We start from the raw sequence: 131,669 nt of genomic DNA on the forward strand, positions 1-131,669 counted from the left end.
AACTCCTTCTTTCCCAATGGTTTCTGGCCATAAATTGAAATCACGCCCAACTCTTGCATTGAAATCACCCAGGAGAATAATGTTATCCTCCTTAGGTATCTCTGATAAGATACCTAAGACCAAGCAATCACATCTATTCTAGTGAGAACTCTTTCAAATAGAGTTTTATGCCAAATGCCTTTTGTTAGACCAGGGTCAGATAAACACATGCAAACCCTAGTTCTTGATCACTTCCATTTCAACATGAAATTGAGAACACCAGAACTCTGTACTTTCTGATGTCCAGCTCTCAAGAGGATTTTGGGGTCTGCTGTGAGTTGAAAGTCAGTAAGTAAACCAGCAGGCCACTGCACTATTTCTTTAGTCTGCAGTGTCTGCAAATAAGTTGTCAAGCCTAGCAGTCCTTTTCAGCATGTGTAGTCTGAGCACAACATCCACAAATAGAAGGTCCGCTCATATAACACCTGTTCTGGCCCGTCTGCACTGGCTTCCTGTTTGTTTCCGGGCTAGATTCAAAGTGCTGGTTTTGACCTATAAAGCCCTACATGGCATGGGACCACAATACCTGGTGGACCGCCTCTCCCAATATGAACCTACCCGGACACTGCGCTCAACATCTAAGGCCCTCCTCCGAGTGCCATCCCATCGAGAAGCTCGGAGGGTGGTGACTAGAACCAGGGCCTTTTCCGTGGTGGCCCCCGAACTGTGGAACAGCCTTTCCGATGAGGTGCGCCTGGCGCCGACGCTACTATCTTTTCGGCGCCAGGTGAAAACCTTTTTATACTCCCAGGCATTTTAAAGTGTGTTTTAATAGCATTTTCATCATTATTTGTATTTTGGATGTTGTTTGGTTCTTTTATTGTTTGTTTGTTTTGTTTTCTTGATTTATTGTATTTATTGTATTTATACATTGCTTGTTTTTTATCTTTTTGTACACCGCCCAGAGAGCCTTCGGGCTTAGGGCGGTATATAAATTAAAATAAATAAATAAATAAAATATGGGCCTGTCTATCCTGGGGCTTGCCCTGTTACAAACTGAGATGATGTAATTCACAGCTCATGTGAAATTCCTAGGAATCCTTTTTTTTTTTTTTTGCTGCTTCCATCACACAAGCCATCTCAACTACCTTTGTGAATGTCAGTATGAGGGGGGGTTTGGATCTGATCATTTTTGGATTTGAACCAGCAATAAGTTGGTCTCTCAAAGCATCATTTAATATTTGCCCAAATTAACAATACTCTGGCATCTTCCTGAGCATAGCAACAAACTGTGCAACTGATTTTTCCATTTCCCTGATGGAATCTACAACACAGGGGTTCCTAAAGTGTTGTCCATGGACCACTGATGGTTTACAAACTACATTCAGATGGTCCGCAGTGTATCTGTAAAAATACAATTAAAAATCATACACCATCTAGCACAGTGCATTGCAATTGCCACAAAAAGGAGAAAAATAATTCCCGTGAACCCCCAAGACCCTAAGCAGTTTCCAAGAAGTCTGTGGGGGGGGGGAAGTTTGGGAACCACTGATGTAAACAATATATGCGTCTGTATAGGAATTGTTTTAAATATGTTTTTAAAATGTTTGGTTTTTAAGATTTATTTTATTTTTAAAAAATGTTTTGTTTTTAAGGTTTTTAAAATATGTTTTTTAGTGTTTTATCTCTTGTTGTTTGCTGCCCGGGGTTCCTTCTGGAAGGAAGGGTGAGATATAAATGTAATTAAATAAATAAACTGGTTAATAAATAGCTATTACAAAATTAGGGCTTATACTTGAATGAAAGTTCTGTACAAGAGGAAGTTTGCAAAACACTGGAAAGTGTGGGTGACTGTGTGTGTGGGGGGAACTGTTCAGCCCATTCCAATCACTTTATTTTTTGCAGTGTATATTATGATAAGGGTCTCCCTTAGGAATTCATAAATACACTCAGCAGACACAGTATGAGACTAACCTAGATTCCTTCAGAGATGCCCCTTCAATCTTTTCAGGAGACTACACAGGTGCTGGCTATTTAATTTTATTACATCTGCATGCCTGCACATCTCTGCCCACTCAACTCAGAGCCACATCATCATCATCATCGTCGTTGTCATTGTCGTTATTGTTATTATTACCCACCGTTTACCCAAAGGTCCCAGAGCAGGTCACAAGAAATTTAAACACATAATTAAAAACAGTTAAAAACAACCAAAATAGCATCACAGAAAATAGGGTGTGTCCTAAAAATATACATCTCATGTGTGGAAGGCCAGGTAAAGAGGTGAGTCTTCAACATTTGCTGAAAGTTGTACAATGAAGTTGCCAGATGCACTTTGGTGGGGAGGGATTTCAACAGTTTAGGGGCTGCCACAGAGAATGTCCTCTCCTAGGCTGTGGCGACCTTCCCTGGTTCTGCCTGTCAGGTTCCCACCTGCTTGTGGCTACTGCCTTTCACTAGGCACCACCAGGGATACCACCAGTCCGGACTGTCCTTTATATGGTTTCTCACTCCGCTCTAGCACAGATCTCACTAGATCCCCCTGCTAGGCAGCACCACCAGTCACGTCCTGTAACCAATACTCCCAGAGACTTTGCCTGAGTCTCTCTCTAGCTGGGTACTTTTGTGACTACGTGCTTATGCTGTTCCCAACCGCCTTGTATCTTTATAGATAAAGCATACAACTCTGGGTTGCTCTGGATACCTGACTTGTTATAATTTCTCCCTTCACCGCTGCCACCATTAGATACTGTTTCTGTTCAGCCTTGGTAATTACCTTGCCCTCCCTTCTGGTATGTATATCCCCCAGCCAAGGATCAGGCCTTTGGTAAACCAAAGAAGTATTTATTTACTAATAACAGGAAATAACAAGATTACTTTAGGAATGTTTCACAAGCGTATGGTTTCATATATGGTTACTCTTTATGTTTCTGTTCATATATATCCTCTTTAAATATCAGCCAAATCCAATCCAAACTTCCCTCAGAACTCTGCCAACCAACTCAACAATCTCTCTCTAACTGACTCTCTCTCCCACCTTCCAACCGACCCCCCTCTCATCACTCACAAACCTCCATTTATACCTTCAGCCAGCCAGCCACTCAGCCAATCATCATCCAGCACACTTCAGCTTCTCACCCATGTACTCCCCCTTTCTCTCTCAGTCAATTACCATACATCACCCAATAGACCCGCACTTACCATATTTACAGATGCTAACTTACAGGAACATCACACAGGCCACCACCACCTGAACTTCAGAGGGTGGCGTAACTACAAGAGGAAGATTGCAAAACACTGGAGACAGCGGGTGAGTGGAGGGGGGAGAAACCGTTCAGCCCTTTCCAATCGAATGCCGTCTCTCGGGCCACCACCACCTGAACTTCCATGTGTGGTGGCACTACCAAAAGGGCCCCCTCTGCTGATCTCAACAGCTGAGAGGGTCTGTAGGGAAGGAGGCGGTCTTTCAATTATTTGAGACCTAAGTTGTTCAGGGATTTAAACAATAATGTGAACACCTTGAACTGGGCCTGGAAACAAACTAGAAACAAATGCAGCTGTTTTAAAACAAGGGTTATATGAGTTCTAAAGGGACCCCAGCTAGTAATCTGGCTGCTACGTTTTGGACCAGTTGAAGTTTCCAAGTTTTCTTCAAGGCAGCCCCACATAGAGAGCATTGCAACAATGTTGCATAGATGCTCCCTTGGGTGCCCTGTGCCCAGCAGAAGCTCTGGGCCAGCTGGAACACAACGGCATCTCGTAGAGCAAACCTTCCCCTTTCCTGGGGTATATGATTTGTCCTGGCCCAGTGCAGATTTTGGGATGGGCACCCCCAGTTAGTTATTTTTTATGATGTTATGACATCATGATGTATTTATGATATCAGAAGCCTGATTATTTTGATTGCATAAATGTATTGTTATTCTTGACAGGGAGAGTCCTCACAGTGATATATCATACAGGGAACCCCAACATATATTTTGGGGTCCAGACACATGTTCAGTTTTGCTTGAAGTTGCTGTAGCTGTCAACTTTTTTTTTTTTTTAGTGTTTTGAACTTTACAGCAAATAAGGAACTGGGAACTAGGAACCAACTGCAGCATTGTAACTGAAAGGTGGCATAAACCAAAGTAGGCTTTTTTCTCCACCCCCCATCCCATCCCATCCTGGGTAAGCGAGGGGGCTGTGGATGGCATGTCGCTTCCATTGCAACTCCCACCCTGCCTGGCTGGGGATGATTTCTTTTGGCTCGCGCCTGCTTGCTCACTTACCCTCCTCTAGTTCCCTCGCTCGTCCTCCATTACAGGAACTGAAACTTGAACCAAATTCAAATTTCCCACTCTTGCGTACAAGCGCCTGCGTTAGTGTGCGTCAGTGCAGGGGGGGAGAACACACGTCATAATCTGTGGACCAATTGGCTCTTAGGGGTGGAGTTAGAGGTTGGACTTTGGGAAAACCGGAAATAATGTGTTGGATGTGTGGTTGCAAAAACAGCGGGTTTTTTAACATTTGAAAACAGCGAATAAACAGGCAAAGTGTGGACTACCCAATCACATGGTGATTAGGGAAAATGAGGATTATCCAGGTGAGTTTGGACAGGCCCTCATTTAGTAAGATACAGAGAACGGAGAGTATGTGATAAGTAATGGCCAAGACAAAATACTGTGCTGTAGTTAACTGATGCATTGTGACAATTTGGAGTACTGGTGGCCTCCTTGGGCCTGCAGCACAGTTAGTCCATGCCTTAATCCAGTGTTGGGTACCGTAAGAGCAAGGAGCGGGGTAGTAGGAGAGAAAGACACCTGCACTAATAGGAGAGAGCTGATGATGGTGCTGGAAATAGCTTGAAATAGTTTTTGTACTGCAAATAGTTCAAAACCTAACTGCTCTTGACATAAAGCCACATTGATGAGCCATCCTTTTTGGCTCTGCTCGGTGCATCAGTTTCTGGGTGCAGAGGTCTCAGACCAACAGTTGAAGTTATAGTTTGTCAACTCTAACGTCATATACAACCAAAGTTAGCACAAATCATGGTTTAAAAACTCAATTCAAACCACAGTTTCTGATTTTGATGGTCACAAGCCACATCTCCCTTTCCTTTCACATATCTCACCAATCCATAGTTAAACTACCCTAACCAAGTTTTGGTGTGGTATCTCAATTGTGGCCTCTCTATCAGGAAGAAGTATAGCTTTCCCTACCACTTTCATAAAGCTGTTTTAGTAATCTGCACTTCAAATTACCCTATTCTTTTTTGTGACGCTTCCTTTTTAGGGCCTGTAGTTAGGTGCATCAATTAACTGTTGCATTGCATCACTGCTTCTGTGATCTTTCACCTGATGCTTCCTTTGCAGGGTAAACATGGAGCATTCTAGGCCATGAACTTTCTGGGCCATGAACTGTAAAAAGATCATGTTGGACTAATGATTAACACAGTGGAGCAAAAGGCTAATAGTACAGAGCAAGATTTATTGCATATTCCTGAATAAAGAAATACAGAGTACACAGGAGGTTCCTCTCATTGACAATATTTTTCTGAATAGAGATATGATTTGTATTTTTCACCAACCTAACCTCTTGGCTGTATGGCTCCTCTTTTTGCTTCCCATCTTTAATTTAATTGAAAGTAAGAAGCTACTAGTGATACCTCAGGATGGAAGTCACTGGCTCAGCATGCGTGCTGTTGTGGAAAAGCTCAGTGAAAGAGGTCATGAGATAACGGTGGTGACCCCAGAAATTAATTTGCTTTTAAAAGAATCAAAGCATTACAAGCTGAAAACATATGCAGTGCCATACAAAAATGAAGATCTCAGTGCTGGATTTCAAAAGTTTGCTTCAAACCTCTTCCATAAGGTTCCTTTTCCTTTCACAATTCTTCAAGAATATCGGAACAACATGTATGTAATAAATATGTTTTTCTACAACTGTGACAGCCTTCTGAAGAACAGACTAATCATAAAGTACCTGGAAGAGACTCAGTTTGATGCACTTTTCACAGATCCAGCTTTGCCATGTGGAGTCATCCTAGCTGAACATCTCTCCATCCCTTCTGTGTATTTCTTTCGTGGATTCCCATGCAGTTTAGAACATGCAATTTGTAAATCTCCAAACCCTACTTCCTATATCCCAAGATGCTATACCAGGTACACAGACCAAATGACTTTCATCCAACGTGTGGTTAATCTGTTTGTTAATTCTGTAGAAACATCACTTTTTAAGACTCTTTATAATAAGTATGAAGATATTGCTTCAGAGTTTCTACAGAGAGATGTTCACTTACCAACGCTTTACAGGAATGGCTCTGTGTGGCTCTTACGATATGACTTTGTATTTGAGTATCCCAGACCTGTGATGCCAAATATGGTCTTCATTGGAGGAATAAACTGCAAGGAAGGAAATGTCCTGCCACAGGTGGGTCCATTACTTTTTATATAAAATTCTTTAAAGAATAAATTTACATTTAAGTGGAAAGGATTTGTGGGTTAATGGTATAGGTAAAAGATATGAATAAAAAATGACACAGTGTGAACATCAGTCATGAGCAGGGATGGGATCTGTTGGCTGGTGCTGGTTTAAAAGCATTTTGCCAACCTAACAGGCTGGTATTCAGTCAAGTTCTTTCTTTGTCTGCAGGTAGCTGCTTTTACCGATCAATTCCCTCCGAAAAAATACTGGTATTATGATTGATATTTTTAAAGAAAATGTTGATATTTTTAAAGGAAATGTCAATAAATTTAATGAAATATTGATAAATTAGAGGAAATATTTATAAAAATACCAATGTTAATATTGATATTTTAGACACAGACTTTTTAAAAAAAATCTGTTTCTGAAAATAGTCATTGAAAATCACTACATAAAAATCTGATCCATAATGATAGCAAAGAAGTTAATTAACGGAAAATTAATCCAAATTGGATGGAATTCTAGCACATCCCTAATCATGAGTGTTACAGCTGTATTATCATCATAATGGTCACCTGCTTTTTGAACCAGTGGGCATACATAGCTGCCATGGCATGTGTGGTATAATATAAGAGAGTACTGTTACGGTGAGGCTTTCCCATAACTGTATTTCCATACTAGAAGAGGCTTAATTTCTGCTTGCCATACAGCTGTTAAAGGCACAGGTACTCCCCCACACACCAACCCTAAATCAAAGTCTACTCTGAGTAGGCTTTAGTTGAATACAACTGAAAGAATTTTAGAATACACCAAGTGACAGAATTTAAAATATCACAGCAAATAGTAATGGTGCAAATCTGTGTATGCTTACCTGTGAGCAGGACCGGTTGAATTCAGTGGAACTTACTTCAAAGTAAACACACACAGCATAAGGCTGCACAACACTTAATATAAATCACGCTTGGTGTATATTATAAAAGAAAATTCTGAAGACACCTAATGGGGCTCTCTTTGTAAATCAGGTCAAAGTCTGGTTGATGCTTGCATAGGAGGCTACATGGAAACCATAACATAGCTGTAAGTTAGTCCTCTGCGTAATTTCTGGGAGAGTTCAGTGGGGCTTACTTCTGCATAGACATATGTAGGACTGTGCTGTTAGTGAAAGAGTGAGTTTTGTTGGATGAGCTGCAACTAGTTGGGACCAAGCAAGTGGACAAGATGCTTGGACAGGTATGGGTGACCACTTGTGCACTTGATCCTTGTCCCTCATGGCTTATTAAATCTGACAGAAAGGGCACTGTAGATCCGGTCAGAGTCAGACAGGTGAATAATGCCCTGTTGCAATAAAGGTTGGTCCCAGCCTACTTTAAGTGGTGGCAGGAAGGCCACTTTTTAAAAAGTCACCCCTGGCCCTGGAAGACCTAAATAGCTGTAGGCCAATTGCAGATGCCCCCTTCTTAAAAAAAGATTATTGAATGGGTGATTGTCACTGACCAGGTGCAGGTGCTGTTGGATGAGATTGATTTTCTGGATCCATTTCAGTCATTTGTTTGAAGAGAGACAATGGGAATGTGACCTTGTTGACTGTCCATGACCTCTCACACGCTTCCCATACTATTGACCATGGTATCCTTCTGAAGAGACTGGGAATGGGTAGCACCTACCTCGGTGGTCAGCTTCAGAATTATTTATTTACCAACACTTATATACCACTTAATTGTAGAAATCCTCTAAGTAGTTTACCTCTAAGTTGTTGCTGGGGTTCCACAGGGTTTAATCTTATCTCCCGTGCTATTTAATATCTACATGAAACCGCTGTGTGGCGTCAGGGTTTTGGAGTACAATGTCATCAGTATGCTGATGAAACATCATCCCTCTTTCTCCTCTTCATCTCAAGTTGTATGCTAAAAAGGTATCTGGCCATGGACTAAATGAAGGCCAAGATATTGAGCTCAGTTCAGACAAAACAGAGACACTGCTAGTGGGTTCATTAGCTGAGGTATTAGCCAGCTACTATAATACATTTAAAGATTGGTAAAAATATAAACTAGGGTTGTGAAAAAATACCAAATAATGGCAGCGAAATTACCTCAGAGTTATAACAACAGGTTAGGGAAGCGAACCCATAGCTATGATCTTAAGAAAGGATACAAAGAGGCATGGGGGGTGAGGCTTGCTTGTAAACCTGGTTGGCTACAACAATGGCTGAGAAAATCAAGAAGCATTGCTATATAAAAGTGTATGTGGGGGGAAATAAGTAACACACCCATCATCTACTACAGACAAAGTGGTGGTGGTTGGGGAGAGGTATGACAGTCCCCCCCCCAGCAGCAGTCCAGAGGGTGGTGATAAAAGAACAGTTCTTTTCAGCAGTAGCAGCTGTTATGGAATGCACTCCCCAGGGAGGCTCACCTAGCACTGATACTGACATCTTCTCAGCACCAGGCAAAGATAATTCCTTTTACCCAGGCATCTGAGTGTTTTCTTGCAGTAGTTAGTGGTGTTTGGGGGTGGAGGGTTATTCTTTATTAGTTAGGGCTAATTAATTAATTAATTAATATAATCCAGTATGTCTCATAGTCAGAGCTTGGAAAAGTTACTTTTTTGAACTACAACTCCCTTCAGCCCCAGCCACAAACTCAAACAGTAACTGAAACAAATACACTGATTTATTGATGTACAAAGCTTAATGGTATTGTATAGAACTGATAAAATAGAATAGAAAACAAAAATAGAATTATATATATATATATAGGAAGTAGAGTTGCCAGGTCAGAAGCATCCCAAACTCTGAGATTTCAGGGGTAGGCCCTAGTGATGTCATAGAGGTGGGCTCTAGAGATGTCATTAAGTATGACACATTAAGCATCAACCACAGTTGCTTGGAGCATACCACTCAAACCAAAAAAGTCTGATTAGAAATTAAGATAGAAATCTTAGCTAAATGAGGGTGTTTCCAGGTCCAGCTGAAGTGATGGGATCATTCTTTCTCACCTTCTTAGAGAGCCTGGGTAAGGAACATTTAATCTAGCCTATTTGCTTCTGGAAAGAAGAGGTTAAGTGCCCTCAGGCCAGGCCAGTCACCAGAAGGCCATCGTAAGAAGAAAGCCTAGTGTTGTGGAGATGTTAGATGAGAGCACTCAGGAGTAAAGATAAATGCCCCTCAAGGCTGCAATTCTAAACACACTTACTAAGGGCCAAAGCCCCATAGAACTCAACAGGACTTACTTCTGAGCACATATTGTTAGGATTGTGCTGCTGGTAAGTCTTGATTATAGATCCTCTGTAATGATATCCACACCAAAGCAGGGTTGGCAACCCCCTGCCTGCCTTTTAATGTGGCTGCTCCAAACTTCTTTACAGACTTGACCCTTCACTGCAGAGAAGTTTGAGGAATGAGTAACAGTTCAGAAGATTCTCTACTCTTTCCTGCCTACTCTGTGGGCTGCTATAAACACACTTTGACAGCCAACCCAATTCCAGTGAGCAATAACTGACAGAGAGAAAACACACATGGTTTGATCTACCTTCACCGGCAGTAGATTGGAAACAACAGCAATTGAAGCCACACTTCCCAGTATGTGAATTCTCTTTTACCACTATTGGCAAGAAACAAACCGTCATGCAAATAACAAGGTGCATCATCAGTGGGTTTAAGATGGTTGAGCTGATCACATGGAACCACTGTTGTTGCTCTTATGGATGTAAAGGAGTCAGGTCAGAGGTAAATGAAATGCAAATAGAAAAAGAAAAAGACAGCGATGATTGCATAAATGCAGTACCATACCATCCACAAGAAGATTCCTATGAGTAAGACAGAAAACTCAGCATCCCATCAGTCAGGGTTCCTAACCAAAACTAAAAAAATCCTGGCAGCCAGTCAGCCAAGGTCACAGAAATCCCCATGCAGCACAACCTGACCCAGGGGCAGCAGTTAGGGCAGAATGCTGCAGCATGATTGCTGACATGAGTGAGACCCTATCAGCATGTAATACCTCTGCTCGGAAATCTGCACTGACTGTCGATTTGCTACCAGACCAAGTTCAAGGTGTTGCCAGGCCTGGCCTCCAAGAGGTCTTCTGTATCTTTAAAAGTTGTGCAGGGGGAAGGGAGAATTCCACATTGTGGTTTTTCTCATTACAGGGTTGCAAGAACACCTGCACTGGGCTGACTTTCTCTTCTCCTAAAGAAACAGGATCAGTCTCAGGCCATGAACCTGGTAACCCTAACTGGAGATGTAAAAATACATACATCCCATTACGGTTGCCAGGTTCAGAGCCTGAGACTCATCCTGTATCTTTAGGAAAAGAGAAAGTCAGACAAGTGCAGGTGTTCTTGCAATACTGTAATGGGAAAAACCACAAGATGGAATTGTCCCTTCCCCTTGCACAACTTTCAAAGATACAGAAGACCTCTTGGTTGCCAGGCCTCTTTTACAGCCATAGAAGCAACCAGAGCTTGGAAAAGTTACTTTTTTGAACCACAACTCCCATCAGCCCCAGAATGGCCACTGGATTGGGCTGATGGGAGTTGTGGTTCAAAAAAGTAACTTTTCCAAGCTCTGGAAGCAACAGCAGTGGTTCCATGCACTCAGCTCAACTACCTTAAACGCATTGATGATGCACTTTGTTGCCACTTTGAGGCAGCAGTGAGACCACTCCTGAAAAAGCCTTCCCTGGACCCAGAGGATTTCAGCAGCTACAGACCCAGTGGCAAATGTTCCATATCTCGGCAAGATCTTGGAACGAGTGGTTGCTGACCAGCTCCAGGCGCTATTGGATGAAACCGATGATCTAGATCCATTTCAATCGGGTTTCAGGCCCGGTTTCGGCACTGAGACGGCCTTGGTCGCCCTGTTTGATGACCTATGTCGGGAGAGAGACAGAGGGAGTGTAACTCTGTTGATTCTCCTTGATCTCTCAGCGGCTTTTGATACCATCGACCATGGTATCCTTCTGGAGAGGCTTGCGGAGTTGGGAGTTGGAGGCACTGCGTGGCAGTGGTTCCGCTCCTACTTGGCAGGCCGTCTCCAGAAGATAGTGCTTGGGGAACATTGCTCGACACCGTGGGTACTCCAATGTGGGGTCCCGCAGGGTTCGGTTTTGTCTCCCATGCTTTTTAACATCTATATGAAGCTGTTGGGTGCGGTCATCAGGAGTTTTGGAGTGCGTTGTCACCAGTACGCTGATGACATGCAGCTCTACTTCTCCTTTTCATCTTCCTCAGGTGAGGCGGTCAATGTGCTGAACCGTTGCCTGGACGCGACAATGGACTGGATGAGAACTAACAAACTGAGACTCAATCCTGATAAGACTGAGATGCTGTTGGTGGATGGTTTTTCCAATCAGATGGTGGATACATATCCTGTCCTGGATGTGGTTACACTCCCCCTAAAGGAACAGGTTCGTAGTCTGGGAGTCGTTCTAGACTCTTCCCTGTCACTTGAGGCTCATGTAGCCTCTGTGGCACGGAATGCGTTCTACCAACTTCGACTGGTAGCCCAGCTACGTCCCTACCTGAGTAAGGAGGATCTTACATCAGTAGTACATGGTCTGGTAACCTCACGTTTGGATTACTGTAATGCGCTCTACGTAGGGCTACCTCTGAAGACGGTTCGGAAGCTACAGCTGGTGCAAAATGCGGCGGCCAGACTGCTAACAAGAACGAAGCGGTCTGACCGTATAACACCTGTTTTGGCCCACTTGCACTGGCTTCCAATACGCTTCCGGGCCAAATTCAAAGTGTTGGTATTAACCTATAAAGCCTTATACGGCGTGGGACCTCAATATCTGTCGGAACGCCTCTCCCGATATCTGCTGCCTATGAAAGTAGAGTAGACCAAACCATGTGTGTTTTCACTTTGTCCATTATTGCTCACTGGAATTGGGTTGGGTGTCAAAGTGAGTTTATAGCAGCCCACAGGGTAGACAGAAAGGGTAGAGAATCTTCTTACTCTTACTCATTTCTCAGGCCTCTTTCTGAACTGAAGGGTCAAATCTGTTAAGAATTTTGGAACAGCCATGTTAAAAGATAGGGGCAGGGCACTGCAGGCAGGGGATTGCCAACCCTGCTTGTATATGGATGTCTTTGTAGAGGATCCCTAGTCAAGCTTTACTAACAGCACAATTAAAACCATATCTACTCAGATGTAAGTCCTATTGAATTCTATGGGGCTTAGTAAGTGTGTTTAGAATTGCAGCCTTCTTTACTCCTCAGTGCTCCTATCTAACATCTCCACAACACTAGGCTCCTTTCTTCCTATGATGGCCTTCTGGTGACTGGCCTGGCCTGAGGGCACTTAAACCCTTCTTGCTGAAAGCAAATGGGCTAGATTAAATGTTTCCTACCCAGGGTTCCATCTTTTAGCTAAAATTTCTATCTTAATTTCCAATCAGAGAAATGTTTTTTTTCATTGTATGCTCTAAACAACTGTGATTGATGCTTAATGTATCATGCCTAATGACAGCACTAGGGCCCATCCCTGTGACATCATTAGGGCCCACCCCTGAAATCTCAGGGTTTGGGATGCTTCTGACCTGGCAACCCTAATTTCCGCCTTCCATTGTTCTTAGCCAATGAGGGACACCACAGTTGTCCTGGAAAAATCAAGAATTTTAGTCTGCTTGCCTGCTGCATATGCAGAATCTAGCTGTTCAGAAAACTGCACGTGCTCACTTGATCAACACATGCAGCTCCACCTCTTACCCATACACTTTCTGGTTGCGTCAACAAGGAGAAGCAGCTTTCATCTCAGTTGCCTGTTTCTCAGGATATGTGTCTTAAGTGGTGAATGCAATGGGAGGGTCTGCCTGTCATCATGGAGGATGGAATAAAATGGTTTGATTCCACCAAACACTCCCTCCCCTGAATAGATAAAATATATAAAAGCAAACCTCTCTGTATAAAAGGCAGTGATATTACCATTTGCATTTCTCAGCCCTGTACCCATCTTGTTAAATGGTGCTTACTCCTAAGTAAAGTTGCATTGGAATGCAGCCTCACTCACCCAGTTGCCTGACACAGCCTCTGTTCAGCAATTCAGAAAAGGCTAAAAAGTATTTTTTGATACATACTGTACCCTTCTTCAAAATGACTGGTAGGCATCTCCCCATCAAATATTACCCTGCTTCCATCTCGCCAGGGAAGGATATGTGTGTGTGTGTATGTGCGCACACGTATACATACACACATGTATATATATACATACACACAGAGGCACTCCCTCTCTCTCTGTATGCATATATTCAATGCAGTGGGGGGTGTAACCTTCCCACCCCTTAAGATTAATAGGAATGGAACAGCTACCCTGTCTAATGCTACCACAGCTTGTCAGGTCTTCAGAATTCACTGCATTTTTATTTTATTTTTTAAAAAGGAGGTGCCAGCACCCAGGTCTCCATCATGTTCCAGCCTTTATCATAGAAGGCTGCATTTCCCCTCTCTCTGATCGGATATGTGAGAATCAGTGTACTAAAGACACTTCTTACATGCTCAGACATTAGATAAGATGATTGACAGAACCGATAATACAGTATTGAAATCTTGATTTCTATCTGCGTTAAATGTTGTATGATTTTTATACTGCTGCATTGACTTGTTTTATATTTGTTGTGTTTTTATTGTTTTTACATTGATTGTGCATTTTTATTGTTTTTACTGTGTAAGCTGCCCTGAACTCCATTTTTAACAGTGGAAAGGTAGGATATAAATCCTCTTAATAAATAAATATTCCATAATGGACATTTAAGGTTGAAAATGAAGGATTTTTTAAAAATCTTCATATTCTCCCCCAGTTTTTGGTGGTAATTGCTAGGCACAAAACAAAACTGGACAATGCAACCTTTAATATGATTAATTTGCCTAATTAGGACATGATTTGCATAATATGCAAATTATGCAACTAATTTATAACTTGCATAATATGCAAACCAGCCTGCCCGGATTTGTGAAATTGGAATATGGCAACCCTAGGGTAGACCCCCATAATACTTTATTATGAATTGCCATAATCTGTCTGAGAGGTGGACACTTGCTTCTCTGTATAGTGCCCTTTGCATTAGGACACCAATATGCCAAAACATAGCATTCCGTCATTGCTTTAACTTCATAGGTGTATGCCACCTACTCTCATCAGAACACCAAGGCTGTTTCTTCTGCTAGCATCCAGAATTATAAGAGGTACAGAGATGCAAGCAGCCTTTGCCCAGAAACAGAGCTTGGAAGATTACTTTTAAAAAGTAATAAATTACAGTTACAATTACATGACCCAAAAAGTAGTAATTACCATTACAATTACAATTGCTCCGAAAGTAACTGATTACTTTACTTTTACTCAAAAGTAATCACTACAATTACATTTTAGTTACTCTTTTTTTAATTGCCTGCAACGTGCTTGCCTTGGCTGCTGCACATCTAAGAAGCCTAAAACAACATTAAAAATATACACATACACACAGAGGGCAGGAGAATATTTTTTTTTATCTGTAAGTTACAGAATGGCATAACAGAATCTCACATCCTCCCACCACACCGATGATGATATCCCAACACACATATAATTCACTGGAAATCAAATTTTACACTTGAAATGCTGCTTTTACAATACATTCATTATGTCTCAAAAGAACAGGATGCTCAAAGAACACGTCAGACAGGGAATGTCTTTTTACAGATTACATTGCCACCAGTACTGAACAGCCGTTTTACTGTGGCGCTTGAAGGCATGTCTGGTGGGCACACCCAGTTACTTACTTTTTATGATTTTATGATATCATTATGCATTTATGAGCATTTATGAACATTTCAGAAGCCTGATAATTTTGACTGAATAAATTTGTTGTTATTCTTGATGGGGAGAGTTCCCAGATCACAGCAATATATGATATGGGGTACCCCAACATATATTTTGGGGTTCAGAGACATGTTAACTTTGACATGGAATTACTGTAGCTGTGAACTTTTATTTTGTTAGTGTTTTTAATTTTCAAGCAAATAAGGAACTGGGAACTAGGAACCAACTTCAGCGTCATAATGTTATCTGAGACTGATGGGAGTTGTAGTAACTCAATGAGACTTAATTTGGAGTAGATATATATAGGACTGGACTCCACCAGAATACATTTCAGCAATTCAGGGGCTATATTTTATTAATGCTGTACCAACTACAACTACCAACTGCCGCTTATGTACATATATTGTCTCAGCCTGAGCTACCTCCCAGGATTGTTGCAAAGATAAACAGGGGGAGGGAATGACAATAGTCATGGCATTCACAAACCAAAAATAAATCTGGGGAGGGGGCACACACAAGTAATAAGATGTCTGACAGATAGAATGTTAACAGGTGAAGCTGTCCCCATAATTGTTTTTTTCATAAAAAAAGGCTTACTCCATTTAATTTCTACCTGCCCCACAGCTGTCCATAAGAGGCTGATCTCCTGCAGTGCCACCCCTACTACACCATGCAAAGAACTCAAGTAAAAAAAAAAACCCCACAGAATTTGGACAATTAAAAAAAAACTCATCTGTAACAGCATGAAATATGACATTCTCAGGCAAAAAGGAGTTATGAGACAGTAGACATAAAAACCCACAAGCAAAGCCTTGACAAAGAGCGACAAAAATACTCTGAGCATAGGGTTGCCAGTTTTCTGGCCTGAGACTGATCCTGTATCTTTAGGAGAAGAGAAAGTCAGCCCAGTGTAGGTGTTCTTGCAACCCTGTAATGAGAAAAACCACAATGTGGAATTCTCCCTTCCCCCTGCACAACTTTTAAAGATACAGAAGACCTCTTGGAGACTGGGCCTGGCAACTATAAGTCAGCTATACAATCATTTTTAACAAGTGCCTGTTTGAAACTCTTTGCATTTACCATGGGGCAGAGGATTTGCACAAAAGAGCTTCCAGGGAATATCTTCCTCACAAGATGAAGATGCATCCTGTTTGTTAGGAAGAAAGGAAGGGCAAGAAAGAAAACTGGAAGCGGCAGCTCTTTAGGACCCTGGCTGCTTGCTGCTGCAACTTCTTCCTGCCCCTTGCTCACCCTGAAGCCTTGGCTTTTGGCAGGGCCGGCTCCAGGCATGCGGGGGCCCTTGGGCATCAGCTTGCCCTGGCCTCCTGGTGTGTGTGTGCGTGTGTGCGTGCGTGCGTGCGCGCACGCATATGTGCACTTGCGCCCCCCCACGGCCCCCCTACCTGTCTAGTCTTTACCATTGCCCTTAATGAAGATGTCAGCCGCGGTTTCCCTAAGGGGAGTGAAGCCTCCGCCACCATCTCTGTTGATAACACACGTGCGTGCTACGCACGCACATCTCTGCCATCAACTAAGATGGCAGCAGCGGCTTCAGTACCTTAGGGAAGCTGCGGCTGCCATCTTCATTAAGGGCAATGCTAAAAAGCCGGCTGACAGGTAAGTGGGGTGTGTGGGTGGGGCGTGGATCGTGGAAGGGGAGCGGATCGTGGAAGGGGAGTGGAGGGCCCCTCAGGGGCTCCCTTAGCTGTGCATTGCAGATCTCACCCAGAGCGGCTGCCCAGTTTGCAGGCTGGCAAAAAATAAAATGCATCTGCGCAGTAGTTGCAGGACCCCCCCAACAACCCACCATTGCGATGATTGGTTCAATTTTCCCGGGCTTATTCTCGCACATGCGCAAAAGTGCAGATACGTGATTGGCTGGAATGAGGAGAAGGGGCAAGGGGAAACGCCCAAGAACCACCCATCAGCTGTAAAGTCTGCGGTATTGCATCCTACCTCCTGAAGGCACAGCGGATGATTCCCTATTTTAAACAGCAAATTGCATTTTTGCTGGTATTGCAAGGAGCAGATTTAACCCACAAAAATGCTTCACAGTGCGAGACGTCATTTGGACGACCGAAAAATAATGAACACAGATAGCGGGCGTGTCACACATTTTGCAGTCGTCTGGATGAGCCCTTAAGCTCAAAGGGCCAGTTCTTCTGATAGCTGCTCCTTTACAAAGACTCCAAGGGCCTAGTGGCAAATAGTGTCTCTCTTGCTCCTCTGTACAGCAAAAGTACAGACCTAGGGTTAGATTACCCAGCACCTAAAATTCTACCTGATGGGTTTTTTGTGTTTATCTAAAGCAAGCATGCAAATACAGCAATCTGGAGTGAAAAATCAGCCCCACGTGCCATTTTCCCAATAAAAATCACTCAAAGGCTTTTTATTCCATGGAGAAAAACAATCTCCTGCTTCCTCCTTGCTGCGTGAAAAGAGCAGCTTTCTGCCTCAGACTTCAATTTCGAAGACCTGTTTTGGGGAAACAAAACAAAACGGAGTGAAAAAGCTGGGGAAAACTTTTGCATGAGTGAACACTGCCTGCAGTTTGACCCTGATGGAGCAGCAGCTCATGCCATTAACATCATAAAAAGTGCATGTTATCTATCTCTTTTGCCTTTTTGGGTCCCTGCTGAAGGCTTTCCTCTTGCAACAAGTGTTTAAGAAAATACATTTATCCCAATCTGCATCTGTACTGGAATTGTTTTTTTTAAGACATCTTCTTTTTAAGGTGTTTTGTTGTTAAGATGATTTTAGTGCTTTATCATTTGTTTGCCACCCTGGGCTCTCTTTGGGAGGAAGCCAGACAAGGTAGCTTCCAAACAACATGTCAGTTATATAATATTTTGCATTGTTTTAGTTTTATCCTGGACACTCATATCAGAAGAATTTGAGTGACCTATAAAATTAGGCCAAATTTCTGACCGATTCAGTTCAAGCACTTCACCTAGGTGACTGGGGTAAAGTCAATCTTGTTAATCGGCAACCTTGTATTTCATACTAATCATTAACAAATGCTGGGGTTCAGGAACCCAGGATAGCTAAGAAGCATACGTCATCCACCTTTTAAAAAGAAGCTTTACACTGATGTGTAACAAAGAGGTATAGTCTGTGTCGTTGGAGATGAATTCTTGCTTTGCTTGGTTTCATGGCGTTGCGGTATGTTTTTTCTTTGTATTTGCTCTCAACTGCTTTGGAGAGGGGAAGAGGCTGCTAGTGATACCTCAGGATGGAAGTCATTGGCTCAGCATGCATGCTGTAGTGGAGAAGCTCAGTGAAAGAGGCCATGAGATTGTGGTAGTGGCTCCAGAAGTTAATTTGTTCTTGAAAGAATCAAAGTACTATACTAGGAAAACATTTGCAGTGCCATATACACCAGATGATCTTGCCCACCGCTTCCTCTTGTTTGGCAGCCAGCCTTTTGATAAAGTCTCTTTTCCTGCCATGATTTTGGGTACATACAGGAGCATGATGCACCTACTTGAGATGTTTTTCACTAATTGCAAAAGCCTTCTAAGGAACAGAGAAATCATAAAGTACCTGGAAGAGACTCAGTTTGATGCACTTTTCACAGATCCAGCTTTGCCATGTGGAGTCATCCTAGCTGAACATCTCTCCATCCCTTCTGTGTACTTCTTTCGTGGATTCCCATGCGGTTTAGAGAATGCAATCAGCAAATGCCCAAACCCAGTGTCTTATGTCCCAAGATGCTATAGCAGCCACACAGATCACATGACATTTACCCAACGATTGTTGAACCTGCTCATTAGCTTCTTAGAGACGCCGCTTTTTAAGACGCTGTACATTCCATACCAAGACCTGGCTTCAGAACTTCTACAGAGAGATGTTCATTTACCAACACTTTACAGGAATGGCTCTGTTTGGCTTTTACGATATGACTTTGTATTTGAGTATCCCAGACCTGTGATGCCAAATATGGTCTTCATTGGAGGAATAAACTGTGAAGAAGGCAAAACCCTGCCACAGGTAGGTGCTATGTATCAATGGTTTTGATCTTAGATCTGCATTGCTAACATGCCCCTTGCTACTAACAAAACCTTAGCTGACCTAACAGTGGGATGATTGACAACAGGGTATAAGACAATAAGAGTTAACGTCCTTGCTTAAGTGACTTTGATAAATGATTATTTAATCTAATTTATTAGCTTCATTTTTTATTCCTTTTTTTTGTACTTCAGAGGACAGCAGCTAAGCTATTATATATTGCTTAAACATTGTTGTTGCAGTGTAGATTCTGCCTGCCTTGCCCTTTTGGCAAGTTTAAGAGGTACCATGGTTCTCACCAGAGGAATAAACAGTTGGGCCTGGCCCCAGTGACAAATGACGTTGACTCTTTTCTCAGGGCATTTAACTCCAAGGCCACTAATCAACAAAAAATTACTGATTTCTTCAGTTGCAATTGCAGGAATCGGGTAAATCAGGTAAAATCAGCTACTGAAATGAAACTAGATGGGGATGAGACTTTAGACTGGTCCATCGGTCCCCATTGCATAATGAAAATAATAGACTGGAATGATCAGGGGAATGGCAGGTGCTGTCTAGCTACCGAAGTGGCCGTGGAGGATGTTTCTGCCGAACAAAGAAGTCAAAGGGCCCGTCCAAACTCACCCAGATAATCCACATTTTCCATATTCGCTTTGTCATCGAAGAGTCCCCACTTTGGCTGTTTGTTCACTGTTTTCAATGTAAACAAATCCACTGTTTTTGTGCCGACACATGAAATACATTCTTTTTGGATTGTCCCAAAGCTCCGCCTATCACTCCACCCCTATGAGGCAATTAGTCAGCAAAATATGACGTGTGCTCCCCCCCCCTTGCACCCAAGCACAATAACGCACAGGTGCTTGAACGGAAGAGTGCAAAAGTTTGAATTTGCTATTGGTTTTGCAGTTACGGCAAACTGGTTTTAAGTGGCTGTAATGGAGTTCACAGACTTTCATTGGCTGTTGCGGGGCCTGGGGAGTGCACCCTGGTTTGCGAAGAACACACATGTTTGTATTTCGAGGCATAATCAGCAAATTGGGTGGGGGTTGCTGTCGTCACTGGGAACAAAAGGCATTTTGTGTGAAACATCCTTGCAATGCTGAGAGTGTGAGATAAAGCCTCGCGCTCCATCCAAGCCCCGAGCAAGCACAGGCAAGGTCGTTGTGCATCACATCAAGGATGGAGAGAGAAAGAGAAAGTTCGTGCTCTGCCTTCCCACCTGCAGAGTGATGGAGACGTTGGACTTCCCTTCCCCTCCCACAGTTCGGGGGGAAAACTATTAATTGAAAAGAAAAGACAAATATGCCTTTTGTCTCTTTCAGTCTGCCTGGCTTCTCCGTGAACCAGACATCCTACTAGGAGATGCTTGGAAGAAAAGAGTCCCTCCTCCCTCAGGGATCCTGAATTGTTGCCTGCTCTGTGGAAAGAAATCAGCTTCCCAGTATCATAAACTTGCGGCATTAGTAGGAGGAAGCTCTCTAAAGGCATGTCTGAAGCGACTCATTTCAAAAGCGGTCTATGGGCCCATCCAAACTCACCCGGATACATCCTTGCAATGCTGAGAGTGTCAGATAAAGCCGTTCTACCCCCCCCACACCTCCTCCAAATAGAGCAATTTTATCTCACAAGGATTTTTCTGTGTGAGTTTGCAGGTCCCATGGCTGAAATAGCAGTGTCCCTTTCCTGGGAGGAGGGAGATGAGAACTGGGAGAGTCTGGGTGTGTGTGTGCATTACAGATATATTTATAATGAACTGATGAATGAGGTGGGTGTAATCCTCTGGCCTGTCAAAGATTGCTTCAGATCCTTGGCTTTCAGCCCTCCCCTTACTTCGGGGGAGTGGCTCCTACTTCATGCTGCTAAGGAGTGGCTTAGGCTGCAATCCTGAAGGCATTTACTAAGGAATAAGCCCCACTGTGCGTAGTGGGACTTACTTCTGAGTCAATTCCCACAGGATCGCTTTGTGAAGCATTTCTTACATCAGCGCCCCTGCATCATACCAACAGCATCAGACCTGGCTTCAGGGTTCTCCTTCCTGTTGCCTGACCCCAGTGCTGGTGCACAGATGCGACCATTCATTCCCAAGTGCTCCCACCACCACACACAACTCAGGACACGCCCAAACTTCTCCCAGCCGACCAGTTTCCCTAATCCCCATCATAATTCTGCCCAGGGAGCGACTGCTTCAAGCACAAGAGTCTTGGAACCTGGAGCAACAGCCTTTCCAGACAGATGTGTTCATCCCCCCCGCCGCCGAGAACAGGGCTGCCTAATGGTGCGCTCTTAGCATTAAAAATGAATGGGTATAGTTGCTTCTGCACAAATGCACATTTTTGCATCTGTGCAGTAGTACTTGTAGAGCCTCCTAACACCACCCCATTTCATTGATTGGTCAAGAATTGCGCTCTGGTTCTCATGGGCGTTCTCGGACATTCACGCACATGCGCAAAAGTGGAAATACACGATTGGCTGGGAATGAAGGAGGGGATATGGGGAAACACCCAAGGACGCCCCTGGAATGCCTACAGTAGTAAACTCCGCAACATTGCATCTGAGTGCCATAAAGGTAAGGCCATTGCTTCCCACTTTAGGAAAGCATATCGCATTTTCCAAGGAAACGCAAATGTGGATTTGCGCACCAAAATCAGCAAAAACGACCAACATCATATGGACCACGGAAAATTAATCAATACACAAAGTGATCATATTGCACATTATACAGTCATTTGGACAAGCCCAAAGTAACCTCAGTAACTCTAATACATTGACACCCCCAAGTGGTTGCAAGGGGAAGAGTTGTGCTTCACCTCCTAAGAAATCACCTGATAATCTAACACTTGCTGACAAGGTCTCTGATTTTTAGTCATTGATGAATTTACTCAGCAAGCAACATGAGCTGATTAAGATTCATAGAATAGTAGAGTTGGAAGGGGCCTATAAGGCCATCGCGTCCAGCCCCCTGCGCAATGCAGGAATCCAAATCAAAGCATTCCCAACAGATGGCTGTCTAGCTGCCTCTTGAATGCCTCCAGTGTCGGAGAGCCCACTACCTCTCCAGGTAATTGGTTCCATTGTCATATGGCTCTAACAGTTAGGACGTTTTTCCTGATATCCAGTCAAAATCTGGCTTCGTGCAACTTGAGCCCATTATTCCGTGTCCTGTACTCTGGGACGATCGAGAAGAGATCCCGGCCCTCCTCTATGTGACAACCTTTCATGTACTTGAAGAGTGCTATCATATCTCCCCTCAGTCTTCTCTTCTCCAGGCTAAACATGGCCAGTTCTTTCAGTCTCTCCTCATAGGGCTTTGTTTCCAGTCCCCTAATCATCTTTGTTGCCCTCCTCTGAACCCACTCCAGTTTGTCTGCATCCTTCTTGAAGTGCGGACACCAGAACTTGTAAGAGCCTGTTTACTAGTTGGGCAGACAATATTTCCCATATTAAGAAGTTCCTGCCTGAGTGCAAGGAGCTACTAAAAACTTTAATAGAACTTGTGTTAGCTAAATTGACTGAGGGTAGTAAAACCAACCCTAGAGTATTTGATTTAAAGGAGGATTCTGAACAAAAGCCTACTTTACATCCTGGATTTTTAAGAGCAGATGAGCCCTCAGTTCAAGCAAATCAAATAGGGCATGATGGTATAAACTCTAGCAAAAGAACCACAGATAAAAATGCAACAGGCTTGGTTAATGGGAAATTGAAGCACAAAAAAACTAAGGTTCAAACCTGTTCTATAAAAAAATCTAAAAATATATAAGTGACAGTCAGCATGAAGAGCTTGTCCAGTGTGAACTTGAATAGGCTGTTTAAGCTATGGGACAAAAATGACAAGAGAAAGGAGAAACATCCTCCAAGACTCAATAACAAAGTGAATAAGGATATTCCCAAAAGTGTATGTTTGACAATGGAACCAAGCTTATTTTGCCAACTACCCAATAATGAAGTTTCAGGTGTATTACAGGACTCGTGGTCTATCTCACAAGTGCCCTATAAGGATACCGCCTCTCATCTGGATTTAGCTGATGAGTATTCTCTACTGATTCATACCTTAGCAGATAGATTTTGGTATTTACAGCTCCAGAAACACAACTTGGTATTAATTAATTATCCAAAGCCTAACGGTGCGCTTTCGCAACCTGAACGCATAGCACACTGTATACAGCTTATATCTGATTTCTCCAATATAATGTTAGACCCAGGTTCTATTTGGAAGATAGAATATCTTTCTTTTTAAAACTATAATACAGCTTGGACTATTATAACTTTTACATCACCTGTTATAGTGGCCAAAGTTTACAGGGCTAAAGAGTTACTCCAGAGTAAGGAGTTAGTGTAAGAATTAATTAATTAATTAATTACCAGACCTGACCTTGCTGAACTTCAGCAGGGAGCTGGCCTTATGTGCCTTCAGACCATAGCCTGGGACCTATGCATTGGGCTTCACAAGCATTGATAATCAGCTGATTGTTGGCCCCACACACATTGCTTCCCAAGCGCTAGTGCTCATAGAATCATAGAATAGTAGAGTTGGAAGGGGCCTATAAGGCCATCCAATTCCCTGCTCAATACAGGAATCCAACTGATTGACCAACTGATGAGTTGATTGTCAGCACTTGAGAAGTTCCAGTACAGCAGGATCCTGTTTTCCCAGCATGTTTCTAGCCTCAGGAGGCCACGTTGTCATCCTCAGATTCCACCCTAGAAGCCCAGCAGTGCTATGGCTTCCCCTTCCCATTAGAGTCAACAGCTACTGAAGTAGGTTAGACCCCTTTTACTGGACAGGCTTCACTCACCAGAGGCATAACTAGTAATCACCCAGATGGATTGCATCTCCAACATTCAGTCTGGATTACCTTGTTGCTGAAGCAGTTTGAATCTGCTTATATAACTCTCCAGCCTGAGATTTGCACAGAGCTATCCAAGGTGCTATCTGTTTTCCTTGAATCTGTCTTGCTTTCCTTGCCAGAACACAAAGTCATGCCTAGCATACCCCACCCTCCCATGTTTGGGTTAGAGCTCCATTTGGCTAAGACCTGGAGCAGAACTATGCTTGGAAATGAACTTTAGGAACAGCCGCTTCAAGTCTGTACCAGCAACTCAGCCAAGTGGGACACAGTGAATATGTGATGTATTGCCAGCAAATGTCTAGGGTGGGATGAGGATCTGAATTTGGCTCCTGGACCATATCATTATCTTCCCCCAATCCCCTTAGGCCAAGTATGAGAGGTGGACAGAATCACCCACCCGCCAAACACTTGACATCACAATGTCAGGTGAGCCATTTTTGTCTGCACAGTTTGAAATTAAATTGTACAGGGGATGGTAAAGTTGATAAAGTGCTACTGATTAGGTCTTGTCAAGCACCATGCATAATGCTTTGAAAGACACAATGGTCAACTGATTGTTAAGTCTCGTGCTATGCATTGGGCTTTGCAAGCACAAATAATCAGCTGGTTTTGGGCCCTTAAGAAGCCTTGTGCACAGTGGTTCCCAAGCACTGGTGATCAACTGATTGTCAACCTTTGAGAAGCCTTGTGCAAGGGGTTTTTGTAAGGCTTTGCAGACACTGCCTATCAGCTGATAGCAGCAAGCGAGGAGAAGGGAGAAGTGGCAATGTTTGCCAGCCAGTGAGCATGATTGATTGGTGAATTTTGTGGTGAGGTTTCACAATCTACCTCCCCTCTCCATCTGCTACCTGAGCCATGTGGCCCTGGCACCAACAGTGTTATACCTAACCATTCTGCATATCAAGCATGCTTGCTCCACCCAGTTACTGGCACTTCACAAATTAAAAAATGTATTGAAGGTTATAAGGTAGGAAGAGAAGAAGTTAAAATATAAAGAAGACTGAGCCCCATGGTGAATTGTTGATAAATCTGGGGTGAGCCAGACCTTTGAGGCTATTGATCATAAAATTCCACCTTCTCCCCACTCAGATGAGTCACTTCAGAAGTTGTCACAATATTGCAGAGCACATAGATGGGAGTATAATATTAGGTGGTGATTTAAATTGTGTCATAGGGTTATTTAATATTAGCATTTAGATTAAATAAAGGATTGCACAAACATATTCATACAGACCAAGCACGTTTTCAGGAAAATAACAAATATTATTTGTTTTGTAAGAACATGAAATATCAACTCTGCATTTATGTTCTTAGATGCTGTAAAAGCGTTGAATGGCAGTTTCTTCTGAAGTATTAGAGACATTCATGTTTGGCGATAAATTGACATAGTATACTTGGACTTTCAGAAAGCTTTCGACAAGATACCTCGCCATAGACTGCTTAGCAGTTATGGAATAAGAGGAGAGGCGCTCTTGTGGAATAGGAACTGGCTAGGAAACAGAAAGCAGACTAGGAATCCTTTTGGTGTACCGCCCACCTTGCTGCCCAGTGGCTTCCTTAACTGAGTTGACGGAAGTGGTCTCGGAGGTATTGTTGAGATCCCCTAGACTATTAGTACTGGGGGATGTCAACATTCATGCCGAGGCTACTTTGTCTGGGGCGGCTCAGGACTTCATGGACTCCATGACAACCATGGGGCTGTCCCAATATGTTAGTGGCCCAACACATATATCGGGGCATACACTCGACCTTATTTTTGTTACTGGACATGGGGATAGTGATCTGGATGTGGGGAGTTTTACATCTCTCCCTTTGTCATGGACAGATCACTGCTTGCTGAAGTTTAGACTTTCAGCGACCTTTTCCCTCCGCAAGGGTGGGGGACCTATTAAATTGGTCCGCCCCCGGAGACTAATGAATCCTGAAGGTTTTCAAAGGGCTGTGGGGGATTTTCTGGCTGATAGGACCGGCGCTCCTGTTGAAGCCCTGGTTAATCTGTGGAATGCGGAGATGGCCCGGGCTGTCGACACGATCGCTCCTGCGCGCCCTCTCCTTTGCAGAGCTCATTCAGCTCCTTCGTATACTCCAGAGTTGAGGGCGATGAAGCAAGATAGGAGGCGGCTTGAGCGGAGATGGAGACGAACTCCTGATGAATGCAACTATACGCTGGTTTGTGCTTTCACCAAGCGGTATATAGGAGCGGTGAGGGCGGTGAAAAAACAATATTTCGCCGCCACTATTAAGGCATCTCTCTCCCGCCCAGCGGAGCTTTTTAGAGTTGTCCGAGGGCTACTCCATCTAGGCCTTCAGGACACTGTAGATACTTCGGTGGCCCGCTGTAATGAGTTTGCTGAGCACTTCCAGCATAAGATCTTACGCATTCGTCGGGACCTAGACTCTCATTTTATAGCAGTTAACCCTAGTGAGGTGTCTGGTGCACAGTCTTATCATGTTTTGTTGGATGAGTTTCAGTCGGTTCAGTTCGAGGACGTGGACAAGGTGCTTGGACAGGTACGTGCAACCACTTCGGTACTAGATCCTTGCCCCTCTTGGCTAATAAAAACTGGCAAGGAGGGAACAGGTGGCTGGGCCAGGGAAGTGATAAATGCCTCCTTGCGAGAGGGAGTGGTCCCTGGCTGTCTGAAGGAGGCAGCAGTGAGACCACTCCTGAAAAAGCCTTCCCTGGACCCAGAGGATTTCAGCAGCTACAGACCAGTGGCAAATGTTCCATATCTCGGCAAGATCTTGGAACGAGTGGTTGCTGACCAGCTCCAGGCGCTATTGGATGAAACCGATGATCTAGATCCATTTCAATCGGGTTTCAGGCCCGGTTTCGGCACTGAGACGGCCTTGGTCGCCCTGTTTGATGACCTATGTCAGGAGAGAGACAGAGGGAGTGTAACTCTGTTGATTCTCCTTGATCTCTCAGCGGCTTTTGATACCATCGACCATGGTATCCTTCTGGAGAGGCTTGCGGAGTTGGGAGTTGGAGGCACTGCATGGCAGTGGTTCCGCTCCTACTTGGCAGGCCGTCTCCAGAAGATAGTGCTTGGGGAACATTGCTCGACACCGTGGGTACTCCAATGTGGGGTCCCGCAGGGTTCGGTTCTGTCTCCCATGCTTTTTAACATCTATATGAAGCCGTTGGGTGCGGTCATCAGGAGTTTTGGAGTGCGTTGTCACCAGTACACTGATGACACGCAGCTCTACTTCTCCTTTTCATCTTCCTCAGGTGAGGCGGTCAATGTGCTGAACCGTTGCCTGGACGCGACAATGGACTGGATGAGAACTAACAAACTGAGACTCAATCCTGATAAGACTGAGATGCTGTTGGTGGATGGTTTTTCCAATCAGATGGTGGATACATATCCTGTCCTGGATGGGGTTACACTCCCCCTAAAGGAACAGGTTCGTAGTCTGGGAGTCGTTCTAGACTCTTCCCTGTCACTTGAGGCTCATGTAGCCTCTGTGGCACGGAATGCGTTCTACCAACTTCGACTGGTAGCCCAGCTACGTCCCTACCTGAGTAAGGAGGATCTTACATCAGTAGTACATGGTCTGGTAACCTCACGTTTGGATTACTGTAATGCGCTCTACGTAGGGCTACCTCTGAAGACGGTTCGGAAGCTACAGCTGGTACAAAATGCGGCGGCCAGACTGCTAACAAGAACGAAGCGGTCTGACCATATAACACCTGTTTTGGCCCACTTGCACTGGCTTCCAATACGCTTCCGGGCCAAATTCAAAGTGTTGGTATTAACCTATAAAGCCTTATACGGCGTGGGACCTCAATATCTGTCGGAACGCCTCTCCCGATATGAACCGGCCCGTACACTACGGTCTGCTACGAAGGCCCTCCTCCGGGTCCCGACTCATAGGGAGGCCCAGAGGGCAGTGACAAGATCAAGGGCCTTCTCAGTGGTGGCCCCCGAACTATGGAATAGTCTCCCCGAGGAGGTTCGCCTGGCGCCGACACTATCATCCTTTCGGCGCCAGGTTAAAACCTTTCTCTACTCCGAGGCATTTTAATTTTTTGTTAATGATTGTAATGTTTGTAATTTGATTTTAGCCTTTGCTGCTTTTAGATTGTGAAATTTGATTTTAGACTGATGTTTTGTATTATATTGTATTTTATTGTATCTATGTTCACCGCCCAGAGAGCTATTGCTAGTCGGGCGGTATATAAGTTTTAAAAATAAATAAATAAATAAATAAATAAATAAAGCAGAGAGTAGGGAAAACTGACATTTCCCACATGGAGGGATGTACAAAGTCGAGTCCCAAGGATTGGTATTGGGATCTGTGCTTTTTAACTTGTTCATAAGTGATCTAGAGTTAGGGGTGAGCAGTGAGGTGGCCAAGTTTGCTGATGATACTAAATTGTCCAAAGTTGTTAAAATAAAAAGGGATTGCGAAGAGCTCCAAAAAGGTCTCTCCAAACTGAGTGAATGGGTAGTAAAATGGCAAATGCAACCGAATGTAAACGAGTATAAAGTTTTGCATATTGGTGCAAAAATCTTAATTTCACATATATGCTCATGAGATCTGAATTGGCGGTGACTGACCAGGAATGAGACCTTGGGGTCATAGTGGATAGTTCGATGAAGATGTCAACCCTATGTGCAGCAGCTGTGAAAAAGGCAAATTCCATGCTAGGGCTTATTAGGAGAGGAATTGAAAATAAAACTGCCAATATCATAATGCTGTAATACAAATCTATGATGTCACCGCATTTGGAATATTTTGAATGATTCTGGTCACCTTACATCAAAAAGGGTATTATAGAGTTGGAAAAGGTTCAGAAAAGGACAGCCAGAATTATCAAGGGGATGAAGCAACTCCCCTATGAGGAACATTTGCAGCATTGGGGGCTTTTTGGTTTAGAGAAAAGGCAAGTAAGAGGCGACATGATAAAAGTGTATAAGATTATGCATGGCATGGAGAAAATGGACAGAGAAACGTTTTTCTCCCTCTCTTGTAACATTAGATTGGAAGATTCAAGACAAACAAAAGAAAGTACTTCTTCACACAACAGCGCACAGTTAAACTATGGAATTTGCTCGCACAAGGAGCAGTGATGGCCACCAACTTGGATGGCTTTAAAAGAGGATCAGACAAATTCATGGAGGATAAGGCTATCAGTGGCTACTAGCCATGATGGCTATGCCCTGCCTTCATAGTCAGAGGCAACATGCTTCCGAATACCAGTTGCTGGAAACCACAGGAGGGGGGGAGAGTGCTCTTGCTCTCAGGCGCTGCTTTTGGGGTTCCCATGGGCATCTGGTTGACCACTGTGAGAACAGGGTGCTGGACCATATGATCCAGCAGGCTCTTATGTTCTTATAAATGCATAGCCTGGATTAGAACAATTTATAAAAATGCTAAGTCTGAAGTTCTAGTTAAGAATGTAATATCAGAAGAATTTTCCTGGTCAAAAATAACAAGACAGGGTAGTTGCCAGATTCTCATACAAAATACTGGAGACATTCCCATAATTGCTGAATGGAAATCAAAGCTGCATAACTGTCATTATGGGAAAGCTTTCTTAAAAGTTACAGAAGGTTGATGTAAGTATAATATACGTCTACAGAATCGGGAAACGTTTTTTAATTACAGGCATACTATAGATTATGATTCAAAAGATATAAGGTATTTATTTGAAATCTGTAAAATGCATACTTAGTAAACTATATGTAACTGTATAGATTTATGATGTTAGACATATGGAATGTATATCACTTATTAACCAAAGAGATGTGGAATACTGTAATAATTTGTTATGTAAAGAAAATCAAATACAATTTAAATTTAAAGAGAGAAGTTGTAAACATCTGCCAGCTATTACTGTCCAATATGTAGCAGCTGACTAGTCAACATGCCTTTGATTCTTTCCTCACCTGCCAGTAGCATGCCAGTGGCTACAAGTATTTCACTATGTTAGGCGCAAGCACACGTAAGATGCTCTGTGATGCTACACAGCTGGGCCTGCTTCCCTCCAGCTAGCTTTTTATCCCCCATCTTTAAAATATTGTATGTGTAATTATTCCATACGGAGAAGAAAACATGACACCATTTTATGCTAGTTTAATAATCATTAATGTGTTGTGTGAATACATGACCATTGACTATGTTGTGTCCCTGTTTAGGTTACACCCAGACAAGGCCCCTTGTTGTCTCCCACTATGTTATACTACAGGGCATCAGCACAAAGTGAAAGATCTGAGATTTTGTGCCCCGTTCAAGTTTTCTGTACTTCATAGAATAAAATTCTGGGAAGATCTTTCAGTTCAAAGCAGTTCATGCTGCATCTGATTGTTGGGGCTGCCTGTCAGAAACTGAGAGATTGTGCAGTCGAAGAGATTTCTGTACATCACATTGGACTCTGTAGTGGAAAGATCTTTCTGGGGCAGGAGCAACCTGCCTGGGCATGGTATTTCCTCTTTAGGCAGAAAGGCCCTCTTATAGCAGGAGAGGGGTGTAATTTTTTCTTCCCATTGGTTTCCATTGTGCTGAGAGAACAGCAAGGGGAATGAAGTTGTGATCAGGAGTCCAGAATAGTAAAGTGAGCCTCCCAAATGCCCAGGGGCTTCTGTCCACAGCTCTAACTGCCTAGATACTAGCTTCCAGCTTAGGAAGAACAAATTTGTGGAATATTTCCTGACCTACATAGTTGATATTTGAATCTAATGTTGTTCCATGCATGTTCCATAGCATACTTATTGTTCTTCTAAAATATTTATATCATAGAATCATAGAATAGTAGAGTTGGAAGGGGCCTATAAGGCCATCGAGTCCAACCCCCTGCTCAATGCAGGAATCCAAATCAAAGCATTCCCAACAGATGGCTGGCCAGCTGCCTCTGGAATGCCTCCAGTGTCGGAGAGCCCACTACCTTCCTAGGTAATTGGTTCCATTGTATGGCTCTAACAGTTAGGACGTTTTTCCTGATGTCCAGTTGAAATCTGGCTTCCTGCAACTTGAGCCCATTGTTCTTTGTCCTGCACTCTGGGATGATCGAGAAGAGATCCTGGCCCTCCTGTGTGTGACAACCTTTCATGTACTTGAAGAGTGCTATCATATCTCCCCTCAGTCTTCTCTTCTCCAGGCTAAACATGCCCAGTTCTTTCAGTCTTTCCTCATAGAACTTTCAGTCTCTGATCATCCTTGTTGCCCTCCTCTGAACCTTTGTCTGCATCCTTCTTGAAGTGCGGAGACCAGGACTGGACGCAGTATTCAAGATGAGGCCTAACCAGTGCTGAATAGAGAGGAACTAATAATTCACACTATTTGGAAACTATACTTCTATTAATGCAGCCTAATATAGCATTTGCCTATTTTGCAGCCACATCACACTGTTGGCTCATATTCAGCTTGTGATCAATGACAATTCCAAGATCCTTCTCACATGTCGTATTGCTGAGCCAAGTATCCCCCATCTTATAACTGTGCATTTGGTTTCTTTTTCCTAGGTGTAGAACTTTGCATTTATTCCTGTTGAATTTCATTCTGTTGTTTTCAGCCCAATGCTCCAGCCTATCAAGGCCCCTTTGAATTTTGTTTCTGACTTCCACGGTATTAGCTGTGCCCCCCCCAAATTTGTATCATCTGCAAATTTGATACACATGCTCTGTACCTCCTCATCCAAGTCGTAAATAAAAATGTTGAAGAGCACTGGGCCCAGGACCGAGCCCTGTGGTACCCCACTTGTTACTTCCACCCAGTTTGAGAAGGAACTATTGATAAGCACTCTTTGAGTACGATTCTGGAGGCAACTGTGGATCCACCTGGTAGTTGTTCCATCCAGCCCACATTTAGCTAGCTTGTGAATCAGAATATCATGGGGCACTTTGTCAAAAGCTTTGCTGAAGTCGAGATAGATTATGTCCACAGCATTCCCACAGTCTACAAGGGAGGTTACCCAATCAAAAAATGAGATAAGATTAGTTTGGCAGGATTTGTTCTTCATAAATCCATGTTGGTCCTGCATTGTTTTCAAGGTGCTTACAGATTGACTGCTTTATAATCTGTTTTTCCAGGGATTGATGTTAGGCTGACTGGTCTGTAGTTCCCGGGTTCCTCCTTGCCCTTTTTGAAGATAGGGACAACATTAGCTCTCTTCCAGTCATGTGGCACTTCACCAGTCCCCCACGATTTCATAAAGATAATAGCAGTTCTGAGAGTTCTTCAGCCAGTTCCTTCAATACAGTAGGGTCCTACTCATACGGTGGGTTACGTTCCGGACCCCTGCTGAAAAGCAAAAACCTCTGAAAAGCTGAACTCATTGAATAGAATGGTGCGGTGTTGGGAGGATGAGCTGGGCTTCTGGGGGGTTGTCAGAAGAGGATTCAAATGGCTGGCAGAGGGAGGAGGGAGGAACTTACCCTCTGTGGAGCGAAGCCGAAACAGAGGACATGCCAGAGATAGGGTCGCCTAGCAACGGGGAGCCTGAGAGCCTTGAAGTTTTAGAATCCCCCCCAGACATTCCCAGGCCCTCCCTTCTCCGCAGCTCAGAGCAAGAGGGAGGGCTGATCACAGCAGAAAGGCGGAGAGATGGTTTACCCTCAGCTCCTCCTTTATCACCCATAGGGGAATCGGACACTTCAGAAGAGGAGGAGGTGATGCCTCCCCCCTCACCTCGCACACGCAGACGGTTGAAAAGACAGGAGAGAAGGGGGGAAAGGCGGGCAGTACCTGAGGGGGAGTTAAGGAGGAGCGAAAGGTTGCGCGCCTGTTTAGCCCCTTCTTAAAGAACAGGCGGGAAGCAGCCCCTTGCTCTGTCAACTTTCTCCCAATGTCGCAGGACCTGTATCCCTGTATTGCTTCATGAGAAAGCGCAGTCTTTGTTGGACATTACTCTAATAAAACATGAATTAACTACAACCTCTGGTCTGGTTCCTGAGTCGCATCCTGGGCCTGACAGCTTCACCCTCAACGCTCTCTTCACTTGACTGGGACAAGATGTCAAAGGGAGCAGCGGGGGGGACGAACCCCACTTCTGAGACGGAAGAAGTGAAACTCTTGAGGACTAAGGTAGCTGAATTGCAGACGGATGTCCAAGCCCTGCTAGCAGCAGTCAAGGCGCTGAAGACGGATAATCAAACCTTGAAGGCCACGATAGACCAGATGCAAACAGCCCCTCCAGCTGCCGCAGTAAAGGTTCCCATTGGATTGCCCCCAAAATACGCGGGACAAAGTGATCAGTTGGCAACTTTCGTGGCTCAATGTGAGTTATATCTGGATGTCAGGCACATGGAGTTTCCAGACGATGGGGCTAAAGTGGCCTTCGTGATTAGCCTCCTGGAGGGAGAAGCTGCAAAACGGGTGACTCCGTATCTCGTGAGAAAAGATACTGTCTTAAGAAGGTACAGAGGATTTATACAGGAGATGACCGAGATGTTCCAAGACCCGCAAAGAGCTGAAACAGTAGCGCGGCAACTGGGCGCTCTGAAGCAAGCTAAAGGGACTGTTTCCGAGTACACTAACGCTTTTAAAATTCTGTCCCAGGAAACTGGTTACAATGACGCTGCCCTGATGTTTATGTACCGGAGTGGATTAAATGCTGAAATCCTGGATGAGTTGGCCAGGACCTCCCCCCCCGCTGACCTACCAGGGCTCATCCGGCTATGCCTACAGATAGATCACCGGATGGAAGGAAGGCGCCTGGAAAGGAAGCAGGAGGTCCCGAGATACTCAGCCTCGGCATCTCGCAGCAAGACCCTTCCCTCTGCAGGAATGGCAGGTAATGCAGCTGAGGGACAGGGAGGGGCTAGGCCAAGACTGTCGGAAGAAGAAAAGGAAAGACACCGCCGAGAACGTTTATGCTTTTATTGTTCAAAGCCGGGCCACGTGGCCAGAGACTGTGGACTAAAAGGGGGGAAAGCTGAGCCGTCGGGAAACTAGAACACCCAGTCCACGTGCAGGCCGGTGGACTGGGGGCAGCGTTGTATAAAGGCCCCCCAACAATCCAACCTCCCTCAAAGGGGTGTTGGTCTTGCCTATTTGGATTACAACTTCCAGAGGAGTGGTGTTTAATTCCACTGCCTTAATTGACAGTGGAGCCTCCACAAATTTTATTGATGTAAAGTTAGTCAAGCGTCATGGAATTTCCCGGTGGAAACTGAACGCTCCCCTAGCTGTGGAGACTATCGATGGGAGACCCCTGAAGTCAGGAGGGGTGACACAAGCCACGGAGGAAGTGAAACTTCAAATCCCCGGGCACAAAGAGTTCATTTCGCTATACGTGTCAGATCTCTCGAACTTTGAGGTGATTCTGGGAATGCCCTGGCTAGCAAAGCATGAACCCACAATAAGTTGGAAGGAGGCGGTGGTGTGGTTCACCTCACAGTATTGCCAGGAGAACTGTCAACCTGAAGAAATCAAGAACACCTTAGCGGGGGCAGTGCAAGAGATCGAGCAAGTGACCCTGCCGCCAAAGTATGAAGAATTCAAAGATGTGTTTGATGAAAAGGAGGCAGAGACTTTACCCCCCCACCGCCCTTACGACTGTGCGATTGATCTAGTGCCAGGAGCCAGCATTCCATCAGGGAGAATCTACTCTCTCACAGAGATTGAGAGGGAGGCCCTGAAGGAATTCCTGGATAAAAACCTGAGACGAGGATTCATACGCCCCTCACAATCCCCTGCTGGAGCGCCACTATTGTTTGTGAAAAAGAAGGGGGGAACTCAGACCCTGTAACGACTATCACGCATTGAACCAGATCACCATCCCCAACAGCTACCCGCTGCCCCTGATCTCAGAGTTGTTGGACCAACTGCGCTCTGCAAAAATCTTCACGAAGTTGGATTTGAGAGGAGCGTACAATCTGATCAGGATGAAGCAGGGAGATGAATGGAAAACAGGGTTCTTGACCGCTTACGGACAGTATGAATACCTGGTCATGCTGTTTGGGCTTTGTGGAAGTCCAGGAATTTTTCAAAAATTCATGAACGACGTGTTTAGAGACTTGTTGGACACGTATGTAATCTGTTACTTAGATGATATCCTGGTGTTCTCAAAGAACCAGGAAGACCACGACCAGCATGTGAAGACGGTGTTGCAGAGACTGAGAGAAAATCACCTGTATGCTAAATTAGAGAAATGTGGATTTGACCTCAAGTCTCTAGACTTCCTTGGATATCGAATCTCAGCGGAAGGCGTGGAGATGGACCCAGGGAAAGCAAGCTGTATATTGGACTGGGGCCAACCTGTCACCAAAAAGGATGTACAACGGTTTTTGGGGTTTGCCAATTATTACAGAAAGTTCATTCCAGGGTTTTCCAAATTGACAGCTCCTCTGACTGACTGTTTAAGGGGAAAGAAGAAGTTTCAATGGACAGAGAATGCCACCCAGGCCTTTGAGGAGCTGAAGAGAAGGTTCGCTTCCGAGCCCATTCTGCACTTTGCTGACCCGACCCGCCCTTTCATCGTGGAAGCAGATGCTTCAGATTTTGCTATTGGGGGGGTCCTTCTGTAATTAGACCAAGAAGGAAAGGAGCTGCACCCCTGTGCATACTTCTCTCGGAAGTTAAAGCCTGCAGAGAAGAATTACACAGTTTGGGAGAAGGAGCTGCTGGCCATCAAGGACTCTTTTGAAAACTGGAGACAATACCTAGAGGGGGCCCCTCATCAGATCGAAGTGCGCTCCGACCACAAGAACCTGGAAAGCCTCCAAACTGCCAGAAAGCTGAACCAGAGACAAATAAGATGGTCCCAGTTCTTCACCAGGTTTAACTTCAAGATCACTTACCAAGCCCAAGCCAAAAACCAGAGAGCTGATGCCTTATCCAGACAGCCACAGTACAAAGAAAGTGAATCCGAGGACCAGCCTCAGTACGTGATCCCGCCAGAGAAATTAATGTTGGGATCATGCCAGTCTTCGTGGGAAGAGGAACTCAAAAAGGCACAACAAGAAGATGCAGACATACTAAAATATGGGCAGGAGATGGGACAAAGTCAAGACTCAGAAGTAACCTTTCACTGGAGGAATGGACTATTATGGTTCAAAACCGCCAGATATGTGCCAGAAGGAGAATTAAGGCTCAGAATCCTACACCAGTGCCATGATTCCATCACAGCGGGACACTTTGGGATTTACAAGACCATTCAGAACGTGGCCAAGGACTTCTGGTGGCCTAAAATGCATAGGGATATTGAAAGCTATGTAAAGTCCTGTTCTGTCTGTCTGCAGACAAAAACACAAACAGGAAAACCAGCAGGACTGTTACAACCGCTACCTGTCCCACATGAACCCTGGAAGGATCTCTCCATGGATTTTATAACTGATCTACCCAAATCCCAAGGAATGACAGCCGTTTTAGTCGTGGTAGATCTACTCACCAAAATGGCGCATTTCCTCCCTTGTGCAGGGGCCTTAGAGGCTAAGGAAACGGCCAAGTTATTCATCAAAGAAGTCTACCGACTGCATGGGTTGCCAAACTGTGTAGTCTCAGACCGAGGAACTCAGTTCACAGCCAAATTTTGGAGAGCAATGTGGAAACAGTTGCAGACGGAATTAAAACTCTCCTCCGCCCATCACCCCCAGACAGATGGGCAAACGGAACGCTTGAACGCCGTTTTGGAAAGATATTCAAGAAGTTATGTGTCCTATCAACAGACTGACTGGGTATCATATTTGCATTTTGCAGAGTTCGCCTACAACAATTCTCTACACTCCAGCACTCAACAAACCCCATTCTTCGCGAATTATGGATTCCATCCTAAAGTCTTTCCAAGCAGCTCAGAAGGAATGCTGGTACCGGCAGCTGAGGACTTCCTAAAAGAATTGCAAGCGGCGCAACAAACACTGAAACAGCAGTTAAACGAAGCCAAAACAGAGTACAAGCGAGTTGCTGACCTGCACAGGAAGGAGGGCCCCCCCCTTCAACCAGGAGACCAGGTATGGCTGTCCACCTGTTTCCTCCAGATGCCGGGCAAATGTAGAAAATTACAAGACAAAAGGGTGGGTCCTTTTGAAATAGAAACTCAAATTAATCCCGTGGCGTACCGACTGAAGCTACCTGACACGTTTAAAATATATCCTGTGTTTCATCGATCCCTCTTGACGAAAGCTGCCCCTCCCAGTGAGCTGCGGCCGGAGGAGCCTCCTGGGTCCCCACTCCTGATAAATGAGCAGCTTGAGTTTGAAGTTGAGGAAATCTTGGATTCCAGGATCAGACGCCACAAGCTGCAGTATTTGATTCACTGGAAGGGCTATGGAGTGGCTGACAGATCATGGGAAAATGCAGATGATGTGCATGCTCCAGAGTTAGTAAAACTTTTCCATCAACGTTTTCCTCACCGCCCCAAGCCAGACAGGGGGAGGGGGGCACAGCTTGAGCAGGGGGATGGTGTCGGGAGGATGAGCTGGGCTCCTGGGGGGTTGTCAGAAGAGGATTCAAATGGCTGGCAGAGGGAGGAGGGAGGAACTTACCCTCTGTGGAGCGAAGCCGAAACAGAGGACATGCCAGAGATAGGGTCGCCTAGCAACGGGGAGCCTGAGAGCCTTGAAGTTTTAGAATCCCCCCCAGACATTCCCAGGCCCTCCCTTCTCCGCAGCTCAGAGCAAGAGGGAGGGCTGATCACAGCAGAAAGGCGGAGAGATGGTTTACCCTCAGCTCCTCCTTTATCACCCATAGGGGAATCGGACACTTCAGAAGAGGAGGAGGTGATGCCTCCCCCCTCACCACGCACACGCAGACGGTTGAAAAGACAGGAGAGAAGGGGGGGAAGGCGGGCAGTACCTGAGGGGGAGTTAAGGAGGAGCGAAAGGTTGCGCGCCCGTTTAGCCCCTTCTTAAAGAACAGGCGGGAAGCAGCCCCTTGCTCTGTCAACTTTCTCCCAATGTCGCAGGACCTGTATCCCTGTATTGCTTCATGAGAAAGCGCAGTCTTTGTTGGACATTACTCTAATAAAACACGAATTAACTACAACCTCTGGTCTGGTTCCTGAGTCGCATCCTGGGCCTGACATGCGGGGGGGCCCAAAACCACCATAAAAGTGGAACAAGCGCTGTATGAAATAAATAAATAAATAAATAAATAAATAAATATGAGTCGGGCTTTAGTCTAATTGTGTCTAATTGAGACCACCGCATTAGTGAAGCGCCATAAAACAAAGCACTGTAAAGCGGGGCCCTACTGTACTCTAGCGTGCAGTTTATCGGGCCCTGCCGATTTGAACTCGTTCAAAGTGATTAGGTATTCCTTGACCATTTGTCTATCAATCTCAAGTTCCAGTCCTGTCCCTTCTACTTCATGTTTCCCGGGAGGGCCATAGACCTCTTTTTGGGAGAAGACTGAGCCAAAGTAGGAATTGAGCACTTCTGCCTTTTCTTTGTCATCTGTTATCATTTTGCCATCCTCATTGAGTAGCTGAACCACCATTTCTTTTCTCTGTCTTTTACTATGGACATACCTGAACAAAGCTTTTTTGTTGCTTTTAGCATCCCTCACTAACCTCAGCTCATTCTCAGCTTTCGCTTTCCTGACACCATCCCTGCAATTCCGTGATACCTGCCTGTACTCTTCCTTTGTGGCCTGGCCTTCTTTCCCCTTCTTGTATGTGTCTTTTTTTGTTTTCAGGTCATCTCTAAGCTTTTTGTGAAGCCACATTGGCTTCTTTTGCTGTCCCCCCCCCCTTTTTCCTTGTTGGAATTGCTTGCCATTGTGCTTTTAGAATTTCCTTTTTTAGAAACTCCCACCCATCTTGGACTCCTTTTCTCCTTAGGGTCGCTTGCCATGGAACCGTACTTACAATTGTTCTGAGTTTATTAAATATGCTGATTTACAACTAATAAGCCCTGTAGTAACTGTTCCTTCTGTCACCAACAGTTAAAAACAGGCCGTATTCATTCTAGCAAGATCCGACTCTGAAGAGCTGTTGCTAGTCAAAGCCTCAACAAATGCTTCTCTTCGCCTTGCTTCTGGGGAGTTTTTAAAAATCAGTCTTGCAGAAACCTGTGACCCTCTAAATGTTGTTAGACTCTAATTACCATGGCCCACATTCAGCATAGCCTATGGTCAGTGATGATGGGAGATGTAGTCCAACAATAACTAGAGGGCTTCAAACTGAGAGCATGGTTATTGGACCAGGGGCCTCCTGGATGTGAACCATGTGCTCTGCAACCACAATGATCAAGGGACTGAAGCAACTCCCCTGAAAGGAAAGGTTACAACATTTGGATCATTTTAGTGTAGAAAAAAGGTGGGGGCAGGATTTGTATTCATTATCATAAGCGTCATCATCATCATGACAAAAATCTGGTCTCTTGCCCTCCATTTTGGCTAGCCCAACCAGCACATAAACCTCAGATGGAAGCCAGATCCATAGGATGGGGTCTTAGCATGTCTGACAGGAAGAGGGGAATCAATTAACACCAGGGAAACCTAGTTTCCTTGCAACCCCAGAGAATGTCTAGCAACCCTTCACATCCCAGCAGGGGTAAAGCATGACTTGTGATCTGATTGGCCACTGACTGACAGCTGTCATTCAAAACCACAGGGTGACAGGGCTCTTTAAAACTAAGCTGTGCCACATAGTCCTTTGTCTCTGGTCTGCCTGCCCCAGGATCCATCCTTCAACCAACCATTGGAGAATGGGCAACACCATCTGAGACATGTTACTCATGAGGAGACCAAAAGCCTGAATGTAAGTAGTGATTTAGGATCAGGTAGATTGTTGAGCTAAAAAGCTCCTGTTATTTCAAGATTCTACTTGCTCCCCTTGTCTCTTCCTCTTTGCCTTCTTTTTACCTAATAAACATTCTACAATTTGATAGTCAGGTCTGCGTGCATAGTTGCCAACCTCACAGGGTCTTGTGAATGTTAGGATCTATGGATTATAATGGTATTTTGCAGGGCTAAGCATATGCAATAAACACTAAGCAGTAGCTACTCTTTAGCTTGGTAGAAATTACACTGAGACTCTGGTATAGGAAAAAAATAACAAAGCTCATTGTAGGAAATATATTTAGATAGAAAACACCCATATTTAGATAGAAAACACCCATATTTAGATAGAAAACACCCATATTTAGATAGAAAACACCCATGGGCTCCTGCTGGGAGGAAGGGCGGGATGTAAATCGAATAATTAATAAATAAATAAATAAATAAACATCTGACTAACTAGATAGGAGATAATGCAGAAGAGATGTCTGCTGCATCTGTGCGCTTCCTCAGGGAACCACACTTCCTAAAAGAACAAAACAGATTGAGATCAGAGAAGGAGCAGGAAAGGAGATCAGTTTCCCCAGAGAGTATCAGTTTATATCTGAAAGGAAAGGTCAGTTTAGGTGAGAGTGGACAGAACGATCTAGGAATGTGGGAGGACTTCTCTCTCTCTTTCCAATCCCCATGTAGCATGCAATCCCCTCCCAGGATTCAAGCTGTCAGATTTCCAACAGTGACCCCCCCCACAAGCCTCAGTCACTTGGTTCATGCTACAGAGCTATAGGATCAGGGTGGACAGAAAAATCAGGCTGCTCTGATCTATGACAAGAGACAAAGAATTGGGTGCTGGCTGAGTGGGACCTTGGTGGAGAAAAGCAAGTTTATTTTGCCCCAGAGAGGATCAGGAAACTGGATTCCGTCTCAAAATTCCTGTTTTAGGGTGCAATCCAGTACATGTCTACTCAGAAATAAGCTCCATTGGGTTTAATGGGGCTTACTCCCAGGTAAGTGTGTATTGGATTGCAGCCTAAGCATTTGCTTGAGAGTCCCAGTATTCCCTTCTTTCTGGGGACTGTGAGCTTTAATAGGAGGAGGATAGTGGCAGCAAGTACCTTCCTTACAAGACAGTTGTGCAAGAAAGGGCACAAGCAGGCCCTTCTAGCCTTCCTCCCTTCTGTTACAATTACTATGAAAACTTTTTATTGTTTTCAGATAAACATCAAACATAACATAACAACAATATTAGTAACAACATGAACAGTAACAAAATAAATGAATGAAGGAAGACCCAGCATTTTACGTAATGCCAGCAGTGCTCTTTGTATGAGCTTTGGCTCCTCCCAAAGCTAATGTTTAACTTGAAGCCTGCAGGCTTGGCTTTTAGTTAAACATTTACTTCAAGAGAGCACATAATGCCAAACGTTAATAATCCAGCACATAAGGGGTTGGTCTGAAGCATATAGCTACTAGGATACCCAACTATTTCAGAGACAGACAGAGTTAGACAGAACGATGGCTCCTATGGCCCACTCCCAGGGCTCTGTTTCAGTCCTAATGCTTCTCCTATATTCTTTGAATTTTGTTTCTGGTGGAAAACTCCTGGTGGTACCCATGGATGGAAGCCATTGGCTCAGCATGCAACCAGTCCTGAACCAACTGAAGCAGAACGGACATGAGTTAGTCGTTGTTGCACCTGAAATTAATCTGCACATAAAATCATCAGATGATGTTTACACTTTGAAAACATATCCAGTGCCCTTCACCAAGGAAGAAATGGATAACAGTTTCAAAGCCTTTGCAAATGACAACTTTCAAGAGCTTCCTTTCACGGTCAGGTTTTTTAGAACAATTGAGAGATTAAAAGTGACATCTGCTATGTTCCTAGCCAGTTGTACGCACTTATTATACAACCAAGAACTGATGCGGTATATTGAGCAGAGCAAATTTGATGCTCTTTTTACAGATCCTATGATGCCTTGCGGCCAGATAGTTGCTGACTACGTAGGCATCCCTTCAGTATTTTTCTTACGAGGAATACCATGTGGTTTAGACTCTGAAGCTACTCAGTGTCCAAGGCCTCCTTCTTATGTCCCAAGAACTTTTACAGGAAATACAGATCATATGACATTTGCCCAGCGTGTCAAAAATATGTTGTTCTACATGTCAGAGTACTTCCTCTGTAGTTTTGTCTATTCTCCTTATTCAAGTCTTGCTTCAGAGTTTCTGCAAAGAGATATGACTGTCACAGAACTTTTAAGTCATGGATCTGTTTGGCTGATGAGAATGGACTTTGTGGATGAATATCCAAAGCCAATAATGCCTAATATGATTATAATTGGAGGGATAAACTGTGCTTGGAAGAAGCCATTATCTCAGGTTTGTAACTCATTATTATTATTATCTTAAGCCATCATGATAGGATTTTGAATTCTGGAGAAAAAAATTCTGATAGAACCATGATTTTAAGACTTAATAAGTGCAATTATGTGCATTTAAATAATATTGAAATCAATAGAATTTACCCATACATCAAAAATGTGTGGATAGTGGAGCCTGTGTGCTAAGCTTTCTGAATGTTTTGTTTCCAGTATTTTAATATAAGAAGTACAACTATGATTTGAAAGTTTTTCAGTTATATATGATATAAATCAGGTATTCCTGATCTCTATGTATGGATGTGAAAGTTGGACAGGGAAAAAAGCAGATACAGTAGGGCCCCGCTTACCGGCGCTTCGCTTACCAGCGTTCTGCTAATGCGGAGGCTTTGATTTCACTTTTTTAAAGCCGATTTTGCCGTTTTGCGACATTTTGTGACATTTTCGCATCATTTTCGCGCGACGGCACCATTATATCCAATGGGGTTCTGCTTTACGGCAATTTCCACTTTACGGCGGGGATCTGGAATGGAACCCGCCGTATAAGCGGGGCCCGCCTGTAAGAGAAAATGAACATTTGAAATGTGTTTTGCACATACCATGGGCAGTGAAAGAGACAAATAATTGGGTGTCAGAACAAATTAAACCAGAACTATCACTAGAAGCTAAAATGATGAAACTGAGGTTATCATACTTGGGACACATAATGAGAAGACATGATTAACTAAAAAGACAATAATGCTGGGAAAAACAGAAGGGAGTAGAAAAAGAGGAAGAGCAAACAAGAGGTGGATTGATTCCATAAAGGAAGCCACAGACCTGAACTTACAAGATCTGAACAGGGTGGTTCACGACAGATGCTCTTGGAGGTCACTGATTCATAGGGTCACCATAAGTCGTAATCCACTTGAAGGCACCTAACAACAACGATATAAAGGTTTTCCAATTGTACAAAAATTAACTCATTGTAACGGAAAAAGTAACTACACCAACTTCGTAGCTCTTAACAGATCTGTTACTTTAAAAACAATTAATACTTAGCATTTAAATAGTTTTATTATTTTATTTAAAATGTATTAATTTAAAATATTAATATGCCCCTCCATTTCACTAAATTCCAAGTAGTTTATGATTACATAAAAACTCTAAACAACAGAAAGCGACAAACTCACAAGCTGTTAAAAGGCAGGTTAATGATAAGAACACTCCTAATAACACATCATTAACTGAATCTAAAGTGCATGTGTGAACAAAAAGACTTCCCCTGGTGTGTAAAAGACAACAATGGCACCAGGCAAGGCATTCCATAGCTTTGGCATCAGAGGCAAAAAAGTCTCTCGCTTGTTGACGTAGGAGGGCCACCAGCTTGGATGGCTTTAAAAGAAGATTAGACAGATTCATGGAGGACAGGGCTGTCAATGGCTACTAGCCATGATGGCTGTGCTCTGCCACCCTAGTCAGAGGCAGCATGCTTCTGAAAACCAGTTGCCAGAAGCCTCAGGAGGGGAGAGTGTTCTTGCACTCGGGTCCTGCTTGCGGGCTTCCCCCAGGCACCTGGTTGGCCACTGTGAGACCAGGATGCTGGACTAGATGGGCCACTGGCCTGATCCAGCAGGCTCTTCTTATGTTCTTATGTTCTTATCAGATGTTCATAGAGGCTATACAAGTTGACATGGTATCAAAAGCCACCAAGAGATCAAGTACACTGCCAAGAGATCAAGTTTCATTCTTCCTATTCTTCTGATAAAGGTCATCTACTACAGCAACCAAGGCTAATTAAATCCCATAATGAGGCCTGAACCAAGAATGATAATTGGTTTTGTCAAAGAATGCTTTCAACCGTCCTGCCACATCCCTCTTGATCCCTTTCCCTAAAACGGGGTTATTTTTGACCACGTGTTAATTGTAAAAAAATCAATGGGTTTGGAGTGGGCTTTTTCAGGAGTAGCTGAAGCACCACTTCTCTCAAGATGGCCAGGACTACACCCTCCAACAAAGGATGCATTAACTTCACCCTGTATACACTCAGCTAGACTCCCTGGCTTTAATAAACCAAGAGGGGCAAGTGTCCCAGGAACACATGGTTGGGCACATTGATGCAAATACCTTGCCTATGTCATCAATTGAAACTGATCCCATGATGTTACAGTAGACGTTGTACTGGACACCTCACTGGAGACTAGGGTTGCCAGGTTCAGTCCCTGAGACTGATCCTGTATCTTTAGGAGAAGAGAACGTCAGCCAAGTGCAGGTGTTCTTGCAAGACTGTAATGAGAAAAACCATCAGGTGGAATTCTCCCTTCCCCCTGCACAACTTTTAAAGATACAGAAGACCTCTTGGTTGCCAGGTCTGGCAGCAGCACAATTTAAAGCACAGAATGGGCAGGCTGAAGCAAACGTTAAAGCCTTCCTCACCTACGTGTCTCTGCAAAACTGTTTTTAGCTGCCCACCCCTCCTGAATTAATCTTGCTGAGTCAAAGAATAATTATAATACAGGGACAGCTTCTCTTTTTTATTGTGAAAAATATGAACCATACGGAAAACAATGGGGAAACGCATTGGAAAGTGTGGGATAACACTGGCTTGATGCAACTTTGTCTAACCTCCTTGCAAACAAATCACCATGAATGCCCCATAAACAGCCAATGTCGATCTAATCTACCTGTGAACACATCAGGATTTTATTTATTTATTTATTTTATTAAATTTATATACCGCCCCATAGCTGAAGCTCTCTGGGCGGTTCACAACAGTCATACATCAAATACAATAAACCACATATTTAGACAATTTAAAAACAACTTTAAAATTTTTAAATTCTTAAAAAGTTAAAAAACAATTTTTAACACATACTAAAATGCCTGGGAGAAGAGGAGAGTTTTGACCTGGCGCCGAAAAGATAATAATGTTGGCGCCAGGCGTACCTCATCAGGAAGATTGTTCCATAATTCGGGGGCCACCACTGAAAAGGCCCTTTTTCTTGTTGATACCCTCCGAGCTTCCCTATGAGTAGGCACCCGGAGGAGGGTCTTCGATGTTGAGCGTAGGATACGGGTAGGTTCATATCGGGAGAGGCGTTCCATCAGGTATTGTGGTCCCGAACCGTATAAGGCTTTATAGGTTAACACCAGCACTTTGAACCGGGCCCGGAAACATATAGGCAGCCAATGCAAGCGGGCCAGAATTGGTGTTATATGTTCGGACCGCCGGGTCCCTGTTATCAATCTGGCCGCTGCATTTTGTACGAGCTGCAGTTTCCGAACCATCTTCAAAGGCAGCCCCACATAGAGTGCATTGCAGTAATCTAATTTAGAGGTTACCAGAGCATGAACAACTGAAGTGAGGTTCTCTCTGTCCAGATAGGGATGTAGCTGGGCCACCATCTGAAGTTGGTAAAAAGCACTCCGTGCCACCAAGGCTACTTGTGCTTCGAGTGACAGGGATGGTTCTAAAAGAACTCCCAAGCTACGAACCTGCTCCTTCAGGGGGAGTGCAACCCCATCCAGAACAGGGTGAACATCCACCATCCAGTCAGGAGAACAGCCCACCAACAGCATCTCAGTCTTGTCTGGATTGAGCCTCAGTTTGTTAGCTCTCATCCAATCCATTGTCGCAGCCAGGCATTGGTTCAGCACATTGACAGCCTCACCTGAAAAAGATGAAAAAGAGAAGTAGAGCTGCGTGTCATCAGCATACTGATGGCAATGCACTCCAAAACTTCTGATGACCGCACCCAGCGGCTTCATGTAGATATTAAAAAGCATGGGGGACAGAACTGACCCCTGCGGAACTCCATACTGGAGGGCCCAGGATGTCGAGCAATGCTCCCCCAGCACTACCCTCTGGAGACGGCCCGCCAAGTAGGAGCGGAACCACTGCCAAGCAGTGCCGCCAACTCCCAAATCAGCGAGTCTCCCCAGAAGAATACCATGGTCAATGGTATCAAAAGCCGCTGAGAGATCAAGGAGAATCAGCAGAGTCACACTCCCCCTGTCTTTCTCCCGACAAAGGTCATCATACAGGGCGACCAAGGCTGTCTCCGTACCAAAACCAGGCCTGAAACCCAACTGAAATGGATCCAGATAATCGGTCTCATCCAAGAGTGTCTGGAGCTGGTTGGCAACCACTCGTTCCAGGACCTTGCCCAGGAATGGAACATTTTCTACCGGCCTATAGTTATTAAGATTTTCTGGGTCCAGAGACGATTTCTTCAGAAGTGGTCTTACTACCGCCTCTTTCAGGCAGCTAGGGACCACTCCCTCTTGCAATGAGGCATTAATCACTTCCCTGGCCCAGCCATCTGTCCCAATCCTGCTAGCTTTTATCAGCCAAGAGGGGCAAGGATCCAACCTAGAAGTGGTTGCACGCACCAGTCCAAGCACCTTGTCAACGTCCTCAAGCTGTACCAACTGTACCATCCTGTACCAGGATGAATGCTTAATAAACTGGAAGCACCCTATGTGACAAACAGAATTGCCATTGACTATCCACACTCCAGGGGACATAGTGAATTGTGTGGGTGTGCATCCCACTGTCTTCCATCCACACTGTAGGGGTGATACAGCAAGAGTGGGCATTGTTCATCCACTCTAATTTCTCCCAGTGCTCAGAGATACTTTCATTAATTCTTTCTGAAGCTGCTGCTTTACTTTATCATTTTGGCTGCAATCCACTACATGTCTGCTCAGAAATAAGCTACATTGGGTTCAATGGGACTTAGTCTCCCAGATAAGGGGATTGCAGCCTTAGCTGGTAATTTCCTGATGTTATTTCTACAAAGGCATAAGGGGGGGGGAGCAGCAGCGAAATTTACAAGTCGTATCTTCTGTTCTGCCACCTGTCTTTTAGAAGCACAGCTATGTTAGATACAATATATCAAAATTTTAACTTTTTTCATTTGGGCTATATTGCTACCCTGGCTCTTTAATTTATTTATCTGTTAGTGACAAGCCCTGAACTTTGCAATCTGAAAAGGATTCATTTGGCTCCAAAGTTCACTGAGGTCACAAGAGGGTGTTTGCGCAGGAAAGCAAGAATGCAATTTAGGTCAGAAGGGACTGAAACTAAAAGTTAATCTTGTCTTGGTGCTTGTCAGATAACATACATCTTCAGTGGTGCAAGTATATGAATCAATAAAACTCACTTTTGTTCCGCTGCCAGCCCAAGTTGTTGCAAATATTTTATCTCTTCTTGTCCCCTTGATTTTAACATCATCACACACACACCTGAATTTGCTTGGAAGAATGAGATTTGCTTGTTCTAAACTAGCGCCTTCATCCAACTCCCAGCTGAAATGAAAATGGACTGCCTTCAAGTCGATCCCATCTTATGGCGACCCTATGAATAGGGATTTCATGGTAAGCGGTATTCAGAGGGGGTTTACCATTGCCTCCCTCTGAAGCTAGTCCTCCCCAGCTGGCTAGGGCCTGCTCAGCTTGCCACAGCTGCACAAGACAGCCCCTTCCTTGTGCGCAACTGCCAGCTGGGGGGCAACTGGGCTCCTTGGAACTATGCAGCTTGCCCACGGCTGCACAGGTGGCAGGGCACGTAACCCCTGAGCCACTCACTGTGGGGTGATCTTTAGCTGGCCCTTGACACCCAGGAGACACGAGCGGAGATTTGAACTCATGGACTCTGGACTCCCAGCCAGGCTCTCCTTCCCACTGTGCTATACCAGCTGTCTTGCTCCCAGCTAGATGAGGGCAACTTAGAAAGAAGGGCAAGTGTTCCAAGCAGCTGTTTGTTAGTTAATGTACCACAACAGTTACAACTGAGTGTATTCTGCAGTTCTATCCACCCTGCAAAACAGACTTCTTTACAGTGCTGAATCTTAGGTTTCTTTTTTAGAGACACTTGCCTTCTAGAGGTTTTTTTTTTTAGGTATTAGCAAAGATACTATGCAACCTGTGTTTCTGCTCTTACCCATTATCTATTAAGTTGTAATTGCACTGTAATTTATTATAAACCACTTCAAATTATTTTATATATACATGAAGCGGTCTATAAAGTAAATAAATAAACATTTGTCATAAAGCTCACATGGCTTGCTCCATGTGATAGAAAGAAAATTCCATTGCTGCTTGATTGATAAAGTTCTAAATAACTAAGAAGCTGAGCACTGAACACATTGCGAAGCTCAACTTGGTGGAGAATGTCAAACAGAAGCACAAGTTCATCCGTATATGCACTCTGTGGATGATCCTGGTGATTCTAGCACCTATGAAGGTGGAGTTCCACAGGAAGCTCACAATAATGAATAGAAGACAAGACATTGGGCTAACTGTAATATCTGACCTCCACTCACTATAGAATCAAATTATGTACTTGTGCTGAGTCATCTTCTGCAACTATTGCTACTGAAGGTTTTTGTTGTTAATGTATAACATAAACTCTGTTGGCCCTGTTCTTATCTATTTATTATGGCTGGTGTTTAACTTTTTAGGTTCAGTGGAGGACACTCATTAAACATTTACTTGATGCTTAGGACCGGTGATCCTGTAGGCCACACCAATATTATATTTTGCCTCCCTGGGCTCCTGCTGGGAGGCAGGGTGGGATATAAATCAAATAATCAAATAATAAAAATAAAATAAACATCTGCTTTCATTCAATAGGTACAAAGCGTATTGCTAGTTCAGGGGCCCCTCAATACCATGATGGCATAGCTGAATTCAAGTTGTTGAGTAGCTGCAAGGCCACATTTTTGTTCTGTTTGGGAAGCTGCTGGTTTTACCACAGGATGGAAGTCATTGGCTGAGTATGCAAGTGGTAGTAGAGAAGCTTGTGTAAAAGGGACACAAGATTGTAGTTGTGATGCCAGAAAACACTTTGCTCAGATGGACGCCTTCCGAGCATTTTACCGTAAAAACACATTCAGTGCCTTACACCTAAGAGCAATTGGATGAATTGTACAGTTCAATAGGTGAGACTGTTTTTAACAGTCCTCAGCTCCTGGAGAAGTTTGTTCGTCTGTATATAAACATATCTCAGTCTACTACAATGTTTGCTTCTGCTTGTAGGTATCTTTTAAATTACACAGAACTAGTCAAATTCCTCCCAAAGAGCAACTTAGATGCCATGTTTTAAGACTCTGGCCTGACTGTCGTCCAATCCTTGCTGAACATCTCTCCTTGTCCACAGTCTACTTCCTGTGTGAAATTCCTTGTGATATGGATTTCCAAGCTGCTCATTGTCCAAATCCCATATTTTACATTCCATGGGATTAGACCTCTTATTCAGATCAGATCATATAACATTCATTGAGAGTGTGAAGAATGTGTTATTCACTCTCTTTAGTTCTTTATATAACCACTTATTTTTTGTAAACAGCTTCAATTTAAAAAAAACGTAAAGTTTCTAGGTGGTCTGATTCCCGAGATAGACACCAAAACGTCAACCGCCCCCCCGCACGACTGTTAAATCTGTTTTACAGATCTTTATAACAACTCCTAGCTCTAACTACAACTCCCATCAGCCCAATCCAGTGGCCATGCTGGCTGGGGCTCATGGGAGTTGTAGTTTTAAAAAGTAACTTTTCTGGCTCTAACCCCGCCCTTTCAGGATTGCAGCCAATAAATGAAGCCAGGGTTGTGACTTGTTGATCCAGGCATGCCTAGGCTTAATTTCAACGTCAGAAAATGGTGGCTTTGAGGTTTTGCACTTTGCGTAAGTAATATGGCTTAACAGTTTTTTTCCTCTTGTGTGCAAGAGTCAGACCCTGGGCTATGAAATATGAAAGTATTTAATCCAATACTTGCTTTCCATGTACCTGAAGTAAACCCCATTGAACTCCATTGGACTTACTTTTGAGTAGACGTGGCTAGGATTGTGCTATAATTTAATGGGACTTTTGAGTAAAGATAGCACAGACTTGTGTTTGTCTTGTAAATCTTTCTCTCCCTCTCCAATCCTATTTTTAAAGCAATTAGGCAGGATTTACCTAGGTATCACAGTTCTTATTATGTAGGAAACTAATACTGGTTTTTTAAAAAATGTTCCTCAAAGACCAACTGGTTTAACAATAAACTATTATATGGGGTGTATTTTTACACCTGTGTGTGTGTGTGTGTGTGTGTGTGTGTTTGTGGAGCCTTTCCAACAACCCTGTGAGGTAGGGTTGGTGATTGGAAACCAAGGCAGCTCACAATAAGAAATAAATCCCTTTAAAAACCAATAACCATAAAACAAGTATAATCAGTCGCAAAACAGCTTAAAGTGGCATGATTCCAAATTTTGGGTTGGGTGAATGAAGTTTATTTTTATTTATTTATTATTTGATTTATAGCCCTCCTTTCCTCCCAGTAGGAGCCCAGGATGGCAAACAAAAGCACTAAAAACACTTTTAAAATCATAAAAACAGACTTTAAAATATATTAAAACAAAACATCTTTAAAAACATTTTTAAAAGCTTTAAAAATATTTTTTTAAAAGAAAAGGTTTAAAAACATATTAAAAAGCAATCCCAACACAGACACAGACTGGGATAAGGTCTCAACCTAAAAGGCTTGTTAAAAGAACAAGTTCCTTATCACTTGAGGGTACAGTTTTCCCTGGTTGAGTAAGCCCCATTGAATACATTGGGACTTGCTTCTGAGTAAACAAACATAGGATTGCACTATAAATATCTTTACAGGTTGTGTAAATAATAAACATATTTGATAGTAGTGCTTATATAAATATTTTGCCATACTGTGTCCCATTAAGTATCCGATTTCACACTATGGTTGTACATACTTCCTCTACATTTTAAGTATGCCTTGGGGTAGTCATGGTTCTCCATTGCTTTCATCCTGAGGGGCAGATAGGCTGAGAAATGGTGAGTAGCCCATGGTCACCCACTACAGTTTATAGCTCATTTCCATTTTGAAAAATTAATTAAAACAATTTACATGCAGGCAAAATTTATTAAGTGGATTCACACAATACGTTTAAAGCACATCCAACTCGCATTTAAAGCGCACGACTTCCCCTAAAGAATCCTGGGAAGTGTTGTTTCCCCCTCACAGTTATAGTTCTCACCACTCTTAACAAACTGCAGTTCCCATGATTCTGTGGTGGGATTCATGTGCTTCAAATGTGTGTTGAATGTGCTTTAAATGAATGGTGTGGATCTGCCCTAGGTATGATGTGCATTCAAGAGTGAATTGAAAAGAACAATTTTAAAAGATACTTCTTACTCTTACTCATTTCTCAGACCTCTTTCTGAACTGAAGGGTCAAATCTGTAAAGATGTTTGGAGCAGCCACGTTAAAAGATAAGGGCAGGGCATTCCAGGCAGGGGGTTGCCAACCCTGCTTGGATATGGATCTCTTTGCAAAGGATCCCTAGTCAAGCTTTACCAACAGCACAATCCAAACTATATCTACTCAGAAGTCAGTCTTGTTGAGTTCTGTGGGGCTTAATCCCTTAGTAAGTGTGTTTAGAATTGTAGCCTTCAGGAGCATCCATCTTTACTCCCGAATGCTCCCATCTTACATCTCCACAACACTAGGCTCCTTTGTCCCTACAGTGGCCTTCTGGTGACTGGCCTGGCCTGAAGGCACTTAAACCTTTCTTGCCGAAAGCAAGTAGGCTAGATTAAATGTTCCTTACCCAGGCTCCATCTTTTAGCTAAGATTTCTATTTTAATTTCCAATCAGATTTTTTTTAATTGTATGCTCCAAGCAACTGTGATTGACGCTTAATGTATCATGCTTAATGACATCATTCGGGCCCGCCCCATGACACAATTCGGGCCTGCCCTGTGACATCACTAGGGCCCGCCTCCATGACATCACTAGGGCCCACCCCTCAAATCTCAGGTTTGGGGATGCTTCTGACCTGGCAATCCGTGTGTGCGTGCGTGCACATGTTCATATATACATACACACAGGGAGACATATATATATATATATATATATTCAGTGCAGTGGGGGGGGGTAACCTTTTCCCCCTTGATACCAATAGGAATGGTTTCCCCCCTCTTAAAACCAACTGGAATGGAACAGCTGCCTGTCTAATGCTAGAACAGTTTGCCAAGTCTCTAGAATTCACTGCATTAAAAAAAAGAGGTGCCAACACTCAAGTCTCCATCAATTTCCAGCCTGTATCATAGAAGGCTGTGTTTCCCCTCTCCCTGATCTGGTTTGTGAGAATCAGTGTACTAAAGACACTTCTCACATGCTCAGACACTACTATTTAGATAAGATGATTGATTGAACTGATAATATAAAAATCTTGATTTCTATCTGTGTTAAAAGTTGTAGCAGTGTGTTCATTTCACATTTCCTAATTGTTGGTACAGACAACCTCTAGGTCACAATATTACTTTTAATTGATGCTTTGCTGGCCTTTTGTTTTATACTGGATTTTATACTGCTGCATTGACTTGTTTTATGTTTTTATATTGATTGTGTATATTGTTTGTTTTTATTATGTTTGTAAGCTACCCTGAGCTCTGTCTTTAACAGTGGCAGGGCAAGATATAAATTCCCTTATTCCATAGTGTTGGAAACTAGAGCCTAGGCATTTAAGGCTTAAAATTTAAGTTTTTTTAAAAAAATTATCATATCCTCCCCCAGTTTTTGGTGGTAATTATTAGGCACAAAAACAAAACAACTGGACAATGCAATCATTAATATGCTTAATTTGCATAATTAGCAGATAATTTGCATAATAGCCTGCTCGGATATGTGGAACTGGAATATGGCTACCCTAGCCTAATATGACTTCCTCTTCTTCCTGCTGCAGCCCACCATGCGCTATGCAAATATGTTCCGGAGAAGTGGAGATGGGGGAGTACAGGAGGGATGGGAATTCTATAGAATTCAAATTATAATACTATAAAATACAGTGCAAGAAATAAAAGAAGCAATAAAAACAGTTATTTGGGCTACTGGAAACAAATTGGCTAGGTTGTGTTCAGATGAGCAGCAAACAGAAACAGTCGGTGTGACAAGAGAGGCCACCACCCAATGCAGTTGTTATGAATTGTCTTCTGAAACTACTGCTACTGAATATTTTGTTGTTGTAGTTGTTAATGTACAACATAAACGTCATTGGCTCTGTTATCTATTTAGCAGAGATAGGATATTCAGACTTTTAGCTTCATGTTTAACTTTATAGGTTCAGTGGACACTTATTAAACATTTACTTGATGCTTAGAACCTGTGATTCGATAGACCACGCCAATATTACACTCTGCAATATCTGCTTTCGTACATTAGGCACAAAGCATACAATGAGTTCAGGGATCCTCAATATCATGAAGGCATGGCTGACCTCAAGTCTTCAAGGAGGTACTGGGATTGTTTTTTTGTTCTGTTGGTGGCATTGTGCTGAAAGTGGGAAGCTGTTGGTTGTGCCACAGGATGGAAGTCACTGGCTTAGTATGCAAGTGGTAGTAGAGAAGCTTGTGCAAAAAGGACATGAGGTTGTGGTGGTAATGCCAGAAAACACTTTGCTTATGCAGACGTCTTCTGAACTTTTTACAGTGAAAACACATCCAGTGCCTTACACTCAGGAGGAGTCGGACAAACTTCTGAGATCTCTACGTGAGACTCCTTTTAAAACTCTGCCGTTCCTGAAGACTGTTGTGGAATTGTATATAAATGTATCTGAAGTGACTTCCATGTTTGCTTCTGCTTGTAGGCTTCTTTTACATGATACAGAACTAGTCAAATTTCTCCAACAGAGCAACTTTGATGCCATGTTTTCAGACCCTGTGCTGCCTTGTAGTCCAATCCTTGCAGAATATCTGTCCTTGCCTACAATCTATTTCTTGCGTGGACTTCCATGTGCTTTGGATTACCAAGCTGCTCAATGTCCAAGACCTCTGTCTTACATTCCAAGCGATTTTACATCTTATTCAGATCATATGACATTTACAGAGCGTGTGAAGAATGTTTTAATGATGTCCTTAACCTCTTCATTTTGCCACTCATATTTTGGAAAATTTGATAATCTTGCTTCTGAGTTTCTGCAAAGGAAAATTACAATCTTGGAACTTTTTAGTAAAACATCCATTTGGCTAATGAGGACTGACTTTGTATTTGGGTACCCCAGACCAGTGATGCCCAACATGGTCTCCATTGGAGGGATTAACTGTGAACTGAAGAAGCCATTATCCAAGGTTTGTAATTCTTTATGGAGAAAATTGTCGTCTTTTAGTATTTACAGTTTTACAGGACCTTCTGTGACTTGAAGCATCCAATGTCCTTCATGAATGTAATTGTGCCATAATTTTAACTGTATCAGGACATGGACATTAGGATGGCTCCACTGACTGAAAGGAGCCTCTGTTATTTCATTACCACAAATTTTTCAATGCAGATGAAGTGATAGATTTCAGCAATAATAGTTTTAGCTTGTTGCTCTTCCTTCTGTGAGTCTTTCACCAAGGTCAAGGTCCCAAACAGAAGTCTTTCTAGCTCTGCTGCCTGATTGCCTTTCAGGTGCAGATGCCAAGGACTGGGCCTGGGATCTTTTGCATATCATGCATATATTCTGCCACTGCGCTATGGTACCACCCCTTCCTGAATTGATCACCTACCTAACTGTTGACGATGGTGTGTCAGCAAATTGAGCATTCATGAAATGTGCAGCTTCTGTGAGGAAACTGGAAAGTCAGCTTGGATAGGAGAAAGAGTCTCTCATAAGGATGCAAGAAGATAAGAGCTGTTGTTAGGATGCTGGCGTGGAAGCAGAAATACTGGCTTAGCATTGTTTGTGCTCAGTGTGACACAACACTTTCTTTCTCAGTTATTGAGAGCTAGTTGGGAAGAGTGACAAGTGCCCCAAGCACCTGTTTGTTGGTTAATGTACTACAACAAATACGATTAAACATATGTTGTAGCTCACTCAATATGCAAATCAGGCTCCTTTCCAGTGATGCATCTTGGGTTTCTTACAATAAGGTTGTACTTCCAGACTCCTAGTGTCTTATGCTTTTCTCTACAGCATTATAGGCTGCATCCTCACTAGGGGACTAATACGAAAGTGGGCTGATTTTTCCATGTGTGTATTTGTAGACCACTGTCCACATATGAGGACTTTCAATTTTATGCCTCCAAAATCTGTCTTGATGTTTCCTGTCCACATGAGTGGATGGTGCTTGACACAATGTATTTCTGCCTCCCCTAAATTACTACTTCCTCAACTACCATGACTTCCAGTAACCTGAGGTCCGTTGTGGGTACATGCAAGGTATTAATTTATCACCAAAGGAGATTTTTTTAAAATAGGAAAGGGGGCTTCACTCCTTGCTCTCCAGGCAAGGACAGGCAGTTTTGCTATATACTGGCTCTGGGGGAAAAAAACCCCCCAACTGTTCCCGCCATCCTTTATGTAAAAAAGCCAACCTAAGCCACAGGAGTCTCCTGTTCTAGGGCAAAGTGAGAAGTAGAATGAATGAACTGCGTAGCACAAATCTGCAGGCACGCTGAGTGGGGAAAATCCTTCTGAGATGCTGCGTCTGGCCTGGTACGCAAACTTCAAAGCCTCACCTCTGGCTGCAGTTCTTCCTTACAGCCGACTCAAGACAGAAACTGGCCACGGCTGTAGTCCTGCTGCTGCATCTGGATTCCTCAGAGTTGTCTGTTCTAGAGGGGTGGGGGAGCAGGAGACCAGGAGGAGGCTGCTGAAGATGGGAAGTGCAGGCAACTAAGATCATTTCTCTCTGGAGCGTTCTGGCAGAAACCCAAGAGCTCTCCAGTGCAGCCGGGGGGAGAGAACGGGAAAGCAGGATCTCGCTGGGCTTTACCACCCCCTTCACAGTCCATTCAAGGAGCAGCAGCCAGGCAACCTGGCCAAGGCCTGCGTGCGTGCACGTGCGGACACGTGCGCTTGGAGCCTTTGTCTGACCCTGGTGGCAGACTTCAGAGCCTGTGAAACCTGAGGAGTTCCCCTTGCCTATTTACTGGAGGAGGAAAAAACCAGATCATCATCAGCTCTCCAGGGCACTGCTTTCTATTGGAGTCCCAGCTAGCCCCCCTCGCGTATAGGGGAGCTGATCTCTAGACCTTCCCTCACAACAAGAAAAACCCAGCAAAGCTTGGAGAAAATTAAAGAGTGCATTTGACCCACAAGCACCCACTGCCAAGGCAGGACAGGGAGAGGAAGTGGGAGCTGGGGGAAGGAGGGACTGGGAGAGGAAGCGGGTGCTTTCCTTTCCCACCTCCTGTACCAGCCATTTCTTCCGGAAAAGCCAATGTTATTTTTCATATAGCAGTTTTGCACAAGTGCAGTTTTGCACGAAAGAGCCATTTGAAAAATAAAAATAAAATAACCCACAAACATGACTTCAGCAACAACCGGAGTTTGGATACACCACACCTAGTGAAAGGTCACTGCATGCATCTTACCAGCACAATCACTTCAGTGCATTTACAGTCAAGTAACATGCGATTTTATATTTGATTTTTTTTCATTGTCAGATTATGTGCAGATTGGGATAATCCAAATTATGAGGGGGGGAGTTTGGGCTGACAGTTGGATGAGAAAGATGTCATGTAGACACAAGCAGCTTCAAATCCACATTAAACTCCCCTGTGGACAAGCCCATAGTTGTGTCCATAAACAACTGAACAGATGAGGGCTTTTTAGAAGGGATTTTCACTGGGGCAGAATGAACTCAAATGGGTGCTGTAAAAACATGCAAAAGGACATTTTAAATATTCATTTTAAATAACTCAGTCAAGTTTATTAGACAACAAAAAACAAGTTATAGCCAAATTACATTTTAATTAAATACATGTTTATTTAAATAAACGTATATCATGAAACATATATTTTAATAGCAAATTATTGTCATTTAAAGAAACTTGGCATTTAAAATGTAACTAAGGGGTTAAATTTTGTTTATTGAAATTCTGTTTCCACTTTGCATGTCTTTCAGCATTGGCATTGGGCATCTCACCTAAAGACTAATAGCAGAAGAACTTAATCAACTGTATGCCCTCAATTCCTGAGCCTCACTTTGCCCGGCACTGGGTTTCAGCAGGGTCCTGGCCTGAAGCTCCCTGCCCAGTCAGTGGTGGCTGATGAACTGTGGGTTGGGAGGATGAATTGCTTTTAATTTAAAAAAAGAAAAGTTATTCCTCCAATCCATCTGCAGGAGAGTCCCCTGATCAGACACAAACCATGCAGTAGATACTGCATAGAGAAACTGTGCTTGTACTGTCTTATGTGAAATATTCAGCCTTTGGGCCAATCATGCCCCCAAGCAGCGGCGTCACTAGCGGGAGTGTGAGGGGGGTGCAGACCTCCGGCGCGTGCCCTCCCAGGAGCATGGGCAGGGGTGGCTGGTCTCGCTCACGCGCACGCCCACACACCCACTCGCTGCGCTCCATGCTGACGGTGAAAGGCACATCCAGGCTTCACCGCCAGCGAGCAGGCGCCTGCTTTCGGCGTGCACCAGACCGGCTGCCGGGGGGCAGCGGCGTCACTAGCGGGAGTGTGGGGGGGTGCGGCTCTGAGTGTCACCCCCCCTCATGGTGTCACCCGGGTGCGATCCGCACCCCCCGCACCCCGGTAGTGACGCCCCTGCCCCCAAGGGGTCCAGTTTGGCCCATGAGACCATTTCCCCTGTACCAGGCCCACTAGTCAGCTGATGGGTGGGGTTTAATACTGCCTTGGCTGCAGGAGTCTGTTCCCAGCATGGGGGACAATGTCCTGAAATAGATAGTGGGGAGGAACTTCAATTTCATCCAAGAGCAGAGCAAGAGAAGAAACATAGATTGTGTGGTATCTTTTGTAATCTGCCTTCAAAAATGGTAAAAGGAATTAACTGAAACCTAACAAGAACAAATTCCTTTCTCAAAAAGAATTTTTTTAAAAACAATAGATTCAATGTGAGAAAAAACGACCTTATTTTGATCTATACACTATACATAGCTATTTCACTATATATACTGTATGAGCATCTTCAAAAGACCCTCATTAAGTATTGATCACATATTAATTCTGAATTCAAAACATGCCAGCTACTTGGCAGCCTTTCAACGCCAGATATAACCACCACCAGGCCCTGTCTATGTGGAGAAACCAGGTGTCACATGTTTTCTCCATGCATATGCACTTTATAGGATAAAACAACAACATATCTGACGATAATCCTCTTGTGTGTTTATGTCTGCTTGTGCAACAGACTTCCACTTGCCTAACAGGACTTCCTCTTCCTCTCCTCCCTGTTACAGCCCACCATGCACCACCCAAATTCGTTCTGGAGAACTGGGAATGGGTGGCTGCAAGAGGGATGGGAGGAAAGGAAGGGCCCACTTGGATAAAGAAATCTGCTTGCGCAATGTTGGATGTCACCCATCATATAGAAATTGTTTAGGTCTCTGCAAGAACATGCCAGGAGAAGCACCAGATGCACCTCACAATAGCATTTCCGGTAAGCTGTTCTGGGGCTCAAGAACAGTTTCCTTTTCCTGCTTGTCTCACATCAGGAATTCAGTAAATATATAGCTTTCAGCAGCATAAAGAATACTTTCTCTGTGTAGAATTGGGACTTGCTTCTGAAGAAACATGCATAGGATTGCACTACAACAGAAGATCAGAGCAGGATCTTGGTGGGCATACACAGTAAACAATTTTATTTATAATTATAATAAAAGTGTGCATGCAGGTTTTTTTAGTTACTTGCAAAAAATGGCATATTATGCATTTTATCTTTCAAATAATTTTTGAACAGAAGTTTTAAAAAGTGTACATGCTGCAATGTTACACTTTTCTAATTAAGGAGTCAAACAAGTTTAAATTTTACTGGACTGTTGAAGAGGGCAGTTTATTTGTCTTATTCATAACCTGTTTTGAAAACCTTCCCAATATGAAGCTTTTCTGGGAGTAAAGCCGCAATGCTAATTCCTCATACCTGGGAGTTAACCCCATTGAATTCAGTAGGACTTACTTTTGAGTAGACATGGTTAGGATTGTGCTGAAAATCAATGGGACTTTTAAGTGAACATAGAAAAGGATTGTGTTGTAAAAATTTCCTTCCCTCTCCGATCCTTTTTTTAAGCAGTTAGGCAGAGCTTACTTAGGTGCCACTGTTTTTATTTGGCAGGAAACTAATACTTAAAAAGAGTTCTGCAATTGCCAACTGGTTTTGACAATAAACTATCATATGGGGTGTATGTAGTTTTACCTCTCCAGTGTGTGTGCGTGTATGGAATATTTCCAGCAACCTGTGAGGTAGGGTTGGAAACCAAGGCAGCTCACAAGAAGAAATAAAGCCATTTAAAACCCAATAAACCATAAAACAAGTATAAAACAATTGCAGAACAGCTTAAAGTAGTATGATTCTGAATACTGGATTGGGTGAGTGAAGTTCCTTATCACTGAATTGCAATCCTGTGTGTGCTTCCCTGTTTGAGTAAGCCCACTGAATACATTGGGACTTGCTTCTGAGTAAACATGAATAGGATTGCACTATAAATATCTTTACAGTTTGTGTAAATAATAAACATATCTGACATTCATGCTTACATAAATATTTCTTCATACTATGTCCTGATATGTATCTGATTTCACATTGTGGTTGTAAATTGTTATTTACAAATTATTATTTCCTCTACAATTAAATGTGCCCTTCTTCCTTGGGGTGGTCATGGTCCCTCTCTGTTGGTCCCCCTCTGTTGTTTTCACCATGAGGGGTAGATTTGGTCATCCAGTAAACATTGTAGTTTATTTCCATTTTAAAATTTAATTAAAATGATTTATATGCAGGCAATGTTTATGAAGTAATGCAGATCCACATAATACATTTAAAGCACATCCAACTTTCATTTAAAGTGCATGACTTGCCAAAAAAAATCCTGGGAAGTGTAGTTTCTCCCTCACAATTACAGATCCCACCATCCTTAACAAACTGCAGTTCCCATGATTCTGTAGTGGGATTCATGTGCTTCAAATGTATGTTAAATGTGCTTTAAATGCATGGTATGGATCTGGCCTAGTATGCTGTACATTCATCAGTGAATTGAAAGGAACAATTTTTAAAAAATATTTTTTTAAACAGGGCTGTAGCTCAGTGGTAGGGCACATGCTTTACATCCAAAGGTCCAAAATCCAATCACTGGAAGAGTCTAGTTAATAGTTAATAGTCTAGTTAATAGACTAGTTAATAGTCTAGTTAAATAGTTAAAGACAGGTGTTTAAAAACATTCAAAATAATAAATCCAACAATGAGTTAAAAACAGATAGAAAAAATAATAGCTTCTACCTGCCTGGGTAGGCTAAAATGTTTTAGCAGGTGCCAAAATGAGTACAATGAAGGGGCCTGCCTAATGTAAATAGGCAGGGATTTCCAAAGCGTAGGCACTGCCACACTAAAGGATCGATTTCTTACAAGAGCAGAACAAGTACTTTGTGGAACCCATAACATGGAAAACACACCTTGAACCTGACCTGGTAGCAAATTGACAACCAGTGCAGATTTCAGAGCAGAGGTATTATGTGCTGATAGGGTCTCACTCATGTCAGCAATCATGCTGCAGCATTCTGCACTAACTGCAGCACCCGGGTCAGGTTGTGCTTCATATGGATTTCTGTGACCTTGGATGACTGGCTGCTAGGATTTTTTTAGTTTTGGTTAAGAACCGTGACTGGTTGTAGAATGCTGAGTTTTCTGTCTTACTCATAGGAATGTTGTTGTGGTTGGTATGGTATTGCATTTAGGAAATCATCACTGTCTTTTCTTTTTCTATTTGCATTTTATTTACTTCTGACCTTGCCCCCTTACAGCCATAGAAGCAACAACAGTGGTTCCATGTGGTCAGTTCAACACCCTTAAACCCACTGATGATGCACCTTGTTATTTGCATGATGGTTTGTTTCTTGCCCAATTGTGGTAAAAGGGAATTCACATACTGGGAAGTGGGCTTCTATTGCTGTTGTTCCGAATCTAATGCCTGTGAAGGTAGACCAAACCATGTCTGTTTTCTCTCTGTCAATTATTACCCACTGGAATTGTGTTGGCTGTCAAAGTGAGTTTATAGCTGCCCACAGAGTAGGCAGGAAACCATAGAGAATCTTCTTAATTCTTACTCATTTCTCAAACCTCTCTGCAATGAAGAGTCAAGTCTGTAAAGAAGTTTGGAACAGCCACATTAAAAGGCAGGCAAGGCATTCCAGGCACAGGGTTGCCAACCCTGCTTTGATATGGATATTGTTTCAGAGGATCCCTAGTCAAGCCTTACCAACAGCGTAATCCTAACAATATCTACTCAGAAGTAAATCCTGTTGAGTTCTATGGGGTTAGTAAGTGTGTTTAGAATTGCAGCCTTCAGGGACATCTGTCTTTACTCCTGACTGCTCTCAACTAACATCTCCACAACACTTAGAGTTACCAAAACTGGAGTCTCTGGTTTTTTGCTTGAAAGTTCAAAACACTAAAAAAGAAGAGTTGACAACTACAGCAACTTCAAACCAAACTTAACATGTCTCTGAACCCCAAAATATATGTTGCGGTACCCTGTGTGATATATCACTGTGATCGGGGGACTCTCCCCGTCAAGAATAACAATACATTTATGCAATCAAAATCATCAGGCTTCTGATATTATCATAAATACATAATGACATCATAAAATCATAAAAAATAAGTAACTGAAGGTGCCCACCTCAAACTCTGCTCTGGGACGGGACAAATCATATACCTCAGGAAAGGGGAGGCTGTCCTCTACGAGATGCCATCCCGCCTGGCCCAGAGCTTCTGCTGGGCGCAGCACACAGAGGAGGGCATCTATGCAAAATCAAAGCAGACCAAAACATAGAGGAAAAAATAAGTAACTGGCAGTGCCCACCCCGAACTCTGCTCTGGGTCAGGACAAATCATATACCCCAGGAAAGGGGAGGGTGTCCTCTATGAGATGCCACTGCATCCCACCTGTCCCAGAGCTTCTGCTGGGCACAGGGGAAGGATGAGGGCATCTATGCAAAATCAAAGCAGACCAAAAAATACAGGAAAAAATAAGTAACTGGGGGTGCCCACCCCAACATCTGCTCTGGGCCAGGACAAATCGTATACCCCAGGAAAGGGGAGGGTGTCCTCTATGAGATGCCAGTGCATCCTGTCTGGCCGAGAGCTTCTGCTGGGCACCGGGCATGCACGAGTGCATCAATGCAAAATCAAAATGGACAAAAACACGCAGGAAAAAATAAGTAACTGGGGTACCCACCCCAAACTCTGCTCTGGGACAGCACAAATCATATACCCCAGGAAAGGGGACGGTGTCCTCTACGAGATGCCATTGCGTCCCGCCTGGCCCAGAGCTTCTGCTGGGCGCAGGGCACAGAAGAGGACATCTATACAAAATCAAAGCAGAAAAAGACATAAGTAATTGAGGGTGCCCACCCCAAAATCTGCTCTGGGCCAGGACAAATCATACACCCCATGAAAGGGAAAAGTGTCCACTATGAGATGCCACTGCGTCCCACCTGTCCCAGAGCTTCTGCTGGGTGCAGGAGAAGGTTGAGGGCATCTATGCAGACAGAAAGGGTAGAGAATCTTCTTACTCTTACTCATTTCTCAGACCTCTTTCTGAACTGAAGGGTCAAATCTGTAAAGAAGTTTGGAGCAGCCACATTAAAAGATAAGGGCAGGGCATTCCAGGCAGGGGGTTGCCAACCCTGCTTGGATATGGATCTCTTTGCAAAGGATCCCTAGTCAAGCTTTACCAACAGCACAATCCAAACTATATCTACTCAGAAGTAAGTCCTGTTGAGTTCTATGGGGGCTTAGTCCCTTAGTACGTGTGTTTAGAATTGCAGCCTTCAGGGCATCCATCTTTATTCCCGAATGCTCCCATCTAACATCTCCACAACACTAGGCTCCTTTCTTCCTACAGTGGCCTTCTGGTGACTGGCCTGGCCTGAAGGCATTTAAACCCTTCTTGCCGAAAGCAAGTAGGCTAGATTAAATGTTCCCTACCGAGGCTCCATCTTTTAGCTAAAATGTCTAGCTTAATTTCCAGTCAGATATTTTTTTTAATTGTACGCTCCAAGCAACTGTTATTGATGCTTAATGTATCATGCTTAATAACATCATTCAGGCCCGCCCCGTGACATCACTTGGGCCCGCCCCTCAAATCTCAGGTTTTGGGATGCTTCTGACCTGGCAACCCTAACAACACTAGACTTCTTTCTTCCTACAATGGCCTTCTGGTGTCTGGCCTGGCCTGAGGGCACTTAAACCCTTTTTGCCAGAATCAAGTAGGCTAGATTAAATATTCCTTACCCAGGCTGTCTAAGCAGGTGAGAAGGAATGATCCCGTCACTTCAGCTGGACCTGGAAACACCCTCATTTAGCTAAGATTTCTATCTTGATTTCTAATCAGACTTTTTTGGTTTGAGTGGTATGTTCCAAGCAACTGTGGTTGATGCTTAATGTAACATGAGTAGTAACATGTCATGCTTAATGACATCACTAGAGTAATGAGAATGTATAATGCTTAATGACATCACTAGAGCCCGCCCCATGACATCACTAGGGCCCACCAAGATCACCAGCTCATAGTTCCATCCTGCCCTCTTTTTGTACAGATTTTTTGAAAAAGAAACTACACAAGAAAAATTGCATTTAAATAGTGCAAACTATTCCCTAAGTAAACATTTAGTATGTCTTCTCCCCCAAAAATGTCCATTTTGGTAAGATTTCTAGGGCATTTTCCCCTAAAATATGTATTTTTGTGCACATTTTTAAAACTGAAACTGCATTGTAACATTTAGAGGAGTTTGTAATCCAATTGATAGACGTGTTCCATCTGTGTTGAAATTCAGGACCACCTAATAAGGTCAGTTCACTTTAAAATGTGGACCACAAAAATTTCTCCACCATTCACCGCTAATAGTAGCAGTTATTCATTCATCTCCCAATTTTAGGCACAATTTAGGAACTCTTCAGTGCAAATCAAGCGGTAACTTGCAGCAATAATGGAATCTAGGATATAAAAGAAATAGTTTGAGACAAGAGTTAAGGCACTAAATTCATGCTGCAAAGAGTGTGGATGCTGTCAGAATTAAGAGAGTTTACCATTTAAAAGCCTCTCTTATTTAAGTTTGCCATCACACTTCCCCAGATCTCTGTATTGCTTCAAATGTGCAGAGGATTGTGTCTGAAAGACTCAAGGAAGACACTGTTCACTTCACCTGGTGCACTTCTGGCTGTCAGTCTCTTCTACCTTTGCTGCCTGACTGCCTTTTAAATGCGGGTGCCAGGGACTGAACCTCGGACCTTTTGCATAACATGCATACATTCTGCTGCTGAGCTATGGTGCCACCTCTTTCTGTGTTGACTATCTACCTAACTATTGAGGATGATATGTTTTTAAAAACAGTATTCATGAAAGGTACAGCTTCAGCGAGGAAATCTGAAGGCGAGCTTGGATGGGAGAAACATTTCCCACAGGGATCACAGAAGGAGTTGTGAGCTGTTGCCTGTAGGGTTACCAACCGTACTCTTTTAAGAGTACATGTACTCTGTTTGAGATGGTGCAACAGCATACTCTTACTTTTCACTTATCAGAGCCAAATGTACTCTTTTTGAAATGACAAAATGATGGTAATACGGAGGAGGGGCATAAGCAGGAATGCTAACTAGGTAGCGATGCCTCGTGCTGAGGAAGATGCCTCTGTAGAGAGCTGACAGGGAGAGAGAAAGGACTGATGGTTGGAGGAGAAAGAGACTTCAAAAGGAAGGCGGGAGGAGGCATGAGCTTGAGAAAGTGAGAGAGGAGAGGATTGAGCTGTTCGGTGGACTAGAGAATAGACAGGCATGTGAGCTCTTGTACTGTGAGCTGAGAGTCCATTGGGCAAATATCAGGTGAGGGGCTGAGTTTTATATACTGATTTCTACTAAACTGTCCTGTTCATTGTAAGACTCTGAACTGGTTACATATTAATTCTTCGCTGTCCACTGTGAAGTAAAGATTGACACCCCCCCTGTGTAGTGCTTGTATCTGTGGCGTGTACAAGGTGACAGGTAATACATGCATGTATATTGTCATTTTAGTGGCTTCACAGCATAGGTTTTTCAAATATAGCTGTTAAGATGTAATTAGGGGGAAGGGTCCTAAGCAATAGCACTAAGGTCATAGCTTGATTATTGCTAGGACACCACACATAAATGAGAAATACATTATTAGGTTTTCTTATGTGTATCAGAATGTTATTTAAAGGGGAGGGGATCAGTCTATGCTGAAATCTACACAGCTGATATCACTAAGAAGCAATGTAACTGCCTGACATGAAAAGAGAGTTGCTTATTGTGGACTGGAAAGAGTGTTTGTCTCAGTGCTTAATTTTAAAATGAGATGTGCTGGGGGCTAGTGATAGTTATTCAGTGTTGGATGAAAAACACTCTGGCCATGCTCAAAGATATTTTTAGTATTGCTGTTTCACATGTTGCCGTGCTGAGCTAATGCATAGAAAACAGGTCTGGGAGACTGAACCTTGGTTCCAATCAAGCTTTCCTTTTGTTTCGATGTGAGGGACCCAGGTCTGTCTTCTCCAGCACTCTTCTTCCATAGTGGCCCAGCAGATGTTTTTGCATATTATGTAGAAAAGGTCTTCAGCAACAGATCTCATAAGTTACGTTGGGCAAACCACTCTCTCTCAACTTACTGAACTCACTAAAAGTTGTGGATAACGGGGAAGGACTGCGTACCCTTACATTCACCCCACTCTCCAAGCAGTGAGAAGTTCCAGAAGAGGAACACATGATTTAACTTTGGAAGGTCACTGGAGGCTTATTGCCACTTTGTAATATTTTCATTATTTTACAAATATTTATTTTATTTAGATATTTATAAACCACACATTCATAGAAAATATAACAAGGTGGTGTACAATGTAAAAATGTAATACTATAATAATATCAATGGAAACTGGTTGGTGAAAAAAATCACAGGAGGCACAGCTTATGACACTCCAGCAGACTGTTAAAGGTCCACTGCCCCCACATCAGATCCCAGGGAGACAGCCAGCACCTTAAAATGCTAATCTTAGTTCTGACTCAAAACTGCTGTCTCTCTACAAGCACAGACATCTGGATTACCTTATCCTTAGCTGGGAGAGAGGAAGGTTTGTCCCTTCTCTGATTCATATTTCCTATTCAGAACATTCCCCATATATTTTCAGGAAGCAATTGCTTAACCATTTTATTTCCATGCCAATACATCACAAAAGGATGTAGCTGGCCTGAACCTGGCAGATTTGACCAGTTCTTCTGGTCCATTAATGCTTTTCTGTCTGATCCCCAATCTTACAACAGTACCATGAAAGTGAATCTGTCCTCTCTGTTTCTGAATTTGCTGAATTTGACCAAACAAGGTAATCTGCTGATCCCTTGCCATCCAATCAAGGCTGGTTTACATAGCCAACCTTTGACCAACTTTAAACAGTTCAGCCTTTATAAACATGTAGTGGAATGTAAATATTTACCAAAGAAGCAAGGGCTAGAGGCTCGCAAGAGCCTTGTGTTTCATGTGCTGTTTACAATGGGTTTTTTACACTCATTTCATTTTGGGTTACACCAAGGTGCAACTAGCAAGAAGATTTATGTGTGTCAAGGCATTTCTCAGCTACCTGCATGTCTTCTACTTACTTTCTTTTTCTGGAACCTTTCATATGGAGGAAAGGTGTTGGTAATACCCATGGATGGCAGTCACTGGCTCAGTATACATCCAGTTATCGAACACCTTCAGCAGAGAGGACACCAGGTAGTAGCTGTTGCTCCTGAGGTGAACTTATGGATCAAGCCATCTATACATTATACAATGAAAACATTTGCTGTACCCTACACAAAGGAATACCTGAAAACAGAACTCCAAAAACTTGGCTACAAGATTTTTGCACGCCAGCCTTTCCTGGCAAGAATGACCGAGACGTTTGCAAGAATAAGAAATATTACAATGCTTCTATTCAATAATTGCAAGCATCTTTTACACAGCAAAGAGCTGATTGCTTACCTTGAAGAAACCAAATTTGACATTGTATTTATGGACCCAGTGTCTCCATGTGGACAGATCTTGGCTGAGTACTTACATCTTCCTTCTATTTACTATGTACGGGGAATTCCATGTGGTCTAGACTTTGAAGCAATGCAGTGTCCAAACCCACATTCTTATGTCCCAAAATTCTTCTCAGGCAATACAGATCGCATGACATTTAACCAGCGAGTGAAGAATTTTTTAGTCGGCTTGCTGGAATTCATGATATGTTATATTCTTTATTCACCATATGGAGCTGTGAGCAAGGAATTCCTGCACCGAGATATGACTGTAGCAGAGCTTTATGGTCAAGCATCCATTTGGCTTCTGCGTTATGACTTTGTTTTTGAGTATCCCAGGCCTATCATGCCCAACATGGTCTTCATTGGAGGTATAAACTGTGCAAGGGAGAGTTCACTAACTGAGGTTGGCATTTCTTCTCCTTCCCCTGCTGCAAATACATAAACTGTTGAAAGCTTCATCTTAAAAACGGATGATAACAGAGGGATTAGAATGAGATATTTCAGTAGACTGGAAATGTTAATAACAAGGTGGCATTTCGCCTTTGACATCATATTAGAATTCAAGGGACACAATGTGATTACCAGGCAGCAGATTTAAAATAAACACAATTGTTTTTAACATTAGTATACAATTAGCCTGTACAACTTAATTCAGAAATAGGAATTGGAGTGATAAATAATAGATTTTAAATTCTCCGCACCTGTCTTAATGCCCATGCTAGTCCTAATACCTTGATGCCTAATACCTTAGCAGGGCTTGGAGAACTCCTGTGGTATAACATTTATGTAAGTGTGCTAACTTGCTTTGCTGATGCGGAGGATTTTATTATGTATCATGATTATTTATTATCTTTCTTGGTTGTTGGCCTTACTGTGTGTGTATTTTCTGCTGTAATCTGCTCTGGGATTACTTATGTGGTGAAAAGCAGGTAAGAAATATCCTAAATAAATGAATAAACATTACTGTTACTAAAGGGATTCCTGAAACACCAGGATCTTACCAATGTCTAAGACTGGATGTGAGAGTGGGTGGACCATGAGAATGATCCAGGACAGTTCCGCTCTGACTCTGCTACTACTAAAGCATTGGCAAAATAAAAATGTAAACCAGTGGTGGAAGAGAGGCCACCACTGCTGAAGTGGTGGCAAAATAACAGCAGCAAAAGTAAGCCCTACTGGTGGGAAGAGGCAGAGGAGAGATTAAGACAACAGGAAGCCCACACAATGTGATTTGCTGTCCCCTCCCCAATGATCCTATTCCTAGAAGTGGTCTGATGGTATTAACTTTATGTAAAGAAAACCCCAAGAATATATGTATTGCAGGAGATCTTTATTGAACTGTTCACCCACAAAAGTTTCCTTTTCCCCCCTAACCACTTGTCAAGATGAGAGAGATGAAAATGTTCCCACATGAGAGACAGAATTTTGACTGAAGGTTTGTTTGTTTGTTTGTTTAGGAATTTGAAGCCATAGTAAATGGTTCTGGTGAACATGGCATTGTGGTATTTTCCTTGGGCTCAATGGTTTCTGAAATTCCAATGAAAAAAGCCATGGAAATTGCTGAAGCATTGGGAACCATACCTCAGACGGTAAGAAGGAAAAATGGTAACCTCTATTTATGTAGAACATTAAATATTCTGTTTCATTATGCATATGTCCGAGTCTGCTTTAAATCTGCCTCTGAAGCTACGTTGACACACAAGCCTGTGCCTTGATCAAACAACCAATCCCGCAGTTTGAGTTTGACACAGTATGAACTAGGAGGCTGTTCATGTACAGCTCTCTGGAAATATTACTACAGTAATTTAGATGCCAGCTGGTGGTTCAGATCATGTTTGAAAGCAGCAGAAAGCAGAGCTACAGCTGACACTGCTGCAGTAACACACCAGGGGAACAATATGTGAACAACTCTCTGACAGTTGTCACGTTTGGCCACATTCCAGATAATGTTATGACAGGTCCGGGCCCTGAGAGGGTTCCATTCTATATTATATTCTAACTATATTTGGCATGCTTGCAAAATCACAACATTTTTATTACAAATGCATTGTAAAGTTAGCACTGTGCAATTGCTATACAATAACTCCAAGTGGAAGAATGCAGAAAACTCTGCTGGTTTTTATAATGAACATTCTGCAAATAAAGTTCAGATCATATTGACTAGCTCTTTTTTCTTGTATGTTGCGGAAGATGGGCTAGGCTGGAATCCAGAAATTAGAAACATCTGTCGGAATAAGTTTTAGTAATGAGACAGAACATAGTATAATCAGTGCCAGATTTAGGAACAAGCCAAGTAAACCATGGCTTAGGGTCTCATATAATGTTGGGCCTCTGAATATGTTGGAGATAGTTAAGAAGATTTATTATAATTGAAATTGCTTTGGCATAAATAACCTTTCATATAAAAAACATCAAAATTCAAAACCCTGACTTCCCTATCCCAGTCCAAACCCAATCCCAATCGCTTCCCTTCATGTTGGAACTTTGGAATCATTTGTTAGATCAGTTCCACAAAACCAGAAATGCCATACAAGATTCACAGAGTGGCATTAGCACATGTGCAAAGATTTGCACGTTGCTCTATCACTTTGGGAAATAAACTAGAGACAGTTTTGATGAATTTGAACTCAAAGCGAAAAGAAATCTGCCTGATGTAGACTGCAAGTGTGTGAATTTAAAACAAGCAAGTCAATGATGGTGGTGCACCTAATGCTGATCAAAGACTTTCCCCAACAGACACATTTTGACTAATATCCTTCATTCCAATAATGGATGCCCTTGAAGCCAACTTGAAGGAAAGAGCAATCGTATACAATAATGTTGCAAAGCAATTTACATTTTGATTGATTTAGAAGCCTCAGAAGAAGAATTGTGTGAAGGTGTAAACCTTCTGATGGAACACTCTCCTGATGAAGTTGATATCAGCCTCGTTGGGAAAACAAAGCATTTCCATGCTTATATCAAGCAAAGTTATTCAGATAAAGGACATGTATGCCACCAGAATCTGTATCAGGTCATCTTCCAATGCAAAATTCAGTCGGCTTTCCCTAATGTAGAAGTAATATTGCAGCTATATTTGAGTCTAATGGTTTACCATTTATTTTTTCATTACCCTTTCTATTATAATGCAATACATTTTTTCTATTTATTTTTCATGGTCTGGGGCAGCCCCGTAGCCAGCCCTCCTTATTAGGTGGGGCAGCCACATTTCTAGATGGGGCATTTAGTGAGGAGAGGCACACAGCACCAGCCAATCTCTCCCCCCCCCCCACACACACAGAAGTGGAGAAGATGTGAGGGCCAGGCCAGGGGAAGGGAAATGGTGTGACCTTGCCTGTCACTCCTCCATCCAGAGAGTGTATTAACTTACATGAATGAAGTTTAATCTGTGGAACTCTGTAGACCTTTTTTGAGAAATCTCCAGGAATCTCAGACTCAAAAGCTTGACTTTGCATATAGCTACAATCAGGGCCGCCGAGAGCAGGTACAGGCCTTAGTGAACTTTTTTTTTCGGGCCCCCCAGCAAGGGCAGACCAGCTAAAAATCTTTACATGGGATTTGTATTGATGTGCAAAAAACCCCACAAATATGCTCTGCCTGGTATACAAATGAAACATGGAATAGGAAAAGAAAACATATATTCTTAAAGAACATTTTAAAAAATCTTAAATTAAAATCACATATGTTATAGTAAACAAAAAAACAAATACGTCCTGCCTGGTATACAAATGAAACGTGGAATACAAAAAGAAAACATTTATTCTTAAAGAACATATAAAAATTAAAATTTAAAGAGCAGATTAAAATTAAAATTTAAAGAACATAAAAAACTTAAATCAAAATCACATATCACATTATTATAATTCACATTGCAGTAAGTACTTGCAAAATGCAACCTCGCAAATTGCAACTTTTCACAAATTGCAATACTTGTATAATGCAACATATTTAAAATTAACTACTTGCAAAATGCAACTGCTTTTTTTCACCAGAATGTTAAATTTTTACATTTTTATAATTTTGACATGAGATCTTGTTTATTTGAAAACTGAGAAAATACAGTTAGAAATATTTTGTATTTTTTTTGTAAAATATATATGTAGGCCATTTAACCTTTTGTAATTAAAGAATAACTAAAATTTTTACAATATATACTTTATCATAATAAAATAAAATTGTATCCAAAATTCCCAAATTGCAACTTTATTCATAAAAAGCTACATTTTTAAAACAATTGATTCAGGAAAGTTGCATTTTGCAAAATTTACTGTATCATATTTATATCAGTGGAGGTTTACGAGCTTTGCAATTTGCAAATAATACCTTCAGAAAAATCACATTTTCTCGCTAATTCAGCCTTAACTGACAGTAAACCTAATCTGCCAATTTTGGGCCATTGTAGACCTTAACATGTCTTTTATTCTAGAAAGACAACTGAAAGACCATTCTGCTTGAGCAGAGCTTGGAAGTAACTAGTTACAAATAACTATAGTTACTTGTAATTTATTACTTTTTTGAGTAACAAGTGGGTAACTTCATTACATTTTGCTGGTAATAGAATGAGTAGTAACTTCATTACTTTTGAGCTGTAACTAACATTTCCAGAGTTACTTTTGGGCATTACTTGGGGGGGGAGCAGGGGAAGTCTTCTGCTCCTCTGATTTGTGGATAAAAATCATGTGCTTCAAATTTGGCTTCGGTGCAGCGTCGCTCTTCCCTCATGCTCTATGGGTGCTTAGGAGGTGATGAGGGAGGAAGTGGAGAGCGAGATGGGGTGGAGTGGAGAAAACAATTGTTTTAAAAAATGGATGGTGGTGGTGAAGAATGGAGTGGAGGGAGAAAGGAGCCAGTGGGCAAGAACTTGGACAAAGGAGGACTTAAGAAGAGCCTTCTAGATCCAACCAGTGGCCCATGTAGCGTAGCATCCTGTTCTCACAGTGGCCAATCAGATGCGCTAAAGGGAAGCCCATAAGCAGGACCTGAGTGCACGAGCAGCACTCTCCTCACTTGTATTTCCAGCAACTGGTATTCAGAAGCATGCTGTCTCTGATAGTGGAAGTAGAACATAGCCATCATTGCTAGGTGCCTCTGATAGCTTTATCCTCCATGAATTTGTCTAATCCTCTTTTAAAGCCATCCAAGTTGGTGCCCATCACTGCTTCTTGTGGTAGCAAATTCCATAGTTTCACTATATGCTGGGCAAGACCACATTTTTAATTGCAGGAGAAGGGATAACATTTATGCTGGTGGATTACTTTTGACATGTGCATTTTCTGTTTACCTACGTTATGTCTCTTAAGTTCTGCTTCTGACAGTTCAGTTTGTGCATACATGTCTACCCAATGAGTTCAATGGGACTTACTCCCAGGTAAGTATGTACAGGATTAAGTTACCTCTAAGTTATACTGTTGACAAAAAAAATTACAAAGGCAACTAGTAAAGTACTAAAGTTTGCATTTTTCTTTGATGATAGGGGATTGCCATATTGATCAAAATGTGTTTTAGTTGAAAGGGGTGCTGCGTTGTTTTTTACAGCACAACACAGGCATGCCTTCAAGCGCCACTGTAGAACGCCTGTTCAGTACTGATGGCAACATAAAGACATCCCTTGTCTGACGTGCTCTTTGAGCATCCTGTTCTTTTGAAACATAACAGAAATGTATTGTAAAAGCAGCATTTGAAATGTAAAATTTGATTTCAAGTGAATTATATGTGTGTTGGGGTATCATCATTGCTGGGGGTAGGGTGGGGGGATGTGAGATTCTATTATGCCATTCTGTTAACCTTAGAGATAAAAAAAATATTCTACTACCCTTTGTGTGTGTGTTCTTATTTTTAATGTTATTTTAGGCTACTTATATGTGCAGCAGCCAAGGCCAGGACCTTGTAGGCGGTTTTTAAAAAAAAGTAACCGAAATGTAACTGTAGTGATTACTTTTCAGTAAAAGTAAAGTAATCAGTTACTTTCAGAGCAGTTGTAATTGTAACAGTAATTACTGCTTTTTTGGGCCATGTAACTGTAACTGTAACTTATTACTTTTTAAAAGTAATCTTCCAAGCTCTGTGCTTGAGCCACTGTTACTGGTATGATGCAGAACAACCTTAAAGCAATGACTACGTTTAGAAAAAGAACTTCAAGTTTTAATTGTCTTCATTTATTCAAAAGGTTTATTGGCAAAAGAAAATTTTCATGCAAATTTGATTTACATACTGCCTTAAGATGTATTAGCTCATTGCAAATATTTTCACTAATATCATGTTCATAATTACTTTGCAGGGTTTTTTTGCCTTTTCTAGAATTTCTTCATCCTCTAGTTCGTGGGATTTCTGTAAAACCCTGAATAAAGAATTTATTGCTTTTATAATACAATTAAAATGTATTATAGTTATTTTAAATTCACTGCAATATAAAATAAATGATAATATTCAGACCTGTTGAGAATATTAAGATCCTAATTACTAATATCAATAATATAATTACTGACATGATCGTTGCTGAACTAGCCATACACTTTAAACGTTAAACCTGTATGTGTAACACAACACAATGTGTATCACACAACTTTGTTGTATTTATATGGTGTTCAGTTATGAAAACATACAAATGCGACTGCGCATAATGAGATGAGACTGCACTATCCTACTGTCAAAGTGCAGAAGTAAATGTTTATATAGTTGGAAATACTTGGAAATGCTCAGTTCACGGCACAAGTTCACAAGCTGTTATTCAGAATTGTGCGTGCATTGAACATGAAATATATATTTTCTTAAGAATTACATTAAAATATAATTGTATTTTGTTCTTAATATGTAATTAGCAGAGCTTGGAAAAGTTACTTTTTTGAACTACAACTCCCATCAGCCCAATCAAGTGGCCATGCTGGCTGGGGCTGATGGGAGTTGTAGTTCAAAAAAGTAACTTTTCCAAGCTCTGGTAATTAGTAGTTCTTTGGTTGATTAGAGTCTATATTGGCCAATAACTGACAGAATTTTGTATATCATTATTGTTTTCTTTGAAATGCACCGATTTTACAATGGATGTCAAAAACAATCAACAAATAATGATACTACTGAGAAAGACAAAAACATATGTAACATAGTCAGGCCCCAGGCTCCCTTCCATACTGCTGGGCCCTGGTAATTTGTACTGGCTTTCCCCCCCCCTCATCAGGCCTGGCTACAATCCCCTTTCACCTGTGGTCTGGGTTGGTCTTTCACAGTCCAATCTACTTCCTGTGTAGCTGGAAGAATTTGGTAACATGTGCCTCTGTGCATATGGTGAGTGGTGGCAACACCTGCAATCAGCCCAAATAACAGAAAGAAGACATGTGCTGTGCTGATCTTGTGTTAGCAGGGAGGAAGCAACAATATTAAAACAGATGATATCGTTCAGATAGTCACTTTAAATAGGTTTGATTTACTTTGCAATTTTAGTGAAGTTTCCTATAGTAAATCATTTTCTTTTGCTTCTGTTTCTGTGAATATGTGAAGTACAGCAACACTTTGCAACACTGAAAAAAAGCTCCAAAAACAATTGTGGAATAACGGCACTGACTATTCTGCAGAATAGTTTCCAATGGGCACGAGGTTTATCTCAGTTTGCACACGATAAAACAGTGAGAGGTGAAATATATTCTAGCAAAATTCTAGGTGTGGTCTTACGTATTTAATTGACCATGCCCTCCTTTCCTTAAGTAGAGTAGTTTAAACATAGCAGGCTGAAAACATGCATCTTGGGCAGGCCAAGTTTGTTTTTTCCAACAGCTAGAGTCATTGCTTAAGTAGCAACATATAATCCGTCTGATTTTACATCAAACTGCAGTTTCATGTTCAACTGTTAATGCACCCAAAATAGAAATAGAGCATAACCTCCAGTTTGAAACACAAAAAGCTGTATTCACCATCATATGACATTGACCAAAAAAAAGGCTTTGAAATTAATAAAAATAAATTTGACACAGATTTCTAAGATGAATAATGAGATAAATATAATTTTCAAGGTTAAATTCTCTGTAGAAACAGTAGTCACACAGAAAAGAAGCAAAGTAAGAAGAACACCCACAAACATACATACAAACATGTAATTCTCCATCTTTGGAGATGGCAGGTGTTGCCACCACTCACCATATGCTCAGAGGCACGTTACCAAATTCTTCCAAGCTGCACAGGAAGTGGATTGGACTGTGAAAGACCAACCCAAATTGTGTTTGCATTTTCACAGATTTGTAGGGCAGTACAATACCTCAGAGAGGAGGTCAGGTCTCCTACTCCCCTGGTGCATTCACTATAGCTGCCCAATTTCCTTGCTTTTTAAAGTTTGGTAGAAATATCTGTTGGCTATTCTTCAACCGAAAGGATTTTTGCCTATTCATGGTTTTTTTCAGGATCACTTAAGTAATTACAGGGTGGTTGTGATCATGAAAAATCCACCCTCAGTCAGGGAAAGTCTTGAGTGAGCAGACTTTTGGGGGCTGTTCCAAATGAGGCTTTTATTGTGCACTTGCCCTGCCTTATTCACTGAATTTTTCAGAGGGTCCTATTCTTAAACTGCTCCTGTTCTTAAAATAAGCTATAATGCTTCAAATGAAGGTTGTCATTGTGATGTCACAAATTAAAAAGAAGACAATTTCCCCAAAAACTCCAGGGGGGCACCCCCACTCCCCCACCCCAGCTACAGGCCTGGTATGAGGCCTCTGAATCTTGACATGGCTTAGGGCAGCCTTTCCCAACTAGTGGGCCACCAGATGTTGTTGGACCACAATTCCCATCTTTCCTGACCATTGGCAATGCTGGCTGAGGCTGATGGGAGTTGTGGTCCAACAACATCTGGTGGCCCATTAGTTGGGAAAGCCTGGCTTAGGGGCTCACTGTATCTTAATATGGTCCTGAGTATAATCATATTAGCCAATCAGTGCTCAATCCCTTTTTTGCATAAATTTTGGAATCCATATCTGGTGAAATTCTGCCTTCTGGGCATTCTTATGTTGACTTCCATAATATAAGACTTCTTGCCACATTACTTTGAGAATGCAGCTCCACTGCCGAGAAGTGGTAGGAGTAAATGATAATGACTTCCTAAGCCTGCATCCAACATATACTGCCTTATGTCAGCCTTTCGCAGCCTGGACTACACTTCCTGTCAGCCCTAGCCAGCATGGACAATGGTCAGGAATGATGGAAGCTGTAGTCCAAAATGTCTGGAGGGCAGAGCTTGGAAAGGTTACTTTTTTGAACTACAACTCCGATCAGCCCAATCCAGTGGCCATGCTGGCTGGGGCTGATGGGAATTGTAGTTCAAAAAAGTAACTTTTCCAAGCTCTGCTGGAGGGTATGAGAGTGGGAAAGGCTGCCTTGTGTTATCAAAGTGATGTGGAAGAAGCCATGTTGCTGTGGTAATGTAAGAATAGGCCCTTAAAGGTGTAGGAGCTCTGTGAGGATCTGGATTATCATGACCCTAACTCCACATTACTTTAACCTGTCCTGAGGCCACACACAGACTCAGCATGTGGCATGATTATATAATGTTTTATGGTGTTTAATTATTGAGGGCTGTTTATGTTTTAATTTTTGTATATTTTAAAAGCTGTTGTAAGTCACCTAGAGATTCCAGTGTAATGGCACCTAACAGATTGAATTATTAATAATAGTAATGATCAATAATAATGATTTTTAAATGTTTTTTAAATGTTTCTAATACCTTATCTTTGCTTCTGCCAATAGGGGCAGTTTTTTCCATGGTTCAATTTGTATTTAAATGTTCTGAATTACCATAATATCTGTTTTCTGAGCAAAGAAACTGCTTCTAGAGACTGATTTTCAATCAACATAGCATTGCAAGGATCTGGTGACAAACTACCAATTTCCACACAAAGAATTAAATTAAAATTTAGCATAGCTAAAATTAGGCATAGAAGTATTAAAACTGAAAGACAATGTTCTAGGTTCCTATTTACATTTTTCAAATCCATTTGCCTAACTTGGGACAAAACATTTACAATGAATCATATGTAGTCTACTGAAAAGTGTTGGATTTAGTCACAAGACCAGGATTCAAATCCTAGCTGTTTGGCCTGGTTTCATGTCGCAGCAAGTCAAACTATGGTTTACCAGGACCACGCCAACATGCTGGCTCCCAAAGACAAGCTTGCACCTGCTTTTCTGCTCCTTGGTCTTCTTACCACAGCGTGGCGTTACAGCTAAGCCAAGGTTGAGCTCAGCATGTCATCTGAACTGGGAATTATACTGGAGGTCTTTTATCCTTAACCACAGTCTGTAACCAAGGTTTATCCATGTAGCTTCCTGGTTCAGATAAAATAAGGAACTATGGCTAATTAGAGAGTTCCTAGTTTGATTGCTCATGCTGTGAAGGAGGAGCACAGAGGTTGTATGCATGGGCAGAAAAGGCTCATTTGAATCTCATCCTTTTAAGCTGAAATATTATTATCCAAACACTTTCACTGTGTGTCCCTTGAGTAAGCCTCAGTTCTCCATCAGTAAACTGGGAATACTCCTGCTCTAAATATATATAACAAAATAAAATGCTGTTATTTATTTTAGAATAAAGAACAGAGCTGTAACCTATTTTAAAAACAATAGTACAAATTTTAGTCTGTTCTACAGTTAAACTTATATATGGGTAAAAACAAATTCTGAAGCAAGAACCATGTTTACATTGTTGTAGATGCACGCATTACCTTATTTATTTATCCATTAATTAAGTTGATACCCCACTAGGGTTGCCAGGTTTGTTGTCTCCCAAATGGGTTCGTTGCCCAGTGCGCAGTACAGCCAAATGATCACACCCAGGCTGAAGGGTCCAACAAGCTTTATTTCGTTCTGGCCAGAAAGAGGTGCAAGGCGATAATTTGCAAAACAAGCACACCCCTTATGGGGGTGCTACACTCTTATACTTTGCAAGCAAAAATTCATGGCACATTCTAATTGGCCCCTTGGTGCCAACCTGTCACATTTCCATTGGTTGATCTTCTAACTATGCCCTCCACATCTTATGCACACGGCACATTAATTTCTCCACCCATACCTGCATTCCAGTTAGCCATTACAGTAGCAGCCTACAAGCACGTATTTTACTGATAAGCTTCAGCTACCATGTGACTTCTCTAGGCCTTGTAAAATTTAGTTTCTTCTTTTTGTTTTTCTTAAAAACGCTGGCCCTGAGTCATCAGGTTCATGGTTGCTCGGCCCAGCCTCCAAGAGGTCTTCTGTATCTTTAAAAGTTGTGCAGGGGGAAGGGAGAATTCCACCTTGTGGTTTTTCTCATTACAGGGTTGCAAGAACACCTGCACTTGGCTGACTTTCTCTTCTCCTAAAGATACAGGATCAGTCTCAGGCCCTGAACCTGGCAACCTTATGCCCCACCTTTCCATCTAATGGTGCTTTTTGAAGAGGCATTCCCTTCTGTGTGATAGAAATGGGAAAATGCATATTTAAGTGTAACCTGAAGCTTTTATAAATGCTTGAATTATGTGTGTGTGTTTAAAAATATGTGACTCTGTTTATCACGAGCACCCCCCTAGTTAATCAGTTAAAAAAAATAATTGATTAATTGATTAAATGTCTCAGAAACCACAGAATTCAGGTCTGATCCTGCCCCTGCTGCTGCAGCAACAGCTATGGCCCTGACCCCTACCAATGTCATAACTCAATATAAGTAGTGCCAAAAAGACAAGAGCACTCTTTCGACAGCACTTCTGCCCTGCCGGAACATGCAGGGGGTTGGAAGGAAGGAAGGTTAAACTGTTTTTGGTTTTCCCCCACCCCTAAATGCCTAAATGTTGCAGCCCTCTTGCAGATGACTTGTACATTTCAACAAACATTAGATGAACACAGGTATAATGGTGGATTGTGTTTTACAGCAATGTATGGGTAGCTGAAACAGCAAAAGATGCATTTCTTTGTACTCATTTTGTATGTTCTAATCCATGAAGGTGCTGTGGAGGTATACAGGAGAAACACCACCCAATCTTGCGAACAACACAAAGCTTGTTAAGTGGCTTCCACAAAATGATCTGCTTGGTATGTCTGGCACAGAAATTAAAGTGTTGTCTGTAATCAGTATTTAATGCTGCTCCCATGCCATTAGCACCGTAGCTATACCATTACAAAGAAACAAATATACTGGGGGGGCAAATTCAGAAGTGCAGGGTCCCTTCATGATAGTCACAGCCACACCCCCTCACAGCCACACTACCTTCTAAGATTATATAATAATCTGGTCAGCTTTCTGAATACAGCTTTCTCCTTCTTTGTCACTGTCAACATTTGATTGTCCTTTCTCGCTGTCAGAGATATTGCTTGAATTACTGAATTCAGTGTCTACACATTTATCTCCTGCTGCTACTAAACTGTTTGATGATGTAGATAGGATGCTATCATCAGGATTCTTCTGCAATTACAGAATTCTCATTCTCCACAACTTGGCTTGGCTTTTTGAAGTAGGAACTAATAGGAACTCCTTTTACTCTGACTGGCTTCAATCATCAGGAAAGGACAAGGAAGCAAGTTAGAAGACTCTTCTCAGTGGCTAAATACTCCCCTTTCATGCTGATTGTCTCATAAGGCACTGGAGACATAGGGACCCTGCTGAGACCTAGCTCCCAAAAAAGGAAGGGGTCTAAGACCCCCTGAGATCCTGGATGACTATACCCGTGTGTGTTTAAATATTTGCCACCAAGTAAATCCAAATTCCATATAAGAAAGTATAAAGTAATGTGAAGTTGGATGGCCATGTTCCCAGGCAGATCTTTGCAATATACATTCATCACAAAGTCCTGTAGTTGAAAAAGCTGGACTAGAAAAAGAAAATAACTTCTGGAACGCTATGCTTGTACATTGTACTGGACATAAAAAGCAGGGCCGGTTCTAAAGGGCGGCCAGGTTGGGCACTGGCCCAAGGGCCCCTGGAGGCCAGAGCTACAGGGGGGCCCTCAGCAGCCCCTCTGCGCGCCCCCGTGATCTGCACTCCCCCCACTTACCTATCTGCTGTCTTTTACCATTGCCCTTAACGAAGATGGCGGCCGCGATTTCCCTAAGGTACTGAAGCCCCTGCCATCATCTTAGTTGATGGCAGAGATGCGCACGCGTAGCACGCACGCGTGCCATCAACAAAGATCGCAGCGGAGGCATCATCCCCTTAGGGAAACCGCAACCACCATCTTCGTTAAGGGCAATGGTAAAACACAGCAGACAGGTAAGTGGGGGGGGCACGGATCGCAGGGGGGCATGGGGGGCTGCTGAAGACAGCTGTGCATGCATGTGTGCACGCACGCACGCACACCAGGGCCCAAGGCAAGCTGATGCCCAAGGGCTCCTGCATTCCTGGAGCCCGCCCTGATAAAAAGCTAAGGAAATTGTTGAAAGGAAGTTGGACACGCATACACAAAAAAGTGAGCTGAATAAGGCTACAATCATGAATTATAATAGAGCCCTATATTCACTTGCCTGGGAGAACCATGGGAGCTGCAGTTTGTTAAAGGTACTGGAATCTGTGTTTCTGTGAGTTCTCAGAGTTATTTGGGGGTAGTCATGTGCTTCAAATATGCATTGGATGTGCTTTAAATGTATAGTGAGGACCTGCCCTTACTTGATTGTGCTCAGTACATTCTTTAATTATTCAAGTTAAATCCATAAGTCTGAATAGGCATCTAGAGTTAATTCTGGAGATGTTTTATGTCTGCTTGACTTAAATTCCTTCTATCAGTTCTTATTCATTCTAGACCTGATTGCACATGTGTGAGCCAGTTTGTGTCTTTGTTTTCGTGATTGCATTCCAGCATGCATAAGAGATGGAGACTATACCTGAAACACTGACCCTTCACGGTTGTTAATATCCGAGATGGAAAACAGGAAACAGCAGCAGAGGGCATAGTGGTGGAGAGAGAGCCTTACTGTTGTACCCTGATCCACCAGTGGTCTTTTGGGATACCCCAACAGAGTATCAGGCCCAGACCAGTTTCTACCACAACCACAGTAGGGGTAGAGAACCTTTTTTGACTTCTCTGGGCAGATCTTTATCTCCCCTCTCCATCACGCAGGCCAACTTTGTCAGGTAGGTGGGACCGGCCACCTGCCAATCTTCTAATGTCAAAATTATATCAGGTGATTGTCAGGTGGTTATCCCACCCACCTGTCAAAGTTGGCCCACAAGTGTGTGTGCGGGGGGGAGATAGCCAGTGGCGTCACTAGCGGGAGTGCAGGGGGGTGCGGACCTCCGGTGCGTGCCCTCCCAGGGGCATGGACAAGGTGGCTGGGCTTGTGTGCGTGCACGCACCCACACTCAAGGCCAGCCACCCTGTCCATGCCCCTGGGAGGGCACGCGCCAGAGCATCCAGCCGGAGAAGGCCTGGGAATGCCGGCGTGCCTCCCTCGCCCCACCGACGCTGCTCCTGGTCTCGCCCACCTCCGAGTAGGAGTTGGAGCAGCCTTGCCGGGCAACAGCACGGGGCGGGGTGGCTCTGGGTGTCATCCCCCTCATGGTGACACCTGGGTGTGGGCCACACCCTCCGCACCACGGTGGTGACGCCCCTGGAGATAGCGACCCAGCAGAATTGAACTCCCCACGCATCAGCTGATACTTGGGGAGTTCAATCCTCCTTCTACAGCAGGGATACTCACTCGCACATCTGAACAAGCAGGACTGAAATCCCCACCCATCAGTTCATGGCCAGAGGGGTCAATCCTGCTTTTTTGTAGGAATCAGCTGCATGAGCAGTCAGTCCAACCATATCTCTCTACCTGCCCCACACCTGATGTTTCATATGGTATTAAGTAGGTGCTGTTTGAGGAAAACAGCCTGATGGACTAAGTGGGGAGGCCAGGCAGGCCAAAATTGGCCTGCAGACTGGAGTTTCCTCACCCAACCTACAATATTGGTCGCACAGATCAGGAGTGGGGAACCTCAGGCCTGGTAGCCGAATGAGGTCCTCCAAGCCTTTTTATCTGGTCCTCAGAATTCTACCTGGGCCATGCCTCCTAGGCTACACCCCCTCACTCAGACCCCTTGCCACCAGGTGGCCAGGTGAGGCAATGGCCAAGGGCCACTGGGGCTGGCAGGGTGGAGCTCCTGCTCTGTAATCCCCGCCGGCATCTAGTCACAGGGCATGATTACATATCACAACCAGACGGTGGCACAGATTGCCATGCAGGAGGTCCTCTCCCAAGTGACACCATGTGCATAAACACACACATTCACACTACCTCTTGTGTCACCACATCAGTGCACAGCACCTGCATGCCTGCCATCACCCAAGATGGTAGCAGGTGCCTGGAAGGGGGTCTGGTACTGGCCCTGCTGTGCACCCTCCTCTAGCAATATTACCTGATTGGAATTGTCCTTGAACACCTCTTCTTTCCCTGGATGGAGGTGTGTATATGTGCATCTGGTCACATCTGCTTTGGCCATACCCACCACTGGTATATGGACCTTAGAAGACTGTCCATGGGGGAATGTGGGCTGAAAAAGTTTCCTCACCCCTGCCTTATATGGACAAGGGGGCAACTTTCCCCTTCCAGCAGTTCTCCATCATCCTTCTGGTGATTTTGCTAGTCTGATATTCAGAGGAGATCAGCATTAACCATCTAATTGTTTAATTTTGTCCTTTAATTGGCTACATCTGTAAAAATGAAATGTTAAAGCTTGGCTTAGATGCATAGTAATAAGCAGAATAATAAACCTGTTTGTATTTCTCAACCCACCTCCTTCAACAGCTCATCCAAAAGCTAGAGCCTTTATCACTCATGCTGGCTCCCATGGGGTCTATGAGGGGATCTGCAATGCTGTACCCATGGTGCTGATGCCACTTTTTGGAGATCAAATGGACAATGCAAAGCGGGTAGAATCTCGAGGAGCAGGAGTGACTCTGAATGTAGTTGAAATGACCTCAAAGGACTTATCTGATGCACTGAAGGCTGTCATTTTTGATAAAAAGTGAGTAACAGAAATCTATGGTGGTACCAAAGTCATTTTAGGGTTGTCCCAAAGTACAGTTAAAATTAAATACTTATAATTTACAAGCAAGTATACCACGGAAATTTGCCTCCTTCCATCAGTTTACTATTGTCCTTTCCACTGGCAGCTATTGATTATTCAGAAGAAATAAAATAACTAGGCAACAGGTGAAATAGAAACAGCCTCTTCTGAACAACTCTTTGATTCTGTGTTCTGTGGGACTAAGGCGTTCCTCAGAAGTTTATCAGGGCATTATCAATAAGATCAGTAAGAGCAGGCAAATTTCCATAAAAGATTGCTTCCCCTACCCCTTTTCCCCTGCAATGGCCAGCTGCAAGAGACGTTTGGATATTTTCTAGAGTGTACTCATGAGAACACAAGAACATAAGACTGCTGGATCTGGCCAAAGGTCCATCTCATCCAGCATCCCATTCTCACTGTGGTCAACCAGATGCCTGTTGGAAGCTCACTAACAGGGCCTGAGTACTACAGCCCTCTCTCCCCCTGCCATGTCCACTGATGGAGAATTTTTCATTTTCTCCTGTGGGATCTTTTGCTGGGGGTCCTTGAATAAATTGGAAGACACAGGCTTGAAGCAAAAAGGTAGGCCTTTATTCTTTACCAGCATATGCAGGGTCAGTCCCCCAGAAAATCTGGAGAGGACTGCACTGAGGCACTGCATGCACTGATCTTTTATACTGTACAATTACAACATGTGACTGTAATTAACCAATCTCCTAAGTTCTTCACCAAGTAACATAAAAGTTCTTCCCTCTAGCAATATTTCCAACCAACCAGATAACTTTATTAAAATGAATTCATGTATATTCATAATTTTACAGATTCCTCCCATCCTATTGTCTTTTCTGTCTTCCCAGATTGATGTCAATCTGTTCCCTTGACTGATATTACCACTATTCTACTGTCATACGTTACTGATGACTTTGTTCCGTTTTGAAACCAATATGTACCATACACTCCATTCTGTCATGGCTTCTGATCAGCCAAGCTGGCCAGGGCCACCACTAGGACATTACAACCTGTTCTTTTAAGTGATATCATGAGGCAAGGCCACGTTTGGTTCTCCTTAGAGTGACTGGAAGTTCTATATGAAATTCCACTTATTTTACACTGCTATAGAGAAAGATTAATTTTAAATCACCATATTATAGCTGAAAGCCACACAATATAAAAAGTGATTAGGGAACACAGTAAAGAAAAGGGGTGATTCTGAGCCAGCCACTCTCCATCAAACACAGCGGGTTGAGGAAGGCAGCCGACCTCAGAATACGTCTCACCTCGAAAACACACTTATTATATTTATGAAGTAAAATTATACACTTCATGTTACTGGAAAAAAATCAGTACCAAGCTCTCCTTGATTCTAATATGAAGATTTCCCTTAGCTGAGGCCATTGCTCTGCAGCATACAGACCAGAAACCTCTTTCCCAAGATCAAATAGTAAAAAGTATAATAATCAAAAGGTTGTACAACAATACCAAATTAATGATCTGCGGTCATGCATTAGCCAATCTTGGCACCAAAAGAGCTCAGGAATTTACAGCAAGGTGGACTTGACCATTTTCCTGCTCTCCCTACACACAGGGCCTGCTTTTAATGCCTGTTGTGTGTGAGTATAGGGAAAGGGATCCATTTTTTCATCATCATTTTCAAGGGCCCAAATTGCTTGGGGCCAAGATGCTTGAGGGATCCTCCATTACCAGTAACTGGTATTTGGAAGCATACCACTTCTTACTATGGAGGTAGAGCATCATGGCTAGGAGCCACTTATGGCCTTATTCTTCATGAATTTGTCTATTCTTCTTTTAAATCCATCCAAATTGGCAGCCGTCACTGCCTCTGGCGGGAGCAAACTCCATAGTTTAACTACGTGCTGTATGAAGAAGCACTTTCTTTTGTATGCCCTGAATCTTCCAACATTCAGCTTCATTGGAAGTCCACAAGTACTATTGTTATGAGAGAGGGAGAAAAACTTTTCTCTATCCACTTTCTCCATGCCATGCATAATTTTATATGCTTCTACCATGTCAACTCATCTTTTCTCTGAACTAAAAAGCCTCAAATGCTGCAACCTTTCCTCATAGGGTAAGTCACTCCATCCCCTTGATCATTCTGGTTGTCCTTTTCTGAATCTTTTCCAACTGTACAATATCCTATATCCTTTTTGAGCTAGACAACAGAACTGTACACAATATTCCAAATGTGGCCACACCATAGATTTATATAACTGCATTATATCAGCAGTTTTATTTTCAATACCTTTCCTAATGATCCCTACCGTGAAATTTGCCTTTTTCACAGCTGCACACTGGGTTGACATCTGAGTCCTAGCACATCCCGGGGGGGGGGGCATAAGAAAAAAAATAGGCAATCTCAGCACTCCATGTGGATCAAGTGTTCTAGAATATACTCCAGGATCCCCTGCAGTGCACAGAAGCTTCCTGGAAAGTATGCAACAGTTCCTCAGAGAAATTGATTTTAGAAAGCATTCTTAACTGTCAAAACATTGAGATCCACTGCCCTACACAAGGTTTATCTCTGCTCCTCAGCAGTGCTGCTTCAACCAAGATTAGCCAACAAATTAGCCATTTGTTATTAGACTCAGTGCTGATTCAGATGACCTTATTTCCAGTAGGGTGGCTTGCTGGTAGGAATCATCTACAGACAGCTGAAGGGTATTGGAAAGGACACCCTGACAGTAACTTTCAGGAGGCCAGGGACATCTTTCTCAACAATGTGAAAATACATTATTATTGACTAGCTACCAGCCACTGCTGATGGCAACAGCCCATAGTCAGTCACAGTATGTGTTTATAAGATACTGACTGAGATGTTGCCTGCTTTACTGCCACCTGCTGATGGTTACTAGTATGGGTCAACTTTCTACCACGTCATCAGATGCTCCACAATGGTTCCTGCACGCTGCATAATTCTTATGTGATAGCAGCTGCCACATATGTGGCAGATCAGCTATGTGAAAGACCAGCCATAATAGAGTTAGGGTACAACTATTAAAAGCATTGGAGCACTGGCCTCTGTTGCATTTAGTCACCCTTCTTAAGTCCTCTGCAGACTCTCATGAAGTGTGTGCAGCCATACACATGGGAATAGGGTAGAGGGCTTGCACCCACAGTCCTCAGCATGCCCCACCTCTACACATTGCAGGTCTTAGCTGCTCAGGGCATCCATATTCGTACTGGAGAAATAACTTTAGAAACATAAACTCAAGAACAGTATCAATTCCACTTGAATTTCAAAAGGCTAATGATCCAGTGATGCTTTGGAAATCTGCCTCTGTGTTAAATTTTATTTTTCTGTATTTATGGTTCCTAAAGAGTTTCTGAAAAACATTTATTTCTTTAAAATTGTTTCAGGTATAAAGAGAATATCCAGCGTCTATCAGCCCTCCACCTGGACAGACCCATCCAACCTATCGATCTTGCAGTTCATTGGGTAGAGTTTGTGATGAAGCACAAGGGGGCTCCCCATTTGAGGCCAGCAGCCCATGACCTCAACTGCATCCAGTACCACTCTATTGATGTCATTGCATTCCTCCTAGCTGTAGCACTGCTTGCCCTGTTCATCTCACTGAAGTGCTGTCTGTTCTGCTGCAGGAAGTGTTTCTGCAAAAGTGGAAGACTGAGCAAGAAAAGCAAATCAAAATCCCAGTAAAATGAGGTGGGGGTGTAGGAGAGGAAGGGAATTAGAAGGAAATGGGTCTTGGTCTTGGTCTTGGTGGTCAGAAGGCAGAGGTAGCCAACATGATGTCATCCATATATTTTGGGCTTCAACTTCCATCAGACCTAGCTGGCATGGCCAGGGTTGATAGGAGTTTTAGTCCATAACATCTGTTGGGTGCCACGTTGTCTATCCCTGTCATAAGGCATCCTGCATCAATCTCAGACTCACACACGAGTTACTCCCGTGCTTACCTGTGCATACAAATAATTTTGGCCAGTGAAGTAATAAGCAATCTGATCCCCAAAGGGCCTGTGAACTTCCAGGCAGATTCCAGAATGCTGTAATTAATAGATCTGTTAAGAAATCGATTGTGTACATAATTGGTCTTGAACTGGTGGGTCAGGACCCACAGATGGGTTGCGCCACCATTTTTAGAAAGGATGTTTTAAGAGGAAGAGAGAATGAGAAACACAATGAAAAAGATCAGATCACAGAGAAAGATAGCAGGGCTCCCTTACTTTTAACAACTGAGTAGGAGAGGGAATTTTGACAAGTGTACCTTCTTATGCAGGGTTGGAAAAAGCTATACATGAGAATCCCCCCCCCACTTCTTCTTCTTCTCTCTCCATCTAGTCAAGCCTGGAAAGAGAAGCACAAGGTATGGCCTTATAATGCCATTAAAGTCTGAGGAGAAGGTGGACCTATGTTGCTGCTTTGGGTTAAAAGTGGATCCTAGGCCTAAAAAGGCTGAAGATTACTGGTGCATATTACACATTCACACATGTTAGTTGAGCGTATCTGTAGGAATGTGGGTTATTCATATCAGTGAAATTGGCTCCAAGTACAAGTACTTTCAAAATATAAATGCCTTCACAGATGGCTCTCCCGCCCTTGAAATTGCAGCAATGTGCTTCTTGTTCAATGCTTTGCATTTTAACATTAATTTAGGAAATTCTGAAAAGATGTTTAAGGATGCTTAGTTGCACAATAGGGACATTGGTTAATGGCATTAGAGCAGGCTTCAGAATTATCATTGTTGTTACAACACAGTTCACGAGGAACACACTGAATTTTCTTAGGCGTTCCATAATAGTGCCGCAGTTTCTGGATGTCCATAAGGAGTACTTTTCAGAAGCATTCTTCAATGGTTCGATAAAAGTTGATGGAATAATTGGTGCTGAAAGTGTTTCACATAAACTGCTTTGCTGGCATTATTATTCCTATATTAGAGATGGTAGCTTCCATATCGCCACCTAGTGGCAGAATGGAACTGGAACTTCACTTTAGCCATCTTCAGGTCTTTAAAAACATGCAACAGTTGTGTGAGGGACAAGAGCAGGGCTGTGTTCTCCCTGCACTAAGCCTTCCCGATGCTGTCTGCAGGTTGAAGGCATGTCTGCTGCCGGGCAGTCTGCCAAGTGCATGTAGGCTGTTCCTGGGCACTGGCAGTGAAGGTTTCAGCTCATGGAGATGGCCTATGACCATTCAGCAGGCTGTCCCATTGCAAATGTGTCCTCTGCCCTTAAAGACCATTAGCGACGGGCCAGCATGAGCAGAACAGTGGGAGTCAGGTGAGTACACAAAGCCATACTCCCCTCCATCACATAATTATCATTGCTCATTTTTGAATGGCTGAATAGAGCTTTTGTTAACCATAGCTCACAGACTTGCAGATGTCAGTGCCAAAGAAACTCCCATCAGGCCAGCAGCAACTGTTGAATAGGCTGGCTCCATCTTGACTAGGTCAGCTACAAGGGGGAAAAAATCAAGCACAAGTATTTTTCAGATAAATCCTTCTCTTAACTGTATTTGACATATCCTGAAAGGGAGATTCTCCCCCCCCCCCCATTTCAAAGCATTGTGTAGCAATTACTGTGCAATGCTAAGTGGAACAATGAATTAACTCTGCTGATCTTTGTAACTGATGTTTTGCAAATAAATCTCAAATAATAGTGAGTTCTTGTTTCCTTAAGTTGAGGAGTGCACCACCTGGAATTTGGTTGCTGGAAACCTGAATGGCTGGGTAGTGGAACAGATCATTATATAAATATGATATGCAGTCAAACACAATTGAAGCAAAGATTGCCAAAGGAGCACATTCCATAATACATGTAACTTTTTCAGCTATTGTAGGGAGCACAAATGTCTGTCCTTCATGTGTGCAGGAAAAGAATCAGTAGGCCTTGGCATCTATTAGCTAGGTCCAGTGATAACAGTGGTGAGTCACGCCCGTGCCATTAATGCATTTGTAAAGTTTACCTGTTCTTTCTTTATTTGGTTTTATGGTATGCATCCTGTCCCCCCACCCCCTTGTATAAATAGAAAATGGTGAACGGCATTCCCCATGCACTGCAGTAAACTATCAGTCCCCTGAATGGGATATGGCCCTTACGTTGTGGGAGCTGGATTAATGTTACCACAGTCCTAAGAATAATAGACAGTATTGAAGAGTGCTTTGCCAACCTGGCTAAGTTGGAGAAGCATCATTGTTTTCTGGAATTCTTGTTTTACATAAATAGTTCACATTTGGCATATTAAGAAACATAAGAAGAGCCTGCTGGATCAGGCCAGTGGCCCATCTAGTCCAGTATCCTGGTCTCACAGTGGCCAACCAGGTGCCTGGGGGAAGCCCGCAAGCAGGACCTGAGTGCAAGAACACTTTCCCCTCCTGAGGCTTTTGACAACTGGTTTTCAGAAGCATGCTGCCTCTCACTAGGGTGGCAGAGCACAGCCATCATGGCTACTAACCATTGATAGCCCTGTCCTCCATGAATTTGTCTATCTTCTTTTAAAGCCATCCAAGCTGGTGGCCATTACTGCATCTTGTGGGAGCAAATTCCATAGTTTAACTATGCGCTGAGTAAAGAAGTACTTCCTTTTGTCTGTCCTGAATCTTCCAACATTCAGCTTCTTTGAATGTCCACGAGTTCTAGTATTATGAGAGAGGGAGAAGAACTTTTCTCTATCCACTTTCTCAATGCCATGCATAATTTTATACACTTCTATCATGTCTCCTCTGACCCGCCTTTTCTCTAAACTAAAAAGCCCCAAATGCTGCAACCTTTCCTCGTAAGGGAGTCGCTCCATCCCCTTGATCATTCTGGTTGCCCTCTTCTGAACCTTTTCCAACTCTATAATATCCTTTTTGAGATGAGGCGACCAGAACTGTACACAGTATTCCAAATGTGGCCGCACCATAGATTTATACAATGGCATTATGATATTGGCTGTTTTATTTTCAATACCTTTCCTAATTATCGCTAGCATGGAATTTGCCTTTTTCACAGCTGCCGCACACCGGGTCGACATTTTCATCGTGCTGTCCACTACAACCCTGAGGTCTCTCTCCTGTTTGGTCACCGCCAGTTCAGACCCCATGAGCGTATATGTGAAATTCAGATTTTTTGCTCCAATATGCATAATTTTACACTTGTTTATATTGAATTGCATTTGCCATTTTTCTGTCCATTCACTCAGTTTGGAGAGGTCTTTTTGGAGCTCTTCGCAATCCCTTTTTGTTTTAACAACCCTGAATCGTCAGCAAACTTGGCCACTTGACTGCTCACTCCTAATTCTAGGTCATTAATGAACAAGTTGAAAAGTGCAGGTCCCAATACCAATCCTTGAGGGACTCCACTTTCTACAGCCGTCCATTGGGAGAACTGTCCATTTATTCCTACTTTCTGCTTTCTGCTTGCTAACCAATTCCTTATCCACAAGAGGACCTCTGCTCTTATTCCATGACTGCTAAGCTTCCTCAGCAGTCTTTGGTGAGGTACCTTGTCAAACACTTTTTGAAAGCCTAAGTACACTATGTCCACTGGATCACCTCTATATGCTTGTTGACACTCTCAAAGAATTCTAATAGGTTACTGAGACAGGACTTTCCCTTGCAGAAGCCATGCTGGCTCTACTTCAGCAAGGCTTGTTCTTCTATGTGCTTAGTTAATCTAGCTTTAATAATACTTTCTACCAGTTTTCCAGGGACAGAAGCTAAGCTAACTGGCCTGTAATTTCCGGGATCCCCTCTGGATCCCTTTTTGAATATTGGCGTTACATTTGCCACTTTCCAGTCCTCAGGCATGGAGGAGGGCCCGAGGGACAAGTTACATATTTTAGTTACTTTAGCGTAACAACACTCCCCTCCTGTGGTTTCCTGCAACTGGTATTCAGAACAGCCTCTGACAGTGGAGATACAGTATAGCCATCATGGTTATATAGTCTTATCCTCCATGAATTTGTCTAAAGCTCTTTTAAAGTCATTCCAATTAGTACCCATCTCTAGTGGGAACAAATTCCATAGTTTAACTATGCACTGTGTGAAGAAATATTGTGGCTTGTGCTACGTGGAAGGGTGAGGACAGCTAGGTGTCTTGCAAACCCTTCTTGGAAATCAAAGTTTACTTTATCAATATTTAAAGGAACACACCTTGCTGTATTTATTGCATTCTTTTAAGTAAATGGCAAAAATCAATTTTAACCTCTACTTGGGATTTAAAAGTTGCATACAGATGGGAATTTAGTCCAGTAAGATTCCACACACACGCTCATATATATTGATCGTCCACACATCAAATGGAAATAGGCTGCCTAAGGCAGTTCAGCGCAAGGTGGTCTCTACAATCATTGCTCTTTGGACAAGCTGCCAGCTAGATTGTCAAGGAATGTTTCTTCAATACATGCTAGACCCCTTTCAGAAACCAGATCTGTGTAAGGCTCACTTTACAGAGACTGCAGCATTTGTTTTGCCAGAGAGAAAAGGTTCAAGCCCTGATGTAACAGAATGAGCTCTGTGATGGGCTGGACTAGATCTATTGCCATACATTTTCATTAACATTTTTGAATGAAAAGGAGAATTCTCTTTTGGCACCCTATTATCTTCCAGGCTTGATTCATGATGTTAGTTTTCACCTATGAAGCCCTAAATGTTCTGTGTTTTGAGGTCATATTATTTAAGTTTAGAAAGAATAGGACTTGTTCATCAAATTTGTAGATGACGTGGTTAGTGCAGATGAGGTTATTATGTACATATAGTACATATATGCTTTGTGGATGTGTATGGAAGATCCTGCTTTGGGACAGGATGCTGGACTTCATGATCTTAAAAATCTTTCCAAACCTTTGAGTTGGAAACGTTGCCAAAATTACAAAAAGTATCAGTACTCATAGGAATCTAACTATTCCAGCACTATTACAATGATATTTACCAGTGAGACATATAAAATATCATATCAAAGTCAAACAAAACAAGCCGGATGGAGAGGAAAAGGAAAATGATTTAGCAAGGGAAAAAACCTAGAAAAAAAGACCATAGGTTAAACATAAGCCATCTGTTGTTGCAATTAATCAGGATACCATTTTGCTTTCCTTAATAGACAAATGAAATATATGGAGGCAAAGGGATCCCCTTAGGCACCACCTGAATTAATGTATCATTAATTTTAAGAACGCTCCAATAGTGTGACCTGATATAGCTCTTGTTATAAATGTTGCTCAAAACCCCAATGTCTTCAAATGAGCATGCAGAAAAACAGACGCATGATCAGTTGGGAAATAGGAGTATCAAGGTGGGGACATATGCATGCACACAGAGATGTCTGTTTTTGGATCCGGTACATTGTCTGTGGATTGAGCCCTCTGACCCACTCACAAAAGAGGATATAGATTTGCATAAAGTTTACATATGCTTTGTGTTGTATGCAAGTTTGTGTCCTCTTTTGCAGCTGGAGGGCCCAAACATAAATCAGGAGCCACACAATAATAAAATGTCTGATACAATGTGAACAGATGAAGCTCTCCCCATGATATTTTCATATAAGAAAAGGCTTAACCTGTTGAATTTCTACCACACAGCTATTTAAAAGCACAAGAATTCTATTTTCTCCCAATGCCAACAGAAATGCCTAAGCCTCTTTGCAAAGTTTTCATATTTTGCATCTGCCTTTTTTTTTTTCACGGAAAGGGAATTCTTTAACATCCATCTGCATTTATTATGTAGTAGTATTTGCAGAAAATACGTTCTAAGGAATACCTGGTTTTAGACAAACCCACCTCAGGAAAGATGCATCCTGGCTGCTAGGATAAAAGGAAGGGCAAACTATGGAGATTCTAAGGACTAAAAAATGAGGCAGAAGCAGAAGAAGTACACTAAAGGGGAGGAGGAAATAGCAACTTTTTAGGACCCCAAGGATTCCTGTAGCCTGGTGTCCAAACAATTCACTCCTCAATTTCACTTCACTCATTGTCTAAAAACACTGAAAGGCAGAAGCAGCCATACTGGCTCAACTCACAGAAATTGTCTAGAAAGGTACATGGGATTCAGCCTGTACATTTTGCTTCACAGCTTTCTTTCTAGGGGGGGACAGAGGCTTACTTAAAAACAAAGAAAGAAAGCTCAGCCTGGGCCCCTGCTGGCTATTGGCCCAGTACATCAGTATTCCCTGTACCCGCCTCTCAGAGGTCTCTGCATCTAGATCAGCTGAGCCCTTCCTCACTAACGATGGGTGGTAGGTTTGGGGACATGAGAACTACAAGAAGAAAAATGAAATGCATTTTGCACCAGCTGCTGCTTCCAGACCAGCGTCAAGGGTTGCCCAACACAGAGTGCATTAGCTTTGAGGTTATCAGCACATGAACATCAGTGGCCCGGCTATTCTGGTCCAGAAATGGCCACAGCTGTCTCGCCAGCCAAAGGTGGTAAAAGGCACTCTTAGCCACTGAAGTCACTTGGGCATCTAGAGACAAAGAAGGATCAAGGACTATGAACCTGCTCTTTCAGAGGGAATATGACCCCATCCAAAGCAGGCAAGTGACCAATTATCCGGACTTGGGAACCCCCTACCCACAGCATCTCCATCTTGCTAGAATTCAGAGTCAGTTTATTGGCTTTCATCCAGCCCACCGATCTGGACACTGGTCCAGGGCTTGCACAGCCTCTCTTGATTCAGATGTTATCAAGAAATAGAGCCAGGTATCATCAGTGTAGCGCTGACACCCCACCACAAATCTCCTGATGACCACTCCCAGTGGCTTCATATAGATGTTAAACAGCATTGGGGACAAGATGGTACCGTGCTACACCCTATAGCACAACTGCCAGGGGACCAAAAGACAATCGCCCAACTCTATTCTCTGAAAACAACCTTGGAGATAGGATTGGAACCACTGTTAAACAGTGCCTCTGATACCATCTCACCAAGTCGGTTCAGAAGTATACCATGATCAATGGTATCAAAAGCTGCTCAGAGATCAAGTAAGAATAACAGGAACATACTCCCTCTGTCCTTCTCCCGATAAAGGTCATCCAGCAGGGTGACCAAAGCCAATGCAGTTCCATAGCCAGGCCTGAACCCAAATAGGAATGGGTTAAGATGCTGAAAGCCACTCCACTCCTGGAAACACGTATACCTTTTCTGGGTGGAAGACCACGTGTATCACACACACACAGCATGTTATGAATGCAGAGCTATCCGCTTTGCTACATGTAATAAAACTGTGGGAAGCCGCCACTAGTGAGGAATTTCTGCCTCAATTATATACATGGGGGATATGAGCAATTTCCTGTGATATCAAAAATGAAGACGCTGCAGTGGATAATTGAAGAATAATTCTACAATATTTGCTATTTCCAGTAGGTGGCGCTACAGTTTTATATAAGGTAACTATATACAGATGCGCACTTTCCCCAAGATTGCAAACTAGGCTTTTATAAATCAGGGCTTCTTCAAATGTGTTCGATATCATACAAGGAAAATAGGTAGATGTAGGGAAAAGCATGAACACTCTGTGCACTATGCATGGGGTTGACATATACAAGCTGGCCATGGCTTCCCAAGGATACATATACCACATATACACATAGCAAAACTGATGAGTCACACTCCTCACATCTGGCAATCCACATGTGTTTTGCAGTTTTTCTTGACTTCTAAGTTGTGAAATTCTTTTTAGGTTTGATGTGGCCCTTGGATTTGGTTAAAAACAGCTTTGGAAAATTATGGGTTTTTTTTTTACTGAAGGAGTAGGCTCTATTGAACTCAGGGTGCTTCTAGGTTGTCACTATTTTGTGGTGGGATTCAGTTCAGGTTGCACAATAAAAGTGAATTTGGAGCTCTTGAACAACAAACTCACTCCCCCCTCCCATCAGACTTTTGCAGTCAAGGATGTGTCAGGAAAATGCACTAGAAAATGTGAGATAATTGCTTGATGTAATGTTGTATAACCTGCCTACAAACAGATCAGGATGAATATTCAATAAACAGGCCATGGGGAAGTCCTTAGGAGGATTGCTGCTCAATAAACAAGCTCAAAATTGCACTGCACATTTCAAATATTAATGCCAGCAAAAAGATGTACATAAAATCCAGTTATCCAGTTACTAACTCAAACACATAGAAAAATGAATGAACTCCCAATTACATTCTTAGGCCCTGTAATAGTGCTGCCAGAGTAGATTTAGAGTCAGAGCTGGCATCTGGGGCAGCCTATATTACCCAAATAACTGGTCTCTACATAGATCCAGTAAGGTATCTATTTACAATAGTAAGCAGCGATCCTGTTCATAGAAAAAACATAACATTGGTGGATCACTACTCATGGCACAGCACTGTACACCTAGAAAGGCTATACCGGTCCAAATTCTGTCTTGTTCTCTTAAAAGGTCCAAGACCCCTCTTCTCCATGGCAAATTAGTACCCTAAAGTTAGGAGACCAATTGCCCCATGAACAGACCAGCTCCTGCCTCTGAGATGTTTCCATTCTGGCTGGTTATTATAAAAACAACTATTTAACTTTAAGCATTGGCACCTGAATTTGATTCCCCCCCCAAGTCCTCCCCACCCCTTTTTCCTTTCATGTCGTGCCTTTTAGATTGTAAGCTTGTGGGAAGGGACCGTTTTGTTTTAATTAAGTGGGGTATGAATGCTCTAATTGAATAATGAATGTGTTCACAGATACATTTGCTATAGACAGTTGGGAGATATTGGTCCAAGGCAGCTGAAGACATAGAGGATTGCTTAAACAATGCCTTTGTTTGGAGCCAGCTTCTGTAAAAATGACTGGAGTAACACAATGAAGTTCAGATTGCTCATTTTTAGCCAGAATGTTTCTATATATACATAGCACAAAAGATTGTTTCTATCAATTACTTTTACAAGCCATATTGTATTTATAATCCACTATCTGGCTGCATCAGTTATAAAGGGAGCAGATTTTTATTATTTGGATGAGTTCCCCCTCCCCCAACATCACTCAAAAGATTACTTTGCAATGACTGGGAAAGAACTGGGGGCCCTTTCATGGTTGCTTTGAAGAGAAATACCAAAATTAACACCTATGTGAGCCCTTCTCAGGTTTTCCTTCATAAGTTTACTTTATAAAGCCTAGCACCATATATGGTTTTTTATGTGGATTATCTTCTTGCTGATAAACAACCAGATGTTACTAAGAAAGTAGCAAAATATTGTGTGGCGGCCATTGTCTGTAGAAAACAAATGATAAACTAAATATATAATTAACTTGCAATTTTTAATATTTTAGCTTTACTTGTTTTAAATCTTTTAAATGAATTTTACTGTATGAATTATGCCATATGTTTGAATTAGTCTATTTTCCAGTCTAGTGTCTTTTACTTTTGTACGTTTTCCTCTTGTATTGGTCTTTGACCGTAATAAACAGTATTCATTCATTCATATATCTACATTTTGTACTCAATATGCTGAACCTTCACAAGGCACATCTGATCAATTCCTTTTCAAGTTAAACATATAGGAGCCCTGTGAATTGTATTGCAACACAATCATCTTCTCCATTCCCCTTTCATTCATCCGTATATACCTTTCATATATATACCACCTTGGAGGCTTGGAGGGGCATTGAAAAGTGACCGTGTGTGTTTGTGTTTGTGTGTGTGTAGCTGGATGAGCATTTAGGACATTTTTGTTTTATATTTTGCTCTTTTTTATTATTATTTATTTATTTATTTATTTATTTGGCTTTTAATTTTTATTTATTTATTTATTTATTTAATTACATTTCTAGACCGCCCTATAGCAAAAAGCTCTCAGGGCGGTGTACAACATATTTTAACTAATATACCTGTTTTTATCTTATCTTGTTATTGTTGCTTTTGAGACTTTTTTTGTAAAAAGCAACAAACATATTGTTATGAGCATGGGGGGGGGCTGGAATGGATGATTTCTGTGGGTCACCTTTCCAGCCTCTGATTTGGAATCCTATGCCCGGAAGGCTGGCTCTGCTAGCCAGATGAATCTCCTTTGTTAATCAAATTGAGTGGCCAGGTAGTTAATGGGCCTGTTTAATTGCCCCGGCAACTGGTGAAAGGGGCTAGGAAGATCCTTTTGTCATTTTAAACTCTACTGGAGGAGAGTCTCTCCCCCCACTCCTGGGCGGGCAGAAGTGTGTTGGGAGTTGGTAGTGTGTGTTCTAGAGAATGGCTGTGGGGCTGCAGGCATGCAGAGAGGCTATTCCTCTGCATCATGGCGATAGGATGCCCCTGCACCCAGATGGAAAAGCTGGATATTAGACTGCTGATGCCTTGAACCCCTCCATCCTAAGCTCAGGTTGGAATGTGTGTAAATAAACAAACCTTATTTCATAAAGACACCGCAGTCTCCGCTGACCTTCTTCCCAAAGGAAACCAAATCCTGGATGGGCGCAGGGACCCCCGAAATCTCACCGCTTGGAGATTGGGGGAGGTGCACAACAATATGCAATAACTAATACTAATAACATTTGCAAGGTTCATCACTGGAAGACAGATGCCTCGTATCGTGGAAATATGATGCCACTGAAACATCTCCTGCTTTAAAACTGGAGTGTCCAAGTGAAAAAGAGGGCTGGGCTCCTGCACCTTATTGTGTAGAGCAGGGAATTTCAGCTGGCATTGCTTGTGGCATCTGCTGAAATGCCTTCTTCTACACAACCATTAAAGGTGTGGGAGCCCAGCCCTCTTTTTACCTGGACTCCCATTTTCACGCCTATATGGAGAGTTGCATCAACAACAAATATTTTTGTTATTGTGGAGGCTCAGGAGTAAAGTTCTCTATCCCTTCCCTAGTGATTTGAACTCTCACTTAGGGATGGAAGAGATAATCCTAGCTCTGCACTCTCCTGTACTAGGGTTGCCAGGCTCAGGGCCTGAGACTGATCCTGTATCTTTAGGAGAAGAGAAAGTCAGCCAAGTGCAGGTGTTCTTGCAACACTGTAATGGGAAAAACCACAAGGTAGAATTCTCCCTGCACAACTTTTAAAGATACAGAAGACCTCTGGGAGGCTGGGCCTGGCAACCAAGAGGTCTTCTGTATCTTTAAAAGTTGTGCAGGGGGAAGGGAGAATTCCACTTTGTGGCTTGTCCCATTACAGTAGGGCCCCACTCATACGGCGGGTTACGTCCCGGACCCCCCGCTGTAAAGCGAAAACCGCTATAAAGTGGAACCCATTGAATAGAATGGCGTGCAATGCCCGAAAACCACCGTAAAAGCGGAACAAGCACTGTATGAGTGGGGCTTTTGTCTAATTGTGTCTAATTGAGACCGCTGTATTAGCAAAGCGCTGTAAAGTGGGGCCCTACTGTACAATGTTGCAAAAACACCTGCACTTGGCTGACTTTCTCTTCTCCTAAAGATACAGGATCAGTCTCAGGCCCTGAGCCTGGCAACCCTATCCTGACCTGTACCCGTTTCCCAAACCTTTCCCTATAAAAGCTTGGGGGAGGGGGGCAGGATTAATATGACAGAGGAAAATATCTCTCTGTGCTCTTTCCTTTTCCAATCTGAGTACTGTATTCCAAGTGTCCCTACTGATCAAGGATAGTCCCCATTTTCTGATTCCTATGCTTGGTAGATCACTTTCCCTGCTTTGTCCATTTCACACACTGCAGCTACTCATGTATATTTTGCTGACTGTATATCGTATAGCCAGGATGCTTATCTAATCTAGTCTATATTTTAACCCTAAGCTCAGTTACCCTTTGCTTTTAAATCAGTGGAAGACAGATAATTGCAGAATAAACAAAAACAGCATGCTGCAGGTAAAAAAAAAGGGGGAAATCCCCCCTCCCAGCGTGTAATGGAAGATAATAGTGTTTCTAACCTTACCTATTTCCATCTGTGAAATGTTGGAAGGTCTTTATTACAGCCCCAAGTGTCAAGGCATCAAAATGCCACTCTGCAGACAATGATTAGGGCAACGGATGTGATAAGAGGCTTTCAAATATTATGTCCAGCACAAGGAAGTGATTTTCAGCTGCCTACTGATGGGGTCTGTAACGTTTAAATCAGATTGGAAATCACAGAGCAGGAGAGAGGAGAGTGCAGGGATGTGTTTCCTCTGTGGCACACATCTTAGCATCTTAAACATTTGGAGGTGGCATAGAATTTACTCGCCAACCTCACATTGTGTAGAAGATCTGGTTCTAGTGAGGAAATTCTTCATTCAATAGTTAGAAATCACCAGAGTTGTATGTTAACAGCTCAAGTGTGGAAATTTCCCACAAAGAAGCAGCTGGGTTGTGTAAACCAGCCCCATGGATTTAGGGAAGATTGTGGAAGGAGATGTGAAGTATGCTATACCCCCAAGCCTAACAATGGCACAAAAATGGTGTCTCACTGCTCTTCTAGGATCTGTGAAGAAGTGGCAAAAGGGTTGCCACTCATTTCCTGACAGGGATGTTGTTCCTTTAGGAGCTGCATCACAGATAGAAATTCAACGTATGCAACTTTTTCATCACTATCTTCCAGTCAAGAACGGTGCACCTGTCCCTGATGAAAAGCTGCCCAATATGCTGCTGTTAAAGACACAGGTCTTCTGTCAGGAAAAAAGCTGTCCCCTCATACTAATGCAACAGAGTGCTCAGCTTAGGGTTGCCAACTTTTAAACCACCCCCTAAAGTTGTCCCTTTTAACTTGCTAATTGTTGCTGGCTATTTGGCAATGCTTTTCTGCATAGAAGTATATCTTTTGTATATGAGGCATTAAAGACACCTCCTTTTTTCTTTTTCCCTGACAACATGTACTTCCACTGATAATATCAGTCTGCATTACATTGGAACTGCATTGCTTTTTATTGTAGCTCATATTTAAAAAGCTGCCACACATTGCGAGGGCTGGCTTTCAGAGGAGGACATTCCAGTTTCCTTAAAACAAATACTTCTCACTTAATTTCTTTCTCCCCCCCCCCCTCCTTGCTAAACTCTCTAGTCAACATTTTGTTTCTTGGTAACAGCTGAAACAGTGATAAACATCTTACACATTGCTGGTAATTCAGCAGCAACTGCTGCTGCCACTTCCATTGCCAAGGCAACAAAGATTCCTGATATCCGGTCTTATGAAGAATATGAAGAAAAGGAAAACATGAACATATTTATGCTAACAATCCATTCAGAAAAGGTAAATGTAAAGAAAGATATTTATGCTAACAATCCAGTTCCAGAGGCCTAGGACATTTGTACAAGCAGCTTGTAGATTTCATCTAAAAGTGAAATGCTGGCAACCTTCAACTTTGATACAATTCACAGGTCTAATCTGCTTGATATAAAGAATTTGTCAGAAAGGTTTCAGCAGCATTAGCAAGCCGTTTGCAAATGTTATTTTTATTGTTGTCATGTGCCTTCAAGTCGATTACAACTTATGGTGACCCTATGAATCAGTGACCTCCAAGAGCATCTGTCATGGACCACCTTGTTCAGATCTTGCATATTTAGGTCTGTGGCTTCCTTTATGCAATCAATCCATCTCTTGTTTGGTCTTCCTCTTTTTCTACTCCCTTCTGTTTTTCCCAGCATTACTGATAACCTCAGTTTCATCATTTTCACTTCTAGTGACAGTTCTGGTTTAATTTGTTCTAACAGCCAATTATTTGTCTTTTTTGCAGTCCATGGTATGCACAAAGCTCTCCTCCAACACCACATTTCAAATGAGTTGATTTTTCTCTTACCCGCTTTTTTCACTATCCAACTTTCACATCCATACATAGAGACCGGAAAGACCATGGTCTGAATGATCCTGACTTTGGTGTTCAGTGATACATCTTTGCATTTGAGGACCTTTTCTAGTTCTCTCATAGCTGCCCTCCCCAGTCCTAGCCTTCTTCTGATTTCTTGACTATTGTCTCCATTTTGGTTAATGACTGTGCCAAGGTATAATCCTTGACAAGTTCAATGTCCTTAAAATCCAAAAATTGTGAATGGGAAAGACACATTTGCTACAAACATTCATTGCAGCTGAATTCAGCAAACTTCACAGATGCACATGGTGTAATTCAGAGTATGGGGGAAATGGTCCAAGTAAATTAACACTGGCATTTTATTTACCCTCTTTGCCTAAAAAAGTATAGCTTGCATTTTTCACACCTGCCTTTTCTCTCAGTGACATCTGCGTTGTGCAGTGCTGGTTGATGAGTCAGCAGAGGTATTTAAGGATCACTTTTCTGTTTTTCTAGGTCACTTTGCACCTTCTGAGATCCAAACCAGATCTACCTCAGATGTCAACTTCTGTAGTAGTTTTTATCTTTAAGAAGGCAAGAGGCTCCGGTTCTAGTGTGCTAGTAAGGCCTTGTGTACTTTGCTAAACAATTGATAATATGCTATATCCTTCCATAACACATAGCAGTGGTGGAAAGAAGGGATAGAAAACTTGGTAAGAACAAATGATTACATCTTGTGGATCTGAGAATTGGCATAATAAGTTTGGGCACCTCTGAGATATTTTTGTACTTACATCAAAAAGAAATTGTATAAGCCTCTTGACTTTCATCCGCCTCCAGCATTCCTTAGGAGATAGGAACATTTCTGGCATTCTTTTGAAATAGACAGACATGAAGAATGGCATACTCCTTGCCAAAGTAGACTTTGCTCTTTGAAAATGGACTGCCTTCAAGTTGATCCCAATTTATGGCTACCCTATGAATAAGGATATCATGGTAAGTGGTATTCAGAGGGGGTTTACCATTGCCTCCCTCTGAGGCTAGTCCTCCCCAGCTGGCTAGGGCCTGCTCAGCTTGCCACAGCTGCACAAGCCAGCCCCTTCCTTGTCTGCAACTGCCAGCTGGGGGACAACTGGGCTCCTTGGGACTATGCAGCTCGCCTACGGCAGCAGGGCACGTAACCCCTGAGCCACTCACTGTGGGAGTGATCATGATGTCATGCAAATATCCTGGTGTTTTGTTTTAGTGAACTAAGAGTTGGTAATTCAGAACAAGTATCATCTACCTTCCTCTCCTGCCTGCAGCTATTTCAGTGGCAGAGGGAGGCCCCCTGCCCTCTCTTGAAAGCGTTGGGATGCAACTCAACTTGGGTAGGTTTGCATGGGGATACAGTAGATAGAGAAGGGAAGCTTCCTAGAGTGTCTTTCTCACCTAATCTGTGCTGACCTTCCTTGGAATGTAAATGGATATTCTTAGGGTTGCTGGTCTCATTTCCTATTCCTCCCTTGTTCTTCTTCTCACCTTGGGAGAGGAGACATCTTTCCTTATCTCTTTCTCCAGCAGCAGACATCAAAGACATGGCTCTTTGCATAGCTTAGTTAGCTAGGAACTGTCAAGTATGTATTTCCAGTAATAAACTAAGCTTTCTTATTTTCTTAAACCTAGAGTCTCAGTGTGATTACAGCCAGGGGAAAGGATGTGCTGCTTCAGTTAAGAGTCACACAGAGATTAGATACTCTGCTGCTTCTACTACTCTGCTAAACACCCTCTACCTCTGATGAAAGATTACAAGGGGGAGATTTGTGCTCAGAAAAACTGTGCTCCTGACATGCTTTTCCAGCACTTAAGTTCCTCATCCAATCACTTCATGAGTGTGCTTCCCTCTGCTGCTGAAGCAGTTGTGGCATTGGACTTTCAGAAGAAGCTTTCTCTGAACCTTATCCCCACCACCACCTCCCGTGATTAATTCTTAAAAGAAGAAGGGGGCGGGTTTTAAGGGTTTTTCCAGCCCTAGCTGGAGATGTCAGGAATTGCATCTGGAAACTTTTGCATGCAAAACAGATGCTCCACCACTGAGCTACAGGGCCTCTTTCCCATAGCAAGTCTCCCAATAGTACTACATGTCTTCATCATTAGAGTGCAGATTTGTATGGACTGATTGGGGTAGGGAGAAAACACTAATGGATGGATGGTCTCATTAGTGGCAGGGAGATGGTCTTTCAGTGTGTTCTAGCTTAGTGGCTCTATGATTAAAATGTATGAATGTGAAGTAAGGGCCAACAAATGACAACATATCATTTTTGAAGGGTGGGTAAAGGAAAGGAAGGGCTAGGGTGGTAATGAAGGTCTGGAACAGCCTGCATCAAGCCCATGATCACCATGGTGGTTTCCCTTTCCCATTTCACTCAGTGCCACTGGATATGCTAGCGATTAGGCAAACTGAAACCTACTGACACACACTGGTTAAGCCTGAGGTTCTGTTGCCTAGCAACCTTCTGTGGTTCATTTATTTTGTCCAGAGACTCAGCTAGTGTACAGGGACTTCAGGACAAAATTACAGGAAATGTATAATTAACTATCAGCAAAGAGCAACTGAATATGGGGCACAATTTCCAGACTAATTAAGTTCTAAAGACTGCTGAAGATATGAGACAGTTTGCTCTTGCAGTTGTCCCAAAAAGCTTATAACTGATCCCTTCTTATAATAAGGGCCAGTGAGGGGGTTCTTTGACACAACCTGATGGTCACCTTCATGGAGCAGTTGGAACTGTTGGAAGATAATGGTTGATGCATCTCAGTTAGCACTTTACCAAGTCCTTAGTTACATAGTTGCTGACTGAGGGCTGATGTCAGTGGAAACGCTAGAGACACAGTCAACAAACATGCATAGAGCTGACAGAGATGGCCCCTGCCTCCACCATCACTGCCAAGAGAATACCAGCAATGGAAGCATTTGTCCTCTACCCTCAGTTGTCCCACAGTAGCTACTGTGATGGATGTCTGCAGGACTTTTCCCAGTGTGGGGGCTGAAAGGGGGAGCAGGCTCAAAAGGAGAAATGCAGCACACAACTGATGACAACAGCAGCTATCAAATATGGGACTCAAGAACACAGGGTGCATGTTGCTCCTCCCATTTCCAGGAAATATCATGTTGGAGTTTGAAAAGTTGGGTTAAAATTGAACTCATTCGTGAATTCACTTGTGGGTCTTAAAGATCAAATCCATCCTCATGTTTTTTATATTGGCAAATCTCCATGTACCAATGAAAGTGCAAACCATATACTAGCACAATAAATTTACAACAGCGTAACTGTACTGTTGTGCTGGAAGTAACCTGCCATTAGCATAATGGTTGTCTTGGAGTAACATTTTTTCTTTCAGCTTCTGGATTCCCTTCATCCTCCTGGTATGGTCACTGTTGTTAGATTGTAATAAATAACAAATTATGGGCAAATTAGTTCTAATTGAGGATAAGATCCATTGGCAGGTGCTGGTTTGAAAGCATTCCATTGATCTAACAGGCTGGCATCGATTCAAGTTTCTTCTGTGTCCACTTGTTGTTGTTGTTGTTATGTGCCTCCAAGTCGACTATGACTTATGGAGACCCTATGAATCAGTGACTTCCAAGAGCATCTGTCATGAACCACCCAGTTCTGATCATGTAAGTTCAGGTCTGTGGCTTCCTTTATGGAATCAATCCATCTCTTGTTTGGCCTTCCTCTTTTTCTACTCCCTTCTGTTTTTCCCAGAATTATTATCTTTTCTAATGAATCATGTCTTCTCATCATGTGTCCAAAGTATGATAACTTCAGTTTCATCATTTTAGCTTCCAGTGATAGTTCTGCTTTAATTTGTTCTAACACCCAATTATTTGTCTTTTTCGCAGTCCATGGTATCCGCAAAGCTCTCCTCCAACACCACATTTCAAATGAGTTGATTTTTCTCTTATCTGCTTTTTTCACTGTCCAACTTTCGCATCCATACATAATCGGAAATACCATGGTCTGAATGATCCTGACTTTAGTGTTCAGTGATACATCTTTGCATTTGAGGACCTTTTCTAGTTCTCTCACAGCTGCCCTCTCCAGTCCTAGCCTTCTTCTGATTTCTTGACTATTCTCTCCATTTGGGTTAATGACTGTGCCAAGGTATTGTGATAATCCTTGACAAGTTCAATGTCCTCATGGTCAACTGTAAAGCTACATAAATCTTCTGTTGTTATTACTTTAGTCTTTTTGACATTCAGCTGTAGTCCTGCTTTTGTGCTTTCCTCTTTAACTTTCATCAGCATTCGTTTCAAATCATTACTGGTTTCTGCTAGTAGTATGGTATCATCTGCATATCTTAAATTATTGATATTTTTCCCTCCAATTTTCACACCTCCTTCATCTTGGTCCAATCCTGCTTTCCGTATGATATGTTCTGCGTATAGATTAAATAAATAGGTTGATAAAACACACTCCTGTCTCACACCCTTTCCGATGGGGAACCAATCGGTTTCTCCATATTCTGTCCTTACAGTAGCCTCTTGTCCAGAGTATAGGATGTGCATCAGGACAATCAGATGCTGTGGCACCCCCATTTCTTTTAAAGCATTCCAGCGTTTATCATGATCTACACATGATTGGTATCCACTAGCCGCTGCTTTTACCAATCCTTTTTTGTTTGCTTAGAACAAATATCAATATTAATATTGATATTTTGAAGGAAATTTTGAAATTTTAAAAGGAAATATCAATAAATTATCATTCTTCCAATCAGTGTTTTAGAGGTGGATTTTTTTTTAAGTCCTTTTACAACAATGGCCACAAAAATTTGCCACATTAAAATCTGATCCTCAACTATTGAGACTAAGTGGATTAATGGAAAATTTGGTACCAAATCCAAATTGGCAGAATTTTAGCACATTCCTAGTTCTAATACACCCTTCCGTTAATAGTTGAGTAGGGGACCAACCATTCTCCAAAGGTGTGCTCCTGTAAATCAGCAGTGACCTGAACAAATCACCACCACTATCAATGGCTTACTTCATAGATTTTTAAATGTCTGGACTAGGGATGGAAGGATCTGTCAATTTCTCTGTTTCTCAGTTTTCCTGTCTTAAATTTGATTCTTTACATTTCTGTAGCAATTTGTGATTTCAAAAAATCCTCATGAAAATTCTTCAGCATTTTAGTGTGAATTTCGGCTAAGGAGCACATTTTTGTATGCAGTTTTGACTAATGTATGCATTTTTGCTAGTAATTTATCACAATATATTGTATATTATTCTCACTAATATATTCATTTTTAGGCACACTTTCTCCTAATATATACATTTTTGTAAACACTGCTTGGTTGGAGAACTGCATCACAAAATTCAGATAAGTGCAAATTTCGAAGGATGGCTGTTTTTCAGTTCTCATTCTTTCAGAAAGTGCAAATTTGATAAATTCAGCTTTAAATATGAACTGAATCTAATTTCTCCCTCATCCATAGTTGAGACAGACCTTTATACAAGTCCATTTGACTGAGGAAAGTTAGGGCTACATGAAGCATGCTAAAAATCCCAGTCTTTGGCAAACCACTAAATTCTCCAGATGAGAACTGTGGGGTGTTGTCACTTAAGATTTCATTAGGAATCCATGCCTGACAAAGATTCCTTTCAGGCTAGCAATCACTGATTTACTACTGGTACTTTTCAGTGTGCATACTTCTGGACAGAGAGGATAACAGTCCATGGCTATTAAGTAATCCTTGGAAGGCCACATGAATAAGTCAGTTGCTCCTTTCTAGTATGCTCGTTGGGGAACAAAGAATTCAGTTGCTCTTGTTGTTGGAGTGACTTGTATTTTAAATAGGTGCAACAATGTTCTACGCTAGATGCTATGTCCTGATTAATCCTCAGCTAGTACATCACCTCTTGAGCACATTTATTTACATTGGACAACACCTTAAGCCGAATTCAGATATTTGGCCTGTACTTTCCGTTTCTGAGGCTCTGCCAACCTGAAGACTTTTGTCCAAGGACAGATTTTCCTCATGTAGCAGCCTTCTCTAAGGCTTCTTTGATTCCACAGATAATTCTGTCCCTTATCATACATGCTTTCAAGTCACCAAAACCACAATTCTCTAACATACTGATCAATGGTTTGACCTGCATAATTGTAAAATACTTCTTTCAAAAGTTGTATTCTTTTTAGGCATGCATCATTCTTCAAACTTATCCATTATTTCTTTCATATCTTCATATCAAACCCAAAGTTATTATAAATGCACAGTGCCTCCTCTCCAACAACATGTAGAAAAATGGATGATTTGACCTTATCAGTTTTCTCTTCTGCTACTGTTGCTGCCAGGTAGGGTTCAAACCTTTGTCTGAACTTTTTCCGGTTACAGGTGGGCCTCGCTTATACGGCAGGTTTCGTTCCGGACTCCCGCCCAAAAGCAGAAACCACCGAAAAGCGGAACCCAATGGTGCACATCACGCGAAAATGACGTGAAAATGGCGCTCGACAAGAAAAAACTGCTGTAAAAGCGGAAAAAGCGCCTTAAAGCGGGGACTTTCCCTAATTGAAAGCCGCCGCATTAGCGGAACGCCAAAAGGCGAAGCGCTGTAAAGAGGGGGCCTGCCTGTATCTGACAACTGCAGGCTTGATCGTGGTTGTAACACATCCATGTTCATAAGAATCCCTCCAATTTAACATCACTTACAGAAGCCTTATTGGTTTCACTTTTACAGCTTTTTAATATGATCTGTCTTTAGCTGTACTTGCAGAAAACTGCTTCCAATTGATTCAGTGCACTCTTCATTCTGCACTCTGGACACCACATAATGATTCTGGGTCCACAGACAAACTAGAGGGATGAGGAATGGATTGAAACAACTTTATTCTGCAGACTCTCTAAGACAGGGATGGGAAACATCTGGCCTGTGTACCAACTGTGGCCCGCAGGTCTTCCTCTTTGGCCCCCAAGGCATTTTGGGGAAGCCACAACCACCCACTCAACACTTGATGCCATACAGGATGTCAGGTGTGTGGTGGGCAAGGGTGGAGTTTCAAAGGAACAATTGGGAGCTTAATGTGGGCTCGCAATTGCTCCTTTGTTAAAACAAGGCATGCTCCAAACTGCCCTCAGCTGATGGGCGGTAGAAGCATGACTTCCTCAAAAAGGAGGAAGCCACTTCTCCCTCTCAGCGTGCATACCCCAGTGACAGCTGCAGTGGAGAGAAACGATTCTCTGCTTCCTCCCCTGCTATAAGCAGTGGTGGCAAGATGAAGGGAAGAATTCTTTCTTCCCTTCATTCCACTCCACCCCCTGCTGCCACCATGGCTGGCATAAGGGAGGGAAGAGTTTTGGAGGGAAGAGACACAAAAGGAAGAATTATTTCTCGCCTATGCCCCCTGCCCTGTCAATCCACTCGTCAATATGTGGTGTCATAATTATGTCATGTGATTGACAGGTGAATGGCCCCACCAACCTGTCAAATTTGGCTGATGAGGCTGATCCTGATCTGGCCCATAAAGCCAAAAAGATTCCTCACCTGTGCTCTAAGAGGCAAGCTTCTAGGCCTTTGGAACTGCCTGGATCCTGTAACCTTAGGGCAAGTCCTTAAATTTCCAATTTATTAATACTAAAGGAATATCTCTAAATTATAAGCTCTATCATTACAAGATCCAACATAAATTACAACAGGGATGATCCAGCCTGAGTTAAACACTTCTTAAGCTGCTTGCTGATTTCAATGGACAAAATTAGGTATCAGCTTGTCATGGGCCCCAAGGAGAACCTTTGGCAAGATTGGGAGGATGAAGAGTGGGATACAGATGTTGGGGAGGGGGTTGCCATTGCTGGCACCCAGCCCAGACCTAGTAATTCGATAAACAAATGATAAAGACCCAAGCCAGAGTGATAAGGTCAACTCTCTCTCAGAAGGAGGATTATATATCTCTCCAAGGTTGAGGCAAAGAGCCAAATGACAATTAGCTAAAATGCTCTGCTTCTAGACGTAACCCGTCATACAGCACTTGTGAGAAAGAGCCAGAATTAACCCGTAGAAGTAAGTGCCGGCCTCCTCTTAGATATAAAGATGTAGTGAAGCCTGTTTAGATTTGTTGCAACGATTCATCGTGTTGTTGCCTCCATGTACCCAATATGTTCCTGAGATATGCCTGGTTGGTTCCTGTGCTGTATCCCCAGACATGCTTAGAGTGCTCCAGTTCTGTATCCTCATTCAAGCCTAGAGTATGATGCTGTGTTCTTGGACTGACTGCTGGAATAAAGCTTCATGAAAACCTAGTCCCGAGTCCTGAGTCTACTTCTTTGGTTGGGAGCCAGGACACATCTTAACTCCCTATTGACCTCAAGGGGACTTCAAAGGTAGTTGAATCATGTTGAATCTATAGTTCCCAACACAGCAACAAGAAAAACAACAATTTTGCATGTTTCAAAATACATTTGTGTTATTTAAATTTTGTAACTTCCTGATTTTATTACCAGGTTTAGTACTGGTAAGCTAGCACATCATTACTATAGAAACAAAATATAAATGATCACTGTTAACAATGAAAGGAAACCAGCTTACTCTGGAATCACAGTTTATTTATTTACATTCACGTCTAAAAGAAATTAAACAAATTATTTGGGTCAATAGGAAGCCCTCCTGTAAATGGCAACCATCAAATTAAGTGCATTGGGACGACTTCCTAAGTAGTGGAATGAATGGCCTAATTAGTCACCTGCCATCCATAGTTTTCTGTAATCAGGAATAGTCAACCATTAAGGAGATGGAAGATAAATTCTTATGTTAGAGTGACACACACCATATTGATGTAAGCACTGTACCCAGGCAATATGGGTGTATTTATATGATTTCTTCTGTGTGTGTACACATATATACCTTTGTGTTCAACACAGTGCACAGGACAAGTCCTCTCTGAACAAACAGGTGCACTTGATGGCACAAGAAATCTATCTTTGGTTAAAAATATGGTGGGCTAAATGGTTACTGCTGCCTGTTTTACAATATGGTATTGTTTAACTGTGACGTACTTCCATGCAGTTGGATTGGGACTAGTATGTGTTCATCTCTTGGTGTTCTCTCACATGTTTATTCCATGTTTGGGAAAATGAGTGCTGCTGACATTTGCACTAGTTTAGAATGTACGAAGCACAAAGAGAGAGCAACAATATTTGGGTTACAGAAAAATAACTTTGAGTGTAGATTATTTCAAATTCAATGTACCTGTTTCCTTGAACCCCCTTTTTGACCCTTTTTGGTGCAGTGTGCCCCCACCCCCTGCATTTGTGTGAAATGAAGGAAAGAACAGCTATGAAACATTTTAATGGAGAGGTAAAGCAAAGGTCTCTGTTAGTGTATCAGCAAGCAGCCTGGAAAATGCAGCAAGAACCAACTCTGTAGGCTAACACTTTCAGAATTGTTTCTAGTTGCTCTCATTCCAAAAAGGTTGTAAAGTATTTTCATCGGATCACTGGGATTTCTCTCTGGAATGATTCTTCTGGCTGATGCAATTTTTAAAATTATCTTGCTTTTTAATTTTGACTTTATTAATGTTAGATTTTTTAAAAAGGTTTTTAGTAAGCTGCTTTGAGCACATGATCTGGGCCCCAGCAAATTATTCTGTCTCCCCCCCCCCCCAGCAAGATCCCACTGATTTTGATGGTGGCTGCAAAAATAAAGTCCACAGTGTTGGAATGGGGGTGCAAAGCATCACCTCCCCGTTGATCACATTGATAGTTTGATGAGCAAAGGTTTGATATGCCCCTCTCTACATGGATCAGCTGAGGAGGGAAGGAGGCTGTTTGCCCATGTGAGAGTAAACAGGTGGCTGCTGTGGTTTATGGGCCCTAGAGAGCTGACCAAAAGTGAATGAGGCCCTCAAACAAAGAAACAAACAAAAAGGTTAGCCATCCCTGTTCTAATTATTTAATATCTCTGAGAAATCCCAGAAGAAAGTATCTCATGACTTACCTCTTGGCAAGATCTCTTTAAAGGCTGGCTAGTTTATTTATTTATTTATTGTATTTGTATACTGCCCCATAGCCAAAGCTCTCTGGGCGGTTTAGTTTGCTTCTTCCAGTCCCTTTTGGGCCTGTTAGGTACTGTACAGTTCTTCAGGCCAAGGCTCTGGAGCTTTACCAGGCTCAAGCTTGTATGGGAGACCGGCTGCTCCTTCTTCTGAGGCTGTGCAGCTTCTCTCGGCATGTTCATTTTCATGGCTCTGAAGGCTGGGAAGCTGCTTCCTTGGAAACAGCCTCAGAAATATTTGTATTTCTGCGTTGGGTGCCAGCCTTTTTGACAAAAAGTTCTATCTCATGTGAAAAGAGGAACATTGTATTCAGATATTCAGCATAGGATCAACCTACATATCATACACAGCCACATGGATATTTCTTCCAACATTTTCCTTAGTTAAAAAAAGGTAGAGGCTCAAGGCTCTGAGTTTTCATGGAAGAATAGCATACATGTGTGATGAGGAAGGAAGCCTTTTAGTACTTTATCCTCTGACGGTCCAGCCTTTCCCAACCAGTGTGCCTCCAGATGTTGTTGGACCACAGCTCCCATCAGACTCAGCCAGCATTGCCAATAGTCAGGAAATATGGGAATTGTGGTCCAACAACATCTGGAGGCACACTGGTTGGGAAAGGCTGCATGATTCTGACCCTGAGTATTTTGGGAGAATACATAGGAGATTTTGTTGGGTTTAAGCAAGCTTGCATGCCACCCCCTTTGATAGGGAGATGTCCGCTCTAGCTAGAATTGGAGGACATCTCCATGCTCGTTTACCATGATGTAACTTCCTAAAGGGTGGGGTTATTTACTTTCTCTTCCTCCTCCTTTGTTAGGGGATATTGATCTTCTTTTTGCATATTCTCCATTAACCTCTAGTAGAGGGAGCAGGCAGACGCTCCTTCCAGATGCATCCTCACCCATGACTGAAAATGGGCTGAGACTACAGATATTTCTGTCTAAGCTAGAGCCTATGTTTTCTTAAACATATGAAGGTCTTGAGTAAATATTCTTTTTTCTTTTTACCTAAGAAGATTGTCTCTGTTGATTTATTTGATTAACTAGTATGTCTGAGAGAAGGTGTGGGACTGATTATGCTCAAATCCGCTGTTGTATTTATATTTTGCTAAGAAATAGGATGACATATTGTTCCTATTTCATTTAAACCAAACAGTAGTAAGTAGTAAAAGTAGTAGCAGCAGCAGCAGCAGTAGTAAAAGGATACAAGAGAATAAAGAAGTGGTTTTTAACCTTTTTTGAGTCATGGAACCCTTTAACAATCTGATGATTGTTTATGGACCTCAATAATTAATTAGTACAATTTATTTTATTGCATTGGATATTTTTGTGTGTGTGGTCAGTTCATGGACCTCTTCATCGTTAGGGCCCATGGACCATAGGCTAAGAGCCCCCTGCAATAAAGTAATGTAACAATGAGGAATACAAAATTTAGAAAAGTCCTAAAGCAAAAATACATAGCGTTTTTATATTACAGGTTGAATCTTCTGACACACCTTCCAGCATCTTGAGAGGCTTTGAGTCCTACTGCCAAGTACTCTTCTCTTCAGCCCAGCTCTAAAATTATTTAACAGTAAGTAACTTTACTTTCCCAAAGACTGAAGTGCACAGAACGTAATGCCAAACCTTGTGAAATCTCCTTAGAACACAAGGGATAGCTCTAATAATTATGCAGTGTTAGCACAAGGGGAAGATTTTAGTGAGACTTTGCTTTTTAAAACAATGAAGCTAAATGTCCAAGTATAAAAAATGTTTATTAGGAAAAGAGGAAAAAGAAAAGGCAACAGTCTCGCACACAGGCCGATAATGGAATCTAATCAAATGTAGCTAGTTATATTTTCCCAGATCGAGCAGGTTTGGTTTTGGAATATATGCAGAGTTCCTTGTAGAAGAAAGCCTCTTCGAGAAAGCATCTTTGTACTCCTGATTAGATAGTTCCAAGAAGACAAAGACTGACAGCAAATCCTCACAAATTTATGGGAATCTGAGACCAGCAAAAGCAGGGACAAATAGGTTTTTTGGCACAAACATGAGATATGCTCCATCTCTGATGTCACTGGTCTCTGTGCCCAATCAGAAATTTAGACCATGTACATATCATATCTTTAAAGCAAATTTATTTATTTATTTATTATTTGATTTATATCCCTCCCTTCCTCCCGGCAGGAGCCCAGGGTGGCAAATTCTCTCCTCACTGCAAAAAGAATCCTGGGAACGGTAGTTTACTCCTCACAGAGCTACATTTTCCAACATCTTTAACAAACTACAGTTCCCAGGATTCTTTGAAGGGTAGGGATGTGCTTTAAATGTATGGTGTTTATGCAGGACAACTTAAGAGTCCAGGTCCACCTCCTTATTGACTCTGGACTTACACCTGAAAAGTGTTAGTCCGGTCTGAGTAGATGCAGTACTATAAAAACTTGAGGAAGTTGAAGTATGACAGGATATCTGTCTGTCTTCCAGAAAAGTTCAGAGACACTCTAGGACAGGGATACCCAAAGTGTGATCCATGCGCTTCATTCAGGTACTCTGCAATGTGTCTGTGGATTTGTGGTTGAAGATGGAAGACAGCACATCCATAGCATTGAATATTTATATTTATTTTATTTTATTTTTATTGCTTTTTTATTTCTTACATTTTATTGTATTACAGTTTGAATCCTATAGAATCACAATTGCTGTAAGAGGCAGAAAAATCCTTAAGTGGTCTAACAAGACCCTCAGCAATTTTCAAGTGGTCTGTGTTGAAAAAAGTTTGGGATCTCTGTGGATCTACATCAAAATACAGACTTTGTCACAGGCTATGCACCCAAAAGATTGCTTATTTTGAAGAATTATGAATCACTAAAGTGCACATGCACAGATTTCATTTATAAATGGAATTGTTCTAAGAACACAAAATCCATCTAGATTAGCATCCAATTTTCAAAATCATTGCCCGGATCCAACTAGAAGCTCATAAGGATGGCATAAAACTAACTGGTATTTCTCTGTCCCCTGTATTGTCAGATTTTCAGAGGAATCCTGGCTCTGAGCTTGGGAGTTCCATATATCTATCAAAGCTTATAGCCATTGATAGGCCTATATTCTTCTTGCCAGGTGTCGCGTATTCACCTGGAGACTCCAGATTTTTGGGATCCTCTCCTGGTCTCTCTTCATTTTTTTAAAAAAATTAAGTTTCTAGGTGGTCTGGTTCATGAGATATACACCAAAACATCACACACACACCCCGCAACTTCTGTTGAACCAGCTCGTAGCTGCAGGGCCAGTTCTAAAGGGCGGCCAGGTTGGGCACTGGCCCAAGGGCCCCGGAGCTACAGGAGCCCCTGAGGGGCCCTCCGGTCCCCTTCCACGATCCGTGCCCCCCATGCCCCCCACTTACCTGTCAGCTGGCTTTTTAGCATTGCCCTTAATGAAGATGGCAGCCGCAGCTTCCCTAAGGTACTGAAGCCGCTGCCACCATCTTAGTTAATGGCAGAGATGTGTGCGCGTAGCACGCACGTGTGCCATCAACAAAGATGGCAGCAGAGGCTTCATTCCCCTTAGGGAAACCGCATATGTGTGCACATGCACACCCACCCACCCACCGGGGGGCCAGGGCAAGCTGATGCCCAAGGGCCCCTGCAAGCCTGGAGCCGGCCCTGCGTAGCTGGCCGCTCTAACCCTGCCCTTTCAGGTTTGTAGCCAGTAAGTGTTGATCTCCAGGCAGCACCAAGACCATATTGCAAGGCCTGGAAACTGTTGTTTCATAGATTGAGGTCAAAAAGAGAAGATACAAGCTCTGGTGCTAGTTATAGATTCATTATGATATGAGGAGAGCATTGAATAGGGGTGAGTGCACCTTCTCCTGGACCTCTCAGCGGCTTTTGATACCGTTAACCACGGTATCCTTCTGGATCGCCAGGAGGGGTTAGGCATAGGGGGCACTGTATTGCAGTGGTTCCATTCCTTCCTCTCTGATAGGCACCAAAGAGTAGCATTGGGGGATGAGGTTTTGGACCCTTGGCCTCTCACTTGTGGGGTGCCACAGGGCTCCATCCTCTCCCCGATGCTATTTAACATCTATATAAAGCCACTGGGGGCTATCATCAGAAGATTTGGGCTGCAGTGTCACCAATATGCGGATGACACGCAGCTCTATCTCTCATTTAAATCTTCACTGAGGTTGGCTGTAGAAACCCTATCCAAGTGCCTGGACTCAGTGAGTGGCTGGATGGGAAGGAACAAGCTGAAGCTGAACCCTGACAAAACTGAGGTACTGTTCGTGGGAGACAAGGGAAAGTTAGGGGATTTAGACCTGTTGCTCAATGGGGTACAATTGCCCCTGAAAGACCAGGTCCGTAGCCTCTGGGTCATTCTTGACTCCCAACTGTCCATGGAAGCTCAGGTTTCGGCTGTGAGCCGGGCAGTGCTGTATCAACTCCATCTGATATGGAGGCTACGCCCCTACCTTCCCAATCATCTGCTCCCATTGGTGGTATATGCTCTGGTCTCCTCTCACCTAGACCACTGTAATGCGCTCTACGTGGGGCTACCCTTGAAAACGGTCCAGAAGCTGCAACTGGTACAGAACATGGCGGCGTGCCTGATTAAAGGCAGCCGCCAGCAAGATCATATCACTCCAGTGCTAAAGAGTTGCACTGGTTACCAGTTGCTTACCGAGCCCAATTCAAGGTGTTGGTTTTGACCTTTAAATCCCTGTATGGTTTCGCCCCAGCCTATCTAAAGGAGCGCCTCCAGCATCATCAGCTATGCCACCCAACAAGATCAGCCTCAAAAGGCCTTCTCTCCATCCCATCAGTCAAAACAACCAGACTGGTGAGGACTAGAGAGAGGGTTTTTTCAATTGTGGCCCCCACCCTGTGGAACTCCCTCCCAAATGATCTCCGCCATGCCCCTTCTATGATGAGCTTCTGCCGGGCCTTGAAGACCTGGCTCTTCAGGCAGGCTTTTGGAGTGGGCTAGATTTTATCTTCATTGTTTTTAGATTTATAATGCCTACGTATTGTACGCCTATGTTGTACGTCGCCCAGAGTGGCTAGACATCCAACCAGATGGGCGACTAATAAATTCAATAAATAAATAAATAAATAAATATGTTGCTCAACGCGTTTCGGAACATATTCCTTCCTCGGGAGCTGAAAACGTTCAAACTCAAATTGGTGTTGTGGAGACAATACATTGGTCATAAACATAGGCATAACATTTTTTACAAAAAATTTTTTAAAGACCACACGCAAGATAAATCATTTAAAAAAACATTTAAAAACTTTCCAGTGATTCACAATGACATATATCTATTCAGTAACATTGAACTAACATAAAACCACAATATATGGCTAAAATAAAACAGAACCTTTTAATTGCCATAACAAAGCAGCTTAAAAAACTCCTCCCCCCGACTTCCGGGAAGGGTGACTTCGCTTGTGCCTGCTTTTGGGACGGGCTCCCGCCTCAAAAGAAGCTTATTCAGATATAAATCAGTCAGAACATTTTTTTTTTGACTGATGAAATTTCTCCCGGGCAGAGAGAAACGTAGGGCTGTTTTTGTTGGGAGGACTGGATTTCATTAATTTATGAGACAAGGTCCAGCCAACAATGCCGGACGGACTTCCGAACAAGCTCTATCTGTTTAAGCGATACGTTTATCTTTTCTTTAAAGAGAGAACGGACTAACAGGCAAGCACCCTTCTTTCTATTATTTTTTTTACTTGGTTTAAATTGTTGCAGCAAAAGGAGATTTGTCAGATTGATCGGCTTTGGACAACTTCTGGGTGAGCTATAACTCTTCTCTGTTATTCACGAAATTAACAGCTTATCTCTGTTTCTGTCGCAAAAAGCTGTCCTGGAAGTGCATTCTAAAGATAATAAACAGAAGAGGGATTTCTATTCCTGATTTCTATTCTGAGGAATATTATATTGTCTGGGACTATTCTCTTTTTGGTCTATTTTATTTTGACGAATCTGCTTCTTCACGACGCCACTAACTGTTTTGATGCTGGGAACTAAATTTGTTTTGCATTCTTGAACATAGAGAGATAAGGCAGGTTGCTCTGTTTATACTGTGATGTCATCAAGCCTGGAATATTAACCCAATTGTTGCTGAAATAAGAAGTGGTTCTTCTTTATTTTTGTTTTGCTTTGTTTTCGTGGTTTTAAAAATGGCAATCAAGAAAGTGGCTGAGAATCTGGAAGTAACTATGTTTCAGAAAATAATGGATGAGATTGAGATAACGAAACAAACCCTGCGACAGGGTAGTAAGGAGCTGAAAATTGAACTGAGCAAAATGACGCAGGAGCTTAAAGAAATAGGGGATCCTGTGAGAGAGGAGAATGAGATCAGAGATGAGAAAAGAAAAAATAAAGGGAAGATACAAGCCCTGGAGATTGGAACAAATGTGGAATTGGAAAAAGATCTGGAGTTTATGGATTTTAGAAATAAAATCTACTGTTTGGAATTTAACGTTATCTCTGAAGAAATTAATGAAGATATTAGAGATAAAGTTATCAATGGCTTGGATAATCTTCTGGACTGGAATGATGAGATGGAGCTTGATATAGAGAAAATCTATGGAATTAACTGCAGCCATGTGACAATGGAAAAACTCTTAAGAGATGAGCCAGTGCATTTTGTAAAAAAGAAGAACACAGATATGACTTTACAACAGTATTTCAGCAACTTATTCAGAATGGATGGCAAGAAAATATTTGGGATAGAGGAAATTCCCATCAGACTCTTATTATATGACTATGGCTACAACAGCAAGATTATTATGGAATACTGATAATGGAAGATTGGACACTGAAATTACTGGACTTAACAGGACTATTGAAGATGGAAGATGGAACTAATAGGGATAATGGAATAATGGCTATTGAAATTATTGGACCTAACAGATTCTGATGAGATGGATTAATCGAAATGTTTATTTGGACTATGGTTATGACAATAAGATTATTATAATTATTAACGAGATGGATTAATCGACATGTTTATTTGGAGAAAAATTGATAGATATATTTCTTAAAGAATTGAAACCTCTCTTTGACTTTTTGTGGAAAGAATAAAGTAATGTTTATGAGAGTTGATGATTAATTAAGATAACTACTGGAGGAAAGTGATTTTATAATATGATTTAAGAGACAGGATTGTTATATATTGTAGACCTATAACTGATTTGATATGTGACAAATGGGAAGTCAACATTTTATTTTTTTTGTTTAATCATTTTTGTTTTGTTTTGTTTTTTGTCTTTGAATGTTTTATGATTTTGTTTTCTATGTTTTATGAAAATTTGAATAAAAATTATTGTAAAAAAAAAAAAAAAAACTCCTCCCCCCAGAAATACAAACAAATGTTGCCCTGTACTGACCTGTGGGGCTATATTTCCTGGGCTCTGTAAAAGCCATGAAAATTCTTTACCAAAGCCCCACACTGAGTAGACACCAAACTCAAAGGCTGCTGGTGTTCAGACTGAGTATATAGATTAGCTCAGCTGTATAATCACTGCATTGGGGAATTTTACTGATCCAGCTAGTACTTACAGTGAACAACGCGCATGTACAATTGTAACAGACAGTCAACCAATTTCCATGTAGAACAATTGAGTTAATGAATAGCCCACATATCAGTTCATATCTTAGAACATAATACACAAAATGTATACTCATCATGAAAGCCACTGAAGAAGACTAATTGTCAAAACGCGTTTGGCTATGTTATACATTTTGCAATTTATTACATATGGCATTGGCTTATGCATATTGGCCACTGTTCACAAGTTGCCCTTTATCTCTATATTGATGTTATCTTGACTATATCATATATATTGTATTTTATTGTATATGGGCACTGATTTTTCTATTATTTTGCTGGCCTTTTTTATTATTATATGAAAATATCTATAGGGAATTTATATTGACTGTTCATATGCATATTAAATTTTTGATATCATTTTATAATTATATGTCTGTACCTTTGTTTGGAGTGCGAATGCTGAGTTTTCTGCCTTACTCATAGGAATTTTGTTGTGGCTGGTATGGTATTGCATTTAGGAAATCATCACTGTTGTTTTTCTTTTTCTTTTTGCATTTCATTTACCTTTAACCTCACTGCCTTAAATCCAGAGAAGCACTTAAAGTCACTGATGATGCACCTTGTTGGTTGCATGATAGTTTGTTCCTTGCCCAATAGTGGTAAAAGGGAATTCACATACTTGGGGAGCTTGAAGTCTTAGTGCATCAAGGCAAATATGACTTCATAGGGATAACAGAGACTTGGTGGGATGACTCCCATGATTGGAATATAGCCATTCAAGGATATAAGCTCTACAGAAAGAATAGAAGCAACAGAAAAGGAGGGGGAGTAGCGTTACACGTCAAAGACAAATACACCTCTATGGAAATCCAAGAGAGTGAACAAAGTGGTCCGGTAGAGACCATTTGGGTAAAAATAAATGGAGAAACAAATAAAACCGACATGGTAGTAGGTGTCTACTACAGGCCAAGAAGAGGTGGTAGACGAGGCCTTTCTCAAACAAATCTCTGAAATCTCAAGGAGGCAAGAAGTAGTAGTGATGGGGGACTTCAACTACCCGGATATCTGCTGGGAGACAAACTCTGCGAAGCACAAAGCCTCCAACAAATTCCTGATGGGCCTTGCTGATAATTTCCTCTTTCAAAAAGTAGAAGAAGGAACAAGGGGATCGGCAATCCTGGACCTGATCTTAACTAACAGGGACGAATTGGTCACGGGAATTAAAGTGGTTGGTACCTTGGGGGAAAGTGACCACGTAATGCTGGAATTTGTGATTCTGGGGAAAGCCAAAGAAGAATATAGTCAAACATGGACCTTGGATTTCAGGAAAGCTGATTTTAGCAAGCTCAGGAAAATGACGGGTAGGATCTCGTGGCTAGATAGACTAAAGAAAAAAGGAGCCCAAGAAGTGTGGGAGTTCATGAAGAACGTATTACAAAAAGCGCAATCGCAAACAATTCCAAAGAGAAAGAAAAATGGAAGACATCGGAAAAAGCCAATGTGGCTACACGGAAGACTGGTGGAGGAGGTAAAAGTAAAAAAGAGCATGTATAAAGAATGGAAGGAAGTGGGACTTCCCAGGAGAATCGCTCCGCTTGTGCTTGCCTCTAGGACGAGCTCTCGTCTCAGAGGAAGCTTTTTCAGTTTTTAAAACTAGTCAGAAGTTTTTTTTTGACTGGGAAAATTTTCTCCCAGGCAAGGGAGAAACGTAGAGATTATCCACAGAAGTTCCGTGGTGTTTGTTGGGGGCTGGAATTCGTCAGGATCGTCTATGAATGAAGGTCTAGCCAGCAAGCGTCGGACGGAGCTAGGGATTACAACAAGCTCAAACTGATTAAGCGAGACGTTTTTTTTTCTTCAAAGAAAAACGTTCTAACAGGCAAGCATTCTTCTGTCTATTATTATCTAGCTTAAATCGTTATAGCAAAAGAGATTTGTCAAGTAATTAGCAACAAGAATTCCTGGGTGAGTTATAACTTTCTCTTCTACACTCGGAACTAGGAGGAAGAAAATCGAAAAAACCTATCTTTGTTTTTATTGCAAAAAGCTGGCATGGAATTGGGCATTATAAAGATATAAACGGATGAGGGGCATCTGATTTGAAGAGAGAAAATTTGATTTATTTGATATTTGAATTTTATATGTCTGGGACTATTTTTTCTGGTCTACTTCTTTTTAACGAATCTGCTTATTCTTTATATCACTAATTATTTGGATGCTGTGAACTAAATTTGTTTTGCACTTTTGGACACGTAAGAGATAAGGCAGTTTGTGCTGTCTAGAGGACTGATGTCATCAGGTTTGGAAGATTAACTCCTTTGTGACTGGAAAAAGAAATAAACTGTTCTTTGCTTGGGAATAGTGGCTATAATTGGAAATTGAAGGTGTTTTGTTCTTTGGCTTTTAAGAATGACAATCAAGAAGGTGGCCGAGACCCTGGATGTACAGGAAGGGATTTCCTCTCTAGATATGTTTCAGAAAATAATGAATGAGATTAAGCTAATCAAACAAGAGATGAGACAGAGCAGACAAGAGATGAAAATTGAATTTGTCAGAATGAGACAGGAGCTGACAGAAATAGAGGATTCTACGAGAATGAAGGTAGATGGGACCAAAGATATAACTGGACAAATAAAAGGAGATGAAAGAAAAATTAAAGGGAAGGTTCAAGCCCTGGAGATTGGAATAGATTTATTAAATATGGACTTGGAAAAAGATTTGGATTTTATGGCTGTGATGGATCCTGGAGACAAATATTACTGTTTGGAACTCAGCGCTGTCCCTGAAGGAATTGGTGAAGAGATTGGAGATAAAGATATCATCGGTTCGAAAAAATTCCTGGACTGGAAGGATTTGATGGAACTTGAAATGGAGAAAGTTTACAGAATTAATTCCAGATTTGTGACAATGGAAAAACTTTCAAGAGATGTGCTAGTGCATTCTGTAAAAAAGAGGAACAGAGATGCGGCTTTGCAACAATATCTCAGTGATACGTTCGGAATTGATGGCAAGGAAATATTTATGATGAAGGAAATTCCTATCAGACTCTTATTATATGACTACGACAGCAAGATTTTTGGGTGCGCAAAGATGGAAGATGGAAGATGGAAGATGGAATCAACACGGATAATGGAAGAAGAGCTATTGAAATTACTGGATTTAGTAGACTTGAAGAGATGGATTAATTGACATGCCTATTTGGAGAAAAATTGATGGATATATATCTCAAGGATTGGAAGCTTCTCTTTGACTTTTTGTTGAAAGAATAAAATGATATGATGTTAATGTGATTTGATACCAATTAAGATAACCACTGGAGGAAGGTGATTTTATAATCTATTAAGAGACAGGTTTGTTATATATTATAGACTTATAGCTGATCTATGATAAATCGGAAGTCAATAGTTTTTATTGTATTAGTTATTAATTTGTACTTTTTCTTTTTCTTTTGTTTTGTTTTTGAAAATTTGAATAAAAATTAATGTTAAAAAAAAAAAGAATGGAAGGAAGGACACATCAGCAAGGAAGAGTACCGATGAGCGGCTCGGGCTTGCAGGAATAGCGTAAGGAAAGCTAAAACCCAGAATGAGCTGAGGCTGGCGAGGGAAGCGAGGAACAACAAAAAGGGGTTTTTCAGATATGTTCGAAGCAAGAGAAAGACCAAGGAAACGGTGGGACTGCTGCTCAATGAGGATGGCAAAATGTTGACAGATAACAAGGAAAAGGCAGAACTGCTCAACGCCTATTTTGCCTCCATTTTCTCTCAAAAAGGGAACAGTGTGCAACCTTGCATCGGTAGCAATCTCAGTAAGGGGTCGGGATTGCAGTTCGAGATTGATAAGGAGATAGTCAGGAAATACCTAGTTAACCTAAATGAGTTCAAATCTCCAGGGCCTGATGAACTGCATCTCAGAGTATTGAAGGAACTTGCGGATGTACTCTCGGAACCTCTTGCCATCATCTTTGAGAAATTCTGGAGAACGGGAGAAGTGCCAGAGGATTGGAGATGGGCAAACGTCATCCCGCTCTTTAAAAAGGGTAAAAAAGAAGATCTGGGGAATTACAGGCCGGTCAGTCTGACTTCAATACCGGGAAAGATATTAGAACGGATAATAAAAGAGTCCATTGGCAACTATCTAGATGACAATGCTGTGATTAGTAGGAGCCAGCATGGGTTTGTCAAGAAAAAATCCTGTCAAACTAATCTCATCTCTTTTTTTGATCGGGTCACTTGCTTAGTAGATGGTGGAAATGCTGTAGATGTCATCTATCTAGATTTCAGCAAAGCGTTTGACAAAGTCCCCCACGACCTTTTGATTAGCAAACTGGTCAAATGCGGACTACATGGAAATACTGTCAGGTGGATTCACAACTGGTTGGAAAACCGTACTCAAAGAGTGGTCGTCGGTGGCTCTGCTTCGGACTGGAAGGAGGTTTTGAGTGGAGTGCCACAGGGTTCTGTCCTGGGGCTGATACCCTTCAACATTTTTATCAATGACTTAGATGATGGGGTGGAGGGAAGCCTTATGAAGTTTGCGGATGATACGAAACTGGGAGGGATAGCTAACACAATGGAAGACAGGAATAAAATCCAAAGGGACCTGGATAGACTAGGAAATTGGGCTGAAATTAATAAAATGACATTCAATAAAGACAAATGCAAGATTCTGCATTTAGGCCACAAAAACAAAATGCACGGGTACAGGATGGGAAATACCCGGCTTAGCAGTAGTGCGTGTGAGAAGGACCTTGGAATTGTAGTGGATCGCAAGTTGAACATGACCCAGCAGGGTAGGACTAGGTCTAATGGTTTTAAGTTGCAGGAGCGTAGATTCAGATTGGACATTAGAAGGAACTTCTTGACAGTAAGGGCAGTCCGGCAATGGAACCGACTGCCTATGGAGGTGGTGGGATCCCCTTCGCTGGATGTCTTCAAGCAGAGGCTGGACAGCTATCTGCGGGAGATGCTCTAGCTGTGGATTTCCTGCTGTGAGCAGGGGGTTGGACTCGATGGCCTACAAGGCCCCTTCCAGCTCTATGATTCTATTAAATGTGGCTGCAATTGTTGTTGTTCCCAAGCTGCTGCCTGTGAAGGTAGACGAAACCATGTGTGTTTTCTCTCTGTCAATGATTACTCACTGGAATTGGGTTGGCTGTCAAAGTGGATTTAGAGCAGTCCACAGGGTAGACAGAAAAGGGCAGAGAATCTTCTAACTCTTACTCATTTCTCAAAACTCTTTCTAAAGTGAAGGGTCAAACGTGTAAAGAGGTTTGGAGCAGCCATGTTAAAAGCTAGGGGCAGAGCATTCCAGGCAGGGGGTTGCCAACTCTGCTTGGATATGGATATATTTGCAGAGGATCCCTAGTCAAGCTTTACCAACAGCACAATCCAAACCATATCTACTCAGAAGTAAGTCCTATTGAGTTCTATGGGGCTTAGTAAGTGTGTTTAGAATTGCAGCCTTCAGAGGCATCCATCTTTACTCTTTGAGTGCCTGTGTATACACATCTCCTTCACTGGATTGGGGCCTCAATAAACATCCTAAGGAAATATCTATTGGAAACAATACTTTCAAGAACTATTTTTATAGTACTTTTAATAATTATTTTGAGAAGGTGCCTGCTCTTTCAGAATATGCTGCCCTTTCCCCTTTGCTGCCCACTCAAGCACTTGCATGATGCCACCTCTTTTACTTCCTTCAAAATCCATCTTTAAGACCCAGCTTTCCTCTTTGGCTCAGCTCCCTTGTTCCCGTGCCCTCCTGCAGCTAAATCTCTAGTCTAAGCATGGGGAAATCAAGCAACTACTTAAACTTACAGAACCACACAACTTGTTTGCCCCTTCCTCCATTCCTCCAGTTGTTGAATTTTAGACTGTAAGCTCCTCAGGGCAGGGACCTGTCTTCTTGTATTCTGTAAACTGCTGTACCCACTGACAACACTATACTGTATAAGCAAACAAAATAATAGTATTACGATAACAGAAAACAAGCTTAGTAAGGAATCAACAGCAAGGAACCAAAAACACATGTAACAAATTGCAAACTTCACAGGTGGAAAGGTCTTAAACAGGCATCTTGGTTTAGGAAGAACTGATGGAATACCTTGCTGACTTGATGTTTCTGAGTAATCTTGCTCATAGTTCATCTTCATCTGCTAAATTAGCATTAACCCTTGGAGGGGAACAGACTGAAAAGAGCATGCTAAGCTTTTGAAACTAGAGGGCTTGCAAGTGGTTTAGTGGCAAATCCCGAAATGCAAGGTCCCTTCATGATGGGCACAGCCATGCCCCCTCACAGCCACACCCCATCTCTCTCTCTCTCTCTCTCTCTCTCTCTCTCTCTGTCTCTGTATCGTCAACACTGACTGGCAGCAGCTCTCCAGGGTTTCCAGTGGGAGCCTTTCCCCCGATGCTGGGGATTGAACACAGGACCTGTTGGGCATGGAAATAACACACTGCCCAATTCAACCAAACTGGTCCCCTGGTGGTGGGAGAGAACAGGTGTCGAGAGACAGAATCAGCCAATCCCATCTTGACCCTGGGGACAGAAGCAAAGGCAAGGGGACCTGGCTGGGATCCCGCTCCGAAAAGGTAAGGGGTCTATGACCTTTCACCACCCAGGATGACTGCATCTGGGCTTAGCTACAGAGTATATTACACAGGTGCTCATTAAGCATCCGGAAAGCAGCCCACGTCCACACTGTCCGCAATCTGCAGAATGAAGCAAAAGAGGTCCCTTTCTTTGGAGCAAGCCCTACAAGGCATTTGAACTCGGTGTTTATACTGGCTTACATCTTCAGTTATTATTGCAAATACAAATGCTAATGCAACACTTGGAGGGGCAATTAATAAATCACTGATGCAGTCTCAATAGAATTAGGCAATCGCTCTAGATGGTGGTGGTGGTGGTGATGGAGAGACATATTACTCTTTCCTATGTGAGGTTAGTCAGATGTACTTTTAAATTAATAGTTTGCACTATTATGTAAACCATTTAGACATCTTTTTGACTATGCAGTATATACATCATAAACAAATAAATAAAATATAAATCCTAATGGTTTCAATGTGACTTGCTCCATCCCAAGTATACATAGGATTGAGACTTAAGTGTGAGACTTAAGTCTAAGATTAACACCCATTATCTGCTTATCTCAGAAAAAAGAACCATTTAATGACATGAAAGTCTGTTTCAGTAAAAAGTCATGAGAATGGTTTTAATGCAACAAGAAGTTTTTATTTGATTTCTCCAAGCACAGGGGAAAAGCAAGGATATATACTTCCAAGGTGAACTTGAGTGAGACATTTTCCCTTCAGCTGTTGTTCTGGTTAATTAAATGGCTTCCTTGAAGTTTAGCTGAAATACCTATGATGATTCATTGTGAAAGGTATTTTTAAAGACCACAGGAGGTAGACTCTGTACTACCAAAGGGCAAAAATAAATATTCAGCCAGATAGGGAAATACAGAGTAAAGGTTCACAATCCTATTGGCTACATAGAGAGAGCGTGCTAAATCTCATGAACACTGAGAGTGCACATTTTTTCAGTTTTCTTTGCCTGTTTGATTTCTCTGTGTTAATAATATCCATGAACATAGAGGGTTCTACAATATTTCATAATCCTTTCCGATGTTTTGATGCATTTTCCAGTTTGTAAATGCAAAGCTATTTGCAAGTCCTTGTCCTCTGGTATATTTGCAATCATAACTATAGACACAACCTCCAGTTGCCAGTGGGGGCAAGTAGAATCTTCCATGATATACAAATTAGCTTTCTTTCAAGTCCTCTGCCATTTTAGATTAAAAGGTAGATGGTCCTGTGGACCACCACCTGTTCTCACACCAAGGAGAAACATCTAAACCCAGTGAAGGCTTGTCTGTTAGGACAAATGGGGCATTGCCCCACCACCCTCAAAGCAATCAGCCCCTCACCTGCCTGCCTTATTCCTTACAACCAGGCCAGAGGGTAGCCCTGGCTGTCAGCTTCCTCCTCTTTAGTCTTGGTGTTGCTCCTTGTAGAACTCAGCAGGGAGGATAGGAACAAAACTAGTATGAGTTGGCTCTGCCTCCACCTACTGTTTGGGCTCCCTGCCTTCCGCCCCACCAGTCCCAAAGGGCACCAGCCGCCACTGCCTAAATCCCCATCAAACCACTATTATACACTGCTGAAGGGTCTTCTCCAACTCTTGCATACGCATTTCATGTGCTCTGCAATTACTTGCGCTGCATTGATTTGAAAGCAGTGTTGATTCTTTTCGTTAAAGTAAATGTGATTAACCCATGATTCGTAATCAACAGGGCTGGGCCCCCAGAGCTGCAGTCCTATTTGCAGGCAACTTAAAAAAGAAGCACCGATAAAGGGCTTCAAACAGGGCTGTGAAGTTTTGCCCATCTTAAGCAATGACAGCAGCCACAATAGCAGCTACATTTCCCTTCCTCTCAGCCAGAGTCAGGGTAATGCAATATAGGGATTGGCTATATTTGCCTTTAGGGAGCCAGATCTGACTAGATATTTGCCATTGTGTTGTCACCACATTTACAACTCAGTCCCATGAAAGAAGCAACTGAAATCCATGTGAGGAAGCAGCAGCACCAGTGAAAGAGAACAAATGGTGAAGTTGCTGCCCAGAGGAGTAGATTTTAAAAAGTAAGCTTTTAGGCTGTATGTCTTTTGAAGAATACTCCAGGACACCCACACCCCAGGCCCCTTTTTGCACCAAAATGTCCAAGGAAAAATAAGTAGTTTTACACCTGCTGGATTTCTGCATGCCATCAAGCTCATAGATCCATAGTGACTATACCAGAAAAAGAGAGAGAGAGAGGGCAGGCTAGTCCTATAAGTAATTCATCAAAAAAGCCCCAAGATCAAATCTTTAGAACAACGGGGATAATGTGGATTTATTTTGATTTGTTGTTTATGTCCAACATATCCAATTGTTCATTTTAATTATGGATTAAAGGATTGAATTGGAATACAATGCAGTATAAAAGAAGCTTGCAGATTCTTGTGGTAATCCAAGATTCAGTTCCTAACCTTAATCAATCAGTCTTCAGAAGTAAGCTATTCACACAGAAAAATAAGCCACAACATCCTGATAGGAGTGTTGTTGCTGGAGATATGTATGAATCCTGTTAACAAATTGTTCAGAATGCAAAGGCCTATGGAGTGTGGCTTGTTGTTAGGCAAGATGTTTGCTTAAGATTTTTGCTCCTGAATCTGACAAGGTCATCTCTGATAAATGCCGTTATCATTCATTCATTTATGTTATCATAAATGTTATCATCACAAAATGTGAGAAAGGAGAAGGGGATGTGTTCAGCTTCTGCTAAGAAGAAAAAATCTTTACATGTGGATTTGCCAGAGATAAGCTCCTCTGAAGAATTGGAGCTGTACAGCTCAGATGAAACTGACATGGTGCGGGGAGGCGTTAATTAAAAGGCGCAAAATTGTAGATGTCACCTCGCTAGTTCAGTTAATTAGAAAGGAGTTAGCAGGGGATTGGCAAGCCACGTTGTTCCCCATTGACCATAAACTTTCGGACTTGCAAACCCAGATCTCAGGAATTACAACCACAGCTAATAAGGTCCTTGATCTTAGCATGAAGCATCAGTCTAAGTTGGAGAAACTTAAAATTGCTACACAACAATCTCCAAATAAAGTGGGAGGAGCAGGAGAACAAAGCCTGTAGAAAGAATATTAAGCTACATGGTATACCTGAATTTTAAGAAGGGGGTAACCCTATTGACTTTATTCTGCAGTGGTGGAAAGATTTGCAAATACAGGTGGAAGTTGAGCCGAAAGATATAGATGAAGTTTATAGGGTCTCTGGTTCACGCACCAAAGATGGCGACAACCAACGAGACCTAGTGATTAAATTTGATCAATTTTGTTTAAAGGAAGATGTTTGTAAGGCCCTTTGCAATCTTCGAGTGCTAAAATATGTCAATAATGAAATCCAAGTGTTCCGAGATGTGTGTGCTGAAACGCTTAAACAAAGGCGGGAATTTTGTGTTCGATTACTGAAGCCCTGCAACAAGCTGGCCTTGATATCGGTGGGGGTTTCCATTCAAACTGGTAGTGCGTGACAACAGCAAGTTTCTCTCTGTTACTACAATGGGTGAAGCAAAAGTTATGCTAGCAGATTTAGGACTGTCCTTCCCTGGTGAGGAGAGGGATGGTGAAACTTATCCTGAAGATGAAGGAAGACCAGGCTGGATTACAAAGACAAAGTAGAAGTGGGGGGAAACCAGGCAACACCTTCCAGTGATCCTTCAGAGCGTCCAGAAGGATTTACACTTCAGCGCCAGAATCTGACTGGCGATTCTGTCTAAATCTCAGTACTACTCTACTATAGTCCTCCCCATGCAGTTTCAATACAAATTTGTCAACAGTTTACTCGTGAAGATCTCAAGACCTGTCAGATAAGGGAGGCTAAGTGGAGTTCCCTTTCCGTGCGGTTTTACTCAGCGTCTAGCTCCCCCTACGCACCCCAAGGGCTCGAGCGCAGATCTGCTCCATATATACGGGATTGCCTTGAGCTCCTTTCCCTTGAGTGTGCCAACGTTCTATTGTGGTTATGGTTCATTATACTTGTTCATTTTTGTGTTTGTTTCTTGGGAGGTCAGTATTCAAATTGTTTTTCGGGTAGACTTTAAGGGAGATGATGATCTTGAACCTTGACCTAGACTACGAATAAAATTAAAATTCTTTCATTAAACGTTAGAAGGCTGGGTACTCATCAAAAAGGATCCTGTATTGCAGTGTTAATAAAAGCAGAAGCCCCAAACATTATTTCCCTACAGGAAACTTATCAAAAAGCCCCACAGGGTAATGTTCTCAAAGCTAAACGGTTTGGAGAGCAATACCATTCTTTTGGCTCCTCTAAAAGCTCAGGGTGTCTCTATTTTGATCACTAAAAATTATCCAGTAATTATTTGTTTCAAGTTCAAACATTTATAACCTCTTTGCTAAAGAATAATGGTCCCCTGCATCCTTACCTTTTTTTCAATCTTTCTGGATTAATATTTTTCAAGAAAATTCCTCTATTGTCCAACAAATTATTTCACCTAACCCTGCATAGCCTTATTGTCTATTTTTTTCAGAAGATCTACAAAAATTATCTCATAAAACTCTCATTATCTTCCTTTTGGCAACTGCTTAAATGGAAATTGCTCATCATTGGAACCAGAGCACTAGTTTTACCATGGATGGTTGGTGGTGTAAAGTTTGGACAATAGTATTACAAGAAAAGTTAACAAAATAAGTAGAGTAAATAGAGAGGTGATAAAACCTGATAATTTTGAAGCTATCTGGTGGCCTTTTCTAACTTACCCTATGTCTCCAGGTTGTAATGCATGTCCACCAGAAAGTCACTTACCTTTTTGGTCAGATCATCTCCCACATTATTAGGTCTGGTTACATGGTGCCTGGTGACTCTTAAATGTACTTGTATCCCTTTTTACCTGTATGACTCTGTATTATGTGCCTCCTGTGTGAAGTATCTATTTTTGTTTACTGACTGATATTCCCAAGAGTTTTTTTAGTATTATTATGTTCTAGGTTGTATTACCATTTGGAAAAATTTGGAAATTTAATAAAAATGAATTTTAAAAAAGAATGCAAAGGCCTATAAATGTAATAATGAGGACCCCAATAATTGCTACCTTGATGCAACCATGGACCTCAGGATTCCACATGAAATCAAAAATTCTGAATCATCTAGTTGTAACTGTATTCTCTTATAAGACAAAGCAGGGGTTAAACATAAAATTGCATTGAAACCACTGGTTTCCAATCTTTTCTCTCTCGTGGACAACTTGAAAATTACTGAGGGTCCTGGCATACCACTTAATTTTTTTCCTGCCTTTTGTAGCAGCTGTAATGAACTGTGCTAGATGCTGCATGACAGCAGCAGAGAATCTTTAGCCCTCCAAATGTTGCTGAACTAAAACTGCCATCAGCCCCAGCAAGCATGGCCAATAACCAGGGATGATAACAGCTGTAATTTAGCAACATCTGAAGGGCCAAAGGTTCCCCACACCTGCTGTTGTCAATTGTATTTTTATTGCTTCTTGTACTTCGCATATATTTTATTACAGCTGTAATAACTAAAACACAACATAAGAAATAAAAGCAATAAAATACAATTCAAAATCAGTATGAATATATTTAATGTGATGGAAGTGTCATCTTCTGCCTTTAACCACAAACCTACAGAAACATTGCAGATCACCTGAATGAAGCCCATGGACCAGTTTGGGAACCCCTGATCTAGATGATTATGGCCTGTTTACGTAAGTTGCCTACATCCACTCATGTGAGCCCCTACCTGCAACCTTGCTGTCAGGGGTTATATAGGCCTCCTTGGGAAAGGGAAGCCAAGGGCGGGTTAATTGTAAGGGAAATGCTTAACCCAATACAGGAACAGTTACACCCCACAAATAAAATTGTGTCCCATTATGAACATGTCACAGATCTGCTCTGTGGCCAGTCTGAGGCTGCCATCCTTCAAAACCATCATAAGAACAAGCACCAGTTTTGTTGAACTATGTGAGTCAGGGATTGGGAATAGTGCCTCCAAATGTTGATGCTACAGTTCCTATAATTCCTGATTATTAGTCATGCTGACTGGTTTGAGAAAAGTCCAACAGCTGGAGGGCCACAGATTTCCTATCCAGCTTGTAGCAAAAAGGATCACTTGGTGCACTACAGATTATAGCTGCATTTGATTAATTTTATTCTGCTAAGGATCCAGACCGGGACACAAGGGTGTCCGTTCCCCACTAGGGTGTCCTACCGCACTTCGTCCTCAAAACAAGCCTTTGGGGTACGTTTAAGCTAAATTATAGTGACTGATCCAAGATCACCAACAACCTTAATGGCTGAGTGGGGATTTGAATGCAGGTCGCTTTGGTCCTACTATGGCACTCTATCCACTAGACCAGGGCAGTCAATGTGGTGCACTCCAAATGTTTAGATTCTGGTTTGTTTTTACATCTGATGAAGTGGATCTTAGTCCACAAAAGCTCATGCTATAAATTAATCTGTTAGTCTGTTGCAGCAATATCAATGGAGTCTCACCATACCTTAAAGACTAACATGATTACCATCCTAGAAACTGGCTTTCTTTTGTACTCCTATTGGTTTTGTAAACTGTCCAAAGAGGTAGGTTGTGGGCACACATTTAACAAATAAAATGTTGTTGGACTACAGCTCTCATCAACTCCAGCCAGCATTGTCAAAGATGAGGGATGATGGGATTTTAGCCCAAAATATCTGGAAGGTATCACGTTGGCTACCCTTACATTAACATAGCACAGAGTTTTGCTGCTCTGGATATGTCAAATCAGAGATCAGTGCCTGCATAATCAGCCGGCTATCCTTGTCAGATACACACACAAAAAATGCTATAATGGTGCTTAGAA

The 131,669-nt window shown here is 42.3% G+C and overlaps 3 protein-coding genes across 9 annotated transcripts; all 3 read left to right on the top strand.

Moving 5' to 3' along the window:
* The first annotated feature begins 5,446 nt into the window (after positions 1-5,446).
* On the top strand, positions 5,447-18,836 carry LOC133376188 (UDP-glucuronosyltransferase 1-6-like). Its single transcript, XM_061607791.1, has 2 exons — positions 5,447-6,390; positions 18,753-18,836. The coding sequence occupies exons 1-2, from the start codon at positions 5,527-5,529 to the stop codon at positions 18,780-18,782; spliced, it is 894 nt and encodes a 297-aa protein (XP_061463775.1). The 5' UTR covers positions 5,447-5,526; the 3' UTR covers positions 18,783-18,836.
* LOC133376187 (UDP-glucuronosyltransferase 1-6-like) lies at positions 17,902-39,562 on the top strand. 2 transcript variants are annotated; one of them, XM_061607789.1, is made up of 2 exons: positions 17,902-19,165; positions 20,506-25,265. In XM_061607789.1, the coding sequence occupies exons 1-2, from the start codon at positions 18,302-18,304 to the stop codon at positions 20,743-20,745; spliced, it is 1,104 nt and encodes a 367-aa protein (XP_061463773.1). In that variant the 5' UTR covers positions 17,902-18,301; the 3' UTR covers positions 20,746-25,265. The 2 variants fall into 2 exon arrangements, with proteins under 2 accessions (XP_061463773.1, XP_061463774.1); XM_061607790.1 differs by lacking the exon at positions 20,506-25,265 and adding an exon at positions 39,530-39,562 and having other exon boundaries at positions 18,270-19,165.
* Positions 39,563-41,125: 1,563 nt separating this feature from the next.
* LOC133376186 (UDP-glucuronosyltransferase 1A1-like) lies at positions 41,126-88,692 on the top strand. Of its 6 annotated transcripts, none has more exons than XM_061607787.1 (6): positions 53,207-53,485; positions 66,774-67,469; positions 68,524-68,655; positions 79,015-79,102; positions 82,793-83,012; positions 86,430-88,692. In XM_061607787.1, exons 1-6 carry the CDS (start codon positions 53,210-53,212, stop codon positions 86,725-86,727), a joined length of 1,710 nt encoding a protein of 569 aa, XP_061463771.1. In that variant the 5' UTR covers positions 53,207-53,209; the 3' UTR covers positions 86,728-88,692. The 6 variants fall into 6 exon arrangements, with proteins under 6 accessions (XP_061463769.1, XP_061463771.1, XP_061463770.1 ...); XM_061607788.1 differs by having other exon boundaries at positions 53,209-53,934; positions 67,220-67,469; XM_061607785.1 differs by lacking the exons at positions 53,207-53,485; positions 66,774-67,469 and adding an exon at positions 41,126-42,075.
* The last annotated feature ends 42,977 nt before the right edge of the window (positions 88,693-131,669 follow it).

Source organism: Rhineura floridana, chromosome 2 (genome assembly GCF_030035675.1).
Source record: "Rhineura floridana isolate rRhiFlo1 chromosome 2, rRhiFlo1.hap2, whole genome shotgun sequence".
Taxonomy (NCBI): domain Eukaryota; kingdom Metazoa; phylum Chordata; class Lepidosauria; order Squamata; family Rhineuridae; genus Rhineura; species Rhineura floridana.

Excerpts from the sequence above, each read along its gene's own strand:
- LOC133376187 (XM_061607789.1), top strand. The coding sequence starts at position 18,302 with ATGAATTCTTGCTTTGCTTGGTTTCATGGCGTTGCGGTATGTTTTTTC. Across the intron at positions 19,166-20,505 it reads AAGGCAAAACCCTGCCACAG|TCTGCCTGGCTTCTCCGTGA; the intron begins GTAGGTGCTATG and ends TGTCTCTTTCAG.
- LOC133376186 (XM_061607788.1), top strand. The coding sequence starts at position 53,210 with ATGCTTAGAACCTGTGATTCGATAGACCACGCCAATATTACACTCTGC. Across the intron at positions 53,935-67,219 it reads TCTTATTCAGATCATATGAC|ATTTAACCAGCGAGTGAAGA; the intron begins ATTTACAGAGCG and ends AGATCGCATGAC. Across the intron at positions 68,656-79,014 it reads TGGGAACCATACCTCAGACG|GTGCTGTGGAGGTATACAGG; the intron begins GTAAGAAGGAAA and ends TAATCCATGAAG.
- LOC133376188 (XM_061607791.1), top strand. The coding sequence starts at position 5,527 with ATGATTTGTATTTTTCACCAACCTAACCTCTTGGCTGTATGGCTCCTC. Across the intron at positions 6,391-18,752 it reads AAGGAAATGTCCTGCCACAG|ATCCAGCTTTGCCATGTGGA; the intron begins GTGGGTCCATTA and ends CACTTTTCACAG.